General features: G+C 46.1%; 1 protein-coding gene and 2 pseudogenes across 1 annotated transcript; 2 read left to right on the top strand and 1 right to left on the bottom strand.

Moving 5' to 3' along the window:
• The first annotated feature begins 71,894 nt into the window (after positions 1-71,894).
• Positions 71,895-130,603, top strand: LOC148516800 (uncharacterized). The gene is made up of 7 exons (XM_088479538.1): positions 71,895-71,937; positions 76,854-77,213; positions 118,082-118,192; positions 118,712-118,733; positions 122,019-122,053; positions 127,498-127,544; positions 128,740-130,603. The coding sequence occupies exons 1-7, from the start codon at positions 71,895-71,897 to the stop codon at positions 128,992-128,994; spliced, it is 873 nt and encodes a 290-aa protein (XP_088335664.1). The 3' UTR covers positions 128,995-130,603.
• LOC148516802 (5S ribosomal RNA) lies at positions 107,779-107,897 on the bottom strand (annotated as a pseudogene).
• On the top strand, positions 110,872-110,990 carry LOC148516801 (5S ribosomal RNA; annotated as a pseudogene).
• Positions 130,604-144,179: the final 13,576 nt, after the last annotated feature.

The following is a 144,179-nucleotide window of genomic DNA, read 5'->3' as shown; positions in this document are numbered from 1 at the left end:
TTGTTCCATAAACACCGTAGATCCTAGGGGTTATGTGAAATACGTATTTGTTCAATGTTGCAAAGATTATTTTTCTGGTTATATGTTTCTGTGTCATTACAGGTCAGAGATTGCCATAAATGTGTATCCATCTGTCCTTGATAATAGGACACACAGGGAGTACTTGGAATTACACTGTAACATCTCCCTGAGAAAGAACTTCCTGGGTTAAATTCCACATCCACAGGGGGCTCTCAGGAGTTTAGTGACATAATACACCATTTTCCCTGCTCTTTTCTCCCTATTGTCCACTTTCATGCTCTACAAGACATTCAGGAGCCGGAAACTGCAGGGGGTCACCTGGGGGAGGTAAAGGGGGCATGGTGTTTAAGGGGCTACACCTCAAAAGCTGTTGGAGGTACCAAGCTGAAATTTGGCACAGCCGGGTAGAACTGTTGCTTGGTGCTGTATGCCAAATTTCAGGGCATAAACATAAAAAATTAGATTTGGGATTGATCTAAAGCTCCAACTGTCACTTTTTTGTGACATTCTCAATTAGGACCACTTTTCTGCTGTTCTCTATGGGGGATATTTGGGAAGACATAACTCAGAGTAGATGGCGCATGTAGACTTGGGGTTTGTATTAATAGGTAGCTATTGTGCCAGGGTACGTGTTTTAGGGGTTCAGGTAAATTAGAAAGTAACAGTTTTAAACTATTACCTCAAGAATGCACCATTGAATAGACAGGAAATTTCAACTTGTTGCGCAGCCGCAGAAGGAGCCTCCGCCACTCACTGTGGCTTCACTTGGGTGCACAAAGATGGGCGTCTTTTGCAGGCTTTAGCAGTGGTGGGCTCGGGGGAAAGAAGCGGTCATTAGCTGCAGCGGAACTCGGGGTAAAGGCGTGGGGGGCATCGGGCGTTAGGGTCGGTAGTGGGCCTTAGCAGCGGCGGTGCAGGCTGTGGTGCAGGCGGCAGTGCGGTCAGTTGTGGGGCAGGCATTAGGACCCAAGGGAGGTAGCAGCACACAGAATGCAGGCTCGGATCTAGAAGATCCGTGATACCTGCTTCTGTGTTTAAAAAAAAAATGGCGGGGCCCCGCCCCCCAGAAAACAACCAGCACCGGGCTTTGGAGCTCCAGTACTCGTTGTGCTAAATACAGGGGACAAACTATGTAGGGGTCCCCCGTATTAAGCACAACCAGCACCAGGCTTTTCAGAACCAGTCCTGGTTGCCAAAATACGGGGGACAAATTACGTAGGGGTCCCCCGTATTCAGCGCAACTAACACTGGGCTCTGAGCTGGTCCTGGTTCTGGAAATACAGGGGGAAAAAATGCGTAGAGTCTGCCTGTATTTACCAGAAAAAGCACTGGACTCTTTCTAGCGGGGGGGGGGGTGATGCCAAAACCAGAGGTGCCATTTCACCAGGCCCCCCAGCCACAGCATCACCCCTGACCGCTAGTCAGCCCAGGCTGGGGATCCCTGGGGACCCCCCAATAAAGGGGTCCCCCTCTCCAGGGCACCCCAGGCCAAGGCTGATAGCCCGGGGCTATCCCCGGCACCCCTGGGCGGTGGGTGCCGAGTTGATTATGTAAAGTGTGGTGTATGTGAAAATCTAAATATTGTCTTTTTGTCTTTTATGTGACCACCTCCCCTATAGGCTATATCAGTAGTGATTACACATTATATTATGTGACCACCACCACCACAATAGGCTATATCAGTAGTGATTACACATTATATGATGTGACCACCACCTAATAGGCTATATCAGTAGTGATTACACGTTATATTATGTGACCACCACCTAACTAGGGGTGTGCACCGGCCAATTTTTGTGTTTTGGTTTTGAATCTGGATCTTTCTTCGTGTTTCGGATGTGGATTGGTTTTGCCAAAACCACCCTTCCGGGTTTTGGTTTTGGTTTTGGATCTGTATTTTTTGGGAAAAAAACATAAAAACAGCTAAAATCACAGAATTTGTTTTATTTTGTTCCTACGCTATTATTAACCTCAATGACATTAATTTCCACTAATTTACAGTCAATTCTGAACACCTCACAATATTGTTTTTAGGCCAAAAGGTTGCACCGAGGTACCTGGATGACTATACTAAGCGACACAAGTGAGCGGCACAAACACGTGGCCCATCTAGGAGTGGCACTGCAGTGGCAGACAGGATGGCAGTTTGAAAAACTAGGCCCTAAGACTACATAATGCAAAGAAAAAAAAAGAGGTGCAAGCCTCTTATGTTGTATAAGCAGGACATGCACACTTTTTCAAACCAATCATGACTGTGGCTGAAATGATTGGTTCATTTGGGCCCCCACAAAACAATCTGGCAATTAATCTGTCCCTGCACAAACTTGCTCTACAGAGGCAAGATGTTGTCCTCATCCTCATCCACCGATTCCTCACCCTCTTCAGTGTTGTGTATATCCTCATCCTCACAGAGTGTTAGTTTGTCCCACTGGAATCCACCACCACAGGTCCCTCTGTACTTTCTGCGGGCTGGTCTTACTGGACGAATTGATAATTCATTTTGATGAACATCATCTTCTCCACATTTTGTGGAAGCAACCTCCTACGCCTTTCGCTGACAAAGTTCCCGGATGCACTAAAAACTCTTTCGGAGTACACACTGAAGGGGGGGGCAACTTAGGTAAAATGTACAGGGGCCTCCAAATTGCCTCTTTTTCCTGCCAGTACAGGTACGGACTGTCTGACATGCCTACTTGGATGCTGTCACCGATGTAATCCTCCACCATTCTGTCAATGGTGACAGCATCATATGCAGTGACAGTAGACATGTCAGAAATTGTTGGCAGGTCCTTCAGTCCGGACCAGATGTCCAAACTTGGCCCTGCCTTCCCTGCATCACCACCAGCGGGTTGGTTAGGATATCTAAGTTGTTTCCTGGCAGCCCCAGTTATGGGAGAAAATGAAGAAGGAGCTGTTGCCGTGTCACCTTCCGCTTCAGCTGACAGTGTTTTCACCAACAGGTCTTTGCACTTCTGCAGGCTTGTGTTCGCCAGAAAGAGAGACACCTTGTAGGCTTTAAACCTAGGATCGTGGCCAAAATGTAGTGGTCTGGTTTCAACAGATTGACCACCCTCGAATCCTGGCAAAGCAAATAAAGGTCTTCATCGACAAGTTCCACATGCCGAGCGGAATCGCTCCATCTTAGCTCCTCCTTCACTTTCTCCAGCTGCTTCTGCAAAAGCCTGATGAGGGGAATGACCTGACTCAAGCTGGCAGTGTCTGAACTGACTTCACATGTGGCAAGTTAAAGAGGTTGGTGAACCTTGCACAACATGGAAATCTTTCTCCACTGCACTTGAGTCAGGTGCATACTCCCTCCTTTGCCTATGTCATAGGTGGATGTGTAGACTTGAATGCCATTTTGCTGCTCCTCCATCCTCTAAAGCATATAGAGGGTTGAGTTCCATCGTGTTACAACCTCTTGCTTCAGGTGATGGCAAGGCAGGTTCAAGAGTGTTTGCTGGCGCTCCAGTCTTCTATGCGCAGTCGCCAAATGGTGAAAGTGGCCCGAAATTTTTTCGGCCACCGAAAGCTTCTCCTGCATGACCCTGTCATTTTTCAAAACATTCCAGCACCACCAAATTTATTGTGTGAGCAAAACATGGGACATCCTGGAATTTGCCCAGATGTAATGCCCGCACAATATTGGTAGCATTGTCAGGTATAACAAATCCCCAGAAAAGTCTAAATGGGGTAAGCCACTGGGCGATGATATCCCTCAGTTTCTCTAAGAGATTATTGGCGGTGTGCATCTTACTGAAACCGGTGATGCACAGCATAGCCTGCCTTGGAACGAGCTGGCATTTCTGAGATGCTGCTACTGGTGACGCTGCTGTTGCTGTGTAAGGTGATACATCTACCCAGTGGGCTGTCACAGTCATATAGTCCTTAGTCTGCCCTGTTCCACTTGTCCACATGTCCGTGGTTAAGTGGACATTGGATACAACCGCATTTTTTAGGACACTGAGGACACTTTTTCTGACGTCTTTGTACATTCTTGGTATCGCCTGCCTAGTGAAGTGGAATCTAGACGGGATTGGTACTGGGGACCCACTACCTCCATCAATTATCTAAATCTCACTGCACTAATGTCGGATACCAGACGCACGTCTAACACCAACATAGCAGTCAAGGCCTCAGTTATACGTTTTGCTTCAGGATGACTGCTGTCGTACTTCATCCTCCTCGTTAAGGACTGTTGGAGGGTCAATTGTTTAGTAAAAGAAGTGGTGTTCCTACTTTCCCTCTGGGATGATAAACGACTCCCAGCAGCAGCAACAGCAGCAGCGGCAGCAGGAGGCGTAGCAATGCAGGATCCTCCGGAGGAATCCCGGATAGGAGAGTCAGTCATGCCAGTGACATGGCCTGCAGGACTACTTCCGATCCTGACTAAGGAGGAAATTGACGAAGAGGGAGTTGCAGGTGCTTGGATACAACAGGACAAAGGGATTTTGGTGTCCCTGGACTGCTTACGGTGTTATCCACAGTTTCTGAACTTGACAGTGACTTTTTATGAACGTGCTGCAGGTGTTGTATAAGGGAGGATGTTCCTAGATGGTTAACATCCCTACCCCTACTTATTTCACCTTTACATATGGCAAGACCGTTGTTGTCTGGATTTGGATAGAAATAATTAGAGACCAAAGAGGTGGAATGTTTGGTCTTCTGCCCAGGCATGACGATGGGCTTTTTAATCCACGGACAACAATTGTCTCCCCCGGTGCCTGATTTAAACAAACCACATCACCATCAGAATCCTCATCAACTTCCTCCTCAGTGCCAGCTACACCAATATCCTCATCCTGTTTTACTTCAACAGTGACATCTTCAATTTGAAAATCAGCAACTGGACTGTGGGTGCTCCTTCCCATCCAGTGCTGGGAAGGTCAGGCATCGCAACCGTTGCCACACTTGGACTCTCCTTGGGGATTTGTGATATCTTCTTAGAACGCACAGTTCTTTGCTGTGCTTTTGCCAGCTTAACTCTTTTCATTTTTCTAGCGGGAGGAGGGCTTCCATTGTCATGTGAAGCTGAAACACTAGTCATGAACATAGGCCAGGACCTTAGACATTCCTGGCCACTCTGTGTCGTAAATGGCATATTGGCAAGTTTACGTTTCTCCTCAGATGATTTAAATGTATTTTTTGGGTCATTTTACTGAACTTTGTTTTTTTGGATTGTACATACCCTCTACTATGACATTGGGCATTAGCCTTGGCAGACGACGTTGATGGCATGTTATCGTCTATGTCATGACTAGTGGCAGCAGCTTCAGCACTAGGAGGAAGAGATTCTTGATAGTTCCCTATTTTATCCTCCACATTTTTGTCCTCCCATTATTTTTATGGAGTGCATTATTTTTATGGAGTGCATTATTTTTATGGAGTGCATTATTTTTATGGAGTGCATTATTTTTATGGAGTGCATTATTTTTATGGAGTGCATTATTTTTATGGAGTGAATAACCCCTGTAAAAATTATTTGGATGAATTAAATCACTGCTTTTTATTTGGAGACTGGAGTGAATATACACAGGGCACAGTGCACCGTAGCCCTACACCACACAGGGCAGCCCCTTTAAAAATTATTTGGACTGAATATACAGCACAGGACAACACCACTGGACTGTTCTGGACTGATAGTGCAGAGCAGGTCACCCCCAGACCGATGAAGCAGCACAGCACCACTGGACTGGACTGATACAGCAGAGCAGGTCACCCCCAGACTGATACAGCAGCACAGCACCACTGGGCTGGACTGATATAGCAGAGGAGGTACCCCATACTTGCCAACTATCTGGCTGCCCCTTCTGGGAGGGAGCAGCCAGATCAGCATTACTTGGGGGGGGCAGAAAACGGGGGTGGGGCCAGCCAGATTACAAGTTTTGCGGGCAGGGGCGGGGGGCGGAGCCACGCGAGCGCGTAATTTTGGCCCCGCCCCCGCTACACACTGCCGATATTACAGGCAGTGTGAAGCAGGGGCGGTGCCAAAATGATGTGAATCGCATCACCGCCCCCCTTGGCTGCCGGTGTTTTACAAGTAATTGTGGTGGGACTGGAGGGGTCGGCGTCAGCCGGGAGACTTGCCTGCCTTCCTGGGAGGTCGGAAGCGGCACCCCATTTTCGGGAGGCTCCCAACCAAATCGGGAGGGTAGGCAAGTATGAGGTACCCCCAGACTGATACAGCAGCACAGCACCACTGGGCTGGACTGATACAGCAGAGGAGGTACCCCCAGACTGATACAGCAAAGGAGGTACCCCCAGACTGATACAGCAGCACAGCACCACTGGGCTGGACTGATACAGCAGAGGAGGTACCCCCGGACTGATACAGCAAAGGAGGTACCCCCAGACTGATACAGCAGCACAGCACCACTGGGCTGGACTGATACAGCAGAGGAGGTACCCCCGGACTGATACAGCAAAGGAGGTACCCCCAGACTGATACAGCAGAGCAGGTCGCCACATCACTTTCCCACAGACAATAGAGAGACACGTCCTCTCACTAACCTCCCCAGGACTGGAGTGAAGATGTCGGGGTGGGAGGCACGAAATATGCAAAGTCCGGGTCTTGCTAGAATCCGACACCAGGATAATGACGTTTTGCTTCGTTCCGGGAACCAAGTCTGGTGGGAAATCACGGGCCGGACTCGGTTCCCATCTCGGATCGGGGGGGCTCGGGGGGGTTCCGATTTCTAAAATCCTGAAAAACCTGAATGCAGCAGGCAAATAAATATAGACAGCATGATTTATTAAAGACCCCCCCTCATCCCAGTAGTGCCTCTTATACAGTGCTGCCAGTAGTGGTCCCCCTATACAGTGCCCTCAGTAGTGTCCCTTATACTGTGCCCCCAATAGTGGTCCCCCCTATGCAGTGCCCCCAATAGTGGTCCCCCCTATGCAGTGCCCCCAATAGTGGTCCCCTCTATGCAGTGCCCCCAGTAGTAGTGGTCCCCCCTATGTAGTGCCCTCAGTAGTGGTCCCCCTATGCAGTGCCCCTTATACAGTGCCCTCAGTAGTGCCCCTTATACAGTACCCCCAGTAGTGGTCCCCCCTATACAGTGCTCCCAGTAGTGGTCACCACTATGCAGTGCCCCCAGTAGAGCCCCTTATACAGTGCCACCCTTATGAAGTATCCCCAGTAGTGCCCCTTATACAATGCCCCCACCCCTATGCAGTGCCCCTTACATATATAGGACAAAGATGTGATACCCCTAGAGTGATTGATGGTGGATTCATATATACACATGATGCTAAAATATATATAATGCATAGTCCTTTAATATGATAGAAAAATTAATGCATTTACACTATGAGGCCAGATGTTCTGCTTATAAAGATTGATGTGCTGGTTGCTATGTACATGCCGTGCCTCTTGACAGGTGGGAAGCTCCTCGAGCAAATGGAGGAAGACCCAGCGATAGATTTGACTCTCAAGGGAGACCCATCTGTAGAATATGTGAGAGAAGTGGATATATCGCAAGGAACTGAGTCTTTAAACTCCGAGACCCCGAGGAGGGGGGCCGAACCTCGGGGAGAGCCAGCGGAATAGATCCTCATCCGGAGGAATGGTGGCCCCAATATGTAGGACAGTGTCCCACTATCCCCATCTTGATCAACGGCATAGAAACATTAGCTATGTTGGATACCGGGTCACAAATCACCACTATACAGCTCGCTAAGTTCAACCAACACTGGGGGGATGGACAATTGTTATTACCGCCTCTGTCATGGCTACAGTTAATTGCCAGTAATGGCCTAGGTATCTCCTGTGTCGGGTATTGGGAGACCGATGTGCAAATTGGAAAGACCTCTCTTGTTCGACAAGGCTGTAACCGAAACCAGTGATGCAAAAGTAGCACCCGTTATACTAGGGATGAACATCCTCCAGCAATGTCCAGAGGAATTGGTCTCTATATTAAGAGGAGGAATGTCTCAGACAGTCTGACCCGTACGACAAACTCTACAGAGAACTATTTAGGTCATCCAAGGTCATCAAAAAAATTGGCACAGAATCCTGGCGCTATTGGCAAAGTCAGAATTACAGACAGAAAACCTGTTAAACTCCAGCCAAACTCAGAGACCATAGTGTGGGGAAAAACCTGCCACGGCCCCAGCGAACAAGATTACGAGGCTTTCGTTGAACCAAGTGTCATTTCCGCCAGTTGCGACGTCTTGGTGGCAAGTGCTCTAGTGACTGTAAAGAATGGTAGAGTACCCATACGAATTCTGAACCCTCATAACTGCCGAGTTAAATTATACCGGAACCAACCTATGGCTAAACTGATGTGGACTACTTTCCAGAATGTCGTTGACCTCAGTTTTAATGTCCATCAGACGGAGTTAATGGCTGCTACCGAGGTCGAACCCAAAACTGAAAAGGCATGGTGTGATGAACTCCAAATAGGGGATAGTAGCACCTCTGAAGAACATCGACTGGGAGCTCTTAACCTAGTCAGGGAAAATTCAGAGGCTTTTAGTCAGGGTCCAACTGATCTTGGAGTGGTGACAGAGATCCAACATCATATAATCACGGGAGATTATCCACCTGTAAAAGAGCGGCATCGACCACTGGCTCCAGGTTTATATCAAACAGTGCGGAAGCTTTTGGAGGACATGAGAGCTTCTGGCATTATCCAAGAAAGTCATAGCCCATGGGCAGCTCCGATGGTCTTGGTACACAAAAAGGACGGCCAACTCCGCTTTTGCATCGATTATAGAAAACTAAATAATCTAACTCATAAGGACGCCTACCCTCTCCCTCGGATCGAGGAATTTCTCACTGCATTAATGTCTGCCCAGTATTTTTCTACTTTAGACCTCACCAGCGGATACTGGCAGATCCAAATGGCAGAAGAAGACAGAGAAAAAACAGCTTTCATCACCCCTATGGGGTTGTTCGAGTTCCTGAGGATGCCATTCGGGCTTTGTAATGCCCCCGCCACATTTCAGAGAATGATGGAACATTGTCTTGGTCACCAGAACTTTGAAACTGTCTTACTCAATTTAGACGACATCATTATCTTTTCCCGAACATATACCGACCATCTGCAACACCTCCAAGAGGTTTTCCAACAATTGATCCAATACGGCCTTAAGTTGAAACCTTCTAAATGTTATCTCCTCAAACCTCAAGTGCAATACCTGGGTCATATCGTGAGCTCAGCTGGAGTGTCCCCAGATCCGGAGAAGATTAAAGCCGTGGTGGAGTGGTCTGAGCCTAAGATGGTGAAAGATGTACGCCGATTTCTGGGATTCATTGGGTATTATAGGAGAATCATTAAAAATTTTGCTCACCTCGCAGCGCCACTTCTGAGGGTACTTCGAGGCATCTCCCGAGATCAATACAAGAGAAAGATCACTCTCTCCTGGACAATGGAGCAACAAGCCGCATTTGACCAGCTTAAAAGAATTCTGACTGAGGCCCCTCTGTTGGCATACCCAGACTATAGCAAACCATTCCGTCTCTATACTGATGCCAGCAAACAAGGATTGGGTGCTGTACTGTCTCAGGTACAAGACGGCAGAGAATGCGTAATAGCATACGCCAGCAGAAGTTTGAGAAAGACCGAGAGAAATTATGAAAATTACAGTGCCTTCAAACTGGAATTCCTAGCCCTGGTGTGGGCAGTCACCGAAAAATTCAGAGATTATCTAGCTACGACTCCCTTCATTGCATATACTGACTGTAACCCCCTGGTGCATCAGTCCACTGCAAAACTGGGAGCTTTGGAACAAAGATGGTCCTCCCGTCTCGCCAACTATAATTATCGGATCCAATATCGGAGTGGCCGCAGTAACATAAATGCCGATGCCTTATCGCGAATTCCTGATGAAGCAAACTAATTCATAGAAGATGATCCTTGGGAAGAAATAGAAATCCCAAACTTCAATCTACCTGGAAGAGTTCCAAAGCAAAATGCATTAACCGTATGTGCAGCAGAAAACAGTCCACCAGAAATGACAGAAAGTGAAAATGAGTGGGCACAATGGCAAGAAGAACATCCCTCCTTCCGGAGATTAAAAAGGATGATGCTCATGCAACAAGGCATGACTAAGTTGGAAAGACAAGCAGCAGAGCCTGAATTGGTCCAATTGTGGCGACAAAGAGAAAAATGAGGGATTCGTGGAGATACGATTATCCGACAAAGTACTGATCCAAAAACCCATTCCCTTATCACGCAAATTGTGGTGCCGAAATCAAAAGTCAACTGGGTGTTAAAAGCTTACCATGACGACTCAGGTCATTTTGGGTACCAGAAAACCGAGGCGAATCTCCGGACCAGATTTTACTGGAACAACCTCCGGAAAGATGTGGAAAATTGGTGTAAAAGTTGCTCCGTTTGCAGAGCTCGTCAACCCCCTATCTCTGACCAGAAAGCACCTCTCCATCCAATTATCAGTAGGCAACCCCTAGAGGTGGTGTCCATCGATCACGTAAAACTGGAAACAAGTCGATTGGGATACCAGTACGCCCTCACAATGCTGAATCATTACACCAAGTTTGCAGTCGTTCTCCCCATTTGGGATCTATCCGCCAAAACCACAGCAGAACTTTTCTGGAGAGCCTTTGTCCGTCCTTATGGATACCCCTCTAAAATCCTAACGGATCAAGGCCCAGCCTTTGAATCCCAGTTGTTCAAGGAGCTGTGTGTGCTATATGGATGCCAAAAAATGCGAACCACCGCCTATCATCCTCAAGGGAATGGAGCTTGTGAGAGAATGAACGGGACAGTGATTAATATGTTACGAGCTCTTCCGACACTACAAAGACAAGAGTGGCCCACCTTGTTGGCCGAACTGATGTACATATATAACAACACTGTCCATTGTACCATCGGATACACTCCGTACTATCTGCTCTTCGGGCGACCCGGAAAATTACCAGTTGATCTCCAATTAAATGTACCTGAAACCCTCGGTTTGGATACATATCCCAGAACCAAATGGGTCCAAGAGCATCAAAACCAGCTAAAAACAGCTCAGGCATTAGTGGATCAACACATGGAGATTGAGAGAAAGAGACAGCAGGAATACTACAACTTGAAAGCACATGCTAAACCTTTGAAAGTGGGAGATAAAGTATGGAAAAAGAAAAATCAACGGCATAGTAAGCTAGATTCAAGATGGGAACCCATTTTATACAAAGTAACTGAAATCCCCAATGCTGAAATTCCAACCTATAAAATTAGTCAAGAGAATGGGTCCCTGGAAAAATGAGTTCATAGAGACCAACTGAAACTTTGTCAAGGCTCGGCAGGTGAGCCTGAAGCTAAATTTAAAAAGGTGTCACCTGTCATAGGAAATGAAGCTGAGCCACAGCCAGGTGATACCCTGAAACTGATTATGAGTATGTACAGGCCGGTAGTTCATGGTCGTCTTAACCCTGCAGTTGGGGAATCAGGGGAAAGTGACCAACCCGAAATAGTTTATGAAGACTTGTTTGAAGTTCCTGAACTCAGGAGGTCTTCTAGAGCTACCAAGGGAATACTTCCAATCCATTACAGGCAGTAGTACATCTAGTAACTGTTGCAAACTAAACTGTTCCTTGTATAGTTATTGTTGATAACTTTTGTGACTAACTAGTGTTGTTGCTATAAATGTAGCTAAAAAGTTTTTGAGTGTAAATATAATTTGCTGAAATTCATTAGGAGAAACCGGGGACATGCATCATTCTAGCAGGGAGGAATGTGATACCCTAGAGTGATTGTTGGTGGATTCATATATACACATGGTACTAATATATATATATAATGCATAGTCCTTTAATATGATAGAAAAACTAATGTATTTACACTATGAGGCAAGATGTTCTGCTTATAAAGATTGATGTGCTGGTTGCTATGTACATGCTGTGCCTCTTGATATATGTATATATACAGTACAATTGAGCCTGTTAACCCCTTCCTGGGGAACATTGGCGCAAACTACCCCCTCAAGGGGAGCAAGTGGAGCCGGCTGCCCTAGCAGGACACTGAGACTGATGGGCACGTGCTGGGCACAGTTTATGCAGCCGCTGCACAGAGGGGGAACAGAGAGAGCCCATAGAGGGCTATGGACAAGAGCAGAGCGGCGCGTGCGGTCGGCGGGAAGCGGACCCGCACGCAACCGTTGATATATAAGGGGGACACCCGGGGGCTGCTGGGTAGTGATTCACCTGAGGAGAGGCTGACGGAAGGTAGCGGGACTTACTGTGAGGTGCTGTGAGGAGCCGCAAGTCCGGAGAGGAGAGCCGTGAGTGAAGCCGCGTGTCCCCGGTGTTGTCAGTCACCGATGAGAGGAAGCAGCATCATCGGCCGGCCCGCCCAGTATCCTCCCCCAAACAAGGTGACTGTCAGCTGGGAACCTGAGGGGAGAGGCTGGGAGGCAGGACCAGGCGGAGCAGCTGTGGAGGTGGGGGCAGCTACACAGTGACAGCAGGAGGCTGCGGAGGGCTGATCGGAGCCAGACGGAGGTGTGAATAGTTAAGGAGGAGCAGTGAATACCATTTTCCACCCCCAATACACAGCCAGATACACCCGCTGACAGCCTGATACACCCGCTGACAGCCTGATATACCCGCTGACAGCCTGATACACCCACTAACAGCCTGATACACCCACTAACAGCCAGATACACCCGCTGACAGCCAGATACACCCGCTGACAGCCTGATACACCCGCTGACAGCCTGATACACCCGCTGACAGCCTGATACACCCGCTGACAGCCTGATATACCCGCTGACAGCCTGATACACCCACTGACAGCCAGATACACCCGCTGACAGCCAGATACACCCACTGACAGCCTGACATACCCGCTGACAGCCAGATACACCCGCTGACAGCCAGATACACCCGCTGACAGCCTGATACACTCCCATCTCAGTTAAGAACACTGCACTGAAGGCAACAGGGCTAACAGACTATAGAGAGCCTGGGAGCCCATTGACTTTGTAGCACTGTAAACTCCAACACAGGGAGCTAAGATTTAGTCAGAGACTCTAACTATAGAGACAGCCCTCTTTTACCTCAGAATAAGCCGAGATCAGCAGAAAGCAGTGCTCCCTATAGTGATAGCCCTTTTCTCCTCAGGATAATCTGAGTCAGCAGAATTGCTAGAATTACTCTGCAGTAACTATCATCATTTAACCCCCAGCTTTCTATGGCAGCAGGCATCGTATCTTAGCAGGGGTAGTGAAGGACTTACAAATAGTTCAGAAGGACACCGTCCATGAGACTATGTAAGATCATAGGGTGGAGTTACCAGTTCCTCTCAGCCTGATTGCAGGGAACTTAGCCAGGAAAGGCGGCTACCATTTATCCCTTACTGCGTTGAATTGGATGAAAGTTATCACTCCCAAAGGAGTTGAGTAATATTAAAGATAGTTGGCAGGACAGTCAGAAAGTTCATTTCACTGATAATTTTGCAGGGCTTAGTATTGCCTGAGGATCCATAAGCTCCTTTTATAAAAAGCTACACTTCAACCTGGGCACCGTTTGCAAACATCTCATCAACTAGCTACTCACTTGCATGCATAAGTAACGAGAAACTATTATTTGTTTTGTGCACAAAACAGTAGGGTGATATTTTGTCTAGAATTGACTTTGCATCTTGAAATTTGCCAGTTTGCATATCTGTGGATTAACCCTTCTTCTAGTACACGGATCCGAGATTCCAGAGTTCCAGATAAATAAAAAGACCCGGATCAGAGTGTTTCCATTCTTATAAAAAAGTGTCAATTTTATGGGGATGTACTTGTTTCAATGTAAAGTTGCTAAATTGCATTTGTCTTATTTTGAATATTCTTTTGAGGGAATAAATTCTAGTTGTGTGAAATACAATTGCCTATATTTAATACTTACCTCCTGATCAGACTCTGGGCCCGTCAGAAACAGAGAAGTGGTAAGGAAACCCTGCCTAGCGCAATTCCCCCAACATATCACTTTATTTAAGGGTATTACAAAGACACAAAAAAAACCCACTTACCTGAATCCCCTCGCCTGCCGCTTTCCGCTCCTCCGTCCTCCTGGCCCGCTCTGCACCATGGGAGAGACGTCATGACCCACTGTGGGAGCCGGAAGGCGCAGCTCATGAGTGAGCTCCACCAGTGGGTGCAGCAGCCAAGGAGAGTCTATTTGACTCTCATTGGCTGCTAAAACAAACACACCGCTGCCGAGTAGTGTGCTACCCGATGCCAGTGTGCTTGTTACTGTGTAGTGCGTACTGCACTCACTGATCGCCGGGCAGGGGGGGTTCTGGGTACTCAGAAACCCCCCCTACATGCGCATATGGAGGGGTAACAGATGCCTTCTTATATAGTATGGGTATTCTATATTTTTTGACTAGGCATCATTCAATATAATTACCCATAGACCCAGAATCAATGACGGCCACACAGCGGAGAAAGTAATTCATTTCACGTGGATTACACGTGGCAAAGAGAAATAGCAGTCGGGTAGATGTTAGATTAACTAAGTAGAAATAATATTAAGGGGGGAATTCAATTAGCCTCTGTAAATTACCGCCGCTAATTGACCAATTATTCAATTGTCCCCCATTGCCGGCACTATCAGGTATTTGTTTCCACCTGCCCGGCGGCAGGCGGAACACAATCCCTGAATAGAGACGTTTTTTCACGGTGACGTTCGCGAAAACACATGGATCTGGAAATTTGTTAGTCCATTAAAAACAGGGGGGTAATTGAATTGCCTGAAAAAAAAAAATTGCGGTGAAGTCCCGTTTATAACGCACGAAAAGTTATCGTCTGCTACTGCATTACCCCAATGAGGGAAATTTCCAAAGTGACTCCTCCCTCTTCATGAAGTTGGGGCCCCGGTGTTTCCGTACAATGGTTGTATGTATATTCTTTGCATACTCAAGACAATTTATCATTTTATTACGTATGAATGATTACTATTATGCTATTGACATCTGAGTGTGTCTTAGCTAATGTTTTTCAGAAATATCAATTGTTTTATTGCTATTTATTATATATTAGCCTAAATCCCAAATTTGTGTCTTTTGATTTTTTTTTTTTTTAACTGGCGACCCGCCCCGGCTTCGCACTGGAGCAATTTTGTCTCGCCAAAGCCCCCTGCATCTCATAACAACCTACACCATGTGACCACAACCTCCTTCGTCTCACTCCTGCCCCTGCATCTCACCACAGCATCCAATATCTCACCACAGCCCCTTGCATCACACCACAGCCCCCTGCATCACACCACAGGCCCCTGCATCACACCACAGGCCCCTGCATCTTACCACAGCCCCCAGCATCACACCATAGCCCCCTGCATCTTACCATAGCCCCCTGCATCACACCACAGACCCTGCATCACACCACAGGCCACTGCATCACACCACAGGCCACTGCATCCCACCACAGGCCCCTGCCTCTTACCACAGCCCCCAGCATCACACCATAGCCCCCTGCATCTTACCATAGCCCCCTGCATAACACCACAGACCCTGCATCACACCACAGGCCACTGCATCACACCAAAGGCCCCTGCATCACACCACAGCCCCCTGCATCACACCACAGTCCCCTGCATCACACCACAGACCCCTGCATCACACCACAGCCCCCTGCATCACACCACAGACCCCTGCATCTCACCAAAGCCCCCTGCATCACACCACAGACCCCTGCATCTCACCACAGCCCCCTGGATCACACCACAGACTCCTGCATCACACCACAGCCCCCTGCATCACACCACAGCCCCCTGCATCACACCACAGCCCCCTGCATCACACCACAGACCCCTGCATCTCACCACAGCCCCCTGCATCACACCACAGACCCCTGCATCACACCACAGACCCCCTGCATCACACCACAGACCCCTGCATCACACCACAGGCCCCTGCATCACACCACAGGCCCTTGAATCTTACCACAGCCCCCTGCATCCCACCATAGCCCCCTGCATCTTACCACAGCCCCCTGCATCCCACCTTAGCCCCCTGCATCTCACCACAGCCCCCTGCATCTCACCACAGCCCCCTGCATCTCACCACAGACCCCTGCATCTCAACACAGCATCCAATATCTCACCACAGCCCCCTGCATCACACCACAGCCCCCTGCATCACACCACAGGCCCCTGCATCTCAACACAGCCCCCTGCATCTTACCACAGCCCCCTGCATCCCACCACAGCCCCCTGCATCCCACCTTAGCCCCCTGCATCTTACCACAGCCCCCTGCATCACAACACAGCCCTCTGCATCACACCACAGCCCCCTGCATCTTACCACAGCCCCCTGCATCTTACCACAGCCCCCTGCATCACACCACAGCCCTCTGCATCACACCACAGCACCCTGCATCACACCACAGCCCCCTGCATCACACCACAGACCCCTGCATCTTACCACAGCATCCAATATCTCACCACAGCCCCTGCATCACACCACAGCCCCCTGCATCACACCACAGACCCCTGCATCTTACCACAGCCCCCTGCATCCCACCACAGGCCCCTGCATCTTACCACAGCCCCCTGCATCTTACCACAGCCCCCTGCATCACACCACAGCCCTCTGCATCACACCACAGCCCCCTGCATCACACCACAGCCCCCTGCATCACACCACAGACCCCTGCATCTTACCACAGCATCCAATATCTCACCACAGCCCCTGCATCACACCACAGCCCCCTGCATCACACCACAGACCCCTGCATCTTACCACAGCCCCCTGCATCCCACCACAGGCCCTTGCATCACACCACAGCCCCCTGCATCTTACCACAGCCCCCTGCATCACACCACAGGCCCCCTGCATCACACCACAGCCCCCTGCATCTTACCACAGCCCCCTGCATCTTACCACAGCCCCCTGCATCACACCACAGGCCCCCTGCATCACACCACAGCCCCCTGCATCACACCACAGGCCACTGCATCACACCACAGACCCCTGCATCACACCACAGGCCACTGCATCACACCACAGCCCCCTGCATCACACCACAGGCCACTGCATCACACCACAGACCCCTGCATCACACCACAGGCCACTGCATAACACCACAGACCCCTGCATCTTACCACAGCCCCCTGCATCCCACCATAGCCCCCTGCATCTTACCACAGCCCCCTGCATCTTACCACAGCCCCCTGCATCACACCACAGCCCCCTGCATCTCACCACAGACCCCTGCATCTCACCACAGACCCCTGCATCTCACCACAGCATCCAATATCTCACCACAGCCCCCTGCATCACACCACAGCCCCTGCATCTCACCACAGCCCCCTGCATCACACCACAGACCCCTGCATCTCACCACAGCATCCAATATCTCACCACAGCCCCCTGCATCACACCACAGCCCCTGCATCTCACCACAGCCCCCTGCATCACACCACAGACCCCTGCATCTCACCACAGCATCCAATATCTCACCACAGCCCCCTGCATCACACCACAGCCCCCTGCATCACACCACAGGCCCCTGCATCTCACCACAGCCCCCTGCATCACACCACAGACCCCTGCATCACACCACAGACCCCTGCATCACACCACAGCCCCTTGCATCACACCACAGACCCCTGCATCTCACCACAGCCCCCTGCATCACACCACAGACCCCTGCATCACACCACAGCCCCCTGCATCACACCACAGCCCCCTGCATCACACCACAGACCCCTGCATCACACCACAGGCCACTGCATCACACCAAAGACCCCTGCATCATACCACAGCCCCCTGCATCACACCACAGCCCCCTGCATCTCACCACAGACCCCTGCATCTCACCACAGCATCCAATATCTCACCACAGCCCCCTGCATCACACCACAGCCCCCTGCATCACACCACAGGCCCCTGCATCTCACCACAGCCCCCTGCATCTTACCACAGCCCCCTGCATCCCACCATAGCCTCCTGCATCTTACCACAGCCCCCTGCATCCCACCTTAGCCCCCTGCATCTTACCACAGCCCCCTGCATCACACCACAGCCCCCTGCATCACACCACAGCCCCCTGCATCTTACCACAGCCCCCTGCATCACACCACAGCCCCCTGCATCACACCACAGCCCCCTGCATCACACCACAGCCCCCTGCATCTTACCACAGCCCCCGGCATCACACCACAGCCCCCTGCATCACACCACAGACCCCTGCATCTTACCACAGCATCCAATATCTCACCACAGCCCCTGCATCACACCATAGCCCCCTGCATCTTACCACAGCCCCCTGCATCACACCACAGCCCCCTGCATCACACCACAGCCCCCTGCATCACACCACAGGCCCCCTGCATCACACCACAGCCCCCTGCATCACACCACAGGCCCCTGCATCACACCACAGCCCCCTGCATCACACCACAGGCCACTGCATCACACCACAGACCCCTGCATCACACCACATGCCACCTGCATCACACCACAGACCCCTGCATCTTACCACAGCCCCCTGCATCCCACCATAGCCCCCTGCATCTTACCACAGCCCCCTGCATCCCACCTTAGCCCCCTGCATCTTACCACAGCCCCCTGCATCACACCACAGCCCCCTGCATCTCACCACAGACCCCTGCATCTTACCACAGCATCCAATATCTCACCACAGCCCCCTGCATCACACCACAGCCCCTGCATCTCACCACAGCCCCCTGCATCACACCACAGACCCCTGCATCTCACCACAGCCCCCTGCATCACACCACAGCCCCCTGCATCACACCACAGGCCCCTGCATCTCACCACAGCCCCCTGCATCACACCACAGACCCCTGCATCACACCACAGCCCCCTGCATCACACCACAGACCCCTGCATCACACCACAGCCCCCTGCATCACACCACAGACCCCTGCATCTCACCACAGCCCCCTGCATCACACCACAGACCCCTGCATCACACCACAGACCCCTGCATCACACCACAGGCCCCTGAATCTTACCACAGCCCCCTGCATCCCACCATAGCCCCCTGCATCTTACCACAGCCCCCTGCATCCCACCACAGCCCCCTGCATCTCACCACAGACCCCTGCATCTCACCACAGCCCCCTGCATCTCACCACAGACCCCTGCATCTTACCACAGACCCCTGCATCTCACCACAGACCCCTGCATCACACCACAGCCCCCTGCATCTCACCACAGACCCCTGCATCTCACCACAGCATCCAATATCTCACCACAGCCCCCTGCATCACACCACAGCCCCCTGCATCACACCACAGGCCCCTGCATCACACCATAGCCCCCTGCATCTTACCACAGCCCCCTGCATCCCACCTTAGCCCCCTGCATCTTACCACAGCCCCCTGCATCACACCACAGCCCCCTGCATCTTACCACAGCCCCCTGCATCACACCACAGCCCCCTGCATCACACCACAGACCCCTGCATCTTACCACAGCATCCAATATCTCACCACAGCCCCTGCATCACACCATAGCCCCCTGCATCTTACCACAGCCCCCTGCAGCCCACCTTAGCCCCCTGCATCACACCACAGACCCCTGCATCTCACCACAGCCCCTGCATCTTACCACAGCCCCCTGCATCCCACCACAGGCCCCTGCATCACACCACAGCCCCCTGCATCATACCACAGCCCCCTGCATCACACCACAGCCCCCTGCATCACACCACAGCCCCCTGCATCACACCACAGGCCACTGCATCACACCACAGACCCCTGCATCACACCACAGACCCCTGCATCACACCACAGGCCACTGCATCACACCACAGCCCCCTGCATCACACCACAGGCCACTGCATCACACCACAGGCCACTGCATCACACCACAGGCCACTGCATCTCACCACACGCCCCTGCATCTTACCACAGCCCCCTGCATCCCACCATAGCCCCCTGAATCTTACCACAGCCCCCTGCATCCCACCTTAGCCCCCTGCATCTTACCACAGCCCCCTGCATCACACCACAGCCCCCTGCATCTCACCACAGACCCCTGCATCTTACCACAGCATCCAATATCTCACCACAGCCCCCTGCATCACACCACAGCCCCTGCATCTCACCACAGCCCCCTGCATCACACCACAGACCCCTGCATCTCACCACAGCATCCAATATCTCACCACAGCCCCCTGCATCACACCACAGCCCCCTGCATCACACCACAGGCCCCTGCATCTCACCACAGCCCCCTGCATCTTACCACAGCCCCCTGCATCCCACCATAGCCCCCTGCATCTTACCACAGCCCCCTGCATCCCACCTTAGCCCCCTGCATCTTACCACAGCCCTCTGCATCACACCACAGCCCCCTGCATCACACCACAGCCCCCTGCATCTTACCACAGCCCCCTGCATCACACCACAGCCCCCTGCATCACCACAGCCCCCTGCATCACACCACAGCCCCCTGCATCACACCACAGACCCCTGCATCTTACCACAGCATCCAATATCTCACCACATCCCCTGCATCACACCATAGCCCCCTGCATCTTACCACAGCCCCCTGCATCCCACCTTAGCCCCCTGCATCACACCACAGACCCCTGCATCTTACCACAGCCCCCTGCATCCCACCATAGCCCCCTGCATCCCACCATAGCCCCCTGCATCTTACCACAGCCCTCAGCATCTCACCACAACCCCCTGCATCTCACTCCTGCCCCCTGCATCTTACCAGTGTCAGCACAGCCCCCTCTGCTGCTACCCTGCAGCTGACTGGGGCCCGGCCACTTGGATGTGCTGGGAAGGGCATGTCGAAGCTGGATAATTGGCTGAGACAAGATCAGTTTAAAATTGAAGCGTGCACGACGCCATCTTGTGAATGGCAGCTAGACTCCATTTTAGAAACAAGAATCTACAAGACGCCATTTTGTGACCAGCGCCATTTTTAAGTTACAACTCACAAGCTAAGTACAGATGGCAATGTTTTTGATAATCTACCAAGGGCAACTGGAAGAACGCCTCCTGAGAAAAAGTAAATAGAATAGAAAATGAGTGTTATACATACAAATTGGGAATCCCTGTATACAGACAAGTATAGTTGTGGCAATTGTAATATAACCCAGGCATTGATCTACACAATTGAATTTGTCTGAACCCTAAACAGGTTTTAGTCCCACACCCAGACAGAATGGCCCCAGCTTCACAGCTGGGGGTAACACATTTGCATTCACACAAGAGTCTGGGAGAACAAAGGACTTTTCTTTTGAGCCTGGGAAAGGTGGGGGCTGCTGAGAGAGGGGGGGCATGTGGAACTATAAGGCTCAGCATTCCACACTGCTAGGTGTTCACTTAGTAAGTGAGATTTAAGTGCACCATTTCTCATACACACATTAATACGCACAATTGCGCTGGTAACTAATCGCATATTAGTGAATGCATAAGACCTTGTATGAAAACACTGTTTTATTAGCTTCATGCACACGCATCTGCCCCAAGTTAACTAGCATCTTTACATCACACCCCGCATACTTACACATTACATATTCACATAAAAGGTTTAATAAGCTTTAAGGTATAAGATTTAAGTTTGCTCAGTTAGTATAAATGCTGTGAAATAAAGATTATTTGGTAACTAAGGTTTTATACATGCTAAGTAAGCCGTGTTTGGTTTTGTACTGATGCGTACTCTTTCAACAGTATTCCGGTATCATCGGTGGGGAGATCGCATCATGCATTCTCAACCTATGGACCGCAGAGACTTCAAGCAACAAAATGTATATTATATGAACAACTGTTAGGATGTTGCATGGGGTGGGAGGGCAGAGACCCCCAGTTGTTGGAGGCTGGGTTGAGTCTATTTGAATCAGCCTGTTAAACGCTCTGTAACAGATGCTTCCCCCTTGAGGACCAATGGCATCAGCAACAAACTTCTCTATTGTGTTGTCTATTTCTGGGGGGTATAAATATGTGTGCTCCAACACTGGGTTCTTGTTCTTCATGCTGAATGCTGATTGACGAGGGGTTTCTTGCTGATGCCTAACATCTGGTCCGGAAGCGCTGCGTATGTATACTGTACTTGGGTCTGTATAATTCCTTTGCGCTGAATTGAGTCTGGATCAATAGTGTGTAACTGACTGTAGTTTTACTTGAATAATACTTTGTGCTTTGGAACCACACGTTCCAAGTCTGGAGTCTTTAATTGCTGTATGACTGCGTACGCAAAATAGCGTCATCCTTAGAGGTTTATAGGTAGGATATTAGAAGGTATAGGCGGGGGTATATAGAGGTTCAAATACAGATTCCTTGGGCAGTGGATTATGGTGGAGATATTTGTATTGCAGCTGCCATAAGGATTATCAGTATTATGTCCCCGGGGCTAGGGTACATGTGCAAATTTTCACAGCCTCCATGCGCACCCCTCCCCAGCTGCCAAACATGGTGATGAGCAATGTCCTCTTTGCATGTACCCTGTATATCTTGGGCTTCTTGTTGAACTTCCTTGCAATGGTGCCCATGGGAAGCTGTCTCGCACTCTCTGTCTGCCTCAGATGTGACCCTGCTCAGTTCCTTGACTCCATCCCCCCTCTAGGCTGCTGCTAAGCAACAGGTCACATTGCTAGCTATGATTGGCTTTCACTCCCTCTTGCTGTTTCAGCACCCTGGCCAGCTCCTATACAGTAGCCTGGTGCAAAAAATATTTCTGTGACTTTCCTTCACTAAAATCATCACTGCTCAGCTCCCTTTTGTCACAGATGAATGGTTCATACACCTAAACTTTCCTTCACCAATGCTGTATAGAGTAGTGAAAACCCCTTCATAATTTATCCAGTGGTTCAAGAGATTAGCCCAAATGAACAGGCAGACCCATAAATCAGGGACTTTATTTTTTATACATAAAGATTAAGGGCTAAATGTAATAGACTGTGAGCTGGTGCCACTGCAGGAATACATGTGAAAGGCTAAACCAGCTTGGTATATCCTGTAACATGCTTGCTTCCTTAAAATGCAGACATACTCGCATGTATTCCCACAGCGGCACCGGTCTATTCACATTTATATATTCTATTTATATTTACATTTTGCCCAGGGGTGTATCTATAATGGGTGCCGCACCGCACACCCTGCACCCATAATATTACTTACCTCTCCAGAGTCCCACATCGGCGCAGGGGTGCGGCGCTGTAATACGGCTGGAAAATGGCCATGGCGGCCATTTTCCTGCCATTTACGCATGCGCAGTCCAGGGAAAGTGGCCACCGCGCCCATTTTCCCGGTGACCTGTGCATACATTATTGACTCTGGGCACACTCTAGTGCCCAGAGTCTATAACTCTGGCGCTGGCTGTGCAGAGCTCAGTGCGCTGCCGGCCGCCGGGCGGAGAGGAGGAGGCCCGTGTTGGAGACTGCACACGGCCCCCTCCTCTCTAGAAATGCCCCTGATTTGGCCCCCTATCTCTTTTATTGGGAACATACATATCAAGACTGGATACCATTCTCTTTTTATTGTCTTACTTTATTCGATGAGCCCACCATGGGTCTGCTGAAGCGATAATTCACAGTGACAGAAACAAGTCACAAAACAGTGAGTATTGGCCCAGTCACAAAGGACTGAGGGCCTGATTCACTAAGGAGCGCTATTCTGCTTATACGCACGCAATGCAGTTGCTAATATCAGCAGTGATATGTAAATGTTTGCATTCGCATTGCGATCGCAGCCTGACATAAGGACGCCCCTTCCCCTTACTCACATCTGCATACGTGGCCAACATAGAGAAACAATCGGTAACATCGGACAGTTAATGAAGCCCGGACCTTAATTAATTCAGCGCACGCTATGAGTCCTCAGGCGGCATCTAGTATCGCAGTGGATAATTTATGCATGCCCCTGCAACGGCGTTGAAACTTGAAACGCACTGGCAAGCCTGCGTTCACCCGACCACCCCCTCGTCGCCACCCACAAACGGCACTTCCTGTCAATCACTCTGCAACAAGTATGCATTTCTTCTGTGATCGCTGTCCCGATCGCAGTAGCCGGTCTGCGCACGCGTGCTTAAAAGCAACTGCGTTCCTTGCTGAATCAGGCCCTCAGACGGAACTGAACCAGAACCACCTCATGTTTAATTTGTTCCGAGATTAAAGTCCATATTTTATAGGAAATATACGTCAGTTAATCTTTCCGCGGAGCCCAGCAGCAGTCGCAGATGGGTCACTTTGCGCTGCAGAACATGTGTCGTCTCTTCCCCTGCATGGAAACACCTGCAGAGTAAAGCATCAGTGCATTAAAGGAAATCCCAGCGTTACAGGGTGCGTTGTCCCAGCAGATTTCTTCATTTTCTTTACTCTGATATTTAAACTGAACTAGGACAATTCTCACTCACCGCAGCCGTCACCACAAAGTAACAGAGCAACGCGCAGACCAGGACCCCGAGTATTAATCTGATGACATTCAGCACAATGTAGGAGACCTGTCTGATCCCCGCATCCGGTAATGCTGGAAGATGGCAGAGAGATATAGGCTGCATTATATGAGGGAGTAACGGATTGGAGCAGAGGAGAGGATTTGAGGGAGGGAAGAAAGCAGGGATATAGGAGAGATATAAAGAGGAAAGAAATTTGATTAGAAGAGGAAGAAAGGAATGGAAGGAATGGGTAGGGAAGGAAGTAATGGGTTAGAGGGAGGGAAGGTAGGAATGGGTTAGGGAAGGAAGGAATGGGTAAGAGGCAGGAAAGGAAGGAATGGGTTAGAGGGAGGGAAGGAAGGAATGGGTTAGAGGGAGGGAAGGTAGGAATGGGTAAGAGGGAGGGAAGGTAGGAATGGGTTAGAGGGAGGGAAGGTAGGATTGGGTTAGAGAAGGGAAGGAAGGAATGGGTAAGAGGGAGGAAAGGAAGGAATGGGTTAGAGGGAGGGAGGGAAGGAATGGGTTAGAGGGAGGGAAGGAAGGAATGGGTAAGAGGGAGGGAAGGTAGGAATGGGTTAGAGGGAGGGAAGGTAGGATTGGGTTAGAGAAGGGAAGGAAGGAATGGGTAAGAGGGAGGAAAGGAAATAATGGGTTAGAGGGAGGGAAGGAAGGAATGGGTTAGAGGGAGGGAAGGAAGGGGTTAGAGGGAGGGAAGGTAGGAATGGGTTAGAGGGAGGGGAGGAAGGAATGGGTAAGAGGGAGGGAAGGTATGAATGGGTTACAGGGAGGGAAGGAAGGAATGGGTTAGAGGGAGGGAAGGAAGAAATGGGTAAGAGGGAGGGAAGGTAGGAATGGGTAAGAGGGAGGGAAGAAGGAATGGGTTAGAGGTAGGGAAGGAAGGAATGGGTTAGAGGGAGGGAAGGAAGGAATGGGTTAGAGGGAGGGAAGGAAGGAATGGGTAACAGGGAGGGAAGGAAGAAATGGGTTAGAGGGAGGGAAGGAAGGAATGGGTAAGAGGGAGGGAAGGAAGGAATGGGTAACAGGGAGGGAAGGAAGGAATGGGTTAGAGGGAGGGAAGGAAGGAATGGGTTAGAGGGAGGGAAGGAAGGAATGGGTAACAGGGAGGGAAGGAAGGAATGGGTAGGGAAGGAAGGAATGGGTTAGAGGGAGGGAAGGAAGGAATGGGTTAGAGGGAGGGAAGGTAGGAATGGGTTAGAGAAGGGAAGGAAGGAATGGGTAAGAGGGAGGAAAGGAAGGAATGGGTTAGAGGGAGGGAAGGAAGGAATGGGTTAGAGGGAGGGAAGGAAGGAATGGGTTAGAGAGAGGGAAGGTAGGAATGGGTAAGAGGGAAGGTAGGAATGGGTTAGAGGGAGGGAAGGTAGGAATGGGTTAGAGAAGGGAAGGAAGGAATGGGTAAGAGGGAGGAAAGGAAGGAATGGGTTAGAGGGAGGGAAGGAAGGAATGGGTTAGAGGCAGGGAAGGAAGGAATGGGTTAGAGGGAGGGAAGGTAGGAATGGGTAAGAGGGAGGGAAGGTAGGAATGGGTTAGAGGGAGGGGAGGAAGGAATGGGTAAGAGGGAGGGAAGGTATGAATGGGTAAGAGGGAGGGAAGGAAGGAATGGGTTAGAGGGAGGGAAGGAAGGAATGGGTTAGAGGGAGGGAAGGTAGGAATGGGTAAGAGGGAGGGAAGGAAGGAATGGGTTAGAGGGAGGGAAGGTAGGAATGGGTAAGAGGGAGGGAAGGAAGGAATGGGTTAGAGGGAGGGAAGGAAGGAATGGGTTAGAGGGAGGGAAGGAAGGAATGGGTAACAGGGAGGGAAGGAAGGAATGGGTTAGAGGGAGGGAAGGAAGGAATGGGTAACAGGGAGGGAAGGAAGGAATGGGTAGGGAAGGAAGGAATGGGTTACAGGGAGGGAAGGCAGGAATGGGTAAGAGGGAGGGAAGGTAGGAATGGGTTAGAGGGAGGGAAGGAATGGGTTAGAGGGAGGGAAGGAAGGAATGGGTAAGAGGGAGGGAAGGTAGGAATGGGTTAGAGGGAGGGAAGGTAGAAATGGGTTAGAGGGAAGGAAGGAATGGGTTAGAGGGAGGGAAGGAAGGAATGGGTAACAGGGAGGGAAGGAAGGAATGGGTTAGAGGGAGGGAAGGAAGGAATGGGTTAGAGGGAGGGAAGGAAGGAATGGGTTACAGGGAGGGAAGGAAGGAATGGGTAAGAGGGAGGGAAGGAAGGAATGGGTTAGAGGGAGGGAAGGAAGGAATGGGTAAGAGGGAGGGAAGGAAGGAATGGGTTAGAGGGAGGGAAGGAAGGAATGGGTTAGAGGGAGGGAAGGAAGGGGTTAGAGGGAGGGAAGGAAGGAATGGGTAAGAGGGAGGGAAGGAAGGAATGGGTTAGAGGGAGGGAAGGAAGGGGTTAGAGGGAAGGAAGGAATGGGTTAGAGGGAGGGAAGGAAGGAATGGGTTAGAGGGAGGGAAGGAAGGAATGGGTTAGAGGGAGGGAAGGTAGGAATGGGTTAGAGGGATGGAAGTAAGGAGTGGATTAAAGGGAGGGAAGGAAGGAGTGGGTTAGAGGGAGGGAAGGAAGGAGTGGGTAAGAGGGAGGGAAGGAAGGAATGGGTTAGAGGGAGGGAAGGTAGGATTGGGTAAGAGGGAGGGAAGGAAGGAATGGGTTAGAGGGAGGGAAGGAAGGAATGGGTTAGAGGGAGGGAAGGAAGGGGTTAGAGGGAGGGAAGGAAGGAATGGGTTAGAGGGAGGGAAGGAAGGAATGGGTTAGAGGGAGGGAAGGAAGGAATGGGTTAGAGGGAGGGAAGGTAGGAATGGGTTAGAGGGATGGAAGGAAGGAGTGGATTAAAGGGAGGGAAGGAAGGAGTGGGTTAGAGGGAGGGAAGGAAGGAGTGGGTAAGAGGGAGGGAAGGAAGGAATGGGTTAGACGGAGGGAAGGAAGGTTGGGTAAGAGGGAGGGAAGGAAGGAATGGGTTAGAGGGAGGGAAGGAAGGAATAGGTAGGGAAGGAAGGAATGGGTTAGAGGGAGGGAACGTAGGAATGGGTTAGAGGGAGGGAAGGTAGGAATGGGTAAGAGGGAGGGAAGGAAGGAATGGGTTAGAGGGAGGGAAGGAATGGGTAAGAGGGAGGGAAGGAAGGAAGGAATGGGTTAGAGGGAGGGAAGGAAGCAATGGGTTAGAGGGAGGGAAGGAAGGAATGGGTTAGAGGGAGGGAAGGAAGGAATGGGTAAGAGGGAGGGAAGGAATGGGTTAGAGGGGAGGGAAGGAGTGGGTAAGAGGGGAGGGAAGGAAGGGGTAAGAGGGAGGGAAGGAGGGAGGGAAGAAAGGAGGGAGGGAAGGAATGAAGGATGGATGGACGGAAGGAAGGAAGGAAGGAAGGAAGGAAGGAAGGAAGGAAGGAAGGAACTATAGTGAAGGGGGAAAGGAGGGATGGAAGAAAAGACTGTACTAGAGTGAGAAAGGAAAGGAGGGAGGGATGGAAGGAAGGAATGGATTAAAGGGAGGGAAGGAAGGAGTGGGTTAGAGGGAGGGAAGGAAGGAGTGGGTAAGAGGGAGGGAAGGAAGGAATGGGTTAGAGGGAGGGAAGGAAGGATTGGGTAAGAGGGAGGGAAGGAAGGAATGGGTTAGAGGGAGGGAAGGAAGGAATGGGTAGGGAAGGAAGGAATGGGTTAGAGGGAGGGAAGGAAGGAATGGGTAAGGGGGAGGGAAGGAAGGAATGGGTAAGAGGGAGGGAAGGTAGGAATGGGTAAGAGGGAGGGGAGGAAGGAATGGGTTAGAGGGAGGGAATGTAGGAATGGGTTAGAGGGAGGGAAGGAAGGAATGGGTTAGAGGGAGGGAAGGAATTGGTTAGAGGGAGGGAAGGAAGGAATGGGTAAGAGGGAGGGAAGGAAGGAATGGGTTAGAGGGAGGGAAGGAGTGGGTAAGAGGGAGGGAAGGAAGGGGTAAGAGGGAGGGAAGGAAGGGGTAAGAGGGAGGGAAGGAAGAAAGGAGGGAGGGAAGGAAGGAAGGACGGACGGACGGACGGAAGGAAGGAAGGAAGGAAGGAAGGAAGGAAGGAAGGAAGGAAGGAAGGAAGGAAGGAAGGAACTATAGTGAAGGGGGAAAGGAGGGATGGAAGAAAAGACTGTACTAGAGTGAGAAAGGAAAGGAGGGAGGGAGAAAAGGAATGGACTTTAGTGAGGGAGGGAGGGAGGGAGGGAGAGAGGGAGGGAAGGAATATACTACAGTGAGGGAGGGAGGAAAAGACTATAGTGAGGGAGTGAAGGAGGGAGGGAGGGAGGGAGGAAAGGACTATAGTGAGGGAGGGAAGGAGGGAGGGCGGAAAGGACTATAGTGAGGAAGGGAAGGAATATACTATAGTGAGGGAGGGAAGGAGGAAAGGACTATAGTTAGGAAGGGAGGGTGGAATGGAGGGAGGAAAGGACTATAGTGAGGGTGGAATGGAGGGAGGAAAGGACTATAGTGATGGAGGGAGGATGGGAGGGAGGAGGGAAGAAAGGTAGTTAGGAAGGGAGATAGTTAGGAAAGATAGTTAGGAAGGGAGGGTGGAATGGTGGGAGAAAAGGACTATAGTGATGGAGGGAGGGTAGGAGGGAGGAAAGCACTATATTGAGGGAGGGAGGGTGAAAAGGAATGGACTTTAGTGAGGGAGGTAGGAAAGGAATGGACTATAGTGAGGGAGGGAAGAAAAGCCTATAGTGAGAGAGGGAGGGAGTGAGGGAAGGAGGGAAAGAATGGACTATAGTGAGGGCGGGAGGAAAGGAATAGACTATAGTGAGGGAGGGAGGGAGGAAAGGACTGTAGTGAGAGAGGGAGGGAGGGTGAAAATGACTATAGTGAGGGAGTGGAAAGGACTATAGTGAGGGAGGGTGGGTGGAAAGGACTATAGTGAGAGAGGGAGGGAGGGTGGAAAGGACTATAGGGAGGGAGGGAGGGAGGGAGGGAGGGAGGGTGGAAAGGACTATAGTGAGGGAGAGAGGGAGGGAGGGAGGGTGGAAAGGACTATAGTGAGGGAGGGAGGGTGGGAGGAAAGGACTATAGTGAGGGAGGGACGGAGGGAGGAAGGTATGGAGGAAAGGAGGGAGGGAGGGTGGAGGAAAGGACTATAGTGAAGGAGGGAGGGAGGAAGGTAGGGAGGAAAGGACTATAGTGAGGGAGGGAGGGACTATAGTGAGGGATATAGATGGTATCCAGTCAGATGGTTGACAGTAACCATGTTGACATTCATATTATTGACACCACATTAGAAAGTTGATATAGTTCACCATGTCAAAATCTGAAATGTCATCATTCTCAAAATGTAGACAGCAGGGCCATAACTAAGGGTGTCTGAGTGCTTCCCCATGGTCCCTGCATCTGGCTAGCAGCATGCCTGGAATGGTACCCTGCCGATAGAATCATTGCTGCACTGCCACCCGAAGTGTCCTCTGGATGCTCCAGACATGGACACCACAGCCTATACAGCCACCCCCGGGCATCATCTGGATGCTCCAGCAGGGCCGGTCAACAAAAATCTTGGGGCCCGGAACACTTATGTTTTTGGGGCCCCTTATCCCCTCCCAGTAAGTACATTTAGGTATGCCATTGGCTCATCCCCTGTGTCTCTCCAGCCTCATCCCCAACTGGCTCTCTCAGCCTTATCCTCACCTGTGTTTCACCAGACTCATCCTCACTTGTGTCACTCCAGCACCATCTCTGTCTCCAGCCTCATCCCCCTGAGTTTCTCCATTGCCAGCCATCCACTCATCTCCCATGTCTCTCAGCATCATTATCCCCCTACAGTCTATCAGCTTCTTCATTCCCCCCATGTCTCTCAGCTTCATCTGCTCCACTGTCTCTCAACCTCATTCCCCACCCTGTCTCTCAGATTCATTCTCCAATACATGTCTCAGCCTCATTCCCCAGCCCCTGCAACTCTCAGCTTCTTTCACCAGACCCTGTGCCTCGGCCTCATTCCCCAGCCCCTCTGTATTTCAGCCCCATTCCCCAGCCCCTCTGTGTCTCAGCCTCATTCCTCAGCCCCTGTGTCTCTCAGCCTCATTCACCAGATCCTTTGTCTCAGCCTCATTCCCCATTTCCTCTGTCTCCCCAGCTCCTGAGAGTGTCAGCCTCATTCCCCAGCCTGTGTCTCAGCTACATTCACCAGCCCCTTTGTGTCTCAGCCTCATTCCCCAGACCCTCTGTGCCTCACCCTTATTCCCCAGACCCTCTGAGCCTCAGCCTCATTCCCCAGCCCCTCTGTATTTCAGCCTCATTCCCCAGCCCTCTGTGTCTCAGCCTCATTCCTCAGCCCCTCTGTGTCTCTCAGCCTCATTCACCAGATCCTTTGTCTCAGCCTCATTCCACATCTCCTCTGTCTCCCCAGCTCCTGAGAGTGTCAGCCTTATTCCCCAGCCTCTGTGTCTCAGCTACATTCCCCAGCCCTTTCTGTGTCTCAGCAACATTCCCCAGACCCTCTGTGCCTCACCCTTATTCCCCAGACCCTCTGAGCCTCAGCCTCATTCCCCACACCCTCTGTGTCATAGCCTCTTTCCTCAGCCCCTCTGTGTCTCAGCCTCATTCCCCAGGCCCCTCTGTATCTCAGCAGCCCTGTGTCCTCAGCCCCCCCCCTTCATCTGCAGACCCCACTGCCCGACCCATGTCTAGCCCATCCAAACAGGTTGGGTATGGAATGCTGGTGGTTGGATGCCGCTTGCCATAATACCGACAGTGGCATCCCGACAGTCAGAATCCCAACACCTATAACTAAACAAGGAACATCTAACCCCTACCCTAACCCTCCCAGGTGACTAAACCTAACCTCCCCCTCCCCACACCTTAAAACTAACACTCTCTCCCCGGTGCCTGAAGCTAACTTACCCCCTAGTGCCTAAACCTAACCTCCCCTGCCCCACACCCTAATCCTAACCCTCCCCCTAGTGCCTAACCCTAATCCTGCACCCTAACTGGCAATACTTACCTTCGGGATGCCAGTGGTTGGGATACTGGTGCTGGGGTCCCACCACTGATGGGATTTTGGTGCCTGTATTTAGACCATCAGCATCCCACACGCCAGGATGATGACTACATCCTCATCCCAACACAGCCAACACTTACCTGCTGCTCCTCTTCCCTGGTGGCTCAGACAAGTACACCACAGTCAAATCAGGCCCCCAGAGCATCCTGAGGATGCTCGGAGCACTGCTGTTCTTCCATGGCGCTGGAGTCGCCACCTGCTCATGCCATCATGCCCTTGGGAGCGTGGTCAGCACTGGGTTAGGTACCGTCGGTAGGTTAGGGTGTGGGCGCTAGTTGGGGTTAGGCTACTGGGGGGAGAAGTTAGGGTTAGGTGCTAGGATAGGGTTAGAGGTATGGAATGTGGATAGGGGATAGTATACTCGCTAGATCGCTGCTGCTTAGATGTCGACAACAGACCTGCTCCATACATGACTGCAGGGACCTGGAAGACGACGCTGGGGTCACTGCTGCCGTCAGAACAAAGTAATACACCACTAGCCCACCACGGCCGGTTTGTCGACAGATCGTATCGACAGATCATCCCTGTAGTTATGATGAATGTCAACATAGTCACTGTCGACAACTGATACAAATTGATATGATACAGGTCGACCACTGGTACCACACATAGATAGATAAATGGAGAGAGAGAGAGAATAGATAGGGGATAATGGGCCTGATTCAGAGCCGTTCGCTATTTGTGGTCGTTCGTTCAAAAACAAGGGGTGGCTATTCAAATGATCCGTTCGCAAATTGCAGTCTGTTCCCACCTCTAAGTCTGAACGAGCGAGCAAAACATACGCTCGTTTATTTGATAAAAGCGCCCCCTGGCCGCACGCACCATACGTCATGTCCGCTATTCATTAGATTAATCGAGTACATCGTACAGCGTATGAACTGCTCGCTATTCTTGTGGTTGGTGTTTTCAACCGCTATTTTGCGAGCAGTTCTGAGTTAAAAAAAAACAAGTGACGTGGTCAATGACGCTGCTGTATTAATTATGCACTCCCTTAAAACGCCCGTTTTGACCTTTAAGCACGCCTGCGTTCTGATCTCCACTCCCCGTTTTCAAGCACTTTCCCCTGTTACCACCCACATACGCCTCATTCTGCCACTCAAAATAGCAGGCCCTCGCTATATTGCGTACCAACGATTTTCGGCCGCACTGACTGGTTCGCGCATGCGTACTAAAAACCGTACGCATGCGCAGATGTTACATTCTCTGTGCCGCTGATGTTATAGCTACAGGGTAATGTGGCCGAGCTGCCCACTGGGGTGATTATTACAGGGATCTGATATACGATGATTGTCTGGGAGAGAAACCCTGATAGAGGGTGAATTATAGATTATTAAATTAAACTGTAGTTAGAGATCAATACATAGTAGATAGATAGATATGAGATAGATAGATAGATAATGAGATAGATAGATAGATAGATAGATAGATAGATAGATAGATATGAGATTGATAGATATGACAGATAGATAGGACATAGATAGATATGACAGATATGAGATAGATAGATAGATAGATAGATAGATAGATAGATAGATAGATAGATAGATAGATAGATAGATAGATAGAACATAGATAGATATGACAGATATGAGATCAATAGATAGATAGATAAATAGATAGATATGAGATAGATAGATAGATAGATAGATAGATAGATATGAGATAGATAGATAGATAGATAGATATGAGATAGATAGATAGATAGATAGATAGATAGATAGATAGATAGATAGATAGATAGGACATAGATAGATATGACAGATATGAGATAGATAGATAGATAGATAGATAGATAGGACATAGATAGATATGACATAGATATGAGATAGATAGATAGATAGATAGATAGATAGATAGATAGATAGATAGATAGGACATAGATAGATATGACATAGATATGAGATAGATAGATAGATAGATAGATAGATAGATAGATAGATAGATAGATAGATAGATAGATAGATAGATAGATAGGACATAGATAGATATGACATAGATATGAGATAGATAGATAGATAGATAGATAGATAGATAGATAGATAGATAGATAGATAGATAGATAGATAGATAGATATGACATAGATAGATAGTGGTGAATAATCCCGTACTCTTTCACATGCCGGTACTTTTCGCCATCATCGCTGGTTTTCCATTCGAAAAGTATCACGCTTGTCCCCGCTTATCCCCGTATTCACTTCCAAACCAGCGAAAACGGGACCCGGCGAATTCGTAAATGGCGAAAAAGTGCTGTCAGACTTGGGGAAATGAGCCAGCCACCCGCCAGAATATGCACTGACATTGGGTATCACTATGATACCCCCGAATAGCCCTGCTGAAGGTATTTGGGGTACTTAAATGCTGTCAATAGCTGCTAATTAGCGTCATTGCAGAAGTGGTGAAGAAAAGTATTTAGACATTTTTTTTGCAGAAAATAAGTAGCCCCAGCAAATTTGGGGTACATGAAAATGGGGGCTAGCAAACTGTATTTTAAAGTTGCTAAAGTGAAGTTTTAAAAAATTTGTAAAAATCCACCTGCCATAACCACCTGCAAACTTAAAAACACCTGTGTCATCCTTGGGGACCCCCATGGAGTCTATTTTGCTAGTTTTTAAGTTTGTCCCCCAACTTTGTACTTTTTCGCCCCCTTTTTCAAAGTAATTATTTTGGGTGTTCTTAAGTTGTTTTTTTTTACTTTTTTTAACACAGTTTACCTTTGGGAGCCTGTCCCAAGGGTGCAGGGTGGTTTCCGTAAGGTTGCACCCCCAAAACCCCAATTCTGCACTTTTTTCAACAGCTCTCATAAGTGTATCTTTTTCACCTATTCCAATGCATTGTCTCTACGCACCTGCGAAAAGTCTTTGGAATTGAATACGGGGAGACTTTTCCACAGAAATGGCCTTTCGCACCTAATTGAATATGCCCGATAGATAGACAAACATGAGATAGATAGATAGATAGATAGATAGATAGATAGATAGATAGATAGATAGATAGATAGATAGATAGATAGATATGAGTTAGATAGATAGATAGATAGATAGATAGATAGACATGAGATATATAGATATTAGATAGATAGATAGATAGATAGATAGATAGATAGATAGATAGATAGATATGAGATAAATAGATAGATAGATAGACAGACATGAGATAGATAGATAGATAGATAGATAGATAGATAGATAGATAGATAGACATGAGATAGATAGATAGATAGATAGATAGATAGATATTAGATAGATAGATAGATAGATAGATAGATAGATAGATATGAGAGAGATAGATATTAGATAGATAGATAGATATGAGATAGATAGATAGATAGATAGATAGATAGATAGATAGATAGATAGATATGAGACAGATAGATAGATATGAGATAGATAGATAGATAAATAGATAAGAGATAGATAGATAGATAGATAGATAGATAGATAGATATGAGACAGATAGATAGATAGATAGATAGATAGATAGATAGATAGATAGACAGATATGAGATAGATAGATAGATAGATATATAGATAAATAGATAGAGAGATATGAGATAGATAGATATGAGATAGATAGATAGATATGAGACAGATAGATAGATAAATAGATAGATAGATAGATAGATAGATAGATAGATAGACAGATATGAGATAGATAGATAGATATATAGATAAATAGATAGATAGATATGAGATAGATAGATATGAGATAGATAGATAGATAGATAGATAGATAGATAGATAGATATGAGATAGATAGATAGATAGATAGATAGATAGATAGATAGATATGAGATAGATAGATAGATAGATAGATAGATAGATAGATAGATAGATAGATATGAGACAGATATGAGATAGATAGATAGATACATATATAGATAAATAGATAGATTATACAGTATATATAATTGGATGATACCTTGCAGCCCCTCCAGCATAAGCAGGAGCCCAGCCACAGCCTTCATGCTGCAATGAGGAGTCGGGGACCTCTCTGGGTGTCAGTTCCCTTAGTAATGGGCTTGCAGGTCAGTGAGCGGATGTAGAGGAGAAGCCTGTCCTGTTTGTGCAGCATGTGGTCAGTGTGTGAGAGCAGAGGCTCCGCTATTATCTTATATCCATATGTCCATCTGCCATTATACAGCACAGAACCTCTGACTGTACAGCAGGATAGACAAGGACCAGTTTATGTGATTACTGTCTTCTACCTATATAGGGCAGAGTGATGATAACTACAGTCCAGCAATACAGAGGTTAATGACAGGTTCCTCTTACTGAGAACACTCCGAGGGTTAATGAGAGTCTCCTACTTCCCTCTCTACTACTTTCACAGCTCTGTTCCTTGTATTGGTTCTATATTCCTTATACGCCATTACCTGTCACTGTCCCCATCACCTGTCACTGTCCCCATTACCTGTCACTGTCCCCACTACCTGTCACTGTCCCCATTACCTGTCACTGTCCTCATTACCTGTCACTGTCCCCACTACCTGTCACTGTCCCCACTACCTGTCACTGTCCTCATTACCTGTCACTGTCCCCATCACCTGTCACTGTCCTCATCACCTGTCACTGTCCCCATTACCTGTCACTGTCCCCACTACCTGTCACTGTCCCCATTACCTGTCACTGTCCCTATTACCTGTCACTGTCCTCATTACCTGTCACTGTCCCCATCACCTGTCACTGTCCCCATTACCTGTCACTGTCCCCATTACCTGTCACTGTCTCCATTACCTGTCACTATCCCCATTACCTGTCACTGTCCCCATTTTCAGTCACTGTCCCCACTACCTGTCACTGTCCCCATTACCTGTCACTGTCCCCATTACCTGTCACTGTCTCCATTACCTGTCACTATCCCCATTACCTGTCACTGTCCCCATTTCCAGTCACTGTCCCCACTACCTGTCACTGTCCCCATTACCTGTCACTATCCCCATTACCTGTCACTGTCTCCATTACCTGTCACTATCCCCATTACCTGTCACTGTCCCCATTTCTAGTCACTGTCCCCACCCATTACCTGTCACTGTCCCATTACCTGTCACTGTCCCTATAACATATCACTGTCCCCATTACCTGTCACTGTCCCCATTACCTGTTACTGTCCTATTACCTGTCACTGTCCTCATTACCTGTCACTGTCCTCATTACCTGTCACTGTCCCCATTTCTAGTCACTGTCCCCACCCATTTCCTGTCACTGTCCCCATTACCTGTCACTGTCCCTATTACATATCACTGTCCCCATTACCCATCACTGTCCCTATTACCTGTCACTGTCCCAATTACCTGTCACTGTCCTCATTACCTGTCACTGTCCCCATTACCTATCACTGTCCTCATTACCTGTCACTGTCGTCATTACCTGTCATTGTCCTCATTACCTGTCACTGTCCCTATTACCTGTCACTGTCCCTATTACATATCACTGTCCTCATTACCTGTCACTGTCCCCATTACCTATCACTGTCCTCATTACCTGTCACTGTCCCCATTACCTGTCACTGTTCCCATTACCTATCACTGTCCCCATTATCTGTCACTGTCTCCATTACCTGTCACTGTTCCCATTACCTATCACTGTCCTCATTACCTGTCACTTCCCATTACCTATCACTGTCCTCATTACCTGTCACTGTCCCCATTACCTGTCACTGTCCCTATTACATGTCACTGTCCCCATTACCTATCACTGTCCTCATTACCTGTCACTGTCCTCATTACCTGTCACTGTCCCCACCCATTACCTGTCACTGTCCCCATTACCTGTCACTGTTCCCATTACCTATCACTGTTCCCATTACCTGTCACTGTCCCCATTACCTGTCACTGTCTCCATTACCTGTCACTGTTCCCATTACCTATCACTGTCCTCATTACCTGTCACTTCCCATTACCTATCACTGTCCTCATTACCTGTCACTGTCCCCATTACCTATCACTGTCCTCATTACCTGTCACTGTCCCCATTACCTGTCACTGTTCCCATTACCTATCACTGTCCCCATTACCTGTCACTGTCTCCATTACCTGTCACTGTTCCCATTACCTATCACTGTCCTCATTACCTGTCACTTCCCATTACCTATCACTGTCCTCATTACCTGTCCCCATTACCTGTCACTGTCCCTATTACATGTCACTGTCCCCATTACCTATCACTGTCCTCATTACCTGTCACTGTCCTCATTACCTGTCACTGTCCCCACCCATTACCTGTCACTGTCCCCATTACCTGTCACTGTTCCCATTACCTATCACTGTTCCCATTACCTGTCACTGTCCCCATTACCTATCACTGTCCTCATTACCTGTCACTGTCCCCACCCATTACCTGTGACTGTCCCCATTACCTGTCACTATCCCCACCCATTACCTGTCTGTTATGAATGTACCTGCACTATTTGCATGAGAACCCTAGAGCTCGCAGATGGGGCTCATGCAATAGGCAGGGATCCATAGAAAATAATTTACCTGGAGTAAAGCAACAGGCAAGGTAAGGGTTACTAGCTGATGCAGGTGTGTGCTGGAGACTGCTGCTGCTGGAAGTAATCACCTGGCACAGGGGGATATGCACAAAATCAGTTATGCTGCCACACACTAGACCAACTTACATCCAAGCAGCCAACTAGTTGATTGGTTGGAATGAAGATCTGGTAACGTATGAGAGTTAAGGCCCCCATACATCAGAGACTGATTGCAGCAATCGTGCAATTTGCAATCGATTGTGTATGAAAATCTTTCCCTTTTTCAATCGATTGCAGATTGCAGAATTGCCACAATCGATTGAAAAAGGGAAACATTTTCATACACAATCGATTGCAAATTGCACGATTGCTGCAATCAATCTCTGATGTATGGGGGCCTTAACTGATGATCAGCAATTTGCTCCTAAATGCCAGAAAACAGATGAAAATGGCGTCAGACAAGTTTGTTAAATGTTTGATCTAAACTATTTGTTCAAACAACAGTTTTTGTCCATTTTCCGGCGTTTGGGAGCAAATTGCTGATTGTCATTTACTTTCATCCCTTACCAGATTCTCATTCCAACCAATTAACTAGTTAACTGGTTGGACAGATAATCTTTAGATGTGTGGCCAGCTTTAGGATGCAGATCTGGACTTGTAGCAGGCCGACTTTACAAGATGCAGCTGGAACAATGTCAAAGCAGTAATGTTGGATTTGTGGCAGGCCAGCTACTCAGGATACAGGTAGGAACTAGGAATAATGTTGTACCTGTAATGCTGTATATGAACTTGGTTGTGGCAGGCCAGCTACTCAGAATACAGGTAGGAACTAGGAATAATGTTGTACCTGTAATGCTGTATATGAACTTGGTTGTGGCAGGCCAGCTACTCAGGATACAGGTAGGAACTAGGAATAATGTTGTACCTGTAATGCTGTATATGAACTTGGTTGTGGCAGGCCAGCTACTCAGGATACAGGTAGGAACTAGGAATAATGTTGTACCTGTAATGCTGTATATGAACTTGGTTGTGGCAGGCCAGCTACTCGGGATGCAGGTAGGAACTAGGAATAATGTTGTACCTGTAATGCTGTATATGAACTTGGTTGTGGCAGGCCAGCTACTCAGGATGCAGGTAGGAACTAGGAATAATGTTGTACTTGTAATGCTGTATATGAACTTGGTTGTGGCAGGCCAGCTACTCAGGATGCAGGTAGGAACTAGGAATAATGTTGTACCTGTAATGCTGTATATGAACTTGGTTGTGGCAGGCCAGCTACTCAGGATGCAGGTAGGAACTAGGAATAATGTTGTACCTGTAATGCTGTATATGAACTTGGTTGTGGCAGGCCAGCTACTCAGGATGCAGGTAGGAACTAGGAATAATGTTGTACCTGTAATGCTGTATATGAACTTGGTTGTGGCAGGCCAGGACACCGAGGACAGAGTCTATGAGTAAGGGTATTCAATGGAATGATACTGGACACAGGAACAAAGGTTAAGGAGGAAGGACCTGCACAGCGTGCAGCGACCACATGAGCCTCCACTAGGCAGGTCTGGATTTCCACTACCCATCCTAGGTACTCGCCTAGGGCCCGGCAGGAGACAAGGGGCCTGTGGACGGGCCCTTTTGCCTGAACAAATCCCCCGATCACAGTGCTCCCAAAGGAGCACTGAGCGGCACGATGTCACGCGGTCTGACCTCCACTCCCCGTGCCGCTGTTAGTGCTCTCTTAGAGAGAGCGCCTGTTTGTATGCGGTCGCTAGCCTGTGCGCGGCATGAAGGAAGGGTGTGCACTCTGCACAGGGTGACTCCCCGGGGGCCCGCCGTCCAGCTGATCCATCCTCATCCAGCTAGCCCTGCCGTGACCCACCCCGACAGCCACTCTGCCAGCTTCCAGGCCCTCCGTTGCCCACCAGCAGCAGTGCTGCACCCAAGGCCAGGCAGGTAGGGACATGTATTACCCTGACAAGGCATGAGCTGCCATATGCACTATAACTATATATATATATATATATATATATATATATATATATATATATATTATAAAAATGGATCATTCCCATAGAGAGAGAGAGAGAAAATATATATATATATATAATATGCACATTATTTTTGCACTGTTTTTTTTTTCATTTTCCATTTTAATGTCCGTAACGATCAAAGCTTTTATAGGTTGAATATAAGGAGAAAAAATAAATATAATGATGTAAGGGCATGAATCAGGAACTCACATATAGTGCTATGGATTGTTTGAGGGAGGGGGCCCCAAACTAGTATCTTGCCTAGGGCCCCATGAGGTGTAAATCCGGCTCTGCCACTAGGTGCAGGAACTAGTAATATCACCGGCAGGCAGGAGCAGACTTGAATCTTTAATGAAGGGAGAGGTCTCCTGTGATTGGTCACTCAGGCTGAGGTCAGGTAATGAGACTACCAACAGGTGAGTAACTGCACATAGCAGCCAGAGTCCAGGTAGTTTGGCTCTCAGGGGTTATCCTATCAGGCTGAGAGCCCTGTCCCTGTCCCCTTTAACTGTCCCCATTACCTGTCCCTGTCCCCATTACCTGTCCCCATTACCTGTCACTGTCCCCATTACCTGTCACTGTCCCCATTACCTGTCCCTGTCCCCACTACCTGTCACTATTTTCTGTCACTGTCCCCTATTACCTGTCACTCTCAGGGACATATCACAGGAAGCGCAGACACACAAGAGACAGTCTCAGGGACATATCACAGGAAGTGCAGACACACAAGAGACAGTCTCAGGGACATATCACAGGAAGCGCAGACACACAGGAGACAGTCTCAGGGACATATCACAGGAAGCGCAGACACACAAGAGACCATCTCAGGGACATATCACAGGAAGCGCACACAGGAGACCGTCTCAGGGACATATCACAGGAAGCGCAGACACACAGGAGACCGTCTCAGGGACATATCACAGGAAGCGCAGACACACAGGAGACCGTCTCAGGGACATATCACAGGAAGCGCAGACACACAGGAGACAGTCTCAGGGACATATCACAGGAAGCGCAGACACACAGGAGACAGTCTCAGGGACATATCACAGGAAGCGCAGACACACAAGAGACCGTCTCAGGGACATATCACAGGAAGCGCACACAGGAGACCGTCTCAGGGACACATCACAGGAAGCGCAGACACACAAGAGACAGTCTCAGGGACCTATCACAGGAAGCGCAGACTCACAGGAGACAGTCTCAGGGACATATCACAGGAAGTGCACACACACAAGAGACAGTCTCAGGGACATCACAGGAAGAGCAGACACACAAGAGACAGTCTCAGGGACCTATCACAGGAAGCGCAGACACACAAGAGAGTCTCAGGGACCTATCACAGGATGTGCACACACACAAGAGACATTCTCAGGGACATATCACAGGAAGTGTAGACACAGGAGACAGTCTCAGGGACATATCACAGGAAGTGCAGACACACAAGAGACAGTCTCAGGGACATATCACAGGAAGCGCAGACTCACAGGAGACAGTCTCAGGGACACATCACAGGAAGTGCAGACACACAAGCGACAGTCTCAGGGACATATCACAGGAAGCGCAGACACACAAGCGACAGTCTCAGGGACATATCACAGGAAGTGCAGACACACAAGCGACAGTCTCAGGGACATATCACAGGAAGTGCAGACACAGGAGACAGTCTCAGGGACATATCACAGGAAGCGCAGACACACAAGAGACAATCTCAGGGACACATCACAGGAAGTGCAGACACACAAGAGACAGTCTCAGGGACATATCACAGGAAGTGCAGACACACAAGAGACAGTCTCAGGGACACATCACAGGAAGTGCAGACTCACAGGAGACAGTCTCAGGGACATATCACAGGAAGCGCAGACTCACAGGAGACAGTCTCAGGGACACATCACAGGAAGTGCAGACACACAAGCGACAGTCTCAGGGACATATCACAGGAAGTGCAGACACAGGAGACAGTCTCAGGGACACATCACAGGAAGCGCAGACACACAAGAGACGTCTCAGGGACATATCACAGGAAGCGCAGACACACAGGAGACAGTCTCAGGGACATATCACAGGAAGCGCAGACACACAAGAGACAGTCTCAGGGACCTATCACAGGATGTGCACACACACAGGAGACAGTCTCAGGGACACATCACAGGAAGTGCAGACACACAAGAGACAGTCTCAGGGACATATCACAGGAAGTGCAGACACACAAGAGACAGTCTCAGGGACACATCACAGGAAGCGCAGACACACAAGAGACAGTCTCAGGGACACATCACAGGATGTGCAGACACACAAGAGACAGTCTCAGGGACACATCACAGGAAGCGCAGACACACAAGAGACAGTCTCAGGGACCTATCACAGGATGTGCAGACACACAAGAGACAGTCTCAGGGACATATCACAGGAAGCGCAGACACACAAGAGACAGTCTCAGGGACCTATCACAGGAAGCGCAGACACACAAGAGACAGTCTCAGGGACATATCACAGGAAGTGCAGACACACAAGAGACAGTCTCAGGGACCTATCACAGGATGTGCAGACACACAAGAGACAGTCTCAGGGACACATCACAGGATGTGCAGACACACAAGAGACAGTCTCAGGGACCTATCACAGGAAGTGCAGACACACAAGAGACAGTCTCAGGGACACATCACAGGAAGCGCAGACACACAAGAGACAGTCTCAGGGACCTATCACAGGAAGCGCAGACACACAAGAGACAGTCTCAGGGACACATCACAGGAAGTGCAGACACACAAGAGACAGTCTCAGGGACCTATCACAGGATGTGCAGACACACAAGAGACAGTCTCAGGGACACATCAAAAGAAGATTTGGCCAATTGACTCTTCACACAGAAACCTTCCAGCCAGGTCTCACCTGGAATTAACTTCAAAGAAAGCTTTGTTACACAAAGGGTTTGACCACTACCATAGGTCAGGATAATTACATATCACTTCCTATGTCAGGAGGGCAATCCCCATTACAATAATATACTCTTAAACCATATAGTGCATAGCCTATTAAATATACTCTGCTTCATGCACTAATGCATTGCAGATCAGCTGCAGTGCATAACAGCAGTACAAATATATATATATATACTTTAATACAGTTTATTATAAACCATGTGCAGTGTGCTTTTACACTGTGTTCTCCCTAGGACTTAACTGTGTCAGCGCTGGTCGCAGTGGGAGCTGGCTCTCCTAGTCCCTCCGTGTGCAGCCACGCTCTACCCACACTCCCCCAGTGCAGCCACGCTCTACCCACACTCCCCCAGTGCAGCCACGCTCTACCCACACTCCCCCAGTGCAGCCACCCTCTACCCACACTCCCCCAGTGCAGCCACCCTCTACCCACACTCCCCCAGTGCAGCCACCCTCTACCCACACTCCCCCAGTGCAGCCACCCTCTACCCACACTCCCCCAGTGCAGCCACCCTCTACCCACACTCCCCCAGTGCAGCCACCCTCTACCCACACTCCCCCAGTGCAGCCACCCTCTACCCACACTCCCCCAGTGCAGCCACCCTCTACCCACACTCCCCCAGTGCAGCCGCACTCTGCCCACACTCCCCCAGGCAGTGGGTCCCGGCCGCGGCATATAAAACATTAAAAACACACTTATTAACACTCAGCGCGTAGCACAGAGTATACATTTACAATGGACGCCTGGCGCCTTTTGTCCTTTTAATAATGGCGCAGCAGCACTGGGGGATAACCCCTTCAGTGCCACAGCTGCATTTATACACATGGGGCCGGCCTCCGGCCACTGTCCCCTATTGCCTGTCACTGTCCCCTATTACCTGTCACTGTCCCCATTACCTGTCACTGTCCCCTATTACTTGTCACTGGGCCTGATTCAGCAGGGAACGCATGCTAGCAGACACACACACCCGGCCACTGCGAGAATATGCTAATCAATGCACACGCACGGAGACCACAGCACAAGTTGCAGACGCCCAGCCCCATACTAAGCCGCCCATCTCCCTTTACTCACAGCCTGATCAGTACTCAAGATAGCGCAACCATCGGTAACATCGAGAACCATCGGATCTATTAGCATAATAGTGGGTGACCTGACCTACCGCAGGATTTTGGCCGCTTCCTGTGTACAGATTACGGTATGGCTGCGTATGCCACCACACTGCCTTAATTATGCACGACCCTATAACGGCGTTATAACGCCTGCGTTTGCCTGACCACCCCCCATCACCACCCAGAAATGGCATTTCCTGTCAATCAATATCAGAAGGGTCTGCGTACCATAACCCGATCGCACTGGCTAGTTCACACACACGCAGTGCAATGCATGCGCAGAGCAGAAACATTGGCCAAGTGCGTGCGTTCTCTCCTTTGCGTTCATTGCTGAATCAGGCCCCCTGTCCCCATTACCTGTCACACTCCCCATTAACTGCCACCGGGTCGATGGTGGGCTCTGCGCACACGCAGCGGCCGCACTGCGCGTGCGCAAGCCCCGGAGCAAGAGAGAAATTTTCTTGCTCCATGGCTCACTACAAAAGGGACGGCTGTAGATTGTTGATCGACAGCTCGCCCCGTTTTGTAGGTGTGGTGAGGGGGTGGCTTCACAAACTGAGGCGTTCCCAAATGAATGGCTGCCGTTTGTGGGCGGCCCCACTGACCTCACCAGTGATGTCTATTAGAGCCGGAAGCTCTCTGGGGCTTGCGGCCACGAGACCCTACCACAAGGGTCTTGTCGCAAGCCCCGGAGGTCACGATGGTCTTGTCCCCATTACCTGTCGCTGTCCCCATTACCTGTCACTGGGCCTGATTTAGCTTGGATCACAGTTGCTAATACGCATGCAATTGGCCGATTGTTGCATTATGGACATGCATCGCAGTGGGCAAACTAGCTATTGCGATAGGGACCCCTCACAGAGTGAATGACATAAAGCACTGTTTGTGGGTGGTGATGGGGGGGAGGTTGGGGAAACGCAGGCGTGTATAAATTATTCCCTGCGATGCCATATGAAGAATGAGGCCTCATAGTGTGCGTGGTCATTAGCAATTCCTGAGTAAGGTCAGGGCTTGTGCAAGTGTGCGCGAGGCTGCGATGGTACTCCACTGTACCGATGGTTTTGCTATTCTGCTAAGCATTAAGGATATGTGTAAGGTGAAGGGGGCGTCCTTATGTAGTGGTGGGTTTGCATTGCGATCGCAATGGATTAGCATACTATCTCTGTTGAACTGCGTGCATATGCAATATTGCGATCCATAGTGAATCAGACCCACTGTCCCTATCGCCTGTCCCTGCGTGTGCCGGATGATACATCCGGGCGCCATGATCGCACATTGCAATGCAATCATTAATAAATAGGGGCCTTAGGGCCTGATTCAGAGCCGGAAGCAATTAGCCCTGGACATATATGTACATATTGGGCTCTATAGCAGTGCATCTCTAACAGTCCATGTTTTCCAGATCTCCTAGTTGGTGTACAGGTTATTTATTACTGGCTGATACATGTTAAAAGATCCACAGGTGGTTCTAATTATTTCATTTGTGATACTGAGAAGAACATGCAGCACTAGTAACAATCTATTATATTACTACTATTGTGGTCATGGTGTGGGTTGGGGAGGGAGGTTTCCAGGAAGACGGAAACCCCCCCCTGCATTTGCCTATGTGTCAAGGGGCTGATGTTTCTTTTAGGGGTTCACCCCCAAAGTTCAAATAAATAATAACCAATTTTTTTTGTGTGTATGTTAGCCCTACCTGTCATCGGCATAGGTGCGCAGAGGTGCTGTGCTCCTGTCTGTCAAAGGGCTGCTGGCCAAAAAAATAAACATTTTTTTGTGTGCATGTTGGCCACACGTGTAATCAGGGGCTGGCTGGCAACTTTCAGCCTGGGGGGCAGACGTGCGTGTGCGTGTGCGTGTGCGTGTGTGTTTTAAATAGCCAATTAAGTATATGATGGTAAAATTGTTATGACAAAGAGCTATAAATAAATACCATCTATTGTGTCCGTCTCCTGGGGACTGGGTAGAGCAGCTGCGCCCGGCCCTTTGTTACGCCTTCCCCTAAAGCTCCGTCCCACAGTGTGTGTGTGTGTGTCTGACCCAGAGAAAGCGGGGCACAATTCATCAATCACAAAACGGCCAGGGCATAGTGCCCTGCTAAAAGTACCTCATGGTAACACTAATATGCACATACATACAGACACATTAAGTCCACACACACGCAGGGGAATTCAATTCAATGCGATGTTTGGTCGGGCAAAAGGATTTCTTCACGCACCCTCATGGGTATGCGAGGAGAAATTCGACAAAACTGCTGGCTGCACGGCTGTTTGCCAGCTTAGCACGGCGCTAACAGCCGCGTGGCCGGCACTTTAGTCGGAGAATGCCGGTTCTCACAAGTAAACAAACAGGTTAAGTTGTGAGAACCGTCTTTCTCCGACTTAACAGCGCGCTGAATTGAATAGCTCCAGGAGCTCCCTCCCAGGGCTATTCAGCATCGCGCTGAACTGAATTGCGACAATGAATATTATAAAGAACAAAAACCCCCTTGCATAGTTTATGCCACACTGATATAATTTGTATACAAGATGATAGATAGATAGATAGATAGATAGATAGATAGATAGATAGATAGTTAGATAGATATGAGATAAAAGGATATAAGATAGATATGAGATAGATATAGATAGATATGAGATAAAAGGATCTAAGATAGATAGATATGAGATAAAAGGATACAAGATAGATAGATAGATAGATAGATAGATAGATAGGAGATAAAAGGATACTAGATAGATAGGAGATAGATATAGATAGATATGAGATAAAAGGATATAAGATAGATAGATAGATATTTGATAGATAGATAGATAGGAGATAGATATAGATAGATATGAGATAAAAGGATATAAGATAGATAGATAGATAGATATTAGATAGATAGATAGGAGATAGATATAGATAGATATGAGATAAAAGGATATAAGATAGATAGATAGATATTAGATAGATAGATAGATAGATAGATAGATAGATAGATAGGAGATATATATAGATAGATATGAGATAAAAGGATATAAGATAGATAGATATGAGATAAAAGGATAGATATAAGATAGATAGATAGATATTAGATAGATAGATAGATAGATAGATAGATAGATAGATAGATAGATAGATAGATAGGAGATAGATATAGATAGATATGAGATAAAAGGATATAAGATAGATAGATAGATAGATAGATAGATATGAGATTGAGAGACACATAGACAGTATATAAGCTCCACCCTCCACTTATCTGGTTTCTAAAAGGGTAGAAAAGACAGGTAGCACAGGATCTCCTGCACTCTGCCCTCTCTGCCTCTCTCCTCACCTCTGCCCTCTCTGCCTCTCTCCTCACCTCTGCCCTCTCTGCCTCTCTCCTCACCTCTGCCCTCTCTGCCTCTCTCCTCACCTCTGCCCTCTCTGCCTCTCTCCTCACCTCTGCCCTCTCTGCCTCTCTCCTCACCTCTGCCCTCTCTGCCTCTCTCCTCACTGCCCTCTCTGCCTCTCTCCTCACCTCTGCCCTCTCTGCCTCTCTCCTCACCTCTGCCCTCTCTGCCTCTCTCCTCACCTCTGCCCTCTCTGCCTCTCTCCTCACCTCTGCCCTCTCTGCCTCTCTCCTCACCTCTGCCCTCTCTGCCTCTCTCCTCACTGCCCTCTCTGCCTCTCTCCTCACCTCTGCCCTCTCTGCCTCTCTCCTCACCTCTGCCCTCTCTGCCTCTCTCCTGCACTCTGCCCTCTCTGCCTCTCTCCTCACCTCTGCCCTCTCTGCCTCTCTCCTCACCTCTGCCCTCTCTGCCTCTCTCCTCACCTCTGCCCTCTCTGCCTCTCTCCTCACTGCCCTCTCTGCCTCTCTCCTCACCTCTGCCCTCTCTGCCTCTCTCCTCACCTCTGCCCTCTCTGCCTCTCTCCTCACCTCTGCCCTCTCTGCCTCTCTCCTCACCTCTGCCCTCTCTGCCTCTCTCCTCACCTCTGCCCTCTCTGCCTCTCTCCTCACTGCCCTCTCTGCCTCTCTCCTCACCTCTGCCCTCTCTGCCTCTCTCCTCACCTCTGCCCTCTCTGCCTCTCTCCTCACCTCTGCCCTCTCTGCCTCTCTCCTCACCTCTGCCCTCTCTGCCTCTCTCCTCACCTCTGCCCTCTCTGCCTCTCTCCTCACCTCTGCCCTCTCTGCCTCTCTCCTCACTGCCCTCTCTGCCTCTCTCCTCACCTCTGCCCTCTCTGCCTCTCTCCTCACCTCTGCCCTCTCTGCCTCTCTCCTGCACTCTGCCCTCTCTGCCTCTCTCCTCACCTCTGCCCTCTCTGCCTCTCTCCTCACCTCTGCCCTCTCTGCCTCTCTCCTCACCTCTGCCCTCTCTGCCTCTCTCCTCACTGCCCTCTCTGCCTCTCTCCTCACCTCTGCCCTCTCTGCCTCTCTCCTCACCTCTGCCCTCTCTGCCTCTCTCCTCACCTCTGCCCTCTCTGGATCACTCCTCACCTCTGCCCTCTCTGCCTCTCTCCTCACCTCTGCCCTCTCTGCCTCTCTCCTCACCTCTGCCCTCTCTGCCTCTCTCCTCACCTCTGCCCTCTCTGCCTCTCTCCTCACCTCTGCCCTCTCTGGATCACTCCTCACCTCTGCCCTCTCTGCCTCTCTCCTCACCTCTGCCCTCTCTGGATCACTCCTCACCTCTGCCCTCTCTGCCTCTCTCCTCACCTCTGCCCTCTCTGGATCACTCCTCACCTCTGCCCTCTCTGCCTCTCTCCTCACCTCTGCCCTCTCTGGATCACTCCTCACCTCTGCCCTCTCTGCCTCTCTCCTCACCTCTGCCCTCTCTGGATCACTCCTCACCTCTGCCCTCTCTGCCTCTCTCCTCACCTCTGCCCTCTCTGCCTCTCTCCTCACCTCTGCCCTCTCTGCCTCTCTCCTCACCTCTGCCCTCTCTGCCTCTCTCCTCACCTCTGCCCTCTCTGCCTCTCTCCTCACCTCTGCCCTCTCTGCCTCTCTCCTCACTGCCCTCTCTGCCTCTCTCCTCACCTCTGCCCTCTCTGCCTCTCTCCTCACCTCTGCCCTCTCTGCCTCTCTCCTCACCTCTGCCCTCTCTGCCTCTCTCCTCACCTCTGCCCTCTCTGGATCACTCCTCACCTCTGCCCTCTCTGCCCCTCTGCCCTCTCTGCCTCTCTCCTCACCTCTGCCCTCTCTGGATCACTCCTCACCTCTGCCCTCTCTGCCTCTCTCCTCACCTCTGCCCTCTCTGCCTCTCTCCTCACCTCTGCCCTCTCTGCCTCTCTCCTCACCTCTGCCCTCTCTGCCTCTCTCCTCACTGCCCTCTCTGCCTCTCTCCTCACCTCTGCCCTCTCTGCCTCTCTCCTCACCTCTGCCCTCTCTGCCTCTCTCCTCACCTCTGCCCTCTCTGCCTCTCTCCTCACCTCTGCCCTCTCTGCCTCTCTCCTCACCTCTGCCCTCTCTGCCTCTCTCCTGCACTCTGCCCTCTCTGCCTCTCTCCTCACCTCTGCCCTCTCTGCCTCTCTCCTCACCTCTGCCCTCTCTGCCTCTCTCCTCACCTCTGCCCTCTCTGCCTCTCTCCTCACTGCCCTCTCTGCCTCTCTCCTCACCTCTGCCCTCTCTGCCTCTCTCCTCACCTCTGCCCTCTCTGCCTCTCTCCTCACCTCTGCCCTCTCTGCCTCTCTCCTCACCTCTGCCCTCTCTGCCTCTCTCCTCACCTCTGCCCTCTCTGCCTCTCTCCTCACCTCTGCCCTCTCTGCCTCTCTCCTCACTGCCCTCTCTGCCTCTCTCCTCACCTCTGCCCTCTCTGCCTCTCTCCTCACCTCTGCCCTCTCTGCCTCTCTCCTCACCTCTGCCCTCTCTGCCTCTCTCCTCACCTCTGCCCTCTCTGGATCACTCCTCACCTCTGCCCTCTCTGCCCCTCTGCCCTCTCTGCCTCTCTCCTCACCTCTGCCCTCTCTGGATCACTCCTCACCTCTGCCCTCTCTGCCTCTCTCCTCACCTCTGCCCTCTCTGCCTCTCTCCTCACCTCTGCCCTCTCTGCCTCTCTCCTCACCTCTGCCCTCTCTGCCTCTCTCCTCACTGCCCTCTCTGCCTCTCTCCTCACCTCTGCCCTCTCTGCCTCTCTCCTCACCTCTGCCCTCTCTGCCTCTCTCCTCACCTCTGCCCTCTCTGCCTCTCTCCTCACCTCTGCCCTCTCTGCCTCTCTCCTCACCTCTGCCCTCTCTGCCTCTCTCCTCACTGCCCTCTCTGCCTCTCTCCTCACCTCTGCCCTCTCTGCCTCTCTCCTCACCTCTGCCCTCTCTGCCTCTCTCCTGCACTCTGCCCTCTCTGCCTCTCTCCTCACCTCTGCCCTCTCTGCCTCTCTCCTCACCTCTGCCCTCTCTGCCTCTCTCCTCACCTCTGCCCTCTCTGCCTCTCTCCTCACTGCCCTCTCTGCCTCTCTCCTCACCTCTGCCCTCTCTGCCTCTCTCCTCACCTCTGCCCTCTCTGCCTCTCTCCTCACCTCTGCCCTCTCTGCCTCTCTCCTCACCTCTGCCCTCTCTGCCTCTCTCCTCACCTCTGCCCTCTCTGCCTCTCTCCTCACTGCCCTCTCTGCCTCTCTCCTCACCTCTGCCCTCTCTGCCTCTCTCCTCACCTCTGCCCTCTCTGCCTCTCTCCTCACCTCTGCCCTCTCTGCCTCTCTCCTCACCTCTGCCCTCTCTGCCTCTCTCCTCACCTCTGCCCTCTCTGCCTCTCTCCTCACTGCCCTCTCTGCCTCTCTCCTCACCTCTGCCCTCTCTGCCTCTCTCCTCACCTCTGCCCTCTCTGCCTCTCTCCTGCACTCTGCCCTCTCTGCCTCTCTCCTCACCTCTGCCCTCTCTGCCTCTCTCCTCACCTCTGCCCTCTCTGCCTCTCTCCTCACCTCTGCCCTCTCTGCCTCTCTCCTCACTGCCCTCTCTGCCTCTCTCCTCACCTCTGCCCTCTCTGCCTCTCTCCTCACCTCTGCCCTCTCTGCCTCTCTCCTCACCTCTGCCCTCTCTGGATCACTCCTCACCTCTGCCCTCTCTGCCTCTCTCCTCACCTCTGCCCTCTCTGCCTCTCTCCTCACCTCTGCCCTCTCTGCCTCTCTCCTCACCTCTGCCCTCTCTGCCTCTCTCCTCACCTCTGCCCTCTCTGCCTCTCTCCTCACCTCTGCCCTCTCTGGATCACTCCTCACCTCTGCCCTCTCTGCCTCTCTCCTCACCTCTGCCCTCTCTGGATCACTCCTCACCTCTGCCCTCTCTGCCTCTCTCCTCACCTCTGCCCTCTCTGGATCACTCCTCACCTCTGCCCTCTCTGCCTCTCTCCTCACCTCTGCCCTCTCTGGATCACTCCTCACCTCTGCCCTCTCTGCCTCTCTCCTCACCTCTGCCCTCTCTGGATCACTCCTCACCTCTGCCCTCTCTGCCTCTCTCCTCACCTCTGCCCTCTCTGCCTCTCTCCTCACCTCTGCCCTCTCTGCCTCTCTCCTCACCTCTGCCCTCTCTGCCTCTCTCCTCACCTCTGCCCTCTCTGCCTCTCTCCTCACCTCTGCCCTCTCTGCCTCTCTCCTCACCTCTGCCCTCTCTGCCTCTCTCCTCACTGCCCTCTCTGCCTCTCTCCTCACCTCTGCCCTCTCTGCCTCTCTCCTCACCTCTGCCCTCTCTGCCTCTCTCCTCACCTCTGCCCTCTCTGCCTCTCTCCTCACCTCTGCCCTCTCTGCCTCTCTCCTCCCTGGGTGCCATCAAACTTCTTATTCAGCTCCTCTTCACTGACAGAGTACCCGGTAAGCCCCGCCCCCTTTTTAGCCTCCAGGGTTCCTGGGAAAGGAAACCTGGCTCCCCATTGGTCAATAGCAGCCATTTTTTTGTAGCTTGGTATGGGGGCAGCCATTTTTTATTAGCCTCTGCAACTAGTCAGCTCTCTATAGCAGCGTAGCTGGGCAGCCGGCCGCCCGTCAGAGCTGAAAGAAAGAACTATCTGCGACTGCCTGACAGTACTCCTACAGCCAGGTGGCCGTGGAATACTAACATTGTAACGGCCCGGGGGGCAGATGGCACCCTGCCCCCCGGCCCAGTCCGCCACTGCGTGTAATCATCATAGGTGCACAGGGGTGCTGTGCTGCCGTCTGTCAAGGGGCTGCTGGCGCAAAATGAAAAAATAAAAAAAAATTGTGTGCGTGTTAGCCACACCTGTCATCGGCGTAAGTGCGCAGGGGTGCTGTGCTCCTGTATGTCAAGGGGCTGCTGTCTTTTTCAGGGGTTCACCCCCAGTGTTCAAATAAAAAAATAACTAATTTTTTTTGTGTGCGTGTTAGCCACACCTGTCATTGTCATAGGTGTGCAGGGGTGCTGTGCTGCTGTCTGTCAAGGGGCTGCTGTCTGTTTCAGGGGTTTACCTCCAGTGTTCAAATAAAAAATTTAAAAATAACCAAATTTTTGTGTGCGTGTTAGCCACACCTGTCATCAGCATAGGTGTGCATAGGTGCTGTGCTGCTGTCTGTCAAGGGGCTGCTGTCTCTTTCAGGGGTTCACCTCCAGTGTTCAAATTAAAAAAAATATCTTTTTTTTTTGTATTTGTTAGCCACACCTGTCATCGATGTAGTTGTGCAGGGGCGCTGTGCTGCTGTCTAAGGGCTGCTGGCTCCCCCCAAAAAAACATTTTTTTTTTGTGTGCGTGTTAGCCACACCTGTCATCGGCGTAAGTGCGCAGGAGTGCTGTACTCCTGTCTGTCAAGGGGCTGCTGTCTCTTTCAGGGGTTCACCCCCAGTGTTCAAATAAAAAAATAAAAATTTTTTTGTGTGCGTGTTAGCCACACTGGTCATCAGCGTAGGTGCGTAGGGGTGCTGTACTCCTGTCTGTCAAATGGCTGCTGCCCAAAAATAAATAAACAATTTTCTGTGTGTGGTTGTGTGCGTAGTGAGTATGGAGGACAGTGATAATGTGATATGTTCTTGATTACTTTGAAACCTTACTTGTTATTAAGGATAATGAAATAATTCACACAAATACAGTTTCTAAAATAAATGACAATGCTTTTACTTAAAGACAGCGTAATCATACATGTATTTTGCCAGTGCAGACTCACAACAAAGCATAGGTTATATCAGCAGCAGTAGGTAATACTTGTAAAATAAATTTGTGACACCCAGTGCAGAATACCAGTCAGCCAATTTCTTACATACGTACGGCAACGGCACCCGCACCCCCAGACCCTTGTTGTGTGCCCTCTCTCCTGTTTTCTCCGACTGCTCCCCTCCCTCTTTCTCTCATAAGCTTTATACTATGATTCTGGCTATACCTCCCGTTAATCCAATGGGGAATATTAATTTATTTAATATTCGTATGTGCTAGGCCTTAATTGGTTAACCATAATATTGACGCTTATTCTGTGTCATCTTTCTGTTCCCATGTAGAATTCTAACATAATTGCCCTTTTAGCCTTCAGCTGCTTATTGCAGACAAATGCTATCTTGATTTAACTCTTTTTGTTTATAAAAGTCCTGAGACTGGCTGTCTACTTTCTGCACACACTAAAACTGACACATTTTAAACCCGTGATCCTTATTGCTAAAACAATAGATATAGCAATTTAACATATACATATCTATGCAGAAGAAATAAAACACTACCTCCTATATACTTTTTAATACATCATTTAACATAACTTTAGCTAAAATATTAAACAAAATGGCTGTTGCATCAGACACACACTTGCTTACTTTAGAGAGAAAGGGAAGGCCTTATCCTCTCTAGGCCTGAGGCCATTCAACAAATGCAGTCTTCTGCAACTCACACAACTAATTTATATATTCTTAATTATTTCTATATACTGTAAATTGCAGTGTAAAAAAAGAAAATAACATAAGAATGCATATATTTGTGAATTGCTGAAGGAATATGTACATCCACATATTCCTGCGTTATCAGCTCCATCCTCTGAACATTCTGAATATAGGCCCTGATTCAGACCCACTCGCAAGTGGGCGTACGCACGTTCGCCGTACGTAAAAAAATATTTAAATTCAAGCACTCGCTCGTTTTTTCCTACGCAGCTAAAAATCCGCCCCAAACTCAGGCGACCCCTCCTCTGACTAACGAGCGTGCCAAATAGCGAGCGTACATCCCCGAAATGGCTTGAAGGGAACGCACGCACAAGTACAAACCAGACTGTCAGATTCCGATTACCTGCTCGTTTTTTCGGCCTACCTCCCTCAATCGTATCATGGCAATCAATGTATCAATTAGCTTCATTTTTATTTTTTTTGTTTGAGCAATAAATTGAAACAAAAAATCTGACATTGGATTGTGAAATTATTGTACAAATGGGTTACATTTAATCCTGGACCAAAAGGCAAAAACTGGCAAAAAACAAGAAAAAAAAAAAAAAAAAAGAAATGGGCTCTTTAAGGAACGTTTAAAAAATCATATAACGAGGCAAATTCAAGAGGTAAAAATAAAATGGTGCGAAAATTAAAACATGATGACATTATTGTCACAATAGGCCCTAACCACCAAATTGAGGGCAAAATAAACCCCCACAAATGTACGCAAATTGATTGTGTCATCCTGACATTAGCAGCTCTGAGTTCCACCTGCGTACGCTTTTGTGCTATCCCAAAAAACTGATTTCAAAACACATACCAAGCCGGTTTTCAATCCAACACTAATTGCTTTTCAGCCCTCCCGCGATTAATCGCAACAACATCGTGGAGTCCCGGGACGGAGGAGAAGGCCATCGCCAATGTGGTCGAGTAATCCAGACCCTAAGCTGTGCGAGCATTTTGAAGGGAAAGAGGATCATCCAGTGACGTATGAGTCGGTCCGAACACATTTTACGCTCGCATCTGCTAATGTATGTATGCCCCAAAAACGCCTCGCCACGCCTGCGTTTTTCCATCTCCACCCCCGTCAACACCCAAAAACGCCCTGTTCTGTCAATCACATTTGACATGTCACTTCCTGTACGGTATTTGACGAACGAGACCCAAAAAATTCGCAATCTGCCGTACGCACATGCGCAGTGTTACACCGACGCATGCGCGGTTATTCAACATCGGAACGCAACGAGCGTACTGCTGTTTGCGAGTGGCTCTGAATGAGGGCCTTAATTCCAAAGAAAGTTCATATCTCTCATAAATTGTATCGTCTGATTTCTTCTTAATGCATTGGAAAACCTTTTTGAAGCGTTTCACTAATATATAGAAAATCAACTACTTTATCATGTGGTCTTGCATATCGGACCTTCGGGAGGGGCGTGGCCTCGTGGCGCTTACCCGGCCGCGGTAAAAAAAATGTATGATACATTATGTATCAATGGGGTGGGGGGTGCAGGAGGTGCGGGCATGGACAGTGCCGGCTCCCTCACTGACAGGAGCCGAGCGCTGCACTTAATACTATAGTTCAGCACCCGTCTCCCGTCACTGAGGGGGACCCTGCACCTTGGTGTCACCCCTCAGCGGGTGACACCCGGGTGCGGGCCGCACCCACCTTGTGACGCCACTGCCCTTCCCAATGTGTACATAATATTGCTTAACCAATTTCTAACCCATGTGAACCAGCTGTCGGGAATCGCACCCTCATGTTTATTTATTCAGCAAATTAATTTTTAACTTTAGTAACTTAATTCAACCTTTTATTTTATTTCTTCTGCATCAGAAGAATTTGTGATGTATGTATAACACTTTAACCTATATATTGGTTGCAAAGTAAGACAACATCCTGAAGTTGCAGCTGTAAGGTAGTGTGTGCTGCTTTATTGCAGTGTTTTATTGCTGGAAGCTTCTTACCACAAAGTCCCTGATATTGTTTATTAATTCTCTTAATTCCTGTTTCATTCTTTGATTGCTGTTATTCCCCATGTACCAAATGTTATTATGTTACCAAATCCCAAACCAACCTTATAACTTTGGGACAGTGTAAAGAGGTGTTTGTACTTTTTCATATACCATTTTTATATCTCTATTTACCATTCTTACACAGTAATTATTTTATATGTCTCCTTTTTAGATTTTTTTTTTTTTTTTTGCTGTATTACCTTTGCATTAATTAGCAATGTTCTTATAAGACCCATTCCAAAAGAATTCACCGGTAACTATTTATAAGCTCAATGCCCACACATATAACATAACTCCTGTGGTAGTGTCCATGGTTTATCAGATAATGGACCTGATTCAGACCTGCTCACTAAGGCGCGATCGCTCACTCTGAGCGATTTTCGCTCATCTGCGCATGGGTATAATTCGCAGTGCGCAAGCCATTCGTTGCAATCTGATTTTGGTTGCTCATAAGCCACTATCAGGTCGCTGCTTTGAGTGACAGATAGCGCCGTTTGTGGGTGGTAACGGGAAGGTGCTTGTGAACGGGGGAGTGGATGTGCGAATGCAGGCGTGTCAGGCCGCCAAAATGCTGTTTAAAGGGCGTGCATAAATAGCAAAGTAGCGTCATTGTACACGTTACCTGCATGTATTTCAGCCAGCACTGATCGCTGTGCTTGCGGAAGGTTAAGGCAACCCAAAGGGCTGCGAGCAGCTCCGATGCCTCACGATGGTCCCGATTAATCCTTCATTTCCAGGATGACGTGTGCTGCGTGGCAAGGGGGCGTCTTTAGACACTTGTGAGCGCACTTTGCCATAGCTCGCTAAAACATAGTGGGCATCCTTACGCGACGCAGTGTGAGCACTTCATTTAAATATCCGGACCCTTTTTGCAAGCGAGCGACCGCAGCTTGAGAGTGGGTCTGAATGGGCTCCAATGTGTTTAGAAAAAACATCATACGGAACATTACAACGGACATTCTTTTCATCCACGCTTTCCTCTTGCTTGTCACATTCTGCGATGACTGTATGTTTTATTGTACCCCAACATTCCTTCTGTTATTACAGTTTATTACTGCACTCACACATTTATTCATTATTAGGTTTTGTGTATTTAATCATTTCTAAGAGATCCTCAAACAGGTTTCATTCTGAAAGGTCCTCTGTGTAAGATAGTGTTACAAACACTGGTTCCCAAATAAATACCTTCAGCTCCTGTACCGTTTTGTTAATACACATGATGTTGTCCTCAGGGCCGGTTCTAGACATTGTGGAGCTCAGGGCGAAAGTTCACAGTTGCGCCCCCCCCCCCCCCTATGCACACGCTGAAAACACACGCGCTTCCGGAAAGGGGGCGTGTCCTTGCGGAACACCCCCAATTCATCAAACTGTGGGGCGTGCCCAGCACTTTATGAAGGTGCTGGGCTTCCCCCAAGCTCTCCCCTCGTGGCGAATAATTGCCATGTGCAGTAATGTGCCTTACACAGTAATGCCCTTTATAAACACATTATGCCACATGCAGTAATGCCCTGTATAACACATTATGCCACATACAGTAATTCCCTTTATAGTACAGTATCCCCAATTCAAATTACGCCACACATTAGTCCCTTATTCATGTTATGACACACAGTGGTGCCCCTTTTACACAATGCCCAAATTAGTGCCCCTTATACACAAGGCCCACAGTACTGAGTAGTAGTGCCCCTAATACAGTGCCCACATTAGTAGTGCCCCAGTAATAATGCCCCCTATAGTAGTGCCCACAGTAGTAATGCCCCCTTATAGACATGTCCCCAGTAGTAATGCCCCCTTATAGACATGCTCCCAGTAGTAATGCCCCTTATAGACATGCCCCCTTATAGACATGCCCCCAGTAGTAATGCCCCTTTATAGACTTGCTCCCAGTAGTAATGCCCACTATAGACATGCCCCCAGTAGTAATGCCCCTTATAGACATGCCCCCTGCAGTAATGCCCCCTGTAGTAATGCCCCTTATAGACATGCCCCCAGTAGTAATGCCCCCTTATAGACATGCCCCCAGTAGTAATGCCCCCTTATAGACATGCCCCCAGTAGTAATGCCCCTTTATAGACATGCCCCCTTATAGACATGCCCCAGTAGTAATGCCCATTATAGACATGCCCCAGTAGTAATGCCCCCATGCCTCCCTTCTGAAAAATAAAAAATATAAACACAATACTTACCTTAGGCCCCGCTCCTGCGTCCGCTGCCGTCCGGTCCGACCATGGCTCCACCGCGGATCTATGGGAGAGACGTCATGATTTCATGGAGTGAGCTTTGGCTGCCTTTGCAGGGAGGGAGCCGGGTGCCAGCTGATAACAAATATCAGCGGGCGCCTGGCAATGCGGGGGGACTGGCGCTGGTTTTCTTTTTCATTATGGGAATTTTTTTTAAATGTTTACCTTCTGGGGACTCAGTGGTGCCCTCTAGGGGCCGGCACCCCGGGCAACAGCCCTGTTAGCCCACCCCTAGAACCGCCACTGATTGTTCTGATCATACCTTGGATACCTTCTTAATTTTAAACGTAGGGAACCTGTGACATTATAAGGTTCAATTGTGCTAGATAGACATTAGCACAACATTCCCTGAAGGACATGGTGACTACATACCCAACTGTCTTTGCACCATTGCGTACACCCCTTCTCTGAATTTAGACCACAATATTCACTTAGTGTATAGATTTTGGAATTGTGGGGCAAACCTCCACACCTTTTCCTCACTCCAATGCAATGGCGTAACTATAAATTTTGCTCCCCTCTGCCAAAATTGTTTCTGTTGCCCCCCACACACAGCATTTTGGTAAAATAATTACAGGGCCATTTATGCGCAATTTGGCTCCCATTGCAAAAGTAAAAAATGTGCTCTTACCCCCCCCCTAGCCAGTTTACAGTATTTTTCCTCCTTGTAGTAATGCCCCTTTCACATTATTCCACACACCATAATGCCTATTACCAAAGTGCCACTTACATATTTGCCCCCTGACACCATTTTATGCCCCACAGTAAGACTTCTAATTACTTTTAAATTACCTGCTCGTCAGGGCTTTCATGCTTGCTGTCAGGGGTTTTATGCTCATTATCAGGGGTTTCATGCTAGATGCACGGGGTCTCTGGGTTTCATGCTTGTTGTCAGGGGCTCCATGCTCATTGCCAGGGGTTTTACGCTCTTTGCCAGGGGTATAATATATATATATATTTGGGAGTGTATGTAAATGGGGGTGCCGGTGCTACTTTGGATTCACAGAGCATCCTTCCTAGTCACAGGGCACCCCTCCCAGTCACAGGGCACCCCTCCCAGTCATATAAAGCATCCTATACTGCCAGCATTCCTCACACTGCATTTATATGTACAGTACACCATGTATCACAGAGCACCAATCATAATCACCATAACTAGCATCCTGCACAGATCATCCCTCCCGTACAGAGACAGAACACAAAAGCAGAGCATTGCTCCAGTACACAGACAGAGCATTGCAGCCTGCACACAGCAGCATCTGGTACACATCCAGCATCCTAAGTGGCCTGGGTGTGGGGGGCGTCAGGTTGTGGCCATTGCAGACCCATCAGCTCCTCCCACTGGTGTCTGACAGCCCCGAGGAAGAGGAGAAAGCCAGTATGAGTACCTGTCAGACAGCAGGAAGCGGCTGTACTCGCACGTGGGAGCCCCTGGGTGCAGGGCCGGTGCAAGGTTTCTTGGCACCCTAGGCATTTCTTCAACCTTGCACCCTCCCCCCTCTCGGATAGCTACAAAAGCCCTTATGCAGTGCCCCTTATACAGTGCCCGCAGTAGTGGTCCTTATACAGTGCCCCCAGTAGTGGTCCCCCTGTGCAGTGCCCCTTATATAATTCCCCCAGTATAGTCCCCCTTATATAGTGACCCCAGTAATAACCCTCCAGCAGTGCCTCCAGTAGTAGTCCCCCCCCCAGCAGTGCCTCTAGTAGTAGTTCTCCCCCAACAATGCCCCCAGTAGTAGTCACCCACCTATGCAGTGCCCCCAGCAGTAATCCCCACCTATGCAGTGCCCCCAGCAGTAATCCCCACCTATGCAGTGCCCTCAGTAGTGGTCCCATCAGTGCAGTGCCCCCAGTAGTGGTCTCACCAGTGCCTCCAGTAGTAGGCTCCATAGCAGTGCCCCCAGTAGTAGTCCCCCCTCCAGAAATGTCCCCAGTAGTAGTCCCCCTATGCAGTGCCCCTTATATAGTTCCCCAGGTAGTGGTCCCCCTATGCAGTGCCCCTTATATAATGCCCCGGTAGTAGTCCACCTTATATAGTGACCCCAGTACTAACCCTGCAGCAGTGCCCCCAGTAATGCCACCCCAGCAATGCCTCTAGTAGTAGTCCTCCCCCAGCAATACCACCAGTAGTAGTTCCCCACCTATTCAGTGCCTCCAGCAGTAATCTTCTGACCATCCTCTGATCCATACCTATACCTGGGAGTATCAGTAGTAAAAATGAGTGTGTGCGTCTTTTATAGCTCTTTACATGGTTAATACTCTGGGTCTCATTCAGACCCGGTCGCAAGAACTGATGCACTCACAACCGGGTCGATGGTTAGCCCTGTGCACGCGCAGCAGCCGCACTGCGCGTGCGCAAGCCCCGGAGTGAGAGAGAAACTCTCACTCCGGAGCTCTCTACAAAAGGGGCGGCTGTTGATGTTGATCAACAGCTCACCCTGTTTTGTAGGCGGGGCGGGGGGGTGGTTTCACAAATGGAGGCATTTTGTGGGCAGCCACACTGACATCATCAATGATGTCAGTGGGGAGCTTCCTACTCGATCAGAGCAGGAAGCTCCCTGGGGCTTGCGGTTGCCGAGACCCAACCTTAGGGTCTCGTCGCAAGCCCCGATGTTCACGATGTTGTTCACCATCACAACCATCAACCTGGTCGGTCGCTAAGCTGTGGGTGGTAACCCACAGCTTAGCTAGCGACCAGGAGACCGCACTAAAAAAAAGAAGCGGCCGCCCTCATTCAGAGAGCGCGATCGCTTCTTGCGACCGCCTCTGAATGAGGGCTTCTATCCCTTATGATCATGAGTTTCAAAACAGGAGTTGAATCCACCACTATGACCCCGGCAGTACGCCTAGGATAACTCTCCACACCGTCCTCATCAGCCACCAGTCCTTGACAGCCCTCATTCACTAGAAAAAAAAAAAAATTAAAACTGCAACAAAAATAACTGTCCCAATCAATGGATACACAGAGACTTGATCACTAATCGCCATCTTTCCTTTTCTTTACCCACAATCCACAGAACACTACTAATAATGTCCCCGATTCTGTGAACCTTACCTTGGGCTGAACTGTGGCTCTGATCAGGCCCATCATCAAATAAGTTTGTTAGATTTAAGTCACAGTCAATGGGCTCTATTTATTAACATTATTTTTACTAAAATAAAGTGAAAAGGGGTGTTTTCACACCCTTTTCACATTTAGTATCACCTATAGTTATTACAGGGCAATTGGAGTAGAATTCGTAAAATTCTCCTCCAACCCTTAAGTACCACTTATTTTTAGTAAAGCAGATCGCATTTCCCATAACTGTAATTGGAAATGTGATCCGACCAGAGTTACTAAAAATAAATGTGAAAAAAATATCGGGGAAAACCCTGTGATAATAACGCCACCACGAGGTGGCATTATCCAGGGTCTCCCCCAGTTACCAGACTCCTGGCCTGCTCTAACGGGGAGAGCAGAGGTGGGAGCCGGTACCAGTAATCAGCTGTGTGGTCTAAACAGACAGCAAGCTGATTTCCTGTTAGAAAAAAAAATAGTACTTACCTGACTCCAGGGACTGGAGATTGGGCCTCCGGTGATGACTCCCCTCCGGTCAGCTGGTCTCCCATAGTGGAGGGAGGTCAGCGCTACACACTTGAATAGAACTGCACATATGTGAGAATAAATGGTTTTTATTGATGTCAAGGCACCCAGCCTTTAAGGCCAATGTGTGTGCCACAATATAAAAATTCAGGTGTCCTAGTGTGCAGGGACCCAGTGGGCAGTCTGATATGAACTGCACAGTATTGAGATGTGGGGGGGTGTCCATTGTGGACCGTTCAGTTTTGGGGTATGGGGGATAGTTATAGTCTCTAAGGTACAAATCTTGAATAAAACAGAATAAAGAGACAAAACAGAAGATGAAATAGGAAGGAGGTAAGGGGGTTTGGGGAAGGAGGGCAGGGGGAGAAAGGAGGAGAGGGCTGTGAGGGCAGGGGGTGCCATTGGCTGACTGCAATCCCACACAGTAGGTGTCATTGTGTAGTTTCTTATTGCTACACTGAGAAATTACAATTGTTTGATGGAATAAATTTGGCCAATTTGGATAAAATATTTGTTGCTTTAAAAGCTTCTTGAACAGACAGATTAAATATGCCAGACATTGGTAATGGTTCTGGTGACCATTCTGGATATATTCACATCATTTATAAACAAATTTTATACTCTCATCATCATACAAGTCTTTCATATTTGCATTCATACTTGTCATTCCTAATGACATATGCATTTTTTAATTATTATTCCTAGATCCCGCATTACGCTAATCTCATTCCCCATCCTCTGCTTCCAAGCTCTAAACATTTTTTTTTTAAATGCCTACCCCTTTAACTCTTGGCAACTCACTCGATACCATACACAAGAAATGTCGTTTTTTTTGTTTTTGTTTTTTTTTCTTGCTGCACAAATAAAACTCTTTTTTTTCCTCAAATAGCTAATCTCTTGACCTTGAAATGGGAACACTGTCTTCCTATCTCAAATAAGCTTTACACTTGCAATGAGAAACATTAATTCTTTCTAAGCATAAGTTTCGTTAGTGGGATACTATACAATTTGTGGTAAACTACCCTGGTATCAATAACCGTTTCACCAAACTAATTCCTTCTCCATCTTCACACAATCATTACCATCCAGGTGCTTCACATGCCCTCCGTACTCTGTAGCTTTATTGCAGGCTACAATCAACCTCTGCACATTCAAATCACTTGCTCATACCCTCTATATTACTTACATGAACTCTCTTCAATCCCATACAAATACTTAGACAGTGTTGCCCTTTAAAAAAACAAATGAGATTAACCTTTTTCTTTCACTTTAAAATTGTGACACGTCTGTCAAAATGAAAACCTCAAAAAAAAACTATTCTACCCGTGTTACCTGTCTTTTGTTATCAGATCAACACGCCTGTTACACCACCTGTAACTACAAGACTACTCTGTGCTATCTGTCCTTCGTTATCAGATTTAGCACCTTTACATCAATATTATCTTATCCGATATCTGCAGATTGATTCTACACTATCTAGCCAGGGCCGTGGACTTGACTTCTTTGTCTATAATATTACCCTTGCAACTTCCACATAAACAGATTCACGTCTCTATACACACTTTCAGAAAAGACAATAAAGAAAATCCCAAAAAAACACCTATGTCACCAATGCCTATCACCTTATCTGATACAAAACAAATCTTAAACAATATTTCAAATTCAGGAATAAACACCAAGTTTACAATGTATCACAACACATCAGCAGAAACTGATCTATGTTAATCAAACTAAAAGGAGAAAGGAAAGATAAGTGGGCTCTTCAACCAAAATGACATGTGATTCTTAAAGCTACTCACCAAGAGGGGGTGGCTATCCCCTGTACAACCTATGGAAAACAAACTGGGAGCGCTTCAATATCACAGAGGTGCTTAATTAATGAACAATATATCATACATAGTAAATGACAAAATATATATAAAACGCACTGTGGCCACAGGAATATAAATAAATAAAATAATTGAGCATGCATAGAAAAAAGGAGGTAATTAGCAATGAATGAATATTGTTGTATAAAAATGCCTGTGTTTCTTTATCCAAATAGTTAATGGAGCCTCAAACAGACTTCTTATTCACTCTGTCTGTAAATAGCATAATACAGAGGCACTGTCTATAAATGGAACAACTATAAACACTTTGTAGCAAAATATGAGATCTGTTCAGTGTTCTTGGGAATATATACCTGAATCCATCAGACCGCATTTAAAACACAGACTCCGTGCTAAGGAAATGGTAAATGCCGTACTGCTGATAAATCAGCGTGGTTCTCCGGAGAGGCCTTCTCCTATGTCTTTCGGCAGAGGGATCCCTATATCTGCCATGAGTCCTAACACATGGAGTCAGGAGGACGTGGTGCGGTGTTGGTGAGCCGCCGGCTGTTACAGCACTGTGAGCATCCGAGTTAATAAGTAGGCAGTCCCGTCATATGGTGTTTAGCCGGAGTCCGCTGGAGAATCAAATTGGGAAGATTCAAATAGGAATGCAATTGGAGTCCTGGGTGCACCGGTGTGCGGGGGTACTGAAATCCTAACGCGTTTCTCAGCCAAAAGACACCGGCTGTTTTCTCAGAGGTATACCCCCTCTCTCTCATCCAGGACTTTAAATAGAAGATGTTAATTGGGTAATTCAGAACAGTTGTAATCCGCTTGGTGCACATTTGGGACTTAGCTGATGAAGGGCTTTAAAATAAATACATATGTACATGTAATAAAGATTAGGACCAACCAGACTTGATATAACCATTGTTGATATGAATGTGTGTAGAAAAAAACATATAGTACAAAAAATTACTTAATGAATAGAAATTTTGCCATCATTAAATCACATTATATATACATATAAATAAAAAGGTAAATGGATGGACAGTAATACAATTGGAAATAAGCAGAAAAGGATATATATACTGGTATTCTATTATAGTTCCCTATAAAACCTATAAAGAGATATAACAATGTTGGTAATCATATAGGTATAAGATTTTATGATTCTATGTTTTATGGGAATATTATCCATCTAGTAAATGGTTACAATGAATGTGTTGCACCCGTAGTGGAGACTAATAAGATAACGGTGTGTGAGCATGAGAGGAATTCATTTTCCTGATGAGGCTGTTTTACGGCTTAAAAGGGTTGTTGTACATCAGAGCCCATCCCTCTGATGAAGTCTGTGATGAAACGCGTTAGCGAGGAGCTCTGTGACGATTGTGTACCTTCCAAACACGGCTCCCTGCTTCTGATAAGCGGTGAAGTGGTCCGGCAGGACCTGCATTCAACAGGCGTCGACGGCACCCGGCACTCGCTGGAGGTTGCGGTAGGAGCTGATTGCTGGTGGATGTGTATATATCAAACCATGTGGTATTAAGCCCACACAGTTTTAATATAGGTACGGGAACTATTGTTGTATGTGCACCCAACTTTTAAAATAAACTTTTTGTACTATGAAGCGCCCTCTCTTATCATTGCAGAATATATATATATATATATTATATAATAATAGATCCAGTATCTGCCGGTACTCATGTATTGATACAGATTTCCTCCGGTGCCTCGAAAGCCATAATATCATATCCAAGAAGAGACTGGCACTCGGAGGCAAATGAGCAATAAAGTATATATTGGGTCGACGTTTCAAGGCCGCAGCCCCGTCATCAGGAAAACGTTCTCACACAATGGAGACCAAAATCTTGTGGTATACATGTGTATAGATTAATGACATCGATGCTTGTCAGGAGGCAGTTATCCGTCACTGTATTAATATCTCTTCATTTCTTCAGTAGAGAGGTAGTGTCCAATAAAGAGGTTGATTCCTTCTGAATATATTTTTGTAGTTGAGAGTCTAAATAAACTGCTGTGGGCTGTAGAAGAGAACCCCTGGCTGACACTATTGGACATCCAGGCGGAGGGTTCAAGCCCTTGTGGATCTTTGGTATAGTATAAAAGATTGGTGTTATCGGAAATTCAGGTAGTAAAATATTCATCAATTTATCTATTATACAATTTAAATCCACTCCTTGTTGTAATAGCGTATGCAGTTTCTTTTTACAACATGATGTTGGATCTCCTTGGAGTTTAATGTAGACACTTTCATCTGACACTACCTCTTTATTGAATAGATATTAATACAGTGACGGATAACTGCCTCCTGACAAGCATCGATGTCATTAGTCTATACACATGTATAACACATGATATTGGTCTACATTGTGTGAGAAAGTTTTTGACTACTAGAACAATGCTCTCTGCAGTAACGATTGATTTTTCTTGCGTTTGTTCGAGTTGTTACTAACTAACAATTTCTTTATGTATGATACACAGTATTTCTTGCAAGTGAGAGGCTGTGCCATGGGCTCCAGTGCCGCCCCGGTTTATGCGAATATTGTCATGTTTATTGTAGAGAATAACTTGTTTTTTGAGGATCCTTTAATTGCAGCGCATATTACGCTATATGCACGATATATAGATGACTTAATTCTGTTTTGGCATGGAGAGGAAGTTGCTTTAAAATCTCTGACTGAGAAACATAATTTAAGTAATAGTCCTATTAAATTTACATTCAATATGGATAAGAAAGAAATTAATTTTTTGAATGATAACATTAGTTATTGACAATGTCATTGTCACAAGCAATAAGCCAACTGATAGGAATATGCTTTTACAAGCACGAAGTTGCCACCCAAAGAGCCTCACTTGAGGCTTCCTTATTCTCAAATGATTAGGGTACAACGTATCAATAGCGATTTCAAAAAAGCAGCACAACAAATAGATGAATTGATTGACAGTTTTTCTTGTAGGGGTTACAATCGTGGACAACTAAAGAGAGTGTTTTATCTATGGACAGGAATGTTCTCCTTTCCAAACAAAATAGGAGTAACACTGTTAAGACCAAGGCCCTGATTCAGAGCCGGACGCTCTGACCAGAGCGCTCGCTCTGAATCAGGGCCCACCTCCATAATTATGGAGCATCCTCCTGGACGCTCGTATAGCTGTGGGTCACCACCCACAGCCTATACGAGCGTGCAGGTTGATGGTCGCGATGGTCTTGACGATCGCGACCATCGCCACTGCGAGCCGGAGCCTGTGGTTGAGTTCTCAACCGCAAGGCCCGGAGTGATTTTGGCTCTATCAGAGCCAAAATCACTCCCACTGACATCACTAGTGATGTCAGTGGGGCCGGCTTCAGACGGTAGGCGTTCCCTTGGGAACGCCCCCATCTGGGAGGCACGCCCCCGGCACGCCCACCAAAGGGGGCGTGCTGTCAATCAACATCGACCGCACGCCCCCTTTGATCAGACACAACGAGCAAAGGAAAGTCCTTCGCTCGTCGCGTCTCGCGCATGCGCACGACGGAGCTCCCTCCGTCATGCGCATGCACAGTGCACACCATCGACCCACTTGCGAGCGGACAGCCGCTCGCGAGTGGGTCTGAATCAGGCCCCAAGTTCCCTTGGGTTAACAGATATAATGTCCCTTCTTCCACAATTAATAGAATCGCAAAGAAACACTGGCCTTCAATAGAATCAGATGAGTCTCCATCTTTCTAACACTAGTATAATGCCTTGTTACTCTCGTGGCCGTAATTTAAGAGATATACTTGTCAAGACTGATGTCACACAATTACGCAAACCTGGTAATAGCAGCTCGTTTTTTCCAAAAAAACTAGGATGCATTAAGTGTACATGTGTGACATACGAATACTTCATTACAGGTGATACATTTCATCACCCGCATAGTGGTAAACTCTTCTCTATCAAATTCCAGCTTAATTGTAATACTAACTATGTCGTTTATCAAATCATCTGTCCTTGTAGCTTGTGCTACATAGGAAAAAGTTAGAGGAAATTCAAGGAATGCATGGCAGCTCTTAGATCTGCCATCCGTAATGCGCCCCTTTCAGGTCCTAGTGACCAACCTGTAGCACGTCACTTTTTGGAGTTTAAACATCCTCTTTCTAGTTTACGCTACAGAATGATCGATTTCATCCCTCCATTATTGCGTGGAGGAGATCGGGCAGAGAAGTTGCTGCAGCCTGAAACATATTGGAAAGTAAAACTTGATGTTGTGTACCCTAGGGGTCTTAACGAAAATATTTCTTATACTAGTTTCTTGTAGGAGACATATTTCCCGTAAAAGTAGATATTGTTTATATTTGTTACTAAGGGCTCTATTTACTACAATCCGCATATTGAATTTCAGATTGTAGTGTGATATTAAAGACTGAATTTGCATTGCGAATTCAGGCAATATCACAGGGATTTACTACGAATCCCTTCCAGGGACAGAGCTTGCGATAAAGCTCTGTCCCTGCGAATCCCCACTTAACTGCATGCTCCAGGCCTCCGGTGATGTTCTCCATTCCTCCGGTCAGGTGATCTCCCATACTGCACTGGGACCCGATCACCTGATGACTGGGCAACAGTGCACTATGGGAGACCAGCTGACCGGAGGGGAGTCATCACCGGAGCCCCGACCACCGGTCCCTGGAGTCAGGTAAGTAATTTTTTTTTATTTTTTTTTTTACTATTTTTTTTTTTTGCAGTGATCAGCTTGAGGTCTGTTTAGACCACACAGCTGATTACTGGGAGCGACTCCCAGCTCTGCTCTCCCCGTTAGATCAGAGCAGGAGTCCGGTAACCGGGGGGAGACCCTGGATAACGCCACCTCCAGGTGACGTTATTATCATAGGGCTTTCCCCGATATTTTTTCACATTTTATTTTTAGTAACTCTGGTCGGATCGCATTTCCCATTACAGTTATGGGAAATGCGATCTGCTTACTAAAAATAAGTGATACTTAGGGGTTGGAGTAGAATTTTACAAATTCTACTCCAATTGCCCTGTAATAACTACAGGTGATACTAACATAATGTGAAAAGGGTGTGATCGCACAAAACTGCCTTTATTACTTTTATTTTAGTCATAATAATTTGAATAAATAGAGCCCTATAACCATTTGATTTATTCTATTGTTATTGATTTGATGTAACAATTTCTTGGTGGATATTACTTTCATGACTTTTCTTTAAATGCTCATTGTATCTCCTTGTTATTTCTGTAGTCATTGTGATGGGTTGTCAATGAAGGGGCGACGCTACGCGCAATCAGCGTGATGACGTCATCCTAATGGGACACCGGGCGGGTGTGCAGTCCCGAGTCCCGGAGTTCCGGTTTTCACTGGGTGCAGCTGTATATAAGGTATGTGTTATTTCTTTGTGTGATCATTTTTCCTGACGACAGTTTACAATAACTGAAACGTTGAAATTGCCAAGGGCCTGAGTCTGAATTATTTATTTACGCCTCGAGTGCCGCACCTTTGTTTTATATATATATATATATATATATATATATATAATGTTGCTCTGTCTCCCCAGACCCCCTGAAGTGATGCGGCAGTCTGTGACCGCTGACATCACTGCCAGTATTGCGTCCCAGAATGCTGTGTGAACGGCGCTCTGAGATACGTGCGCCATCAGTAAAAGTGTTTGGAGGGGAACATAGTTCCCCTCCGAGCGCCAGTCTGCTGACCTCTGTGTGCAGAAATCAGCCGCAGCAGGGGGGACTGATGACCGGTGCCCCCTGCCCCACTGCGCTCTGCAAATGTGAGGGGGCGGGGCTAGATCTGGGGGGGATAATGGGAGTGGCATCTTTGGCCCTGGGGGGTAGAGGGGGGCTTCTGCAGGCCAGTAAAAAATATTTGGGCTGTCGATGGTGGGGTTATCTAAAGATTTTATTTTAACATATATATTATGACATATGGGGAGGAAGGGGGCCTAAATTGGGCACCCATTTTCCCTGGGGGAGAGGGTGGGGGCTAATATAATATACCTAGGGTGGGTGGGGGTTGTTATTGCTGGGGATCTTTTGACGCTGGGGGGGCTATTTTTGATGGGGGGGTGGACTGTTAAATTACAATGGGGGCCTATGGATAGGGGAGTTGGGGGGGGTATATTTTTTTAAAATAAAATATTTAAATAGATTTTCAAAATACTTTTAAAACTTAATTAAATAAAAAAAAAAAACGACAATTTCTGTGCAGTTTTCACGATAAGAATTTGTCAGTTAAGTGGTTAAAGCTGAGGGGAAGGGTCTTTTTCAAGACTGTGAGCAATAAGCAGCTTTGCCTTACGACTGCATCTGCATCCTGTGACCAACAGAATTGCACAAAAACCCTATTCCGTTCTCCTGCTGTTCTGGATTAAGCCAAGCGTCTCCAAAGCTCAAGCCCTCTGCCAGCTACCGTGCAGAGCCTGGTCCATTGCGCGGGATCAGGAGCAATCAGCTGACACCAATCATGGGGTGTGGCCGCAGCTAGTCGACGCATACGCAGCAGAATCGGTTCCAGGTGCCGGAGGTAAAAGCCTGAGTACATAAGAAGCGGTTCCAAACGCCGATTGTAGAGTTTGGTGGAGGCAGTATCGTTACACGAGAATAACCAGTGGGGATAAAAACCCAATCTGTGATCGAGTGTCGAGTTGAGGTCGTCCGGTCACAGCAATGAAGGGGTTTCTCGCATCATTGAAGGCCCCAAGTGTTGCCGGATAATGATAGACAACATGCGAGGAGGCCCCTTGTGGGCAAAGTTGGTTATGTGTTAGCCAGGCTCCATCATCGCTGGTCACCAAGTGTAGATGACATGGGGCTCTATTTACTACAATCCGCATACTGAATGCGGATTGTAGTGTGATATTACCGAGTGAATTCGCATTGCGAATTCTGGCAATATCACAGGGATTTACTGTAAATCCCTTGCAGGGACAGAGCTTGCGATAAAGCTCTGTCCCTGCGGATCCCATCCGCACTCTAGTCGCGGTATTTGAAAAAAAAATACCGCGACTAAGAGCCCGCGCATGCGCCGACCCACCGTCGCTGCTGCCCCCCCACCGGCGCTAAGCCCCGCCCCCGGCACTAAGCCCTGCCCCCTGCGACCCAACCCCGCAACCCCCCCCTGCAACCCCCCCTCCCTTCATTACACTTACCTGCATCCTCCTGGCCTCCGGTGATCTTCTCCGGGCTTCCCGATCAGGTGATCTCCCATACTGCACTGGGGCCCGATCACCTGATGACCGGGCAGCAGTGCACTGTGGGAGACCAGCTGACCAGAGAGGAGCCATCACCGGAGGCCCGATCACCGGTCCCTGGAGTCAGGTAAGTAAAAAAAAAATTTTTTCATTTTGTTTTTCTTTTTATTACAGCAATCAGCTTGCGGTCTATTTAGACCACACAGCTGAATACTGGTACCGGCTCCCGCCTCTGCTCTCCCCGTTAGAGCAGAGTGGGAGCCCGGTAACCGGGGGAGACCCTGGATAACGCCACCTCCAGGTGGCGTTATTATCACAGGGCTTTCTCCGATATTTTTTTACAATTTATTTTTAGTAACTATGGTCGGATCACATTTCCCATTACAGTTATGGGAAATGCGATCTGCTTTACTAAAAATAAGTGATACTAGGGGTTGGAGTAGAATTTTACGAATTCTACTCCAATTGCCCTGTAATAACTACAGGTGATACTAACATAATGTGAAAAGGGTGTGATAGCACAAAACAGCATTTATCACTTTATTTTAGTAAAAATAATGTTAATAAATAGAGCCCATGGGGAGCTTTATGGAGGCTTTGCTGTGGGACCACATGTTCTGAGGTGGGAAGCAGCTAATTAATACGATAGTGAGCAGTACAAGCCAATGGATGTCAGGAGATTGGAGGTAATAGGATTGAGTATTAAGAAGATGCAGCCTTTCTGATGTCACTGGTGCCAGGGCCCCCGCTGCCCGCATCCTCCCCTCCTCTAAATGAGCCGATACCCAGCTAGCGCCCTTTCTGTCAGAGAGGTTAGACATCAATAGACTGCAATTAGAAGTGGCTGCTCAGAGATAGGAGTTTGGAAGTTATGAAGTTATAAGTAAATATAATCAGGTTTTGCTCTATATTACAGATGATCATGAACATGATTTTCATGTAAAGCAGAAGTTTGTTCTTTACAAAAATAAAAATCTCTGTAGCCGGCCATTAACATTCTCCTCTAGTCTCTACTCTCCATGGAGCATTGTTACTTCTTGTAAGTAATTTCTGTTCCACTTCTGGTGTACTCCGTGCCCAGCGACCGTCTACAGCAGCTGTAACATCATTTCCTGAGGAGAGAGAACGCCCTGGTGTACTCAGTGCCCAGCGACCGTCTACAGCAGCTGTAACATCATTTCCAGAGGAGAGAGAGCGCCCTGGTGTACTCAGTGCCCAGCGACCGTCTACAGCAGCTGTAACATCATTTCCAGAGGAGAGAGAGCGCCCTGGTGTACTCAGTGCCCAGCGACCGTCTCCAGCAGCTGTAACATCATTTCCTGAGGAGAGAGAGCACCCTGGTGTACTCAGTGCTCAGCGGCTGTCTCACAGTAACAGGATGGAAGCTGTGCAATTACTACTGATCCTGGGGACCCTGCAAGGTGAGGACCAGGCTCAGTACTGGGAGAGCTTCTGGTTATTGGTGTGTAAGGACTTCTGTGCTTGTGGGGAGAAATAAGACTGCTTTATGTAAGTAATGACCTTGTAGAAAGTTCTGCGCCCTCTCACTGAAGGGACTTCTACACTAAATATTGGTGTTTGCTGTCCTGTAAAGGAAAGAGAGGGATCCAGAACTTCTCATGGTGAATCCAGAAGTAAAAAGGTTCCTTTTGGTGCAGGTTCTGCCTGTTGGAAAGTTGATACCTCTCAGCTGAATTGGCTTCAAAATTTGAAAAAGGTTCATTGCAGATGTAGACAAATGACTCGGATGTAGGAAAATATACATTTATATAAGGCAGATGGCAGAAGCACTGCATAGGCCTGTTCCGTGTCTTCCTCAGACTTTATGCTGATGTTTTGTCACTTGTGTTTCTGCGATTAGCAGTCAGAGAGGCGGCGTTGTGTCCCCTCAGGGACTGATTCAGGGATGGATGCAAATGCCGTAGCAGCTGCGATCCTATTCACGTGGGACTTGCGGAAATATGCTAATGACTCGGGTGCATTCTTGTGCACTGAGACGCCTGCCTCCGGCACCTGACATCCGCCGATCTTGTACGAAAGCGGGAACATTGGAAACATTGGTCACACATCTGAGTGAGAGCGTCTCTCCTAAGACGCCAGGGCCTCCGCAGCTGAAATCAAATCTGCAGCGCCCAGAAAACAGTTCCGACGCGCCTGCAATTTTCTAACAACCCCATTACCTCCCCCCAAATGCTGACTACTAGTCACTCACTTTGCCAAAGAAATCCTCTCTGCAACTGCCTGCGCTAATTCATCATCGCACGTGCGCTGTGAGGCTTGGACGCATGCGAACTGGCAAACAAATCGCTCCACTGCAACATTGAGTCCATCTCTCAGAATAAGGCCCTCGCTGAACAGATTAAATGTAATCATCCACATTTGCGATGAACAATTAATAAAACTTGAAACCATTTCAAGTAAATGCTGACGACTTTTCATCTTGTAGAATCTGCACCAAAATAAACTTTCATTACGTAATAGCCAAATGTATGACCCTATAATCCATATGGTGACTAACACACTGACCCTATAATCCATATGGAGACTAACACACTGACCCTACAATCATATGGCGACTAATACCGTGGCCCTACAATCATATGGCGACTAATACGCTGACCCTACAATCATATGGGGACTAACACGCTGACCCTACAATCCTATGCGACTAATAAGCTGACCCTACAATCCTATGGGGACTAATACGCTGACCCTACAATCCTATGGGGACTAATACGCTGACCCTACATTCCTATGGGGACTAATACGCTGACCCTACAATCATATGGCGACTAATACGCTGACCCTACATTCCTATGGGGACTAATACGCTGACCCTATAATCACATGGCGACTAATACACTGACCCTACAATCATATGGCGACTAATACACTGACCCTGCAATCATATGGCGACTAATACACTGACCCTGCAATCATATGGCGACTAATACACTGACCCTGCAATCATATGGTGACTAATACCCTGACCCTGCAATCATATGGGGACTAATACCCTGACCCTGCAATCATATGGCGACTAATACACTGACCCTGCAATCATATGGCGACTAATACACTGACCCTACAATCACATGGCCACTAATACACTGACCCTACAATCATATGGCGACTAATACACTGACCCTACAATCATATGGCGACTAATACACTGACCCTACAATCATATGGCGACTAATACACTGACCCTACAATCATATGGCGACTAATACTCTGACCCTACAATCATAAGGCGACTAATACTGACCCTACAATCATATAGGGACTAATACACTGACCCTACAATCACATGGCGACTAATACACTGACCCTACTATCATATGGCGACTAATACACTGACCCTACTATCATATGGCCACTAAATCACTGATTCTACATTCATATGGTGACTAATACCCTGACCCTACAATCATATGGCGACTAATACACTGACCCTACAATCATATGGCGACTAATACACTGACCCTACAATCATATGGCGACTAATACACTGACCCTACAATCATATGGCGACTAATACACTGACCCTGCAATCATATGGGGACTAATACACTGACCCTGCAATCATATGGCGACTAATACTCTGACCCTACAATCATATGGCGACTAATACTGACCCTACAATCACATAGGGACTAATACACTGACCCTACAATCACATGGCGACTAATACACTGACCCTACTATCATATGGCGACTAATACACTGACCCTACTATCATATGGCCACTAAATCACTGATTCTACTATCATATGGCGACTAATACCCTGACCCTACAATCATATGGCGACTAATACACTGACCCTACAATCATATGGCGACTAATACACTGACCCTACAATCATATGGCGACTAATACACTGACCCTGCAATCATATGGCGACTAATACTCTGACCCTACAATCATATGGCGACTAATACACTGACCCTATAATCATATGGCGACTAATACACTGACCCTACAATCATATGGGGACTAATACACTGACTCTACAATCATATGGGGACTAATACACTGACTCTACAATCATATGGCGACTAATACACTGACCCTACAATCATATGGCGACTAATACACTGACCCTACAATCATATGGGGACTAATACACTGACTCTACAATCATATGGCGACTAATACACTGACCCTACAATCATATGGCGACTAATACACTGACTCTACAATCATATAGGGACTAATACACTGACCCTACAATCACATGGCGACTAATACACTGACCCTACTATCATATGGCGACTAATACACTGACCCTACTATCATATGGCCACTAAATCACTGATTCTACTATCATATGGCGACTAATACCCTGACCCTACAATCATATGGCGACTAATACACTGACCCTACAATCATATGGCGACTAATACACTGACCCTACAATCATATGGCGACTAATACACTGACCCTGCAATCATATGGCGACTAATACTCTGACCCTACAATCATATGGCGACTAATACACTGACCCTATAATCATATGGCGACTAATACACTGACCCTATAATCATATGGCGACTAATACACTGACCCTATAATCATATGGCGACTAATACACTGACCCTACAATCATATGGCGACTAATACACTGACCCTACAATCATATGGCGACTAATACACTGACCCTACAATCATATGGCGACTAATACACTGACCCTGCAATCATATGGCGACTAATACTCTGACCCTACAATCATATGGCGACTAATACTGACCCTACAATCATATAGGGACTAATACACTGACCCTACAATCACATGGCGACTAATACACTGACCCTACTATCATATGGCGACTAATACACTGACCCTACTATCATATGGCCACTAAATCACTGATTCTACTATCATATGGCGACTAATACCCTGACCCTACAATCATATGGCGACTAATACACTGACCCTACAATCATATGGCGACTAATACACTGACCCTACAATCATATGGCGACTAATACACTGACCCTGCAATCATATGGCGACTAATACTCTGACCCTACAATCATATGGCGACTAATACACTGACCCTACAATCATATGGCGACTAATACACTGACCCTACAATCATATGGCGACTAATACACTGACCCTACAATCATATGGCGACTAATACACTGACCCTACAATCATATGGCGACTAATACACTGACCCTACAATCATATGGCGACTAATACACTGACCCTGCAATCATATGGCGACTAATACTCTGACCCTGCAATCATATGGCGACTAATACACTGACCCTATAATCATATGGCGACTAATACCCTGACCCTACAATCATATGGCGACTAATACCCTGACCCTATAATCCTATGGGGACTAATACACTGACCCTACAATCATATGGCGACTAATACACTGACCCTACAATCATATGGCGACTAATACACTGACCCTACAATCCTATGGCGACTAATACACTGACCCTACTATCATATGGCGACTAATACACTGACCCTACTATCATATGGCGACTAATACACTGACCCTACTATCATATGGCCACTAAATCACTGATTCTACTATCATATGGCGACTAATACACTGACCCTACTATCATATGGCCACTAAATCACTGATTCTACTATCATATGGCGACTAATACACTGACCCTACTATCATATGGCGACTAATACCCTGACCCTACTATCATATGGCGACTAATACACTGACCCTGCAATCATATGGCGACTAATACACTGACCCTACTATCATATGGCCACTAAATCACTGATTCTACTATCATATGGCGACTAATACACTGACCCTACTATCATATGGCCACTAAATCACTGATTCTACTATCATATGGCGACTAATACACTGACCCCACTATCATATGGCGACTAATACCCTGACCCTACAATCATATGGCGACTAATACACTGACCCTACAATCATATGGCGACTAATACACTGACCCTACTATCATATGGCGACTAATACACTGACCCTACTATCATATGGCGACTAATACACTGACCCTACTATCATATGGCCACTAAATCACTGATTCTACTATCATATGGCGACTAATGCACTGACCCTACTATCATATGGCCACTAAATCACTGATTCTACTATCATATGGCGACTAATACACTGACCCTACTATCATATGGCGACTAATACCCTGACCCTACTATCATATGGCGACTAATACACTGGCCCTACTATCATATGGCGACTAATACACTGACCCTACAATCATATGGGGACTAATACACTGTGCAGATTGTGACCTGCATAACTGGTATATTTTAGTGAATAATCTGTATATCACTCTCTATATATCAGGGTTTCTCTCCCAGACAATCCACTTATCCCAGATCCCTGTAATAATCACCGCAGAGGGCAGCTCGGTCACATTACCCTGTAACTACAGCATAAGCGGCACAGAGAATGTAACATCCGGCTGGTACAAGTGGTACAGACACGTGGTGAGGACTGGGCCTGAGGTCTCTGATAGGAATAAGGATTTCACAGGCAGGATCTCCAGAGTGGACGCAGATGAGTTTATTAGTAGCAGATCCGCCAGTATCACCCTACACAGAGTACACGTCACAGACATCGGGATGTATTACTGTGAGGTCACTTTCCAGCATGGCGGAGAAATATCTGGAAACAGCACTGGGACATTCCTCAATGTGACAGAAGGTGAGTCTCCATGAGAGTTTATCTTACATGAAACCTAAAATCTGAAATTAGAGAACCTCAATGCTGTAACCATAACTTCTGCTAGACCCATGTGCTCCGAACGTGCTGCGCTTTGGTTCAGTATTATCATTTTGAGGCATATTTTATCACAATTCCCATTTTTATTGCATTTGTGATAAATATTTTTGCGTAAATTAATAAAGTCAGGATGAATTTCTTCATACGAATTTACTAAAATTCTGCGATAAGAGCCCATCCTGGCACAGAGCTGGTAGCAGTGTGAATACATAACCCTATCACATTGCTTCCTGTCCCCACCAGTCACGGTGCAGGCTACTATAGGGTAACACTATCACATTTACATATTTAATTTTAGGGAGTATTTTGTTTTTTCATGAACACTATTTTATGTGTCAGATATCTGACACTCTGAATATCACACTTAATAATTATTATTTTTTCACACATTTTTCTTATCTTTACTTAATATTGAATATTAAAAAAATTTTGATAATTAAAATATACCTAAAAATTATAAAATATTATATATATATATATATATATATCTCTTATTAAATAATATATGAACTTATATGGTTTTGGAGAATGTGTAGGAATGTACATACACAGCGATTTAAATAACTGCTTATGGAATATATCCCCATGTATGGTATTATAGAATTTTTATAATAATTAAAATTTTAGATGACCATATAATTTATATTGAAACAACCTCTATTTATTTTTGAAAACTTATAACCACCCAACAAGTTGAAATATATAAGAACCTAAATAATATCCACTTATTTTTGGGAATCTATAATAACAAGGGAGAATCTATATTGAAGAAATGAGATCCATAGACACACCCCTTAACGGTATCCAAGCATGGAGTATTTAAATCACATTAAGGGACTTGCTCGGCTTGCCCTGAGGAAGCCGGACATCCGGCGAAATACGTATTGGCTGTAGGCAGTGTGGGTGCTCCACAGTGTTAGCTCACCTGCAAAACACGGCGCCCATACGAGCGCGTGCTTCTAGTATCCTGAACGGCTGACACGCATTAACGAAGCTATAGGCTGTAGACCGCTCAGACCTCGAGGTCACAGTTTGGGTGGTCCACAGTGTCAGCGCGCTTTTAAACCACGGCGCCCATACGAGCGCGTGATTAAAGTATCCCATACGGCTGACCTCTATAGGCGGCTTAGACCACTCTAACTGTTCACGGTGTTGGCACATACATTAGCGCGTGGTCAGAGATATTCCAGACAGCTGACTAGTAACACATATGAATCGGAGTATTTATTTGTATGCACACCAAGCATGCATATAAACATCTATGTTTAGAAAATATAGAAAATGTATTATTAACTTCTAATATGTGCATAATTACATGTAGATCATAATATCAATATCTACAAGGAGTCAGTGCGTTCATATTAATAATAAATATATTAATATAAGAATTCCAAGTTTTTCCTCAGTAGCGGTGCACGACATATTAATTACATCTGTGTGCAAATATTAAAAGAAGTGATGTGAGATCAAACACGTGGGGCACATTAATAAATGCTGTGGAACGGATAGAAAAATTATAACAAATATAAAGAATTATACCTTTAAAGGTTTTAAAATATGTCCTTTCCAACACATAAATGAGTCCCTAAAATAGGAATTCTAGACAAATGCCAACAGATACTTGGACACGCTGCAAAAAATATACAAATAGTTTGTTACAATATATACAAACTGTGGACCTGAGCAACAGTGAAGCAATAATTAGCTTACATTGTTGCAGCTGCTCTCTAACTAAGAATAGATTATTTCATGTTTTGCTACAACATGCAATTGTTTAATTAAATACAACCAATACACCTGACCTTGATAGGTGAATACATAGAATCATACATATACAATTGTATGTATCAATAAGTTACTACATGAATGAAATACAAGAGCCAAGAATATTATCTCACTGTGACTCAGTGAAACGAACTTACTGATTTTAAACCTTTTTATTTACTGTAAACACTTCTTGTCTTGTTTTATTTTAAAGAAACAGCAAAATACAAATACGAATAAATGTGTTTTTTATATATGAAATAAAGGTTATGTTTTGTTAGTTTAGTAATTATTAATCCTTGAGTGTCTTTGTGTGCACCTGAATAGTCTCACACTGTCTTTCTTTTTTGATGTGATATCATACCTATTCAGTGAGCAAGGTAGCACCACTTCCCCCATATTAAAGTATCCAAAAATAGAATATGCACTACAATATAAATGCAATCCTAATTGAGATATATTAGTAGGGGGCTTTAAGACTAATATCATAAATTCTGTGCGGGAATTCAAAAAATTTCCTTCTTACTATAGGGTAACACCACCACACTGCTTCCTGTCCACACCAGCCACGGTGCAGTCTACTATAGGGTAACGCCATCGCATGAATTCCAGTCCCCACCAGCCACAGTGCAGTCTACTATAGGGTAACGCCATCACATTGCTTCCTGTCCACACCAGCCATGGTGCAGGCTACTATAGGGTAAAGCCATCACATTGCTTCCTGTCCCCACCAGCCACGGTGCAGGCTACTATAGGGTAACACCATCACATTGATTCCTGTCCCCACCAGCCACGGTGCAGGCTACTATAGGGTAACGCCATCACATTGATTCCTGTCCCCACCAGCCACGGTGCAGGCTACTATAGGGTAACACCATCACATTGATTCCTGTCCCCACCAGCCACGGTGCAGGCTACTATAGGGTAACGCCATCACATTGCTTCCTGTCCCCACCAGCCACGGTGCAGGCTACTATAGGGTAACCATATACAAACAAAGATAAAGTACACTTCTGCGCCCTCCAGTAGGATATTCGGTAATATATATATTAATACATGAACTTTTTATCCCCACATAGGTCCATTCAAAATTTTCCAGACAAAAATTATCTACAGTCAAATGGATTCCTCCTCTTCTGACCACCACAGAATATTCCTTATTTCTAGATGCTCCGTCCAATCACATAAAAGAGAGGAAGAAATTCTCCATATAGTGTAGTATTATAAGATTAAAGATAATTTTATTCATACATAATCCACACAAACATAAAATTTAGTCACCGAACAATATATATGTGTGGCCCCGTACCGTATAGTTAGGGTGCAGTTTCCTGGACACCCGAAAATGACATGTGCAGAAAAAACCTCAGTCTCCCGGGATGGACAATAAGGATCTGCTGGCATTTCCAGGAAGCTGTTAGTCAAACCTCGGTATAAGGGCCCTTCACATAGATCACCAACGCGTTTCAACTCTTAGAATGATGAGTCTTCCTCAGGGTGTATGTGAGCGGTGACCCTCACAGAACTTATATCCCCCCAGAATGTTTCTCATTGGTGCAGGGATTAACACACAATAATTACAAAGTCCTAATAAAAAACACAATAACCACTTATAGATTTATACACATACTTCTTTTCTACATACCATATTCTTTAAAATAATATAATGCTTTTCCGTTTTCCAGAAAATATATAATCAAATTAAAAACGGACTCTATATCACTTCCGGTTTCGGTGTCATGGATTTGCATCCAGTCCCATACTTCTAGATGCTCTCCGGGGCTTTATACCCATGCCATTCTGTTCCTATCCATATTTAATTTGGCCCCCAAAGTGATACACACTGCCGGTCATGTGCCTAGACCGCTTCTGATTTCTACAATCTACACTCATGTAGCGGGAGTTCCGGAGCTTCCGGTTCCTGCATTCCACACTCGTGGAATGCAAGCTTCATAGCAGATGTGTCTCCTTTAGAAAAGACCTCTAACCCCACTTCCGATTTCTGCGTTCCTCTTATGTGGAACGCATACTTAATAACCAGACCTCGGGACTTACAATAAAAAACATATATTCAAAGGAGACACAGTTTTCCCTTTAGAACACATGGCTCACACATGAATCAATGAATTAAAAAATAAAATATAAAATATGAAGAATATATATATATATATATATATATATATTAAAAAAAAATGAACAAAGGGGGTGCACTCACCAGTCTTCTAAAATGAGTTTTTATTTCATCTTTTAAAAAAAAAATTTACAGCATCATAGTAAAGCTCCGACGTTTCGGTCCTAGCCATGGACCTTTGTCAAGGTACCTTGACAAAGGTCCATGGCTAGGACCGAAACGTCGGAGCTTTACTATGATGCTGTAAATTTTTTTAAAAAAAGATGAAATAAAAACTCATTTTAGAAGACTGGTGAGTGCACCCCCTTTGTTCATTTTTTGTATGCAGGGATACAGGTGATCCCTTTTGGGTGGCTACCCCAGCAATTGGATTTTCAGACGTGAGTGTGGACTAATACTGGACTTTATATATATATATATATATATGATATGTAAACATGGAGAATATATAAATATATTTAAAGAATAAATATAAAACTTCTTTAAAAATAGCCATATATACGTACTAAAAAGGGGGTATTAAAATACAGTGATAACAATCAAAAAGTCAATCTTTATATGTGATGTCATAAAAACCTATTAAATTCAAAATCATTGTTATGCCCATAGGGAATCAATGTCCCCATTTCATAGATCCATTTCATTTCTAACAGGCTAAATTCTCATCTCCATTTGTTTTACTTTTTGTAGCACAGTCATGGCACTCTTTAAAGTGATTAGATAATGAGTGGTTAATGAATCCCTTTTTTATATTCCGAAGGTGTTCGGCCCAACGTTCTCTCAAAGACCTTGATGTTCAGCCTATATATTGCAAGCCACAATCACACTCTATTAAATAAATAAAATTCCTACTGTTACACGTTATAAAATCCTTGATCTCATACAGTACTTTCGATTTATTAGAAACAAATGTATGGGTTTTACTTTGCTGGTTTCTATGACTTTTACACATCGTGCATACACCGCATCTATGAAATCCAGTGGTTTTAACTCTACCGGGCTTCTTAGGCGGTATTGCACTTTTGACTATTTTATTCTTAATATTAGGAGCTTTTTTGTATATAGATTTGGGATATTTTGACATGATTGGATTTAAACCCGGATCTCGTTCTAATAAATGCCAATGCTTTTTAATAATCTTTTCTACTTCTTTATATTGGCTATTGAATGTAGTGATAAATCGATATCTCTCTTTTTATATCCCTTTGAAATGAATTTTTGTTTTAAAATCACTGATTGATCTTTAAAAACTTCCACATCCGTGCAATTTCATCTCACCCTTCTCATCTGTCCCTTTGGTATGTTAGTTAACCATAATGGATGATGGGTACTACCCCATTCTATATAACAATTACTATCTGTGGGTTTATTAAAAGTCTTGGTCTTAAAAATCCCACCTTCCACATATAGAACTAAATCTAAAAAATTAACCTCTACTGTACTAATATTAAAAGTTAAATTAATATTTTAAATATTCTCATTTAGTTCTCTACAGAAAGTTCTTAGATCTTCTTCACTCCCTTTCCATATAAAAAGGATGTCATCTATAAAACGATACCATTTTATGATATTCGTAAGGAATCTATTATTCGACCATATAGTTTGTTCCTCCCAAAAGGCCATAAAGAGGTTGGCATATGACGGAGCAAATCGTGTGCCCATGGCCGTTCCTTTCATTTGTTGGTAAAATCTCTCGTTATGCCAAAAGAAATTATTTTCTAAAATAAAACATATACTGTCTATCATAAAATCCACCTTCCTTTGGTCCATCTCATTTTTGTCTAAAAAATATTTCACCGCATTTAACCCTTGTGAATGTTCAATGATGGAGTATAAGCTACTCACATCTGCGGTCACCAAAATAAAATCATTTACCCAATTTAGGTCTTTTAGTTTCTTTAAAATATCACTAGTGTCTTTAATGTATGATCTAATTTTCAGCACTTCAGGCTGTAAATGATAGTCCACAAAGTGAGACAAATTAGATGTAATGCTTTCGGTTCCAGCCACTATAGGGCGTCCCAGGGGATTCTCCAGACTCTTATGAACTTTGGGCAAGATGTAAAGCACCGGTAAACTCAGGTTATCAATAGTCATATACTTTTCTTCTTTCTCTGTAATGATTCCTTCATTTCTATATTCTAGCAATAATTCCAAAAGGTTTTTACTAATACGTTCACTGGGATTATTTCTTAATAATGAGTATGTTCCTCTATCATTTAATTGTCTCATTATCTCTTTTTCATGTCCATAATGACAATACTTCCGCCTTTATCTGCCGGCTTAATAGTAATTTGGTCATTTTTACTGAGATTGTCCAAAGCTTTCCGTTCTTTTGCTGAAATATTGGAATTCTTTCCCCATTTTGGTATAATTTCTTCTAGTTCCATAGTGACAGCTTTATTAAAGCTGTCAATGAAACATCCCCTATTGAACGTGGGGTTGAAGGTGGATTTAGGTTTAAATATTTCACAGCTATTAGTGTTTTCCCCCTTTTGGCTTAAGAAATATTTCTTTAACGACACCTTCCTCACAAATTTCTGTATATCTAAATAAGTCTCAAATTTATTGAGTTTATTATTGGGTGCAAACTTCAACCCCTTTTTTAACACTGAATTTTCATCCTCAGATAAAATATGCTTGCTTAAATTAAAAAATTTTGTACTAATTTCCTTCTTTATTTCTTTCTTCGTTCATTTGCCTAGATTTTTCCTTCATATTTCTACCTTTCCCTCATTTACCCCGTTTTTTCTTTTTAATTTTCTTTACGGCTAAAACCTCCTTCTGTTTCCTGCTCCTTCCTAAAAAATCATTATCTTGGAAGATTTCAAATCTATTTCTTGTAGTTGTCCGATCTGGTTCCCTATCCCCCTCTGGATACCATTCATCCTTAACATAGTATATGTTTCTCCTAGGTGTAAAACCTCTCTCTCTATATGGTGCTTTTTGGTTTCTTCTCCATCCCCTCTCTCTTCCTCTGGGGTATGGCTCAAACCGTGTTTCACCATATTCAGCTTGCTTATATCTATTTCTATTAAGTCTTCTAGGACTATATCTATTCCTATTCCAGTGTGATTTGTTCCTAGAATGATTGACATAATAATTTTTCTGGTATCTCTCTGGACTTTTTTCACATTCACATTGAGAATTCTCTCTAAAACGTAATTTCTTAGGTTCTGGAGTATGAATCTCTTCATCCTCTATCAAACTCTCATCCACCTCATTCGTTTGTTGACTTTTATAATTAAAATTCTTATGCCTTAAAAATGTACTTTTTTTCTTCAAGATTATTTCTTTTTCCTTCCTCACAATTCTATTCTCCATATCTATTTCCCTGTTTTGATATTCTTCAACTTTCCTGAAAGGTTCTATAAGGTTGGTTAAGACCTCTATCTCATCTTCTATTGTCTCCAAATTTTTCCTTCTTTCTTCTACAATTAGTTCCATTAACATAATTGAACAATTTTCTAACACATTATTCCATCTGACATAAAATTCTTCACTTTCATGTCTAGAAGCTGCATTTTTTTAAATTTTTAAGCCTTTTAGTATCAAAATATATTTTTCTAAGGTTGCTGCTTCCCACCATATTCGGCTTTCTTTATATAAAGTATGTTCCAGTTTCTTTAATGTGTATATTACTTCGTCCTCTTTAATGCCCTCTCTATTAACCTCTGGGGTTTTATTCTCAAAGACTGATTTGATTAAAATTTTCCGTTGGTCCCTATATCCTAACATGATGCAGCTAGTGTTCACGAGACAAAAATTGCTAAACATGTTATGGAATAGATATAGTCCTAAAAGACTTAATAGAAATAGATATAAGCAAGCTGAATATGGTGAAACACTGTTTGAGCCATACCCCAGAGGAAGAGAGAGGGGATGGAGAAGAAACCAAAAAGCACCATATAGAGAGAGAGGTTTTACACCTAGGAGAAACATATACTATGTTAAGGATGAATGGTATCCAGACGGGGATAGGGAACCAGATCGAGAAATAGATTTGAAATCTTCCAAGATAATGATTTTTTAGGAAGGAGCAGGAAACAGAGAAGGAGGTTTTAGCCGTAAAGAAAATTAAAAAGAAAAAACGGGGTAAACGAGGGAAAGGTAGAAATATGAAGGAAAAATCTAGGCAAATGAATGAAGAAAGAAATAAAGAAGGAAATATTAGTACAAAAATGTTTAATTCAAGCAAGCATATTTTATCTGAGGATGAAAATTCAGTGTTAAAAAAGGGGTTGAAGTTTGCACCCAATAATAAACTCAATAAATTTGAGACTTATTTAGATATACAGAAATTTGTGAGGAAGGTGTCGTTAAAGAAATATTTCTTAAGCCAAAAGGGGGAAAACACTAATAGCTGTGAAATATTCAAACCTAAATCCACCTTCAACCCCACGTTCAATAGGGGATGTGTCATTGACAGCTTTAATAAAGCTGTCACTATGGAACTAGAAGAAATTATACCAAAATGGGGAAAGAATTCCAATATTTCAGCAAAAGAACGGAAAGCTTTGGACAATCTCAGTAAAAATGACCAAATTACTATTAAGCCGGCAGATAAAGGCGGAAGTATTGTCATTATGGACACGGTCCTTTATGAAAAAGAGATAATGAGACAATTAAATGATAGAGGAACATTCTCATTATTAAGAAATAATCCCAGTGAACGTATTAGTAAAAACCTTTTGGAATTATTGCTAGAATATAGAAATGAAGGAATCATTACAGAGAAAGAAGAAAAGTATATGACTATTGATGACCCGAGTTTACCGGTGTTTTACATCTTGCCCAAAGTTCATAAGAGTCTGGAGAATCCCCCGGGACGCCCTAAAGTGGCTGGAACCAAAAGCATTACATCTAATTGTCTCACTTTGTGGACTATCATTTACAGCCTGAAGTGCTGAAAATTAGATCATACATTAAAGACACTAGTGATATTTTAAAGAAACTAAAAGACCTAACTTGGGAAAATGATTTTATTTTGGTGACCGCAGATGTGAGTAGCTTATACTCCATCATTGAACATTCACAAGGGTTAAATGCGGTGAAATATTTTTTAGACAAAAATGAGATGGACCAAAGGAAGGTGGATTTTATGATAGACAGTATATGTTTTATTTTAGAAAATAATTTCTTTTGGCATAACGAGAGATTTTACCAACAAATGAAAGGAACGGCCATGGGCACACGATTTGCTCCGTCATATGCCAACCTCTTTATGGCCTTTTGGGAGGAACAAACTATATGGTCGAATAATAGATTCCTTACGAATATCATAAAATGGTATCGTTTTATAGATGACATCCTTTTTATATGGAAAGGGAGTGAAGAAGATCTAAGAACTTTCTGTAGAGAACTAAATGAGAATATTTTAAATATTAATTTAACTTTTAATATTAGTACAGTAGAGGTAAATTTTTTAGATTTAGTTCTATATGTGGAAGGTGGGATTTTTAAGACCAAGACTTTTAATAAACCCACAGATAGTAATTCTTATATAGAATGGGGTAGTACCCATCATCCATTATGGTTTACTAACATACCAAAGGGACAGATGAGAAGGGTGAGATGAAATTGCACGGATGTGGAAGTTTTTAAAGATCAATCAGTGATTTTAAAACAAAAATTCATTTCAAAGGGATATAAAAAGAGAGATATCGATGGAGCTATAAAAGAGATGATAGAGATTAATAGAGAGGATCTTTTAGAATCAAAAACAAGAGATAAGGAAAAATCTATAATTCTACCATTTATCACTACATTCAATAGCCAATATAAAGAAGTAGAAAAGATTATTAAAAAGCATTAGCATTTATTAGAACGAGATCCGGTTTTAAATCCAATCATGTCAAAATATCCCAAATTTATATACAAAAAAGCTCCTAATATTAAGAATAAAATAGTCAAAAGTGCAATACCGCCTAAGAAGCCCGGTAGAGTTAAAACCACTGGATTTCATAGATGCGGTGTATGCACGATGTGTAAAAGTCATAGAAACCAGCAAAGTAAAACCCATACATTTGTTTCTAATAAATCGAAAGTACTGTATGAGATCAAGGATTTTATAACGTGTAACAGTAGGAATTTTATTTATTTAATAGAGTGTGATTGTGGCTTGCAATATATAGGCTGAACATCAAGGTTGAGAGAACGTTGGGCCGAACACCTTCGGAATATAAAAAAGGGATTCATTAACCACTCATTATCTAATCACTTTAAAGAGTGCCATGACTATGCTACAAAAAGTATAAAAACAGTTATAGGCATTAAACAAGTGACTAAACATTAGCGGAAAACAAATGGAGATGAGAATTTAGCCTGTTTAGAAATGAAATGGATCTATGAAATGGGGACATTGGTTCCCAATGGGCTTAACAATGATTTTGAACTTAAATGGTTTTTATGACATCACATATAAAGATTGACTTTTTGATTTTTATCACTGTATTTTAATACCCCCTTTTTTAGTACGTATATATGGCTATTTTTAAAGAAGTTTTATATTTATTTTTTAAATATTTTTATATATATTCTCCATGTTTACATATCCTATATATATATATATATATAAATATATATATATATATATATATATATATTCTTCATATTTTATATTTTATTTTTTAATTCATTGATTCATGTGTGAGCCATGTGTTCTAAAGGGAAAACTGTGTCTCCTTTGAATATATGTTTTTTATTGTAAGTCCCGAGGTCCGGTTATTAAGTATGCGTTCCACATAAGAGGAACGCAGAAATCGGAAGTGGGGTTAGAGGTCTTTTCTAAAGGAGACACATCTGCTATGAAGCTTGCATTCCACGAGTGTGGAATGCAGGAACCGGAAGCTCTGGAACTCCCGCTACATGAGTGTAGATTGTAGAAATCAGAAGCGGTCTAGGCACATGACCGGCAGTGTGTATCACTTTGGGGGCCAAATTAAATATGGATAGGAACAGAATGGCATGGGTATAAAGCCCCGGAGAGCATCTAGAAGTATGGGACTGGATGCAAATCCATGACACCGAAACCGGAAGTGATATAGAGTCCGTTTTTAATTTGATTATATATTTTCTGGAAAATGGAAAAGCATTATATTATTTTAAAGAATATGGTATGTAGAAAAGAAGTATGTGTATAAATCTATAAGTGGTTATTGTGTTTTTTATTAGGACTTTGTAATTATTGTGTGTTAATCCCTGCACCAATGAGAAACATTCTGGGGGGATATAAGTTCTGTGAGGGTCACCGCTCACATACACCCTGAGGAAGACTCATCATTCTAAGAGTTGAAACGCGTTGGTGATCTATGTGAAGGGCCCTTATACCGAGGTTTGACTAACAGCTTCCTGGAAATGCCAGCAGATCCTTATTGTCCATCCCGGGAGACTCTGAGGTTTTTTCTGCACATGTCATTTTCGGGTGTCCAGGAAACTGCACCCTAACTATACGGTACGGGGCCACACATATATATTGTTCGGTGACTAAATTTTATGTTTGTGTGGATTATGTATGAATAAAATTATCTTTAATCTTATAATACTACACTATATGGAGCATTTCTTCCTCTCTTTTATGTGATTGGACGGAGCATCTAGAAATAAGGAATATTCTGTGGTGGTCAGAAGAGGAGGAATCCATTTGACTGTAGATAATTTTTGTCTGGAAAATTTTGAATGGACCTACGTGGGGATAAAAAGTTCATGTATTAATATATATATTACCAAATATCCTACTTGAGGGCACAGAAGTGTACTTTTATCTTTGTTTGTATATGGTTTGTGGAGTGTGAGAGACCACTTTAGTACTGTACTGCTGCCTTCCTGTTGAAGCGCAAGTGATCATATATATTTTATTGTTTACTATAGGGTAACGCCATTACATTGCTTCCTGTCCCCACCAGCCACGGTGCAGGCTACTATAGGGCAATGCCATCACATTGCTTCCTGTCCCCAACAGCCACGGAGCAAGCTACTATAGGGTAATGCCCTCACATTAATTCCTGTCCCCACCAGCCGCGGTGCAGACTATTATAGGGTAACTAAATCACATTGCTTCCTGTCCACCCCAGCCACGGTGCAGTCTACTATAGGGTAACGCCATCACATTAATTCCTGTCCCCACCAGCCACAGTGCAGGCTACAATAGGGTAACGCCATCACATTGTTTCCTGTCCCCACCAGCCACGGTGCAGGCTACTATAGGGTAACGCCATCACATTGCTTCCTGTCCCCACCAGCCATGGTGCAGGGTACTATAGTGAAACGCCATCACATTGCTTCATGTGCCCACCAACCACGGTGCAGGTTACTATAGGGTAACACCATCACATTGCTTCCTGTCCCCACCAGCCACGGTGCAGGCTACTATAATGTAAAACCATCACATTGCTTCCTGTCCCCACCAGCCTCGATGCAGGTTACTATACTGTAACACTATCACATTGCTTCTTGTCCCCACCACCCATGGTGCAGGCTACTATAGGGTAAGGCCATCACATTGCATCCTGTCCCACCAGCCATGGTGCAAGCCACTATAGGCTACTATAGGGTAATGCCATCACATTGCTTCCTGTCCCCACCAACCACGGTGCAGGCTACTATAGGGTAACTAAATCACATTGCTTCCTATCCACCCCAGCCGCGGTGCAGTCTACTATAGGGTAACGCCATCACATTGCTTCCTATCCACACCAGCCACGGTGCAGGCTACCATAGGGTAATGCCATCACATTAATTCCTGTCCCCACCAGCCACGGTGCAGACTATTATAGGGTAACGCCATCACATTAATTCCTGTCCCCACCAGCCACAGTGCAGGCTACTATAGGGTAACGCCATCACATTGCTTCCTGTCCCCACCAGCCACATTGCAGGCTACTATAGGGTAATTCCATCATATTGCTTCCTGTCCCCACCAGCCACGGTGTAGGCTACTACAGGGTAACGCCATCACTTTGCTTCCTGTCCCCACCAGCCACAGTGCAGGCTACTATAGGGTAATGCCATCACATTGCTTCCTGTCCCCACCAGCCATGGTGCAGGCTACTATAGGGTAACGCCATAACATTGCTTCCTGTCCCCACGAGCCATGGTGCAGGCTACTACAGTGTAACACAATCATATTGCTACCTGTCCCCTCCAGCCACGGTGCAGATACTATAGGGTAACGCCATCCCATTGCTTCCTGTCCCCACCAGCCGCGGTGCAGACTATTAAAGGGTATCGCCATCACATTGCATCCTGTCCCCACCAGCCACGGTGCAGGCTACTATAGGGTAACGCCATCACATTGCTTCCTGTCCCCACCAGCCATGGTGCAGGCACGATAGTGTAACGCCATCACAATCCTTCCTGTCCCCACCAGCCATAGTGCAGGCTACTATAGGGTAACACCATCACATTGCATCCTGTCCCCACCTGCCACGGTGCAGGCTACTATAGGTTAATGCCATCATATTGCTTCCTGTCCCCACCAGCCACGGTGCACGCTACTATAGGGTTACACCATCACATTGCATCCTGTGTCCACCAGCCACGGTGCAGGATACCTAAGGATAACGCCATCACATTGCTTCCTGTCCCCACCAGCCACGGTGCAGGCTACTAAAGGGTAACGCCATCACATTGCTTCCTGTCCCCACCAGCCACGGTGCAGGTTACTATAGGCTACTATAGGGTAATGCCATCACATTGCTTCCTGTCCCCACTAGCCATGGTGCAGGCTACTATAGGGTAATGCCATCACATTGCTTCCTGTTCCCACCAGCCACGGTACAGGCTACTATACGGTACTATAGGGTAATTCCATCACATTGCTTCCTGTCCCCACCAGCCACGGTGCTGGCTACTATAGGATAATGCCATCACATTGCTTCCTGTCCCCACCAGCCACGGTGCAGGTTACTATAGGCTACTATAGGGTAACACCATCACATTGCTTCCTGTCCCCACCAGCCATGGTGCAGGCTACTATAGGCTACTATAGGGTAACGCCATCACATTGCATCCTGTCCCCACCAGCCATGGTGCAGGCTACTATAGGGTAACGCCATCACATTGCTTCCTGTCCCCACCAGCCACGGTGTAGGCTACTATAGGGTAACGCCATCTCATTGCTTCCTGTCCCCACCAGCCACGGTGCAGGCTTCTAAAGTGTAACACCATCTCATTGCTTCCTGTCCCCACCAGCCATGGTGCAGACTACTATAGGGTATCGCCATCACATTGCATCCTGTCCCCACCAGCCACGGTGCAGGCTACTATAGTGTAACACTATGACATTGCTTCCTGTCCCCACCAGCCACGTTGCTGGTTACTATAGGTTAATGCCAGCACATTGCTTCCTGTCCCCACCAGCCGTGGTGCAGACTACTATAGGGTAACACCATCACATTGCTTCCTGTCCCCACCAGCCGTGGTGCAGACTACTATAGGGTAACGCCATCACATTGCTTCCTGTCCCCACCAACCACGGTGCAGGCTACTATAGGGTAACACCATCACATTGCTTCCTGCCCCCTCCAGCCACAGTGCAGGCTACTATAGGGTAACGCCTTCACATTGCTTCCTGTCCCCACCAGCCACGGTGCAGGCTACTATAGGGTAACGCCATCTCATTGCTTCCTGTCCCCACCAGCCACGGTGCAGGCTACTATAGTGTAACACTTACACATTGCTTCCTGTCCCCACCAGCCACGTTGCAGGCTACTATAGGGTAATGCCATCACATTGCTTCCTTTCCCCACCAGCCATAGTGCAGGCTACTATAGGGTAACATTATCACATTGCTTCCTATCCCCACCAGCAACGGTGCAGGTTACTATAGAGTAACGCCATCACATTGCCTACTGTCCCCACCAGCCACATTGCAGGTTACTATAGGGTAACGCCATCACATTGCTTCCTGTCCCCACCAGCCACGGTGCAGACTACTATAGGGTAATGCCATCACATTGCTTCCTTTCCCCACCAGCCACGTTGCAGGCTACTATAGGGTAACACCATCACATTGCTTCCTGTCCCCACCAGCCACGTTGCAGGCTACTATAGGGTAACGCCATCACATTGCTTCCTATCCCCAGCTGCCACGGTGCAGGTTACTATAGAGTAACGCCATCACATTGCTTACTGTCCCCACCAGCCACGGTGCCGGTTACTATAGGGTAACGCCATCACATTGCTTCCTGTCGCCACCAGCCACGGTGTAGGCTACTATAGGGTAACGCCATCACATTGCTTCCTGTCCCCACCAGCCATGGTGCAGGCTACTATAGGCTACTATAGGGTAACGCCATCACATTGCATCCTGTCCCCACCAGCCATGGTGCAGGCTACTATAGGGTAACGCCATCACATTGCTTCCTGTCCCCACCAGCCACGGTGTAGGCTACTATAGGGTAACGCCATCTCATTGCTTCCTGTCCCCACCAGCCACGGTGCAGGCTTCTAAAGTGTAACACCATCTCATTGCTTCCTGTCCCCACCAGCCATGGTGCAGACTACTATAGGGTATCGCCATCACATTGCATCCTGTCCCCACCAGCCACGGTGCAGGCTACTATAGTGTAACACTATGACATTGCTTCCTGTCCCCACCAGCCACGTTGCTGGTTACTATAGGTTAATGCCATCACATTGCTTCCTGTCCCCACCAGCCGTGGTGCAGACTACTATAGGGTAACACCATCACATTGCTTCCTGTCCCCACCAGCCGTGGTGCAGACTACTATAGGGTAACGCCATCACATTGCTTCCTGTCCCCACCAACCACGGTGCAGGCTACTATAGGGTAACACCATCACATTGCTTCCTGCCCCCTCCAGCCACAGTGCAGGCTACTATAGGGTAACGCCTTCACATTGCTTCCTGTCCCCACCAGCCACGGTGCAGGCTACTATAGGGTAACGCCATCTCATTGCTTCCTGTCCCCACCAGCCACGGTGCAGGCTACTATAGTGTAACACTTACACATTGCTTCCTGTCCCCACCAGCCACGTTGCAGGCTACTATAGGGTAATGCCATCACATTGCTTCCTTTCCCCACCAGCCATAGTGCAGGCTACTATAGGGTAACATTATCACATTGCTTCCTATCCCCACCAGCAACGGTGCAGGTTACTATAGAGTAACGCCATCACATTGCCTACTGTCCCCACCAGCCACATTGCAGGTTACTATAGGGTAACGCCATCACATTGCTTCCTGTCCCCACCAGCCACGGTGCAGACTACTATAGGGTAATGCCATCACATTGCTTCCTTTCCCCACCAGCCACGTTGCAGGCTACTATAGGGTAACACCATCACATTGCTTCCTGTCCCCACCAGCCACGTTGCAGGCTACTATAGGGTAACGCCATCACATTGCTTCCTATCCCCAGCTGCCACGGTGCAGGTTACTATAGAGTAACGCCATCACATTGCTTACTGTCCCCACCAGCCACGGTGCCGGTTACTATAGGGTAACGCCATCACATTGCTTCCTGTCGCCACCAGCCACGGTGTAGGCTACTATAGGGTAACACCATCACATTGCTTCCTGTCCCCACCAGCCATAGTGCAGGCTACTATAGGATAACGCCATCACATTGCTTCCTGTCCTTCCAGCCACGTTGCAGGTTACTATAGGGTTACGCCATCACATTGCTTCCTGTCCCCACCAGCCACGTTGCAGGTTACTATATGGTAACGCCATAACATTGCTTTCTGTCCCCACCAGCCACGGTGCAGGCTACTTTAGGGTACTATAGGGTAACGCCATCACACTTCTTCCTGTCCCCACCAGCCACGTTGCAGGTTACTATAGGGTAACGCCATCACATTGCTTCCTGTCCCCACCAGCCACGTTGCCGGTTACTATATGGTAACGCCATACCATTGCTTTCTCTCCCCACCAGCCACGGTGCAGGCTACTATAGGGTACTATAGGGTAACGCCATCACACTGCTTCCTGGTTCGTGTCCCCACCAGCCACGGTGCAGGCTACTATAGGGTAACGCCATCACATTACTTCCTGTCCCCACCTGCCAGGGTGCAGGCTACTATATGGTAATGCCATCACATTGCTTCCTTTCCCCACCAGCAGGGCTGTAGCTAGGGTAGTGCGGCCGGTGCCATCGCACAGGGCACCGCAGGGCAGGGGGTGGTTTGGGCCTGTCAAATTTCTGTTTATTTTCATTCTTGGTTGTAGCTTCCTCTTATTTCATCCCCAGCATCTCCTGGCCTCCCCTATCTCTTCCCTGGCCCTTCCCCATGAGGCCATGGCCCTTTCTCAGGTGCACTATATTATGTCCTTATTTATCCCCAGCATCTCCTGGCCTCTCCTATCTCTTCCCTGGCCCTTCCCCATGAGGCCATGGTCCTCTCTCAGGTGCACTATATTATGTCCCTATTTATCCCCAGCATCTCCTGGCCTCCCCTATCTCTTCCCTGGCCCTTCCCCATGAGGCCATGGCCCTCTCTCAGGTGCACTATATTATGTCCCTATTTATCCCCAGCATCTCCTGGCCTCTCCTATCTCTTCCCTGACCCTTCCCCATGAGGCCATGGCCCTTTTTTCGGTGCATTATGTCCCTTTGAAAAATGAGGGGGGCGCCAATGCTGTTTCTGGCACAAGGCACCAAAAAGTCTAGTTATGGCTCTGCCCACCAGCCACGGTGCAGGCTACTATAGGCCTATAACTGCCCAATGTTTTACAAGATGATGTTCTGCAGTACCATAGGAGTTAAATATCCTTAAAACATGGTTCAAGAATTTATTATAAGAGGAAAAAAAAAAAGAGGACATGTAGAATTTGTTGTAAGAGATGTACAAGTATTATAGAAATTCTTAATGTATTTGCATATAGGCGTTATTTACCTTCATTTAAAAATATACATGCCCCTTTCTAGAGATTATGTATGACACGCCTCTCAGATGTAACAGTACACGTCTATCACATGTATGACACGCCCCTCAGATGTAGCAGTACACGCCTATCACATGTATGACACGCCTCTCAGATGTAAAAGTACACGCCCACTTTACCGCCGCACTCATACTGAAATGCTTTTTCAAAAGTAGGCAAGTATGGCCAGGCGCTTAAGAGTAAAAAGCAATGCCCAATTCAACAAAGCTTAAGGGGAGTGAGACTTAAAAACAGGGGCGTCTTGGGGCGTGGCTTGGAAGCCGAAGGGGACAGCTGCATGGAGTCGGGGCTCCGTCAAACCTGAGCCTGCTGAGACAGTTCCTCCGGCCGTGCGCGGTGCTTCCCGGCTTACCTACCGCCACAGACCATCTCTGCCCCCTGGGCGGGTGTTCCTGGTGCCTAGCGGGACTCTGGCTCCCGGATTCGGGCTGCCGGATCTCGCGGCCTACTGCAGCCGCGGTGCGTGGTGCTGGGTTCCGGCCCTCACCTCCCAGCTCTTGCATCGCGCCTGTTCCGCTGCCAAACCTCGCGGCGCTGGCTCACCAAGAATCAGCTGGTGGATCGCGAGCAGCGAGGGGAACATACGGGGACGCCGCTGGACGGGTCCTCGCGACCGCACACCACAACTGCAGAGGGCAGACGCTTGCTCCCTTCAAGACCATCTTACAGACGGCGCCATTTTGCAGACACAGGAGACAAGGTACTGTGTATTACCAGTTAAAGCCTTATACTGGTGAGTGTGCAGCTGCTTGTAACCAGAAATTCTGCAACTCTATACTTCTTTTAAGACCCCAGCTACAGCTGATGATATATTTGGCAATACCTATATACATATCCTTTACTCTGGGGAATTGTTGCAGTGTCAGCTTCTACCACCAGATGGTGCTCCAGCCCTATTCTTCAAGTTACTTCACAATCATTTGAAATGTAAAGGATCTCCTGTCTGTGATCACAGCCATTTCTAAGCAACACACTCCTTAGTATTATCATAACCTGGTGAAAATTAGGTCCCATCTCTACATGGATAAATTCATGGCTCCGCAGCCCACCCCCAAGGCAAATCGAGCCAGGGGTAGTAACAAACGTACAGATCAACCTACAGACTCTGTGGAAAACATGCCACATACACATAGTTCTGAATCCGCTACTACCCATAACACAATAAGCCCGGTTCCTGCTCCTCTCTCATACGCAGAGATAGTTAGAGCCATTAAAGAAACAGTGGAACCACTACTGCAAAATCAAGCGGATAAATTCATGGGAGCACTGGCGGATATTAAGACACAAATGTCTTCTATCTCACAACAAGTGCATGAGAATGAAAACAGGATCGGAGTCAACTTTCATGATCTCTCGGAACTAAAACAACAAGTTGCTACCATGTCGACCACTCAACAACAATTACTATCCAAGGTAGACGATCTGGAAAATAGGTCCAGACGCAACAACCTGCGACTTCTGGGTCTTAAGGAAACGATTAAAGGCAACGATCTCACTAAATTTCTTCAAACCGATCTCCCTGAGCTACTCGGCATCTCGGCTGAACTGAATAATTTTGAGATAGAACGAGCACATAGATTAGGTCCCTTTCGAGATTTTAACACCACACGCCCTAGAGCTGTTATCTTCAAGTGCTTAAATTTTCGTCACAAGGATCTTATATGGTCAACTGCTCGACAGAAGGGCCCTCTTCAGTGGGACGGCCAACGTATCCTCTTGTTCCAGGACTACTCCGCGGAGGTTGCCAGAGCACGCAGAAATATGTCCCCTGTCTGTTCTCAGCTCATCAAATCAGGGACTCGCTTCGCGCTCTTATTCCCAGCTAGACTTCGCATTTTCTCACCTCAAGGCCCTAAAGATTTCACAGAGGTTGCTGACGCCCAAGCTTTCCTTAATGAAGAAAAAGAGTCCTCAGATCCCTCCACGATGGATCATAATGACTGATTCAGGGAAGGTGTCCCATATCTATTTTGATGCTTTTATCAGGTTTTACCTTACTCTTCAAAATATGTTTATAGTCTGATTTAGGATTATAATTACATATATACTTGTGATGTTGCTTTACAGTTATTATTAATATTACTGTTTTTTTTTTTTTTCAATAGGCTGAGATCAATGACTATAGTTTTGATTATATGTTTGCATTTGACGTGCAATCTTTGCACATATGTGTTTATTTTTATTTTCTTTTTACGTCTATGTCTATCTGTCTATTTGTTTTTTTACATTGTATGAATCACGAAGCTCATGCCCTTCATAGCTTATTTATGACTCACACTAGGGCCGACATTCATATTATCATGAACCTGCCTAGTTCCAACCGGTATTATGGGGAGTACATTAACATTTATGCTACACTTTTTTACTATTTGCATTACCTAATTTCCACATCTTGCGATGCCTTCCCACCTTAGGTTTTGCACCTGGAACGTCAGGGGGATTCACTCACCAGTGAAAAGAAAGCGCATACTGACATATCTTAATAAGCTTAAATCCGATATCACTTATTTGCAGGAGACTCATTTAACTCCCATAGAACACGCCAAGCTAAACACACTACACCACCAGGTATTGGCGTCATCATCATATGGTTCTAAATCACGTGGAGTTGTAATCCTAATACGCAAGGGTGTTCAGTTTGATATTCATTCTTCTGATGTAGATCAAGGGGGCCGATACATTCTTATGGATGTTACGCTAGACGGCACTAGATATTGTTTATGTAATGTTTATGGTCCCAATATATATTATAAATCTTTTTTCCTAGGATTGATTAACAAATTATATTCTTTTGCAGATTCTAAGATTATTTTAGGGGGTGATTTTAATCTGGTCGCTTCCCCAACCTTAGATAGGAAAACTTTCTCTCATTCCTCCCCCAAACAACCAAAAATAGGTTTAAATTATATGGCCAAAGAATTGAATTTATTAGATGTGTGGAGAATGAGACACCCCACTGATCTGGAATATACGTACTACTCAGCCACTCATAACGCCTTTTCTAGGCTTGATTATTTTTACTTATCTAACTCAATATCCCCAATGATTATTGATACATCGATTGAAACTATAGCTATTTCGGATCATGCACCGGTGTGGGTGGATGTACAGGGGAAATTCCTTTTGGGTTCTCACTCCCAGTGGCGATTTCCGGCAAAATTAGCCTCATCTCTTAAATTTAAGTTGATGCTAGAGTCAGCTTGGGCCAGTTACGAAATGAACAACCAAATACATAAAGATAACCCAGGTTTATATTGGCAAACTGCTAAGGCGGTGATAAGGGGGGAAATTATCTCCTTTATGACAAAATATAAGGCTGAACAGGACGCCACTTATAGATCTGCACAGACGGCCTTAACATCTGCATTTCAAGCTCTAAGAGCTTCACCCTCACCGGTGACTAGAGCCGCATATGGTGAGTGCAGGTTACACTTTGACCAAGTCCTCACTCAAATGGATGATAAATATGTATATTCAGGTAAATTACATTTCTTTAGATACGGCAATAAACCTAGCCGACTCTTATCAAATATGCTGAGAGGAACCAAGCCACATAATAACATTGCAGCGCTCAAAGATGAAAGCTCTGTCATACAATTCAATGGCAAAGATATTGCGAATATCTTCTTCCGTTATTACCAAAACCTCTACTCCCAAGACCCAATAGATATCACTAAAAAAGAGGCTTTTTGGGATTCACATACTCTGCCACAGATTTCATCTGTACAGGCTGATATATTGATTGGCAAAATTACACATGAAGAGGTAGACCAAGCTGTTAGATCTCTCAAGACGTTTAAAGCCTCAGGCCCAGATGGTCTGAGTGGGGAGTTTTTCAAAATATTACGTCCCCAAATCACAGAGACTTTAACCAATGTATTTAATTCTATAATGGATAGTAAAACAATCCCTCACTATTTTAATTCGGCCATTATAAAAGTTCTGCCGAAGTCGGGTAGAGACCCCCTTTTGCCTTCGTCATACAGACCAATTTCTCTACTTAACGTAGACTATAAATTATTGACAAAAATTTTAGCAGAGCGGTTGAAGTCGATTCTCCCGTCCATCATACACCCGGACCAAACCGGGTTTATTTGTGGCAGAAACTCTGTCACAAACATTAGGAAGGTCCTTACGGTGCTGCAGTCTCTGCATATGGGCGAGGCGGGTGATCCCAGGTTCTTGCTGTCTTTAGACGCAGAAAAGGCGTTTGATCTGGTAACCTGGGATCACCTGTTTGAGTCTCTGCGTCGGTTCGGCATGCCCACCATTTTTGTTGAGATCATACGATCCTTATATACTTCTCCCCTTACTCAGATTCTCACTAATAGATATTTGTCACCTGTATTTTGTACACAGAGAGGGACGAGACAGGGTTGCCCGCTCTCTCCACTTTTGTTTGCAATTGCGCTAGAGCCATTGGCGATAGCAATAAGACAGGAAGCAGAGGTAAAGGGTATTACTATCAGAAACCAAACATGTAAGTTGTCTTTATTTGCAGACGATATGATGCTTTTTATATCTGATCCCCTACGATCTATCCCTACACTTCTGGATCTAATTAACACGTTTGGATCATTTGCAGGTTATCGCATCAATGTGAGTAAATCTGAGTTGCTCCCTATTGATGCAGCTACTTTTTTAGCTACACATCCCCACATAGCCTCTCTTTTCACAATTGCAACACATAAATTAAAATATTTAGGTATATTTATACCAGCCCAATTATCCTCCCTATATGCTTTTAATTTCTCTCCATTGCTAAATAGATTAAACTCCCAACTCCAGAATTGGAAAGATCTTAAACTCTCTCTACTCGGACGAGTAACTGTAATAAAGAGTGTGGTGTTCCCGAAACTAGCCTATCTTTTACAAACTTTACCCATTACTTTAACAAGGGCGGATGTACTGAAGTTTACGCAGATCTTCTTTAAATTTATTTGGCAGTACAAGAAACCCAGAATGCCGCGTTCCCGAGCTTATTTACTGAAAAAAAATGGAGGGCTGAGCATCCCAAGCATCTCTGCCTTTGCAAAGGCTGCAATATTCCGATATATAACTGACTGGCTATTACATACCGACCACTATACTAATCCTGACTTGGAGGAAGCGTTATTTCACCCATATGCCCCAGCAGCCTTGTTACACACCCCCAAAATACACATTCCTAAGATATTTCGCTCTAATATTTTATTCTGGGACACTTACACTACGTGGCTGAAGGTTAATACACATCTGGGGAAAAATCCTTTTTCATCCCCGTACATCCCCTTATGGGGTAATCCCTGTTTTCCCCCTTCACTTGACATTCCTCTTTTTAAAATGTGGAATCAAAAAGGAATCATGTCCATCAAAGATGTATTTGATCCGGGTGGCAATTTGTTCTCCTTTGTACAATTACAGGATAAATATGACATCCCTCGTACACAATTTTTTATGTTCCTACAAGTACGTCATTTCATTCAATCCTTAGATAATCCTTTATGGGTCTCAGTTAACACAGATACAATGGGTCGCATTCTACTTTTATGTCGCTCAACCAAATTCAGAATAGCTCATTTATATAAATACCTGATTGAAATTCCTATACATGCTTGGGCACCAGTTGCGGAAGCTTGGCACACAGAGATACCCGAATTATGTGACTTGGAGCCATTTATTGTGAATCTGGATTGTGTTTTACCCTGCCTTAAGTCAGCGAGACTTCAAGAAATTCATCTTAGAATTTTAAATCGTACATATATGTCTCCGGCCCAACGGAGACATTTTGTGCCACTGGAGGAGGGAAATTGTGTGAAATGTGACTGCTCTAATGCCTCTCTCTCGCATAACTTCTGGTACTGCAGAAAGATCCATAGATTTTGGAATAAAATTGTGTACTATCTAAACAATACGATACATCTTAAATTATCCAAAAATGCGGCAGCTCTTATTTTCGCAGAATTTTCAATATGGGAGTCTGAGTCCTCCTTGGGCCCATGGAAACCTGCTCTGAGAGTCATGGTTACAGTAGCTAAACAACTTATCCTTAATTATTGGATCTCGAAATCAGCACCCACACTAACGGAATGGAAAACTGCGCTGCTGGAGGTTATTTATGCGGAGAGACGTATGGCTATCTTTAACATCGAAAGAGGGGTGCGGATTTTTTCCAAAAAGTGGGAACCATACATACAATGTTTACCGGTCCAGACTCAGAATAACATATGGAAAGTCTTTGATCACACGGAATGGTTTATACTGAGAAGTATCACTTAAAATTATCCCTATTGTTGCTATTTATGTGTCTCTCTCTGTGAATCCCCCCAGACAAGGTATCTCTCACCTTTTGTTAGTGATTTCCCCTCTATTTCATATTTCACCTTTCTTTCTTCTGTTTCTTTTATTACTTTATTCTAACTCTCCCCTTCTTCTAATATAATCCTACATTGATGTAGATTATGTTGATGTAACGATTGACTGATATACCGAAGCTGATGTGATAATTTGTTAACTCAAAATTCAATCGCTGCTTATACTGGCTCTATAAGTTGTATAGTTTGAGTGATACCGATTGTATATTTACTTGCATTTCTATACGGTGTACTATATCGATTTTTTTTTTTATACAGTATTTGTAATTTTGTAATTTTCTATATTATATTATATTATATTCAAGTACTTTGTTTCTTTGTACTTTGACATAATTTCAATCTATATTTGTACTACTTTCTAAAAAAGTTTGAAAAGATTAACAGTAGTTTGTATATTGTTTGTTCCAAGAAACAGACTAGTCGCTTATCAGATCATTTTATTTTACTTAATTCTTGGATTGTGCAATGTATAATTGTTTTATTGCTGTTCAATAAAAAGATATTTAAAAAAAAAAAAAAAAACAGGGGCGTCTTAAGAGAGGAGGGGGCCCGTGTGCAGTCCCCATGTGGGGCCCCCTCCTCTCTCCCCGATGGCCGGCAGCCGACTGATGCGGCTAGCCACATACCGGAGCATTAGTAGACTTCGGGCACTAGAGTATACCCAGATTTTACTGCGCATGTGCAGAACACCGGAAAAATGGCCACCGCGGCCATTTTCTGGTCTGAGCAGTGCTGGCACCCAACGCGGGACCACGGACAGGTAAGTTTAAACTAATATGGGTGTGTGGTGCACCACACACACTGCACCCATTATAGATACACCATTATAGATACGCCATTATAAGAAGCCATATCAAAACAATTGTCCATATGTCCCTCAGTATATTTAGCGGAAATCCAAGGAGAGTAACTGTGAATTTTGATCCGTTTAAGCTGAATATTTAGGTAAAGAGCATATTATTACAGCCAGATGGTCTGGGCGGTAAGTGTGTCTTGTTTAGTAGCAGCGGGGAACGTGTCACTCGCTGGTAGAGTCCGATTGGTGCAGGGCGCTGGGGGAAATAAGCCGTATAAATCCCCAGTAAGCTAAAGGGGAAGGACGGAGGATCTGGAGCACTGTCAGAGCTGAATTCACTGACACGGAGGGGCTCTCTCTGGATACTGTGCTACCGCTATGCGTCCGCCCAGGTAACATGCTGGTTGATGAAGCAGGTAGGACGGGGTACGGCTTCAGTACAGATGGTAGTACGATCTTCCAATACTAAGGTGCATGTAAAGCCTGTCACCTAAGCATTTCAATGCCTTACTGGCATCTTTGTCAGACATTCTGGGGATCCTTTTCGCGAATATCCTGCAATCATTTTTTTATGAACAGGCCCCTTTCTTTTGCTCGCTCTATTCTCGATCGGACAAATGGGTTTTCGCTGAAGACTGAAAGTAACCAATGGTCTAATCATGGCTGAAGTCCCTAATCATCGTCCTCCACCCCTCTGCTGCTTCCAATAGAGGTGACCACACTCCTTTCCTTGACAACTTGCATGCTCTTGGCCCTTGTAACACAGCACGACCTCCTACCTTTTTGAATAGTCCTTTATTGTCTCCTGTCCACTCCCACTATCTGTTGGGGTTCCTCAAGCTTCATTCTGAGCCCTGTGTTTTTCTTTCTTTATACATTTGACCACAAATACCACAGAAACCTACCTCTCTCCTTCTTTATTATCCTGTGTGTCCAACTGCCTCTCTATCTCCACATCACCTTTATATCTCAATGCCAGCTAAAGCTCAACATCTTCCATTCTACTATTCTACTTCCATAATCTGGTGAATGACCGAACAATATGTTGTTCACCAGCTGCATCCACAATATGGGGTGGTTCATCAAATTGACAGCTTGAGCATCATGTAGGTTCAATCTATCGATGCGATGAACAACCCCGAGGGAGCAAGCATGGTCGGGCATAGTGCATACACACTTGCCGACATGGATGATATGTCGGCCCAATCTGCCGGATCGGGCGGCTCATTGTCTAGTGTGTACTCAGCTTAAGTGTCATCTTCATCTCTGCTCCCAGTTTCACTGTCCGCTGTTTTGGTGCCTCCTCATACAGAACATGGCGGCTGTCAGAATTGCTGTACGGGTGAGTATAGGGGGGGTGCACAGAGGCATCGGGCTACATTACATTTCTCAACATAATGGGATATAAACACATTTTTCCTGACAAAAATAGCGCATACTTGTAGCGGAATATGTATTTCTTTTATATCCCAGTAATGTTTCACCTATCACGGTACGGTGCCGAATGGCACGAGTGTTGGCCTTGGGGATCTTTAGGGCAGTTTTAAGGGTCATCTATTGTTGTCTCATTTCCACATTTGGGGGGTGGGGGGAGCTTTTTGGTTACATTTGCACATTTGGTGGTGGGGGGACCTTTCGGTTACATTTGCATATTTGGGGGGGCTTTTCGGTTACATTTGCACATTTGGGGGGCTTTTCGGTTACATTTGCACATTTGGGGGTGGGGGAGCTTTTCAGGTACATTTGCACATTTGGGGGTGGGGGAGCTTTTCGGTTACATTTGCACATTTGGGGGTGGGGGGCCTTTCAGTTACATTTGCACATTTGGGGGGGGGTGGGCTTTTCGGTTACATTTGCACCAGCAGCAGTGACCATGCTAAGAATATGGGCTGCCAATTTTCCAGCAAGTCACAATCAGGGGAAATATAGGACAGTTCTGGTGCTTCGACCATTATAGACTTTCTCCCAACACTGGAGAGTTTGGGGACCGTTTCCCTATTAAGTACATTACCCCAGACCTGAGGGTGTTAGTAACAACGTGGCACATAAGTATTGTCCGTTTTCTCATTTGTTGATATTTTCGGACCGCTCCTGATTTTGTATACAACACAGCATAGCGCACGCCATAGCCGGTTATCAATTAGATTGTAAGCTCTGACGAGCAGGGCCCTCTTCTCTCACTTATACTATCATCTCCTTCCCACTGCCAACAACAGTACCAAACGTTTTGTTTGGTTGCCCCCCTGCTTATTTGGGTATTATGACCACTGATCATGGGCGTAGCGATGGTGCATGCACCGCAGTGCGCGTGCACAGGCCAGGATTGCGATAGCACTGCGATCACGTATTCAGATACAAAGCCATTGCAGAGTGAGTGACGGGTCGTCAGCGTTTGGGGGTGGTGACGGAGGAGTAGTCGGAGAAACACAGGCGTGCCTGTCCATTTGAACGCCATTTCCTTGATGTGCATAAATTAGCCACTGTGACGGCATTCGCAGCTTGTGTACTCACTGTGTGCGACAAGAGTTGCAATTTCTGAGACAGGTCAGAGCTGCTGTAATTCTGCGTGCGGGGCCGATGTTACCGATGTATACGCAGGATTGTGAGGTCTTACGGATGTGAGATAGCGGTAGTGGGCGTCCCTATGCCAGGTGAGAAGTTGCAGATATTAGTATTTTTTCGCAGCAGAACTCCGCGTGTAATCGCAGCTGAGATCGCAATATAGATCCGTAGTGAATCGAGACCTTTAGTTTGGTATATAGTGTTCCCTGCTCAGACAATTGCGTCAGAGAAATGTCACTCGTGAAAGTCGCCCTCCTGCTATTAATATATAGATGATTTATAGCCGACCATGAGGTCAGTTAGGCAGCTGGTCACCCTCATGCAGCCATGATGATGGGCCTATTTTTATTTGGAGGCCTGGAGCTGTAACTCCATCCACCCCATTGTTATTCCAACCCTGGCTGCTAACGACCTACATTCCCAAAGTGACGCAGCGGTTTACACATTTCCTCCCATCAAGTGCAATTACCGCGTGCGAATAAAGATTCCCCCACATACAGCGTAACAACTAATGTCTTCCCCTCGCTCACGTGGTCTCTCTGTACAGTTCCATAGAGCTGGGAGAGGACTCACGGGACGATGTTAATGGCGGTTTCTGCCTTGTTGTAATGTGGGATGAGCACTTGGAGCTCAGTATGATGTTATAATGGGCACGTTACATCCACTGAGCTGGAATTAATCTTCAGTGATATATATTTTAGCAATGGGGGTGGAAAATGGGGAGGGGGGCAGCCAAAATAAAGCCAAATGTAATACAAACAATAGTGTACAGTGGTCTACGCTAATTAGTCATGCGGCATCCACAGACATATTCATCCAGTACAATGTAGGAAACGCGCGTCTAAGGGGCGTTTAGGATTATGTAGACATGTGACATTTGCTGTAGCTTTCTGATTGGCTTCTGTGAGCTCCGCGCACTGTGATTGGCCGGATTATCCAGTGCACGTCATTTATTCCCCAAATTCCATGCATTTGTGAATGATATAATTAATAGCTGTTCTGTAACAGTTATCATGTCGACACGGATGTAATGTCGACCTAACATCCCTGGTGGCCCAGCAGTTACTCAATTAGTCCCGAAAGCTTCAGCATGTTATGAGCCGTCATGACAGCTCATATGTGTTGTGGGTTCTGGCCAGAACTGAGAGGGTTAACAGGCAAAGAGAGCCACAGCGAGGTTTCTTCCAGGCTGATTGCTCCCGGCTGGGAAGCCTCTGTGAACATGCAGCACTCAGCTGCTCATAGTGGTAATTACGAGAGGCTGGTCTCGTTTGCTCACATGGGATTTGCTCTGACTTCTGTTATAGGGCAGCCAGCCCATTCCTGCCTTGCCGGAGATAGTTTCTTGTGGAAGTCGTGCTATCTGGCCCGTTTCTGTATCTGATGTTTGGTATTCCCGGTTCCTGTCCTGGCTCTGCCTTACGTTACCTGTACCTGTTGCAAGTAAACCTGGAACAATCATTGTGCTGTAAATCCACTCTGCAAGCCATTGGTGTTGTGTATTGTTACTATTCCATCCTGCAGTATATGCACATACTGTATCTCTTGCTGCTGTTATACTCTGCAAAACACACACTGGTTATATATTCCTTTTCCATTCTGCATTCTATGTTATGCTGCAATTCCATACTGCCAGCTGTATGTGCCTCTGAGCTTATTGCTATACCATCTTGCAATATATCTGTTGTTTGTGATTCAGTATTTTATGTAGTTGTGTTTATATGCAGTCATATTCTGTTATTGTCTACACTGCTCAGTGGTAATTACCCTGCAATATTATTATTTAGTATTTCTGATACACGCTACCTGTTCCACAGCTGCAGGCTGCTCCATGTTTAATATTACCTTTGTACTACTACTTCAGTTTTACCTTACGAACTCCCGCTGTTTGTATAAGTCCCTACTGTCTGAGGGTTAAGAGACCTGGCGGCATCCTAAGTACCGATGAGTGCGTCGTACTTTATAGGAAAAACGGGCAGTTGTTCTACTGTAGGCAGAAGCCCTTCCTAGAGTGACTCTAAGGGACTTGTGTAAATACAGGGGAGATTCATTACACAGCGGCTCCAGTGGGGCTTCCAGGTCCCTGCGGTCATGTGACCGTCATTTCCGGTGCAGACTTCTGACAGAGCGGCTGTTTTAGTGAGTATTTTCTATCTCTATGAAAGAAACAAAAATGGAAACCAAGAGCTAACTGACAAAATATGATTGATTATAATAGAAAGTGGGGTAACACTGTGACAAACCGCTGCAAGAGGTTCCCTGGGGAACGGTGTCTTTATAAATCTCCCAATAATCAACAATAAAAAACACACACTAAGGGGATCTGTGCTAATAAATATCCTCTGTACAATTCATACAGCAGAAATGAACAGAGCATAATATGATCTAAGTTTATTCTCTCATAAAACAGTAACTATACAAACAATCTATATACAATGTAATAAATCACAACAGGTGTATAGTTTAACTGGAAAAGAAGAAGAAGGAAAGAGAGGGCTAGTCGCTGGGGCACTCTTGACGACAAATGTTCACTTTGGATAATATTTACTAGTTAATTATTGAAGATGGTACCAAATACACCCTACATAGCACAACCATTACACAACCATATATAGTGCAAATAGAAGAGAGGTTTGGTAGTTTAGAGACACATTAACAATGGATATTCCAAAAAATTCCTTACATTATAAAAAATAACTTTTAATCAGAGTTGTATTAAAAACTTTTAGTAAATGGATATCCCTTTAAACAAATTGTATTAAAATAATCAATTAGGGCGAAAATATTTTATATTAAATGGTAAAACCCCCACATGTATTCATATATGCATGTGGATGGATACCCTGGTCGTAAGTGAAATAATAATTGTAATAGAAATATCGTATTCTCTGAGTGTATGTGGGTCGTTATAATGGTACTGAGTTACCACTCTGCTGTGTTACCAAACCGTCCCAATCCACCTCCAGTATTAGCAACCTACAGCACCTGGTATTCCCAAGTGGTCTCCCATCCAGGTACTGACCAGGCCCATAACTGTATGGCTTCCAAGATCAGATGAGGTTGGGCATATTCAGTATGGTATGATTGTAGATAATTTCCCAACTAGGGAGTGTTAATGCCCAGGTACACACAGCGTAAGAGTGTATGTAGGACTAACTCACCAGAGAAGTCCACTTTGCTAAATAATGCACAGTATCAATAAATGTATTGCATGAGCGTACTTTAATTGTATTCATATAAATGATCACATAGTTACACATATGTCGTAAAGCAGTCAAGTGTAATTATCTGACTGATTACTATTTAATATGCTGTTTACATAACAATAATATGCCCTTGATTGTATTCATATGAATGATCACATAATTATACATATGTCGTAGAACAGTCAAAAATAATTATCTGATTGGTTGTTATTAATTCTGCTGTTCATATGATAGTAATGCGCTTATAACAATCTATATAGTAGATAATTCAATTCAATCCTACTGATAGAATGCATTATCAGTAATTGCCTAACTACCATGATCATAGATGGTTTACGTGGCAGCCAACATAAAGTGATGCATATTAAAGTATATCTCTAACCCCACAAGGCCTATAAAATAAACCAAATAAGCCGTATAGGATGGAATGAAAATAAAGGGTAACAATAGCTGCCAATGTTATGCTGGTCTTTCCACACAGTTGACAACTAAATGTGAATAAACAGCAGAATGTGTGCTCCTCCTGATGATAGGCAATTTATACATCAATACTGAATTCTGACAATCATACACATAGTTGATTTATGTGGTGATCAGCATGGCTGGGGTCTTGCACATCATAGTCTTACTCTAGTCCCACCCAGCTCATTAAGTGAGTAAGACTATATAGGAAAAAAGTTTTTTTGTAACAGCACTATAAATAAATGGCAAGGTGTATACCAATATATATGGGGACTAATTCCCCCATTCTAGAACAAAAAGACAATGTGATCGCAATAGTAAGGCTATAAATATTGCTCATGCAAAGTGTCTGTAATGACTCAAAGGTCAGTTACAGGCATACATACGATCCCAGGGTAAGGCTGCTTGGAGTCCGGTCACTGCATAAGTCGGATATCCAAGGAAGAAGAGGACGCGTGTTTTCGCCCAGTCAGGGGGCTTGTTCACCTCACACAAGTGAGCCTGTAACTGACCTCTGTGTCATTACAGACACTTTGCATGAGCAATATTTATAGCCTTACTATTGCGATCACATTGTCTTTTTGTTATATATGGGGACTAATTCCCCCATTCTAGATTGGTATACACCTTGCCATTTATTTATAGTGCTGTTACAAAAAAACTTTTTTCCTATATAGTCTTACTCCCTTTGGGCTCTATTTATTAACATTATTTTTACTAAAATAAAGTGAAAAAGGGTGTTTTCACACCCTTTTCACATTATTTTAGTTTCACCTGTATTTATTACAGGGCAATTGGAGTAGAATTAGTAAAATTCTACTCCAACCCCCAGTATCACCTATTTTTAGTAAAGCAGATCGCATTTCCCATAACTGTAATGGGAAATGTGATCTGTGTGCAAGTTACTAAAAATAAATTGTAAAAAAATACCGGGGGAAGCCCTGTGATAATAACGCCACCTGGAGGTGGCGTTATCCAGGGTCTCCCCCGGTTACCGGGATCCCACTCTGCTCTAACGGGGAGAGCAGAGGCGGGAGCCGGTACCAGTAATCAGCTATGTGGTCTAAAGAGACCGCAAGCTGATTGCTGTAAAAAAAAGAAAAAAAAAATTAAACATTTTTTTTTTCACTTACCTGAATCCAGGGACCAGTGATCGGGCCTCCGGTGATGGCTCCTCTCCGGTCAGCTGGTCTCCCACAGTGCACTGGGGCCCGGTCATCAGGTGATCGGGCCCCAGTGCAGTATGGGAGATCACCTGATCGGGAAGCCCGGAGAAGACCACCGGAGGCCAGGAGGATGCAGGTAAGTGTAATGAAGGGAGGGGGGGTCGCGGGGGTCTGCGATCGCAGGGGCGGGGCTTAGCGCTGGGGGGTGGGGCTTAGCGTTGGTGGGGGGGTAGTAGCGGTGGTCGGTCGGCGCATGCGCGTGCTCTTAGTCGCGGTATTTTTTCCGAAAATACCGCGACTAGAGTGTGGATGGGATCCGCAGGGACAGAGCTTTATCGCAAACTCTGTCCCTGCAAGGGATTTATAGTAGATCCCTGTGATATTGCCTGAATTCGCAATGCGAATTCACTCGGTAATATCACACTACAATCCGCATTCAATATGCGGATTGTAGTAAATAGAGCCCTTAATGAGCTGGGTGGGACTAGAGTAAGACTATGATGTGCAAGACCCCAGCCATGCTGATCACCACATAAATCAACTATGTGTATGATTGTCAGAATTCAGTATTGATGTATAAATTGCCTATCATCAGGAGGAGCACACATTCTGCTGTTTATTCACATTTAGTTGTCAACTGTGTGGAAAGACCAGCATAACATTGGCAGCTATTGTTACCCTTTATTTTCATTCCATCCTATACGGCTTATTTGGTTTATTTTATAGGCCTTGTGGGGTTAGAGATATACTTTAATATGCATCACTTTATGTTGGCTGCCACGTAAACCATCTATGATCATGGTAGTTAGGCAATTACTGATAATGCATTCTATCAGTAGGATTGAATTGAATTATCTACTATATAGATTGTTATAAGCGCATTACTATCATATGAACAGCAGAATTAATAACAACCAATCAGATAATTATTTTTGACTGTTCTACGACATATGTATAATTATGTGATCATTCATATGAATACAATCAAGGGCATATTATTGTTATGTAAACAGCATATTAAATAGTAATCAGTCAGATAATTACACTTGACTGCTTTACGACATATGTGTAACTATGTGATCATTTGTATGAATACAATTAAAGTACGCTCATGCAATACATTTATTGATACTGTGCATTATTTAACAAAGTGGACTTCTCTGGTGAGTTAGTCCTACATACACTCTTACGCTGTGTGTACCTGGGCATTCACACTCCCCAGTTGGGAAATTATCTACAATCATACCATACTGAATATGCCCAACCTCATCTGATCTTGGAAGCCATACAGTTATGGGCCTGGTCAGTACCTGGATGGGAGACCACTTGGGAATACCAGGTGCTGTAGGTTGCTAATACTGGAGGTGGATTGGGACGGTTTGGTAACACAGCAGAGTGGTAACTCAGTACCATTATAACGACCCACATACACTCAGAGAATACGATATTTCTATTACAATTATTATTTCACTTACGACCAGGGTATCCATCCACATGCATATATGAATACATGTGGGGGTTTTACCATTTAATATAAAATATTTTCGCCCTAATTGATTATTTGAATACAATTTGTTTAAAGGGATATCCATTTACTAAAAGTTTTTAATACAACTCTGATTAAAAGTTATTTTTTATAATGTAAGGAATTTTTTGGAATATCCATTGTTTATGTGTCTCTAAACTACCAAACCTCTCTTCTATTTGCACTATATATGGTTGTGTAATGGTTGTGCTATGTAGGGTGTATTTGTTACCATCTTCAATAATTAACTAGTAAATATTATCCAAAGTGGACATTTGTCGTCAAGAGTGCCCCAGCGACTAGCCCTCTCTTTCCTTCTTCTTCTTTTCCAGTTATGCAATATTGGGCTGTGGGAGCACCACCAACAATAATTACTGATACAGTTGTATCTAGACTACCTATGGTTGGTTTCTACTAATAATTACCATTATTATAATTCTTGAGTTCTGTGCGGAATTTTTCCTTTTTTCTTGTATCATATAGTCTAACTGATTATGCACTTAGCAGTGGGCAATAAGCGGCCCTCCAGCTGTCGTTGAACTACAAATCCCAGCATGCCTTGCAATAGTTTTAGCATGCCTAAATAGCAAAACTGTGCAGGGCATGCTGGGATGTGTAGTTCTACAACAGCTGGAGGGATCCTTATTGCCCACCCCTAAGTCCTTAGATAATGCTTGTTAGACACAATTAGCTGGTAATAGCAATAGAAAATGGCCATAGGGAAAAATATGTGTAAAAAGTTGGTATTATACGATTAGAATATACAGTATATTGTCCTCATAAAAGCCGGCTATAGAGTTACCCTATTATACAGGGTGTTTCACTGGCTATTGGTCCCAAAGTTTTTCTTATATCTTTTAAAGTAATTGAAGTTCCAGAGGCGGGGCTGCAGCACATTCCAAAATTCAAATAGGGGAACCGCAACAACTTCCATCCTCACTGGTCATATCCTCACTGGTCATATCTACACTGCCATCCTCACTGGTCATATCCTCACTGCCATCCTCACTGGTCATATCCTCACTGCCATCCTCACTGGTCATATCCTCACTGCCATCCTCACTGTTCATATCCTCACTGGTCATATCCTCACTGCCATCCTCACTGGCCATATCCTCACTGGTTATATCCTCACTGCCATCCTCACTGGTCATATCTACACTGCCATCCTCACTGGTCATATCCTCACTGCCATCCTCACTGGTCATATCCTCACTGCCATCCTCACTGTTCATATCCTCACTGGTCATATCCTCACTGCCATCCTCACTGGCCATATCCTCACTGGTTATATCCTCACTGCCATCCTCACTGGCCATATCCTCACTGCCATCCTCACTGGTCATATCCTCACTGCCATCCTCACTGGTGATATCCTCACTGGTCATATCCACACTGCCATCCTCAATGGCCATATCATCACTACCATCCTCACTGGCCATATCCTCACTGGTCATATCCTCACTGGTCATATCCACACTGCCATCCTCACTGGCCATATCATCACTGCCATCCTCACTGGTCATATCCTCACTGGTCATATCCTCACTGGCCATATCCTCACTGGTTATATCCTCACTGCCATCCTCACTGACCATATCCTCACTGGCCATATCCTCACTGGTCATATCCTCACTGCCATCCTCACTGGTCATATCTTCACTGCCATCCTCACTGGTCATATCCTCACTGGTCATAGCCTCACTGCCCATATCCTCACTGCCATCCTCACTGGTTATATCCTCACTGGTCATATCCTCACTGCCATCCTCACTGGTCATATCCTCACTGGTCATATCCTCACTGGTCATATCCTCACTGGCCATATCCTCACTGCCATCCTCACTGGTCATATCCTCACTGCCATCCTCACTGGTCATATCCACACTGCAATCCTCACTGGTCATATCCTCACTGGCCATATCCTCACTGCCATCCTCACTGGCCATATCATCACTGCCATCCTCACTGGCCATATCATCACTGCCATCCTCACTGGTCATATCCTCACTGCCATCCTCACTGGTCATATCCTCACTGCAATCCTCACTGGTCATATCCTCACAGCCATCCTCACTGGTCATATCCTCACTGCCATGCTCACTGGTCATATCCACACTGCCATCCTCACTGGTCATATCCTCACTGACCATATCTTCACTGACCATATCCTCACTGCCATCCTAACTGGTCTTATCCACACTGCCATCCTCAATGACCATATCCTCACTGACCATATCCTCACTGCCATCCTCACTGGTTATATCCTCACTGCCATCCTCACTGGTTATATCCTCACTGCCATCCTCACTGACCATATCCTCACTGCCATCCTCACTGACCATATCCTCACTGCCATCCTCACTGACCATATCCCCACTGGTTATATCCTCACTGGTCATATCCCCACTGGTCATATCCTCACTGGTCATATCCCCACTGGTTATATCCTCACTGGTTATATCCTCACTGGTCATATCCCCACTGGTTATATCCTCACTGGTCATATCCTCACTGGTTATATCCTCACTGGTCATATGCTCACTGGTTATATCCTCACTGGTAATATCCACACTGGCCATATCCTCACTGGTCATATCCTCACTGCCATCCTCACTGGCCATATCCACACTGCCATCCTCACTGGCCATATCCTCACTGGTTATATCCACACTGCCATCCTCACCGGCCATATCCTCACTGGTCATATCCACACTGCCATCCTCACTGGTCATATCCTCACTGCCATCCTCACTGGTCATATCCTCACTACCATGCTCACTGGTTATATCCTCACTGGTCATATGCTCACTGGTTATATCCACACTGCCATCCTCACTGGTCATATCCACACTGGCCATATCCTCACTGGTCATATCCTCACTGCCATCCTCACTGGCCATATCCACACTGCCATCCTCACTGGCCATATCCTCACTGGTTATATCCTCACTGCCATCCTCACTGGTCATATCCTCACTGGTCATATCCTCACTGCCATCCTCACTGGTCATATCCTCATTGCCATCCTCACTGGCCATATCCTCAATGGTAATATCCTCACTGCCATCCTCACTGGCCATATCCACACTGCCATCCTCACTGGCCATATCCTCACTGGTTATATCCTCACTGCCATCCTCACTGGTCATATCCTCACTGGTCATATCCTCACTGCCATCCTCACTGGTCATATCCTCATTGCCATCCTCACTGGCCATATCCTCAATGGTAATATCCTCACTGCCATCCTCACTATTCATATCCTCACTGGTCATATCCACACTGCCATCCTCACTGACCATATCATCACTGCCATCCTCACTGGCTATATCCTCACTGGTCATATCCTCACTGTTCATATCCTCACTGCCATCCTCACTGGTCATATCCTCACTGGTCATATCCACACTGCCATCCTCACTGGCCATATCATCACTGCCATCCTCACTGGCCATATCCTCACTGGTTATATCCTCACTGGTCATATCCTCACTGCCATCCTCACTGGTCATATCCTCACTGCCATCCTCACTGGTCATATCCTCACTGCCATCCTCACTGACCATATCCTCACTGGCATCCTCACTGGTCATACCCACACTGCCATCCTCACTGGTCATATCCTCACTGGTCATATCCTCACTGACCATATCCTCACTGCCATCCTAACTGGTCATATCCACACTGCCATCCTCAATGACCATATCCTCACTGCCATCCTCACTATTTATATCCTCACTGCCATCCTCACTGACCATATCCTCACTGGCCATATCCTCACTGCCATCCTCACTGGTCATATCCTCACTGGTTAAATCCCCACTGCCATCCTCACTGGTTAAATCCTCACTGGTCATATCCTCACTGGTCATATCCTCTCTGATTATATCCCCACTGGTTATATCCCCACTGGTTATATCCTCACTGGTCATATCCTCACTGCCATCCTCACTGGTCATATGCTCACTGGTTATATCCACACTGCCATCCTCACTGGTCATATCCACACTGGCCATATCCTCACTGGTCATATCCTCACTGCCATCCTCACTGGCCATATCCACACTGGTTATATCCACACTGCCATCCTCACTGGCCCTATCCTCACTGGCCCTATCCTCACTGGCCATATCCTCACTGGTCATATCCTCACTGGCCATATCCACACTGGTTATATCCTCACTGGCCATATCCTCACTGGCCATTTCCTCACTGCCCATATCCTCACTGGCCATATCCTCACTGGTCATATCCTCACTGACCATATCCTCTCTGCCATCCTCACTGACCATATCCTCACTGGTCATATCCTCACTGGTCATATCCTCACTGACCATTTCCTCACTGCCATCCTCACTGGCCATATCCTCACTGACCATATCCTCACTGCCATCCTCACTGACCATATCCTCTCTGCCATCCTCACCGACCATATCCTCACTGGTCATATCCTCACTGACCATATCTTCACTGACCATATCCTCACTGCCATCCTAACTGCTTGTATCCACACTGCCATTCTCAATGACCATATCCTTACTGCCATCCTCACTGGCCATATCCTCACTGACCTTATCCTCACTGCCATCCTCACTGGTTATATCCTCACTGCCATCCTCACTGACCATATCCTCATTGCCATCCTCACTGGTTATATCCCCACTGGTTATATCCTCTCTGGTCATATCCTCACTGCCACCCTCACTGGTTATATCTTCACTTCCATCCTCACTGGTCATATCCTCACTGGTTATATCCTCACTGCCATCCTCACTGGTTAAATCCCCACTGGTTATATCCTCACTGGTCATATGCTCACTGCCATCCTCACTGGTTATATCCCCACTGGTTATATCCTCACTGGTCATATCCTCACTGCCATCCTCACTGGTCATATGCTCACTGGTTATATCCACACTGCCATCCTCACTGGCCATATCCACACTGGCCATATCCTCACTGGTTATATCCACAGTGCCATCCTCACTGGTCATATCCTCACTGGTTATATCCACACTGCCATCCTCACTGGCCATATCCTCACTGGCCCTATCCTCACTGGCCCTATCCTCACTGGTCCTATCCTCACTGGTCCTATCCTCACTGGCCCTATCCTCACTGGCCATATCCTCACTGCCATCCTCACTGGCCATATCCTCACTGCCATCCTCACTGGTCATATCCTCACTGCCATCCTCACTGGTCATATCCTCACTGCCATCCTCACTGGCCATATCCTCACTGACATCCTCACTGGTTATATCCTCACTGCCATCCTCACTGACCATATCCTCACTGCCATCCTCACTGGCCATATCCTCACTGACCATATCCTCACTGCCATCCTCACTGGTCATATCCTCACTGACCATATCTTCACTGACCATATCCTCACTGCCATCCTAACTGGTCATATCCACACTGCCATCCTCACTGGCCATATCCTCACTGACCTTATCCTCACTGCCATCCTTACTGGTTATATCCTCACTGCCATCCTCACTGACCATATCCTCACTGCCATCCTCTCTGGTTATATCCTCACTGCCACCCTCACTGGTTATATCCTCACTTCCATCCTCACTGGTTAAATCCCCACTGGTTATATCCTCACTGGTCATATCCTCACTGCCATCCTCACTGGTTATATCCTCACTGGTCATATGCTCACTGGTTATATCCACTCTGCCATCCTCACTGGTCATATCCACACTGGCCATATCCTCACTGGTCATATCCTCACTGCCATCTTCACTGGCCATATCCACACTGCCATCCTCACTGGCCATATCCTCACTGGTTATATCCACACTGCCATCCTCACTGGTCATATCCTCACTGGCCATATCCTCACTGGTTATATCCACACTGCCATCCACACTGGTCATTTCCTCACTGGCCATATCCTCACTGGTCATATCCTCACTGCCATCTTCACTGGCCATATCCACACTGCCATCCTCACTGGTTATTCCCACACTGCCATCCTCACTGGCCATATCCTCACTGGCCATATCCTCACTGGCCATATCCTCACTGGTCCTATCCTCACTGGCTCCCCTATTAGAATTTTGGACTGTGCTGCTGACTGGGGTGGTGACCAGCTGGCCTGGGTGCTAATGGTGAACACTTTTAGCACTTGCAAACAAAAAATATGGTGGTTGCTCACATCAGCTTAATGACTTACCACAGGTGCTTGTAGAGGGCGGGGTTTACACTGAACACAGAAAAAAGGCATTTGCCCCCCAGCTCACTGCAGCAATATCAACAAAAAATACTTAAATCCTACATGATAATAGAGATTCAGAGGTATTAGTTACATTCATTTGCAAATATATGAATAAGCGCCGGGTCAACGTCAAGGCTCCTCTATACTGGCGTCCCTAACATTAAGGGGTTCACGTCCGAGAAGCAAGGCACCCCAAAAAATTCCAGCCAAGGGCCATCCCCAGGGCATCACATGAAAGGGGAAAAAAGGTGATAGTGAAGTGTAAGGAATAGATGTGTAAGGATAAATCAATAAGTGTTAATGAAATGTGAAAGAATTAAAATGACATAAATAATAAACAAACAATTAGAAAAAGTGATAAAAATATTCTATGTGAATTAAGTGGTGATGCCATGAGAAAGGTCCAGCCAGAACAACCCCGGGGGCCCCACTCCCAAACGCTCACCCCAAAATAATTATTGCTACATAACAGTAGCACCCACTCTGGGTCATATAATTACAAATTGATGTACTGCATGGTAACAGAGTTAGGGGAGGGGGGGGGAGTGTTAGGTTACTTATGGCCGCTGTCGGGATTTTGCATCTTCGGGCTTCCAGCGTCGGGATTTGATACCCACCCCAGAGAATCACCTGCGTGTCTGCCATCAGATCACTGTGTTGTCATTTACCTCTGTCTCCTCCCCAGCTGTCCATTCATCACATAATCATCTCCATTGGATTATCCCAATCAGTATTACAGGAGGAGTCATCATTGTAGCTCTGTCATTGGTCTGGCACTGCTGTCACTCCGGGCAAGGTCAGTGTCCCATGGGGGGGAGGGAGAGAGCGAACCAGAGTGTCTATGACTGTGTGGAGGGGACACGTGTCTGACGTCTATGACTGTGTGGAGGGGACACGTGTCTTGACGTCTATGACTGTGTGGAGGGGACACGTGTCTGATGTCTGTGACTGTGTGGAGGGGACACGTGTCTGATGTATGTGACTGTGTGGAGGGGACACGTGTCTGATGTCTCTGACTGTGTGGAGGGGACACGTGTCTGACGTCTCTGTGTGGAGGGGACACGTGTCTGACGTCTGTGACTGTGTGGAGAGGACACGTGTCTGACGTCTGTGACTGTGTGGAGAGGACACGTGTCTGACGTCTGTGACTGTGTGGAGAGGACACGTGTCTGACGTCTGTGACTGTGTGGAGGGGACACGTGTCTGACGTCTGTGACTGTGTGGAGGGGACACGTGTCTGACGTCTGTGACTGTGTGGAGGGGACACAACCTGTGCACATAATCTCTAATATCTTCTCATTTCCCTTCCCCACAGAGGCGAGGTCCAGCAGAGACACGTAAGTGTGACAGAGCTGTGTATATAACGGCATTAATGTGCTTTGTATAATGGGATATAGTGATGAGGAAATGATCGGACCAAATCTCTATCCTGCATTAGTGTCAATGTTATCACAATATTTTTGGGCAACATCAACACAGTAATTTTTATTTGATCAGTTTTTATCCCGCTATTCAGCAATAAATTCGTAGGAACAACGGTCGTGTTAACACCCTGTCCCTGTCCCTGCGACGTTCCCCGCAGCATTGTTTTCAGAAGTCCAAAACCAAACCTTCCATTTCTTGTCCTGCACATGCTCCGACTCCTGGTCAGTCATGTACTTCCCATCAGTGCCAATAGTCTCCTGCCCTGCAGTGTGCCAGCGGCCAGTGCGTGCAGTGTGGTCAGTACGTGCAGTGTCTAGCTTTAGTCACACTGAACATGTACATAGAGGGTGACTTAGCAGTGGACGGAATTGCAAAGCTGCAGACAAGCAGAGGAAGAGACCAGGAAATCTCCATCAGCCACCGGGGATCTTGGCCTCTTCTCTCCTCCCCAAATGCCGGCGACACGCCTCCAGGTCCAGCGCCTGCGCAGATTCCTGACAATCGGGAATTTGCGTTCAGCAGTGCACTGCTAAATAAGGCCCATAGACTTTATGTTATTCCATGTACATTTATATTAGTTAGGCACTCACATGCTGTAATGCCAGAGCAAAGAAGAGGCAGCGCTCCACAGACTTCATAATAAGTTATTGTATTAAATAAATCAAAGTGTACAAATCAGGCCGACGTTTCCAGACCTATAGGGTCTTTTCATCAGGGTGCAACTGTATATTTATATGTGTACATACTGTACATACACTGAAAAATATAAAACCACAATATAGGGGACGGGAAGCCGCCGACTGCCGGCTTCCCGACTGCTGAATCCCGGCGAGGGTTACATGACAGGCATCAAAATCTCGACGCCTGTCATTTTACCAACGCCGGAAGACCTACGCCGCGGGGAGGGTTAGATTTAGGGTTCCCTGGGGGGACTTAGGGTTAGGCACCCCCCTCGGGAGGTTAGGAGAAGGGGGGGTTAGGGTTAGGCACCCATAAGGGAGGGTTAGGGGGTAGAATAGGTTAGTTTATACTTACCTTCCGACATTCGGGATTTCCACGTGTCGGGCTGCCGCTGCCGGGATTTGAACGCGGTAAATCATACTGATTCCATAGAGGACCGAAGCGCCTCAGATCCTAGAAACAGAAAAATGGGTGTTTCTTGCCACTCCTCAAGGGGACACTCCTTCAGTACTTATGATGTCTATATGGACTGTATTTGGTTCTGTTCAGGAGGGGCCCGGGCCACTCAAAATAAAACTTACATATGCGACCACCCCCTATGTGTACATAAAGGTTTCTTTTATGCGATTATACTTATGTTATAGTCCATCACAAATAAACAACTCACATTTACGTGTCGCCCTATGTGTACATAAAGGTTTCCTTTCTTCCTCCTCCACACAAATCCTTCACTATGTGTCAGGAAAAATAACTTCTTTCACTTTTATCCTCAAATGGAAACACACTTACATGTATATTCTGCCAGCAAATCACATAAAGGTTTCTATTCAGGAAATCAGTCTCCCATCAGAGGACAAGCTGTGTTCAACTCTTCTGTTCTCTCACTCACACAATACATCGGCATGTAGAAAAAATATAAAAAGGATCCTAATCATGTAGCATTCGGAAAATATAGTTTTAAATTGGCTCCAAACATGAGCCTAATATAAAATACATAAAAAGAATAAAATAACAAGGCATAAGCTTAAAATTGAAAAGAAAGCCTGGTGCCCGGTGGGTGAGAGTAGCAAGAAAACTCCACTCCCAATAAATGAGGTAAGTATAATCCTCGCGGCCGCCCCGCACTCACCGGCCCGGCAGTCCCTCACTATAACATCCACGCGTATCGGAGATCTCCATCTCCTTTGTCAACATGTCCAGCTGTGCTGCCAGCACTGATTTAAATCAGCAGGATATACCGTACCCCTGCCTTATTTATTAGGACACGTGGAGTTTTCTTCCCTTTGACACCCATTCCATTCGCACCCAAGATCCTGCACCTACAAATATCAGGGAGCTGTGGGAAGCTATGCAGACGGTATGGGGTCACCATATCTCCAGAGGTCTCCCGTCCACTTGTGGAATCGATGCTACAACGAATTGCTGCACTTCGCGAGGCTTGAGGTAGTCCTACAAGATACTAGGCATCTATCCCATGACTTTTGGGGGGGGTGTATGTGTGTGTGTGCGTGTATGTATATGTATATGTGTATATATATATATATATATATATATATATATATATAATATATATATATAAACCACATAACAATAAGTGTCTATATAGACTAATATATCGCCTATGTACACGTTCAGTTTAGATCAGTTCGGACACTTTTGGGAGGCTGGATCTGGACATACATTGGCCGCTGGTCACACTGCAGCGGAGGACACTGGGCAGAGTTTAATGATCCTGCAGGGACTGATGGGAAAATGTATTTCTGTCTCTGCAGTTTTTGTGAAAGTTAAGGATTTGCTTCATATATCGCCATTCTGAGATAAAGTAAACTTTTATGGAGTATTTTAACGTTTTTATGCTGACTGAATAGCAAAGAACGTTAAAGGGCCGTAGAGAGCGATGGCTTACTGTAAACACAGTGCGATACTCTGTGCGATGGCCATCAACGGAGAAGATAATTGTGTTACTTTTACCGTTAACCGTTTGCTGAATAGTGGAAATACCAAACACAATATGGAAACGCTCGTTTACATATTATTACGAATAATAATGTCATTGCTGAATAGAGTCCCAGGTGCAGAGAGAGTTTTGCATTGTTGCAACAGAGAAAGGCAGCCAGGGACAGTCACTGGGGCTTTGCAGGGTCCATACACAGGGGATGTACCTTATACCAGGTACTGACTGCATGTCCTTATAAAGAGGTCCTCTATACAGCAGTATAGGAGGAGCCCCAATTACCCTCTGCCCACCAGAGGCCGGACGCTGGGCACAGAGACTGCACAGTCCTCGCCAACACCCCACTAAACCTATAGTCAGTGATACTACTAGAACCATTTTATATTATAGACAGATTACTATACTAGAGAACATAATGATTTATGCTCAGACATCCTCCCTCTGTATTAGGAGTAATGATGAAGGTTCCCTCGGTCAGAGCCAGGTTACATGTTATATATTCTGATCCTTTTCTGAGTGGCTAATGCATTAATCTCTGATCTCTCTTTATCGCCGGCTGTAGGGGTCCGATCATCTACACCGATTTCCTGACACAAGGTAACATAACATTACCTGGGTATCCTCAACCTTTTGGGGCTGATGCTTAGTTTGAAAGAATATGGGGCCCATTTATCAATGAGTTTTATCACACGCAATGAGTGATAAAAAAAACTTGTTGCGTATGATAAACGGTGCTCCAGCCAATCAGCTCCTAACGCTCATCTGTTTGAAAAATGACAGTTGGGAGCTGATTGGCTGGAGCACCAGTTATCATACACGATGTTTGTTGCGTATGATAAAACTCATTGATAAATGGACCCCTGTGTGTCCAAATTCGGAGATGTGAAATGCCGTCACTAAACACCACAATTGTGTGTACATGCAAGGTTACACAAATCACAAAATGCAGTTTATGCGTCAGGTTTGTTGGGCAGACATCAGATGCACTTTTTGTTTTCGTAGCAAAATGTTAATTTGCTTTTAGTGTGTATTAGAAAAACGAACTACGGCAGATGTAACTCTCCCTCTCATGCAGGAAAATAACAAAACCTTTGTAACGTACACTCACTGGGGGTAAATTTACTTTATTGCAATCTCAGGTGAGTTTAGGGATTTTTTTTTCAACTCGCAAATTTACTAAAGGCAACCTCAGGTGAGATTTTTCTCTCTTCACTGAAAAACTCGGGTGAGATTGCAAACTCGAATAAATTCACCAATCGGCCAAACTCGGAAGTACTTTACATGAAAAAGATACAACTCAGGAATTTACTAAGATTCGAGATTACAATCTCGGGTGTAACTGTAGCAAACTTGCAGCTCAATTGAAGTTTTAAATAGACCACCTCCTGAGCTGCGAGCTTGGCAGAAACATACAGAGATCAGTGTGATTTGTGTATGTTTCTGCATGTAAACCTTATCTAAAGGGTTAATTTAAAAAAAAAAATTGACATAGGGTCAAAAAAAAAAGCATAGCCAGTCCTGGTTCCTAAAAATACGGGGGGACAAATGAGTAGGGTTCCCCCGTATTTTAGGAACCAGCACTGGGCTGCTGAGCCTGTCCTGGTTTTAAAAATAGGGGGAAAAAATGCGTAGGGGTCCTCCTATTATTAAAACCAGCACATGACTAAAATCTGGCCAGGGTGTAATGCCACAAGCCAGGGGACCCTTTCACGGGGTTACCCCAGCCAAAGCATTATCACCCCCAAGCTGGGGATCTCAGGGGAGGTGGGGATACCCCCAATAAAAGGGGGCCCCCCTCTCCTGAACATCCCAGGCATAGGCTGAAGCCCTGGGCTCTTCCCTGCACCCCTGGGCTGTGGGTATGGGGGTAATAATAGTGAAAATATATAGAAACTATTGTTTTTTACCGTGGAACTACAGGTTCCAGCAGGTGGTCGGAAAACCGTACCCCGCTATAAAAATAACACAACACACACAGTAGTAATTACAATTTTATGACATACACCTACCTACCACACACATTTACCTGCTGCCAGATGTTCTATCCACTCCTCCAAGTAGTAATCCAATGGGTTTCCTGCAAAAAGATCCTATACTCACCTATGTCCTTGCACTGGTCTCCGTAGCATCCAGGGGCCTTGGCAAAACCAAAAATTAGTGTACCTGTGCCCTGTCGGACAAGTATAGGTATATGTGTTATCACATACACCTATACAGCGCGCAATGCCAGAAGACGAGACTCTTCCGCAAGTCCCGCAATAGCCACCAGCGATGTGTAAAAGAGGGTCCTTTTTTCCAGGCTCAGTGGCGCCCTCATGTGTCTGGTGCCCTAGGCAGCTGCCTAATGGAGGCGCCAGCCCTGACAATATCATATATGTGCCCGCGCAAATATCAGCACCTGCCATCTGTTACAATAACTGTAGATGGAATTTCCTCTGTCACTTTTTGGGGTTCGGTTAAAAGTCCGTCTACAATTTTAATATCTTACTAGAAATCCCACAATATACTGATCATATGGTTCTAAAGGAAAGATCAAAAACCAATCACTTAGTTCTGTATTTGCTTGATGGTGATTGGACTAGGTATAAATGGTTGTTTTCAGGGATGACCTGGGAGCAAAATAATCTTATAAAGTACAAATGTGTACGAGAGTCTGGGGCCTAGAATCAAGATTTTTACTTTAAATTAAATGAGGTAGAAACTGCAGTTTCTACATCATTTTATGAATTGTTGCTATGTGGATGGGTTAGGGATTCCGACACCGGCAATCCGTCAGGATTAGGATACTGACACCAGTCGGTAGGTATCATAACCTTTGCCTTCTCCCTACTTTAACCAACCCCAAAAACCCTGCTACTTACCTTTGGGATTCTGACAAGTGTCGGGATTCTGGCGCTGGCATTCTGACCGCCGGAATCCCCACGGTCAGAGTATTGACCATATCCCGTGCTATGTACTAATAGCACAAAGCAGGAGATTTCACAGAAAGCGCCGACCGAGTGCTACTGTAATTAGTGCTGCATCTTCAGATGGTGTAAACTGCTCTAAGCCTATGGAGGCATATTCGCAGGAGGATTTTCCCGTCTCTCACACGCAGCCTCCGGATGGCGGCAGAAAGTGACATTGTGCGCATGGAGGACTTCTACAAAATGCCAGGGATATAACTCGTACAGACAGCGCTTACCACAACCGCTGTCCCTGCAAGTTCCTCTATGTACATAGTGGGGATATTTTCATCATAAATTAAAATATCCAAAGTGAAATGGATCCTGCTGCGATTATTAATCCTTATTCCCCTAGAAGTAATGTAGCTAAAACATTATTTGTACAGATCATTACAATTCTAAAAATGTGATGAAACCGTGATTACCGGCGATAACACACATACTGCAAAATAAACCACATTAAGGGGCTGATTGTGTAAAAAAATAGAAGATGTTGGAAGAGTAGTGAGAGGCTGAGACATGGGTAAGAAAAAGATGGAGAGGAACATGGAAGGAGGGAGGAGGAGAAGGGGGTAGAGGAGAGGAACATGTAAGGAGGGATTAGAGGAAGGGTGTAGAGGAGAGGAACATGTAAGTAGGGAGGAGGAGAAGGGTGTAGAGAAAAGGAACATGTAATGAGGGAGGAGGAGGAGAAGGGGGTAGAGAAAAGGAACATGTAAGGAGGGATGAGGAGAAGGGGGTAGAGAAAAGGAACATGTAAGGAGGGATGAGGAGAAGGGGGTAGAGGAGAGGAACACGTAAGGAGGGATGAGGAGAAGGGGGTAGTGGAGAGGAACACGTAAGGAGGGATGAGGAGAGGGGGGTACAGCAGAGGAACACGGCAAGAGGGATTAGGTGGAGGAGAGATATAAGAATGAAAAGGGACTAGGTGAAGGAGGGGAACATGCAAATAGGAATTATGTGAAAGGGGTAGAGGAGAGCAACGGTTTGAAGGGACTAGGTGGAAGAGTGCCACCTTTAAGGAAGGATTAGGTGATGGAGATGGAGGAGAGGAACATGTAAGGAAGGATTAGGTGATGGAGGTGGAGGAGAGGAACATGTAAGGAGGGATTAGGTGATGGAGGAGAGGAACATGTAAAGATGGTTTAGGTGGAGGTGAGGAATATGTAAGGAGGGATTAGTTGGAGGAGATGTAAGAGGAACATGTAAGGAAGGATTAGGAGATGGAGGAGAGGAACATGTAAGGAAGGATTAGGTGATGGAGGTGGAGGAGAGGAACATGTAAGGAGGGATTAGGTGATGGAGATGGAGGAGAGGAACATGTAAAGATGGTTTAGGTGGAGGTGAGGAATATGTAAGGAGGGATTAGTTGGAGGAGATGTAAGAGGAACATGTAAGGAAGGATTAGGAGATGGAGGAGAGGAACATGTAAGGAAGGATTAGGTGAAGGAGATGGAGGAGAGGAACATGTAAGAAGGGATTAGTTAGAGGAGATGTAAGAGAGGAACATGTAAGGAAGGATTAGGTGAAGGAGATGGAGGAGAGGAACATGTAAGAAGGGATTAGTTGGAGGAGATGTAAGAGAGGAACATGTAAGGAAGGATTAGGTGAAGGAGATGGAGGAGAGGAACATGTAAAGATGGTTTAGGTGGAGGTGAGGAATATGTAAGGAGGGATTAGTTGGAGGAGATGTAAGAGAGGAACATGTAAAAAAAGGATTAGGTGATGGAGATGGAGGAGAGGAACATGTAAGGAGGGATTAGTTGGAGATGTAAGAGAGGAACATGTAAGAAAGGATTAGGTGAAGGAGATGGAGGAGAGGAACATGTAAAGATGGTTTAGGTGGAGGAGATTAACATGTAAGGAGTAGGAGGAGAGTAACTTGTAAGAAGTGATTATGTGGAGCAGAGGAACATTTAAAGTGGGAAGAATGTGAAGTGCTTGGTATGCAGCTCACAACATGTGTGAGAGAGGATTCAGTATGATTTACCGCCGGCCGTTCAAATCCCAACAGCGGCAGCCCAACAAGGATGAAAATCCTGATCGTCCCCAGGTAAGTATTCACTAACCTATTCTACTCCCTAACCCTCCCTTAGGGGTGCCTAACCGTAACCTCCCCCCTAAATGCCTAACCCCCCCTCTAAGTGCCTAACCCTAACCCCCCCCTTCCCCGCCGCCTAAACCTAAGTCCCCTGGGGGGGTGCCTAACCCTAACCCCCTTTCCCTGCCACCTAAACCTAACCTCCTGGGGGGGTGCCTAACCCTACGTCCCCCCCGGGAACCCTAAACCTAACCCTCCCCCCGGCGCGGCTGTCCACGCCCATCGCCCAGCTTACCTTCGATCGGTAAACCAGGTGTCGGGCTCCCGGCATAGGGAAAATGACAGGCGTCGGGATTTCAACGCCTGTCATTTAACCCTTGCCAGGATTATACAGTCGGGAAGCCGGTGGTCGGGATTCCGTCCATCGGCTTCCCGACTGTTTCCCGTGAGAGAGTCTGTTATTGCAGTAGGATTGTGAGGGATAGTGGAGGCCTGATCTGGTGATGCAATCAGTTAGAGCACCCGAAGACTGGTGTTGCTGCGTGGAGGGGAAAGGACGTCACGGCAACCTAGAGCTGGCAACGGTGTTACTTGGGGTTGCTGATTATAATGGCTGCTAATGTCCCACTTATAGAGGAATGATTTTGATGCTGACGGGCCTTGCTGAGTCAAATGTAAGCACTGGGGGCCCTACTGAGCCAAACGTAAGCACTGGGGCCCCTGCTGAGCCAAACGTAAGCACTGGGGGCCCCTGCTGAGCCAAACGTAAGCACTGGGGCCCCTGCTGAGCCAAATGTAAGCACTGGGGCCCCTGCTGAGCCAAATGTAAGCACTGGGGCCCCTGCTGAGCCAAATGTAAGCACTGGGGGCCCTGCTGAGCCAAATGTAAGCTTTTTAAATTGAATATCCCCCTTCCCCCTCCTGACGAGTCTCCCAGACCCGGGGTATCTCATATATTTCTCAACTTTTCTCTATTATCACATTGACCCAATTGCTATAAAATGCTGCAGCAATTCTACTTGTGACCCCAATTTCCCACTTTCTTGCATTGTCAGCTACAGACAGAAGACGCAATGGAGTCCAAAGACTGGCAACGCCCCAGGTAACAGCGTGTATAATGCGTAGTAACTGTGTCATAACTCACTAAGACTGTACAATGTAAAACCAGGGTTTATTTTATATATTATATATATTATATATAGATAGACACTGTACAATGCTGTGGCATATCCAGGGCCTGGGCGCCGTGGGACTGGCAGCGATGGTACAGGCCCGCCCTAGTCAGCCAGTGTAGTGCAGACCACAGTGAGTGCGGTCTGGACTGCACTGTTACACACACACATCACCGCCGGCGCTGGGTAATACACTCGTACTACCCGGCGGCGATGTGGAGAGAGAGAGAGACCCACAGACCGACCCACCCACCCGCGGTTGTTTATATTTATATGGAATTGCAGATGAATTTGTGAATTTATCCTGATATAGGTGACAAGGTGCGTTGGCCGCGTATCGTCACCTGATACACGTGCGCAGGTTACTTACTATTCATACAAGTTTGGATGCGTCTATTTTAAACTGGTTTTGTATGAGACAGCTGCAAATTTTTGTCAGGGGATTGTGGGCGTGATTCAGAGGTGGCGCTAAAGCTCACGCGTCTGCGGTTTATTCCTGATTCACGATATTATGTAAACGCTAGTCACAGCCTTCCCCTCATGTAATTGCGAGCGCCGGACAGTGCAAGCCCTAAGTCTCCATCTGAACTTCCTCCAAACAAGGACGCTGTAGCTCTACGATTCAGTACACAGCCGAATTCACTGACACACTCCTGACACTCCCATAACACGCCCATAAGCCGCCGCCCAGGAACACACATGGCTGTCCACCGCCAGGCTGAAAGGGGAGTGATCTCTGCGTACCTCAGGGTGACACAAATGCGCCTTAGGGGATTCCAGGACATTTTGCGCATGCACAGTAGCAAATATTCACTGAACTGCGTAAATCAGGCCCGGTGTGTCCTAAATCGTAGATTGGTGCAAACAGCGTAACCTTAAAATTAATGGGAAATGCGGTTCAAAATTCTGCATGTTCCATTTGGACACCGGAACTGTAATCCCTGTCATGTGTCCGAGGAAAGCGTTCCGCATTCACTTTGCTGTTACATTGACTGAGCGTACGACACAGCGTCTGCCAGACAGACCTCCCACCTGATCACGTTGTCATAGCGTCTGTGTATTAATGTGTGACGTGAGGATCACCTGTGGTTCTCTGCATTACTGATACTTTAATAAATGTTTTAGCAGAGCACAGAGGACAACCCATACACTATGGAGAACCAGCATTACGCAGTGGACACCCCCCAGTACACTATGGAGAACCAGCATTACGCAGTGGACACCCCCCAGTACACTATGGAGAACCAGCATTACGCTATGGACACCCCCCAATATACTATGACAAGCCACCATTACACGTACGTAGAACATAGAGAAGACCCTCAGACATCACAACCTCAGCTGATCCTGGGGGGGGATGTGTACAGTATGATACCATAAAGGAGATCAGCCAGCCTGCAGTATAAGAGTCGGGGGTCGCAGGACTATTATACAGGATCCCCTATATCATAAGTGAACATATACTGCATGCAAACCAGCATCAACACCAAGATATATATAATATCCAAATATAAAGACACTTCAGTTATTATAAAATGTGAATTAAGTCCAGATCTCTCTGCGGACCTGTGACAACATGGTAGAACATGTATAATGTGTAATACCTAGATCCCTATGTAAATATCCCTGTTTTGTAAAGTCTAGTTGCAGGTCGTCACCGGATTAATTGCTCTGGAGATCTGCAGGACATTATAATGATCCAGATATAACTGATGAATACTGATTGATAGCGATGGGACTGGGGGTTAGAAGTGGGATTTAGAAGGTGATCCAGTGGTAGGGCATACTATATACAGGTAGTGTCACTATACTGAGAGGCCACAGTGTATTTTCTCTGCTACAATTACCTACAAATCCCTTTATAGAGAGAGAAGAGCCCCAAACCAGCACAGGATCCCCACACAGACAGCTGGATGATACAGGAGCCATAATAATATAGGGTCCCCTATAGAGAGAGGAGAGCCATAATAATATAGGGTCCCCTATAGAGAGAGGAGAGCCATAATAATATAGGGTCCCCTATAGAGAGAGGAGAGCCCCAAACCAGCACTGGATCCCCACACAGACAGCTGGATGATACAGAAGCCGTAATAATATAGGATCCCCTATAGAGAGGGGAGAGCCCCAAATCAGCACTGGATCCCCACACAGACATCTGGATGATACAGAAGCCATAATAATATTGGGTCCCCTATAGAGAGAGGAGAGCCATAATAATATAGGATCCCCTATAGAGAGGGGAGAGCCCCAAATCAGCACTGGATCCCCACACAGACATCTGGATGATACAGAAGCCATAATGGTAGTTGCGTACAATCGTCTCCAGAACGAGCGCAGTGCAACAACACGCAAGATACATCTGTGAAACTGACTTGTGTTCAACTGTGCACCAGCCCCAATGAGTCAGTATGAAGTGAGCACTTGGGAAGTTAGAGGCAGCTGTGCGGACAGGTTATACACTGTAGGAAATCATTCCCCGTTCACATGCACTGTCAGATGCTAACTTCCCCCATATAAACATACTGCAAACGAAACCATCAACCACATAAAGGGAACCAACACCCCCACCGAGATAAAACAAAATCACTGATCATTACGCAAACTCCAAAGGTGTAACTGGCACAATCCCAAACCAGAAGCGACAATCAGTACATCTCCGGACAGGGACCAATCATCTCATTCCTGCTATAAACTGACCATAATACCCAATGTCCACACAACAGATAATGACCTCACTGACCACGATGATGTCAGACTGGTACAATACGGTGCGCAGAGGCCCGACGGGACAAACTACAAGTCTACCGTTATGTTATCTGTTATTTATAAGGCACCAAAAGGGATAAAGCTGTCAATAGGTACCGACTAATACAGACAGTATATAAATTCTGCCGAGGTTAGGACCGTGGCGGGTAGGTAATGAGGCTGGAGATGTGGGGAGGAGCGGTGAGGTAATGAGGCTGGAGATGTGGGGAGGAGCGGTGAGGTAATGAGGCTAAAGATGTGGGGAGGAGAGGTGAGGTAATGAGGCTGGAGATGTGGGGAGGAGAGGTGAGGAAATGAGGCTGGAGATGTGGGGAGGAGAGGTGAGGAAATGAGGCTGGAGATGTGGGGCGGAGCGGTGAGGAAATGAGGCTGGAGATGTGGGGCGGAGCGGTGAGGTAATGAGGCTGGAGATGTGGGGAGGAGAGGTGAGGTAATGAGGCTGGAGATGTGGGGAGGAGCGGTGAGGAAATGAGGCTGGAGATGTAGGGAGGAGCAGTGAGGAAATGAGGCTGGAGATGTAGGGAGGAGCGGTGAGGAAATGAGGCTGGAGATGTAGGGAGGAGCAATAAGCAAATGAGACTAAAGATGTAGAGAGGATTGTTTAGGAAATAAGTCTGGGGATGTAGGGTGGAGCGGTGAGGTAATGAGGCTGGAGGTAGGAGCAGTGTGGGTGAAAGCTTTGTATGTTGAGGAGTTTGAATGTAATTTTTAGTGATAACGGGAGTCAGTGGAGGGACTAGCAGAAAGGCACAGCTTGGTGAGAGCAGATGAGGGTAGAAAATGATGTCTGAAAGGAAGTCTAGAAACGAGTAGAAACTGGTGGAGGTCAAAGGCATCATGACTTTGCCTAGTATGAATGTTCTTAAGGGATGGAGGTGGAGTGGGGGGGGGGAGAATAATGCTGAAAGAGAGTAGATGTTGGTCAAAAAGGTGGAGAAAGCTGCTGAGTGGGAAACATTGCAGAGATTAGAAAAGACCAGGACAAGTGAGTGAACATTGATGTGAGATGGGGCAGAGGTCCAGGGTTGGAGTGATTATTGATTGGGAAGTTAAAGACTCCCAGAATGGAGGAGAGTAGGTTAGAGGAGAGTAATTCAGGAAGCCAGGTGGAAAAGTAACCAAGAAATTGGAAGAACGATCAGGGAAACTATGACTGATGGACCAAGTGGACCTACAATGATAGCATCATGTCTGGGAGTGTGGGAAAAAAAGATAACCTCCCATACAATAGAGCAGCTGGATAGGTGGTGTCCATATGAAATAGGAGGTATAGGAAGCTAGAGATGAAGAAGTAATGAGGTTAGCTTATTCCAAACTGACCTGGGGTTCCAGAGGCCATATGAGAATGGGAGGTATGGCATAGGAGAGAGAGGCTGAGGTTAGTAGAGTTGCAGGAGCATTGGGTTTGTGGTGAGAGGAGTGAAAGGGGATAGGGATGGAGGCAAGAGAGGAGAGATCTAGCCATAGGTCATGGTGAGGAAATAAAATCGCCAAAGGTACAATTACGCAGAAGACATGACAGTAAGCAGACTAAATTGATCAATAAATAATCCTGTAAGTGATTTGGGTAGAGAAGAAAACCTAAGAAGTATTGAGAGTCAGAAGCATAAATGTAACAAGAGAAGGAAGCGCATTGGATGGGAGAGGAATTGATAACTATAGTGCGATAGGCCAGGGACAGCGAGTTTGCAGGTATGGGGGGATAGATACAAGAGACACAAAGGATCCTGACCAATAGTGCTGACTCCAAATAATATAGTAATCATGCAATATTTATTTACGTGTCTTACAAGGAGAAATGCATAAAATATTGTGAATAAATATATGTTGAATTTAAGCACAAGTTAGTGTAGTGCAATATTCTTAAAAGTCCTGGCTCAGAAATACACCTTTATTGTACCAATTATTACGTTTTGGATCCACAATTAATTTAGTAAATTTTATGTAATCCTTTGAGTGAGGTTTATCACGTGTTCTCAGAGATTTACTAATGGCCTTCAGGATGGTTCCACTACTTGGCTTTTCTATTGTGGGGACCATATTGGGACTTTCCAATATTCAGAGTTTTATGCTGTAAGTACTCCTTGTATCTTAGGTCAGTTCATGTGTTTTCCTGCCGATATCTTATTTAGTTAGTAAGGGGAAGGGATTGTAATCTAAGATTGTGTCTATATCTGGTGGGATTTGTTCCTGCATTACGTGCGCAGGACTAAATGCGTTTATTCACATATAGAGAATTGTACACATCTCTGCAGACGTACCGCCCCTATCTGTGCTCAGTCCTCATCCTAATCAGTGCACAATCACTGCAGCCCTATGCTTGATGCAAGAGATCCCTCTGAAAACAGGTGTGATTACGCGGACGCACAACTCTGCATACCATGCAATTTTGTCAAGTTGCGTACGACTCAATCACCTAGTAGATGCGTGCACACGCCTCCAGAAGCATGCGCAGTGAGAAAACACAAGTCCATAAAACTGACTCGCATTCAACTCTGCATGGGCCACATTGGCTGCAGGTGAACCCAGCTTAGGATAAGTTTCCCCAATTTGTGTGTCTGAGAAAAAGAAGGATCCTTTCCGTCAGCCAGGAACAGAGGCGCCGAATCAGAGCCAGTGCACTTTTCCTATCCTCATAGTCCACTCTACTAATTGGCTAAGTGACATGGCTCACATGTGAAAACTTACCAGCACAAGTCCCCAGCATTGGAGAGTCAAACTCTGCATGTGCAAGGTGCCAGCACTCTTCTATAGGATCTCTGCCCCCTAGCACTATAAATCTGGGTCAGACCTAGCATTCAGTGCTAGGTGATTGCTGATGCTCATTTTGAATTGATACTTCACATCACAAACTTGTCCCTTCTTCTGTGTACTGTGTACCAGTTCTGGCTGTGATTCCGGACTCTTCATCCTGCCCCCTTATACTTCTGATTATACAGTGTACCAGACTGTGCAATGTTTATCAGACCGTGCTATGGCCTAGCCCATGCTACCTACCAAATCTGTGTACCAGACTCCGCACCGGAAGTTGACTAAACCTCACTCCTTCCGCTATTGCCCATTTTCAGACTGGCGTCCTTCTTTGAACAGTTTTATGGATTGCATAAGAGCTCTAAAGTCAATGGAATGTAAGTTTTAATTTAAATGACAAATATTCTATATAAATATAGGAATAGATGATATAAATGAGCTATAGTTATAAAAAAGAAACACTTGGTAGTGATGACATGAACCCTGCGGGGAAAGTGAGGTGAAAATATAAGTGATGTTTAGACAGCAGAAAAGTGATAAAACAGATTTAAAAAATCACCGCTGCCCTTTAAATGTCCAATTTTAACCATCGCGGTAAATAACAGAAGGGTATTGCCTTAATTAAGGACATTTTCGACCCCGGTGGAGTTATTCTCCCTTTCTCTACCCTCCACACTGATGCCCATATTCCACACAGACAATTCTATATGTACCTTCAGGCCAGTCATTCAGCTCCGTCTCTTAACTTCCCGGCTCAGTCCTCCAATTCGCCTGATCCTCTGCGCAGTCTCCTATCCTTTCTCGTGCTACACCCCTATAAGACTAGGGTCCTCATTCAGAGTCTCTCGCAAGAGGCGATCTCTCGCTTGCAAAAAGGGGCCGGATATGCAAATCAAGCGATCGCTCTTTGCGCTGTAAGGACGCCCTCTGTGTCTTAGTGAGCGACGGCAGTTAGCGTACGCTGGACTATAAAACTTCCCACCTGTCACTCGCAGCACACGTCATCTTCGGGAAGAGTCTGATTAATCGTGAACATCGAGGGCCATCGGAGCTGCTCGCAGCGCTTGGGGTTGACCTAACCTACCCCAAGCACTGCGAGCAGTTCAGGCTAAAAATCAACCAAGTCACATGTGCAATGATGCTAGTTTGCTAATTATGCACAACCATTAAACGCCATTCTGAGGGTCAGACACACCTGCGTTCGCACATCCACACCCCCGTTCACAAGCACCTTCCCCTGTTACCACCCACAAACGGCGCTATCTATCACTCAAAGCAGCGACCTGAAATTGGCTTTCGAGCTAGCAAAATCAGATCGCAATGAATGACTTGCGCACTGCGTATGATACGCATGCGCAGATGTGCGATTATCGCTCCCAGCGAGCGAGCGTGCCATAGCGAGACACTCTGAATGAGGTCCTAAGTATCTCAGCACAGATGTGGTGGGGAGTTGGCATGACCAGGCAGGAAACATACATTTCTATCATGGAGCAGAGACCTGACACCTGTCACTTCCATGGACGGCTTGTTACATACTTATGACGCTACTCTTACATTTTTGCGCTGTTCCTGGCTACAAGAGATTCACATCAAAACTATTAATAGAGCATATATCCCGCAGGAGCTTTATGGTGCGCGGGGAGACGGGCGATTGCTGTAAATGCTGGCGCCCGAATGTTAAGTTTTTTCATAATTTCTGGATGTGCCCTAGGATCGCAAAGTTCTGGGGTAAGGTAATTATATTTATTAACTCTATTTTTCACCTAAAACTTTATAGTGATCCGCTGGCTTTATTATGTACTAATTACACGTACTGGGATTTGGGTCCTGCTGAATCTCACATGGTCCCATTACTGACCGTCATGGTCACCGTAGCTAAAAGAGTCATTTTATGTGCTTGGACCTCCCCTTCCCCCCCTTTTTGGGAACGGTTAAGTCTATTATGCTCCAGCTCCTGTATTATGATAGACAAGCAGTTCCCCTGCGCTGGAGGCAGGGGCTACATCCTTTTATAAAGAATGGGGGGCACATATTGCATCACGCGACTCCCCTACACAAGCTCAGATTCTGAAGGTGTTTGAGACTACCTCATGGTATTTACGAAGACCGTTATCTTGATACGGAAATTCTTATGTATAGTATTTTCCTTTTGATCAATTGTACCCTCTCTATAATAAATATATATATATATATATATATATATAGTATGTATGCTCAGGGTACATATTCTGTACATCACCCTGATATCGACCACGTATTCTCTCTTCATTGCTTCTACTCTAACGCTGCCTTTCTATCTTACTTCCTCCACCTCCTTTTATCTAGTATTTGTAGTTTTTTCTGTTATTTTTGTGTTTTGATCCAGATATCGATATGTATTGTTTTACTTTTCTTTGGATATTATAATATTGTTCATGGGCTATTTTTGTAGTGTTATACAATTGTTATTCAGACTGGGACTATATTTAGTGGCTGAATCTATGACCAGTTTGCTTTTTCCATGTTACCTCTATATAACTATCGCACATTGTGATTTACGGTTATTGATATCTGTCTGTAACATTTTCTATTTTTTCTGTCACTTGATTCTTGAAAATTCAAAAATAAACAGATCTTTAAAAAACAAAACCCCACCATCATGGTAAATAACGGGCCGCCCCTCAGTACGCTGGGGAAGTTGTGCTCCATCTTAGTAATAAGGCAGGTAGAAAGCTGTGACTCAGCATTGAACTGGGTATGACCGGCCCTATATATAGTGACTGAAAATAGAGCCGTCCATGCTGTCTGCACTGACCCCCGGGTAACCCGGATACAAGGCCGTGCCGCAGAGGCACAGACGGCAGAGGGATCTTCCCCGCTGGACTGTTGGGGTCCTATGTGAAGCTTCCTTGAAAAAGTGTCCAGCAAACCATACATTGTCCTCTGCTCAGAGGGGATCCTGTGTGCACACAAAGTACCCCTACTCCAAGGACCCCAGTCTAGCAGGGAAGACCCTTCTACTATCAGAGGGGGTCTCAGGGCTGAGAAGCGGCCAATAGGATATCAGAACTAATTGCCGCTCTCACAAAACAGTATTTAAGGCCGTAATCTGGACATTGACCCGGACCCATGATGTCACTTTCCACATAAGCTGCACCCGCACCCGACCCATGATGTCACTTTCCACATAAGCTGCACCCGACCCATGATGTCACTTTCCACATAAGCTGCACCCGACCCATGATGTCACTTTCCACATAAGCTGCACCCGACCCATGATGTCACTTTCCACATAAGCTGCACCCGACCCATGATGTCACTTTCCACATAAGCTGCACCCGCACCCGACCCATGATGTCACTTTCCACATAAGCTGCACCCGCACCCGACCCATGATGTCACTTTCCACATAAGCTGCACCCGCACCCGACCCATGATGTCACTTTCCACATAAGCTGCACCCACACCCGACCCATGATGTCACTTTCCACATAAGCTGCACCCGCACCCGACCCATGATGTCACTTTCCACATAAGCTGCACCCGCACCCATGCTTAGCGGACATACTACACTGAATATACCAGTCTATACTGGTGGCCTAATTGGCCTCGTAAAATAACTCTTAGCGAGTGTCTGAGTGATGGGGAATTCACAGTAGACCGTTTGGGTGGATACAGGTGAGAACGGTGTGTATCGTAGCTGCTCAGGGCCGGATTAAGGGGGGGGCGACAGGGGCGGTCGTCACTGGGCCCCCACACAGGGTCGGTGTGACCCTGCCAAGAACAGGTGCCGGTGGCACCTGTTCCCAGGAGGGCGGCGCTCTGCAGCTGCGGCCATTCTACTGCATACAGCAGCACAGTCAGTGCTGCTGCATCAGCTTGGGGCAGGGTGGTAGTTTGGATGGCACATAAGTGCCGTCCGCACTACACAGCACAAACACACAGCCGCCGCTTTACCAGCCGCTGACAATCAGACTCTCATCAGCTGCTGCTGCTCCCACTGCCAGAGCCTCCGTCTTCCAGCTCCCGCCGTGGCTGATGGGAGAGACGCCATGTCGTCTCTCCCATCATGCAGAGTGGGCCGGCCCGGGAGTACGGAGGAGCAGATGACAGAGCGGGGATTAAGGTAAGTAGAAGGTTTTTTTTGTGTGTGTGTCTGGGGGAAGGGGGGTACTAGGGGCACTGCAGGGGGGGATTACTAGGGGTACTACTGGGGGGACTACTATTGGTGGACACAGCATAGAGGGGGATTACTACTAGGGGGACTGCTACTGGAGCAGACTGATACTGGGGGCACGGCTGGGCTGTGTGGCTTGAAGGGGCCCCCCGCAACTTAGTTGCCCTGCGGCCCCCACAAGCCTTAATCCGGCCCTGTAGCCGCTCCAACGCCCAATCTAACGATATATATCGGTTGGCCGTACACATTGCACAATATGATGTGCGACAACCCGATATATCGGTCCCCTGCATGGCGTGGTCACCCGGGCCGTGCCATCTGATGTGTAGTACGTCAGATGGAACAACCCCCAACGTCGTCGCGCAGGAGCGCACGATTGTGCTTACACAGTGTATGATCCACGTGTTGTGTCATTCCAATCTGCCTCAATATCGCTCTAGTGCGTACTCACCCTAAGCTCCACGCGGCAGAGGCAGGTGAGAATGATTGAATATTCTTTGTAAAGCGCTGCGTAATGTGTATGCTATATATATATATATATATATATCTATATCTATGACTGTTACTATATATAAACTGACATTACAAAGGAAGTGAGAGAAGCAGAAGCACCTGACGGACAGGCGCAGTGCGTGCAGAGGAGATGGAGGACGGGGAACTGAGATGAAAGCTGGTGACACAGACCTTGCTGAGGAACAAACCATTTCCTGTGTACTCAGATTACAAAGTAACACTTCTACAGTAACATATTACATATACATAGTATTATATAGTAACATATTATATATATAGTATTATACAGTAACATATATAGTATTATACAGTAACATTATATATTATACAGTTACATATTATATATTCATAGTATTATACAGTAACATATTATATATACTATTATACAGTATCATGTTATATATATATACAGTATTATACAGTAACATTATATATACACATAGTATTATACAGTAACATATTATATATATATACTATTATAGTTATATATAGTATTATACAGTATCATGTTATATATATAGTATACAGTATCATGATATATATATATAGTATTATACAGTAACATATTATATATACATAGTATTACAGTAACTTTATATAGTATTATACAGTAACATATATATAGTATTATACAGTAACTATATATAGTATTATGCAGTATCATGTTATATATATATACACAGTATTATACAGTAACATATTATATATACATAGTATTATACAGTAACATATATAGTATTATACAGTAACATTATATATTATACAGTTACATATTATATATTCATAGTATTATACAGTAACATATTATATATACTATTATACAGTATCATGTTATATATAAAGTATTATACAGTTACATATTATATATAGTATTATACAGTATCATGTTATATATATATATATATATATATATATATATATACAGTAACATTATATATACATAGTATTATACAGTAACATTATATAGTATTATACAGTAACATATATATATATATATATATACTATTAGTTATATATAGTATTATACAGTATCATGTTATATAGTATACAGTATCATGATATATATACAGTATTATACAGTAACATATTATATATATAGTATTACAGTAACTTTATATAGTATTATACAGTAACATATATATAGTATTATACAGTAACTATATATAGTATTATACAGTAACATATTATATATATATACTATTATAGTTATATATAGTATTATACAGTATCATGTTATATATAGTATACAGTATCATGATATATATACAGTATTATACAGTAACATATTATATATATAGTATTACAGTAACTTTATATAGTATTATACAGTAACATATATATAGTATTATACAGTAACTATATATAGTATTATACAGTAACATATTATATATACATATTATACAGTAACTTTATATAGTATTATACAGTATCATATAGTATTATACAGAAACTATATATAGTATTATGCAGTAACATTATATATACATACTATTATCCAGTCACATATATATATATATATATATATATATATATTATTATACAGTAACATTATATATATATACATACAGTGTGTATATATATATGTATGCAGTAACAAATTATAGATACAGTATTATATATATACACTACTATACAGTAACATATTATATATATACTATTAGTTATATATAGTATTATACAGTATCATGTTATATATAGTATACAGTATCATGATATAACAAGAGATATGGTAAGAACTTACCTTTGTTATCTCTGTTTCTACGAAGTCCATAGGGTCCACAGGGTTGACCTTGGGGGTATAGGTTGGGAACCAAATCCGGGCACCACGCAGTTAAAGCTTTTAGCTCCCAGGATGCACTTGGGTCCACTCTCCCTATAACCCCGCCCCCCAGCCAGAGGCACCTCAGATTGTAAGTAGCCAAAGGCCGGAGGAGGAGAGAAAAAGAGAGAGAAAACTGGAACACTCTAGAACCATACTCACAGAAAAGGAGACGGGAAGCCGGTGACCAGTAACACAGCCCATATGAAGCCAGGTGCGTCAGGGCGGGCGCCCTGTGGACCCTATGGACTTCGTAGAAACAGAGATAACAAAGGTAAGTTCTTACCATATCTCTTGTTTTCTACTTCAGGGTCCATAGGGGGTCCACAGGGTTGACCTTGGGGATGTCCCAAAGCAGTTCAACCAAGGGTGGGGACGCTCCTGTGCTGAGAGGAGAATCCGTCGCCAAAAAGGAAGCATCCTGAGAGGCAAAGGAAACCAATGCCTAGAACCTTAAAAAGGTATGGACAGAAGACCACGTGGACACCTAGTAAGGCAAAACAGCCGAGGCGCCACGACGAGCCGCCCACGAGGGTTACACGGCCCGAGAAAAAAACAAGCCTCAACGACAGAAATGCCCACCCATGGGTAGGCCCCTGAGGAAGACATACGAGGCCATCCAGTCAACATTTCATTATAGGCTGGCCATCGTTTCCTGTTAAAACCAGAAACCGCAGACCACCAATAAGGAGTCCGCTTACCATAAGGAACTTGAACGGATCACATAAAGCCAAAGAGGCCGGACCACAGTCCATGAGGCCACAACAGCCGAGAGGACTGGGAACTGAATGGCCATACCATAAGTTCCAGAATAATATGGAACCTAAAAACCACTTTAAGAAGAAACACAGGGCGAGAGCAACTCACACCCTGACATGATGCCCTCCAGAAGAGGGAGCCACATGAGAACGCTCCCCATTCAGACACTCTCCTGGTTGATTTAAACACCCTGAGAGAGAGAGAGAGAGAGCTTAAACAATAGACCATGTAATGGCTATCACAACCAGCGGTTCCATTGACTGTCCCCGGAGGGAACAAAGAACCACTACTAACTCCCCAGGAGTCCCTAGGGAGGACAAGTGGAGACATAATCCAGAAAACACTCCAAAGGATGAACTGGATACCAGAGCGGAGCAATTCCATATCTTAACCATACCGACAGTGTAGAGATCCGCACTGTCAGGAAGGCCAGGCCAAGGGTGAAACCCAAGCCAGCTGGAAGGAATGCCAGAATATCTGGAAATCCTGGACACCGGAGGATCGTATCGACAGGTACGATACCATAAGAATTATGTATGCCACAGTCCGTGGCAGATCCCAGCAAAGTCTGGCCTATCTGCTCTAAACATCTCAATGAAGACAGAGCCAGGGAAGCCCGAGGACCACAGTAGGGGCGCAGTTAAAGACAAGCGATCCAGATCCAGGGAAAAACAAGGACCCTGAGACAACAGGTCCAGATAGTGAAGCAGTAGGAACGGAGCATCGAGGAGGAGACTCCGAAAATCTTAGTACCAGTGATGTCTGGGACGAACTGGAGCCCCCAGAAGGAAAGCCCCTCCGTCTCAAATTAAACTTCCGAAGACCTCGAGGAAGAAGGGAGACCGGAGGACACAGGTACACAAAGTGGAAGGACCACTTCACTGACAAAGAGTCACTGAAGGTAGCTTCAGTACTCCTAGAGCTGGACTGTAACACCGGTAATGTGTGATCGAGTCAGAAGGCCATGGGGATCAATCCCCTCAGGGAGGCCCCCTCTGCTCACCAGGAGTTGAAACCTCTCTTGGAGAAGAGACTAGTCCCCGGGATGCACGCCGTGACGGCTGAGGAAGCCCGCTTCCCAATGGAGAGCTCCGGGAATAAACACCGCAGAGTTGGCCAGGAGAAGACCCTTGGACTATGTCAGCATGGGTGACATTCCTAACATTGCCACCCAACTACCAGTGTTGCCTAGATGGAAGCCACTGTTGTGACACTGTCGGACTGAACCTATTCAGGTTTACCGTGACAAATGGGTTAGGCCAGAGTGAAAGTCCAAGACAGCTTAAAGTATCAACAAGGTAAGTGGCAGGGCAGAAGCGACAGACGTCCAACTGCCCCGAAATGAATGCGGACCAGACACTGTCTTTAGCAAAGAACACCCTGGACGAGATGGCCATAGCCACCCGGACAGAGACCAACTCGCCTCCGTAGAAAGTATCATCGTTCGAACAGCGATCCGATGGAAAAAACTCGATCCATCTGGAGGGGAGTCAATTATGGCAAGGCCTGGAATGGAACTGAGCACATTCCACCCTACCAAAAGGTAGACACTCTGGTAGACCGCGCATCACAAAGAGTAATGACATATGTCGACTGCGTAGATATCCGCACACTCGAAGTTGAAGAGTGGAGATCTTGTCTTACGCCAGAAAAATTCTCAGATTCTGAGAATCCAGCAGTGCTCCCAGATGAAGAAAACCCTGTGAGGGATGCAGGGAGGACTTTTCTGTGACGAGAAGAAGCCCCGGTTATCCTGACCTGGCGGTAAAGTACCTTGGTGATCCTGCTAAAAGTAGGAGACCGTCCAGAGAAAGGAGCATTCGGATACACTGAACAGGTGAACTGTCAGAAAATCCATAAAGCTGGTAAACCCCGGTGGAGTTGAGGACAGCCCCAAAAGGCAGAGCCCGAAACTTACAAGTGTTGCTGTGGCACAGCAAACCTGAACCCATGCTGATGAGAGGGCTCTGTATGTACCCGTAGGTACGTATCCTGAATACTCGGATATACCATAAAATCCCCAGGTTCCAAACATCGGATGATGGAGCATGGACGATTCCACCTGAGTCAAGGCACCGTTGGAATCTGATTCAGGGATTTGAGACAGAGTATAGGCAAAGGAGGACCAGTCGGTCACCGCCCCAAAAAGAAAGTAGAACAACCAGTCCCTCACTGAGATAGTGAGGTTGGCCGAAATAGCTCTGCTTACCACAAAGACTGTATAGCTTTCTGGGATTGTAAGGCCCTGATCAGTTCTGAAGAAGGGCCCGTGTAACAATGCCTGTGAGGAGGCTGCATGAGCAATGAGAGGCCGTTGAGAATCAGTACCTCACTCTGGAAATTCCCCAGATGTAGACCTGTCCCGTCAGGCTGAGGGTATATCCTCAGGTGTAGAAACAGGGTCGTCCGGAAGTCCAGGACTGCTCGGTACTGGATATGGTGGCCCCCGTGGAGGCCGACAGCCTAGGAAAAAACAGGCCTTTAGGCTGACCCTGAGGACAAAAAGACTTAACAGAGTTAGTCCGAATGTAGTGGGAGTAGCTAAAGACGGTATCTCCCCATTAGTGATACTGCCAATGATGCAACGATCTTGTCAAGGTCAGGACCAAACAAGAACTTCCCCCTGGAAGGAGTGTGCACCTCTGCTTTCCCATAACGCAACCATAGGGTACTGCGGCAGATACAGACGCCGCCGAAACCCTGAAAGTTAGAAGACCGGCATCCCATGAGGTAATCCCACATATGACCACTGCATATTTTGTGAGCGGCAAAAAGATATTTGAACCTCAGACGTGTTGGAGGGGAAAAACGTCACAAAAGCATCACCATGCGATGGCCATGGTAGGACGGGCAACAGGCCCTGAAAACGAGTACATTGAATTCAGGCAAAGTTACCACCTACGGATCCGTAAAATTCGTCCAGGCCGGGATGGGAGGCGTATTAATGCCTGTAACCCGATGATTAACATACAAATCCATCCCAGAAGGGGATTTCCATTACTTGTGAGGACCCTCAGGGAATGGGAAACAGGAGGCCTTTGTGACTCCTCGTATCTGGGGACAGCCAGACTCCCGCTATGAGATCCACCCGCTGGGCAGAAAACGGGAGATGTATGATACTGGTGCAGGATCGACATTCTCTATATCCAGAATGAGCCTGGCTACCAGCCCCAAAGCAGGGATAATAATACTTGAGATCGGCTCCCCCCCATGTGAGAGGGAAAGAGCCGAATATACCATCCAGTTCACGGCAGAGCCACTGGTCAGTAACCACAGGGCGTATATCACGCCAATTAGTATTTCGTATAAAACGACATCCACCAGGGTGGCCGTTGTGGTAATCCCTGCAAGGGGAATGACAGACCGATGTGGTATCGGAGGTAATTCATGTACTGTGAAAAACCCCGGCAGGGAGCGATAGTCTGTGACACAGGGGTAAATTGCAAGAAATTGCGAGATACCCCGAGTTCAAAAGGGCAGTATGGTGAAGTAACTCCAAGCGAGTGACGACAATGGGGCCCGCCCGGCGATCCTCAAAGGAGAGGATCCTGAGAAACAACGCCCTTTAAGGGGGTCGTGCAAGGGGCCCGGCACCAGATGGTGCCGCATACATAAACCTTTCTGAGTTAAAATCCTCCGCACTAATTCCTGCAGGCTATGACTTGCAGGATAGCAATAATGGGTGCAGTATCGTGTGCAATCTCCTGGTCAGATATATCTGACTATCTTGACGGAAATATTAAGCAGCGCCATACCGGTCCTGACTGACGCTAAGATTAGCTGCAGGAACCCATTATCAGC

The sequence above is a fragment of the Taudactylus pleione genome, unplaced genomic scaffold (genome assembly GCF_031769625.1).
Source record: "Taudactylus pleione unplaced genomic scaffold, aTauple2 ptg000239l, whole genome shotgun sequence".
In the NCBI taxonomy this organism is placed as follows: domain Eukaryota; kingdom Metazoa; phylum Chordata; class Amphibia; order Anura; family Myobatrachidae; genus Taudactylus; species Taudactylus pleione.
This window is presented reverse-complemented; position numbering and strand designations above follow the sequence as displayed.

Coding starts and splice junctions, on each gene's coding strand:
- LOC148516800 (XM_088479538.1), top strand. CDS start 71,895: ATGGAAGCTGTGCAATTACTACTGATCCTGGGGACCCTGCAAG. Junction 71,938..76,853: donor GATCCTGGGGACCCTGCAAG/GTGAGGACCAGG, acceptor TCTATATATCAG/GGTTTCTCTCCCAGACAATC. Junction 122,054..127,497: donor CACCGATTTCCTGACACAAG/GTAACATAACAT, acceptor TTGCATTGTCAG/CTACAGACAGAAGACGCAAT.